The 112,921-nt window shown below is 54.8% G+C and overlaps 2 protein-coding genes across 3 annotated transcripts; both read right to left on the bottom strand.

Annotated features, from left to right (window-relative positions):
• Positions 1–17,065: 17,065 nt before the first annotated feature.
• ADORA2A (adenosine A2a receptor) lies at positions 17,066–25,266 on the bottom strand (the record flags this gene model as incomplete). The annotated part of the gene is made up of 2 exons (XM_080717815.1): positions 17,066–17,909; positions 24,944–25,266. 2 exons carry the CDS (start codon positions 25,264–25,266, stop codon positions 17,066–17,068), a joined length of 1,167 nt encoding a protein of 388 aa, XP_080573941.1.
• A 19,426-nt stretch (positions 25,267–44,692) lies between these two features.
• Positions 44,693–111,036, bottom strand: SPECC1L (sperm antigen with calponin homology and coiled-coil domains 1 like; the record flags this gene model as incomplete). Of its 2 annotated transcripts, XM_080717911.1 has the most annotated exons (15): positions 44,693–44,782; positions 45,891–45,950; positions 47,025–47,141; positions 66,210–66,312; positions 69,955–70,111; positions 71,043–71,126; positions 77,450–77,540; positions 79,213–79,304; positions 81,620–81,783; positions 85,219–85,394; positions 86,308–86,381; positions 94,098–94,305; positions 96,184–97,802; positions 101,645–101,792; positions 110,857–111,036. In XM_080717911.1, 15 exons carry the CDS (start codon positions 111,007–111,009, stop codon positions 44,693–44,695), a joined length of 3,336 nt encoding a protein of 1,111 aa, XP_080574037.1. The 2 variants fall into 2 exon arrangements, with proteins under 2 accessions (XP_080574037.1, XP_080574036.1); XM_080717910.1 differs by lacking the exon at positions 47,025–47,141 and having other exon boundaries at positions 110,857–111,009.
• Between the last annotated feature and the right edge of the window lie 1,885 nt (positions 111,037–112,921).

The following is a 112,921-nucleotide window of genomic DNA, read 5'->3' as shown; positions in this document are numbered from 1 at the left end:
ATTCTCATCAACCTAGTGAGACCCTGTTTCAAAATAAAAGTGAAATAGGGCTGGGAGTATAGCTCGGAGATAAAATGTCCCTGGGTTCAATCCCGAGTGCCACACATACAAATAAATGAATACATATATAAATACATAAATATAAAAAAAGGGCTGAGAGTCCAGTTCAGAGATAGACTGTCCCTGGGTTCATTGATAATGAAGGGAGGGAGGGAGAAGCGGGGGTGGGGGGGCGGCAGGCAGGCTGCTTCTAGCCATGAAGCCCTTTACTGTATTCACAGGAGAAAAGAATTGGGTGAATTTGTCAAGGCGGAAGGGCCAGACACAGGACTGACAATTATCCAATTAAAGGAAGGAAGCTGCCAGCTGCTTAGTCACCTGCAGAGAGCACAGAGAGGGAAGGAGGGATCGCACGCACCGCCCAAGCCGGCGTCCTCAGCGCCCCTAAGCAGGCATCCTCAGTGCCACACAAGCCAGCATCCTCAGCGCCCCTAAGCCAGCATCCTCAGCATCCCTAAGCCAGCATCCTCAGCGCCACACAAGCCAGCATCCTCAGCGCCCCTAAGCCGGCATCCTCAGCATCCCTAAGCCGGCATCCTCAGCATCCCTAAGCCAGCATCCTCAGCATCCCTAAGCCAGCATCCTCAGCGCCACACAAGCAAGCATCCTCAGCATCCCTAAGCCAGCATCCTCAGCGCCCCTAAGCCAGCATCCTCAGCGTCCCTAAGCCAGCATCCTCAGCATCCCTAAGCCGGCATCCTCAGCATCCCTAAGCCGGCATCCTCAGCATCTCTAAGCCAGCATCCTCAGCATCCCTAAGCCAGCATCCTCAGCATCCCTAAGCCAGCATCCTCAGCGCCCCTAAGCCAGCATCCTCAGCGTCCCTAAGCCAGCATCCTCAGCATCCCTAAGCCGGCATCCTCAGCATCCCTAAGCCGGCATCCTCAGCATCCCTAAGCCGGCATCCTCAGCATCTCTAAGCCGGCATCCTCAGCGCCCCTAAGCCGGCGTCCTCAGCGCCCCTAAGCCGGCATCCTCAGCATCCCTAAGCCGGCATCCTCAGCATCTCTAAGCCGGCATCCTCAGCATCCCTAAGCCAGCATCCTCAGCATCCCTAAGCCAGCATCCTCAGCGCCCCTAAGCCAGCATCCTCAGCGTCCCTAAGCCAGCATCCTCAGCATCCCTAAGCCGGCATCCTCAGCATCCCTAAGCCGGCATCCTCAGCATCCCTAAGCCGGCATCCTCAGCATCTCTAAGCCAGCATCCTCAGCGCCCCTAAGCCGGCGTCCTCAGCGCCCCTAAGCCGGCATCCTCAGCATCCCTAAGCCATCATCCTCAGCATCCCTAAGCCAGCATCCTCAGCATCCCTAAGCCGGCGTCCTCAGCGCTGGGCAGGCAGTGGGGCTGCTGCTCCTGTAAATAATTCACACCTGCGCCTTCCGACCCCATTTACGATAGTGGAGGCAGCTGCTGTATATAAATGCGTATAGGGTTTCAGTGGCTACTGAGAAGAAATTCGAAAGAATAATAAATAAAACCTGCCGAGGTCAGTCCGGCGTGGTGGTCACGCTTGTCATCCCAGCATTCAGGAGGCTGAGACAGGAGGATCGTGGTTCATGGCCAGCCTCAGCTCCTAAGGCCCTTTGCAACTCAGTGAGACCCTGTTTAAAAATAAAGAATGAAAAATCGGGCTGGGGGGTGTAGCTAGGAGGTATATGCCCCTGGGTTCCATCCACAGTACTACGAGAGAGAGAGAGAGAGAGAGAGAGAGAAGAGAAGAGAAGAGAAGAGAAGAGGAGAGGAGAGGAGAGGAGAGGAGAGGAGAGGAGAGGAGAGGAGAGGAGAGGAGAGGAGAGGAGAGCAGAGAGAGATTGGGGTTATATCTTGTATCTTGGGGGCAGGATGCCTCCGGGTTCAATCCCAGTATACACACACACACACACACACACACACACACACACCCTGACAAGCGGGGCCCGGAGCTCACGCCTGCAATCCTGGTATGTGCGAGGCTAAGGCAGGAGGATTGCAGGTTTGAGGTCAGCCTCAGTCCTATTTTATTTCTTAGTCTGAAACAAGGTCTCACTAATGACCACATACCAGCCTCACCTCCGCGGGCCTCCTGCCTCAGCCTCCCTGGCCCTGGGATCGCAGGCGCCCGAGTTCATACCCGATTTCCTTCATATCCCCTGTTGCACGTGGCCGAGTTCTGGGCTTTTATTCATTCTTTTCATAAGCATTACTTAATGCATATTTAATTAATGAGCACTAGTCGGCAATGAGATACGGTGATTCATAGATGAGGTTATCTAATTTGGGGGCCTCCACTCCAGCGGAGCGCGCGGCTTTAGATACCGCTGTTCAGAAGTCTGTGTGGTCGGTTTCATGGAAGACCCGACAGCGGGTCGGCGATGGGCTGGGACATATTAACTGGGTAAGCCTGGTCTGCGCAGAGGCCGCTCGAGGGGCTGGAAGTCAGGGCTCCCGGTCTGTGGCGATAGCTGGGGCCCGAACTCAAACACCAGAAACAGAGGGGCGAATGCACGGTCATGGTGGAAACATGGGAGCTGAAACAGAAGGATCGGAGGTTCGAGGACAGCCTCAGCAAGTAGTGAGACTCTCAGAAACCTAGTGAGACCCTGTTTCAAAATAAAAATAAAAAATAGGGCTGGGGGTGTAGCTCAGAGGTAGAATGTCTCCAGGATTCAATCCTCAGTAACACACACACACACACACACACACACACACACACACACACACGAAGCTGGGCGTGGTGGCGCACGCTTGTAATCCCAGCATTTGGGAGGCTGAGACTGGAAGATGGAGGCCCTCTGCAACTCAGTGAGACCCTGTTTCAAAAGAAAGAATAAAAAATAGGGCTGGGGGTGGAGCTCAGAGGTAGAATGCCCTGGGTTCCATCCTCAGTACCACAAAAATAAATAAATAAATAATAAATATAAAAATCAAAAGGGTTAAAAACCACAGAATAAAGCCAAGCGTGGTGGTGCACGCTTGTAATCCCAGCATTTGGGAGGCTGAGACCGGAGGATCGCGGTTCGCGGACAGCCTCAGCTACTTAGTGAGGCCCTCTGCAACTCAGTGAGATCTGGTTTCAAAATAAAGAATAAAAAAAAAATTGGGCAGCGGGTGTAGCTCGGAGGTAAAATATTCCTGGGTTCCGTCCCCAGACCTGCAAAAAAAAAAAAATAAATAATAAATAAAACCACAGAATATAGAGTAGAGGGTCAGGGACCTCCAGGTTGTCTCAGGCTTGTCACTTAAGTTTTGGCTTTAGGGGTGACACCGTCGAGGACATCAAAGCTATCAAAAGCACACAACATAAATGCAGCCATACACCACCATCCCGGGACTCGGGAGGCTGAGACGAGAGGGTAGCAGATTCAAGGCCAGCCTGAGCAGTTCAGCGAGGCCCTCTGCAACTTAGCAGGACCCAGTTTCAGAGGTAGAATGCCTTTTGGTTCAATCCCAGTTAAAAACAAAACAAAACAGATTTAAAAAAAAATAAAAGCAAATTTGGAGATTCAGATGCCCTTAGGAAGCCGGGCGTGGGGGTGCACTCCTACAATCCCAGTGCTCGGGAGGCTGAGACAGGAGGATCGCGGGTTTGAGGGCAGTCTCAGCAATTTAGTGAGACCCTGATTTAAAAAAAAAAAAGAAAAAAAAGAAAAAGAAAGGTCAGGAGGTGTAGCCTAGAAGTAGAATGCCCCTGAGCTCAGTCCCCAGTACTACAATAATAACATAATGTTCACAAGACCTCCAAAGAGATCGCTGTGGACATTCTGGTCTAGGGGCGTAAACGGTGGAAACTGTGCTACAGAGAGAAGGAAGGTTGGGAATTTTAGTAACGCATGGTTGTCAAAAGCAGGAGAATAGAGGCGCCATCCAGACACAGGAGGTAGAAAGGGGGGACAGACCGTGCCCGAGAACGAGCCTGGCAGAGAAGGTAGAGAGACGGGCCAACCAGGTCGGGCGCACCGGGGCTCGATGCTGTAACGAGACCCGTCACGTTCATGTCGAATCCCGCACCAGGGAAAGAACCGAGACGGGCTAAAGTGGCCCAGTGTGGTGGCGCACGCCTGGAATCGCAGTGCTCGGGAGGCTGAGACAGGAGGACCGCAGGTTGGAGCCCAGCCTCGGCTACTTAGTAAGACGCCCTGCAACTCAGTGAGATCCGGTTTCAAAATAAAGAATAAAAAAGGGGCTGGGGGTATAGCTTGGAGGTAGAAATGCCTCTGGGTTCCATCCCAAAAGAAGGAAAGGAAGGAAGGAAGGAGGGAGGGAAGGAAGGAAGGAAGGAAGGAGGGAAGGGAAAGAGAGGGGAAGGAAGGTGATTCATGTTGGTGCAATAAATAGTAATCACAATTAATTGAGTGTGGGCAGAGAAGGAACAACAGAGGGTGAGCTCTCAGTAAGTTTAAGATGACAGGAAGGCAGAGATCAATTTTTCTGTTGTTTGGCACTGGGCATTGGACCCAGGCGCATTCGGCCTCCGAGCTGCACCCCCAGCCCTATTTTTTTTTTTTTTTTTTTTTTGGTGGTACTGGGGTTCCTGGAAACCCTTCTACCTCTGGGCTACACTCCCAGGCTTATTTTAATATTTTTATTTGGAAACAGGGTCTCTTAAGCCAGCAAGGCTGGCTTGGAACCTGCGGGATCCTCCTGTCTCCACCTCCCAAGCGCAGGGATTACAAGCGTGCGCCACCACGTCTGGCCCCCAGCCCTATTTTTTAATTATTTAATTTTGAAACAGGGTCTCACTAAGTTGCAAAGGGCCCAAGTAGCTGAGGCTGGCCGCGAACTGCGGTCCTCCTGTGTCAGCCCCTCAGGTCCTGGGATTGCGGGCGTGCGCCCCCGTGCCGGGCGCAGGGTTCCAACCCTGTCTCCTTTGATGTCCTGCGGCTGGGTCGACGCCGGTGTCACAGGCTCCGTCTCGCAGCGCCTCTGCCCAGAGGAAGCAGTCACAAACACTCAGCAATTTGCTTGGAAAAATCTAGCAAGCCTGCTTTGAGCCCTGGCGGGACTCCAGCCAGGCCGACCCCGAGCCGGTGGCCCGTCCTGATGGGGGCCGCTGCCGTCTGGAGTGGACAGGGACTTTCCATTGCGCTGTGGGAAAGTTTGACGGTGACGTGAGGTTGAATCATGCTCCGGAGGTCCCGAGCGCTCGGATCTCCCAAGATTCTTTTAATTCCTTTCTCCAAAAGGGAACCTGGCCATCGCCAGTTGGTTAATTCCATCAACCTGTTCCCCGCAGCTACCTGCTCATCAGGGGCGGGGAGCGGGTGTCCGCACATGCACCTGCCAGCCGGGAGGCGGAGACAGGAGGATCATAGGTTCGAGGCCAGCCTCAGCAAGTAGTGAGACTCTCATTAACCTAGTGAGACCCTGTTTCCAAATAAGAAATAAAATTGGGCAGGTCTATAGCCTGAAGAGAGAAGGTCCCTGGGTTCCACCCTCGGTACCACACACCACACACAAAAAAAATTAAATTAAATTAAATTAAAGCTGGGTGTGGTGGCACACGCTTGTCATCCCAGCATTTGGGAGGCTGAGACAGGAGGATCACAGTTCATGGCCAGCCTCAGCTACTCAGTGAGGTCCTTTGCAACTCAGTGAGACCCTGTTTTATTTATTTATTTATTTATCTGTTTATTTATTTATTTATTTTGGTGGTACTGGGGTTCCTGGAAGCCCTTCTACCTCCGGGCTACACTCCCAGACCTATTTTTACATTTTTATTTGGAAACAGGGTCTCCTAAGCCAGCGCGCGCGGCTGGCTTCGAACCTGCGCGATCCTCCTGTCTCCGCCTCCCAAGCGCGGGGATGACAAGCAGGTGCCACCACGCCCGGCCTGAGACCCTGTTTTAAAGTGAAGAATAAAAAATAGGGCTGGGGGGTATATAGCTCAGAGGTAGTATGCCTCTGGGTTCCATCCCCAGTACTGCAAAATAAATAATAATAATAGTATTATTATATTATTATTATTACTATTATTGAAAAATGGTGTCTTATGTGCATTCACAACTCTCTGGTCATCAACAAAAGGAGAAAAAAAGAATCTCACAGCGCCCAACAGTCCCAAGCACCCTCCAGCGTTTATTATTTCTACAGCTGCGGCCCAGCGGTGTTATCTGTCCTTCCAGAGATTCCTTGGACGGAGACCAATGGGAGTCGGGGCCCGGGGACAGTCTCAGGGCAGCAGCTGGGCTGGAGCCGGGAGCGCACTGCCCTCGGCTGGGAGCTGAGCCCCGCCTCGGGGCCGCAGCAGGCCTGGGGCTTGGCACCCGCTCCCCGGAGCCTGGAGGCTGTGCCCAGGCCGCGCGCCCGAGGGCGCAGGTGCTGGCCGGCCCGGGGCAGCGCCCACCACTCCTCCTCCCCGGCCCGCGGTTTCCTCAGCTGGAAGGTTATTTATAACAAGGATCGCTGCTGGGTCTGCAATGTCCGCCGCGTCCCAGGCGCTATCTCGTTGGATTTTTGCAGAGGTCCTGGGACATCTGGGCTATTACTGTTCTACTTTACAGGTCAAGGCACCGAGGCCAGCCGGGCGTGGGGGCGCAGGCTTGTGGGTCATCCCAGCCTTCGGGAGGCCGAGGCAGGAGGATGGCGGTTCGCGGCCAGCCTCAGCTGCTTAGCGAGGCCCTCTGCAACTCAGTGAGACCCTGTTTGCAATCAGAGAATAAAAAATAGGGCTGGGGGTGGAGCTCGGAGGTAGAATGCCCCTGGGTTCCATCTCCAGTACCACAAAATAAATAAATAAATATTTAAAAAGGACTGGACAAAGGAATAGAACACCTGCTTGTGTTTTTCTTGTCCCTTCTCTTTTTGGGAGGCGGAGGGAAATACTGGGGATTGAATCTAGGGGCATTCTGCCTCTGAGTTACACCCCAGCCCATTTTATATTTTATTTTATTTTATTTTATTTTATTTTATTTTATACTAGGGATTGAACCTAGGGGCATTCTATCTCTGAGCTACACCCTCCATCCTTACTTACTTACTTTATTTATTTATTTATTTATTATTTGGTGGTACTGGGGTTCCTGGAAGCCCTTCTACCTCTGGGCTACACTCCCAGACCTATTTTTTTTTTTTTTTACATTTTTATTTGGAAACAGGGTCTCCTAAACCAGCGCGCGTGGCTGGCTTCGAACCTGCGCGATCCTCCTGTCTCCGCCTCCCAAGCGCGGGGATGACAAGCGTGCTCCACCACGCACCATGCCCGGCTACCCCCAGCATTTTGAGAGGGAAAGTACTTGGAATTGAATCCAGGGATGTTCTACCTCCGAGCCACACCCTAAGTCCTTCTTTATTTTTTTAATTTAATTTTATTACATTCAGTACTAGGTATTGGACTCAGGGCATTGTGCCTCTGACCTATGCTCCTAGCCCTGTTTGACTTTTTATTTATTTTTCTTCCTTTTTTTTTTTTTTGCAGGTCTGGGGATGGAACCCAGGGGCATTCGACCTTCGAGCCACACCCCCTGCCCTACTTTATTTTATTCTTTATTTTGAAACAGGGTCTCACTGAGTTACAGAGGGCCTCGCTAAGTAGCTGAGGCTGTCCGCGAACCGCCATCCTGTGGTCTCAGCCTCCCGAATGCTGGGCTTACAAGTGTGCGCCACCACGCCTGGCTTATTTTTCTTCCATTTTTAAAAGATTTGTTAGTGCCTCGTAATCATACATCATTATGAGGTACAGAGTGGTCAGGGCATCCGCACACACGTCACACGTTTAGCCCTTCCCTAATTCCTTATTTTGAAAATTAAAATAAAGCTGCCGAGGGCCTCGCTAAGCTGCTGAGTCTTCTTGAAGCTGCAATCCTCCTGTCTCAGCCTCCCAGGAACTGGGATCACAGGTGTGCGCCCCCCGTGCGGCTAACGCCTCGCTTTGCCCTTCCGGAAGCAGCAGCGGCTGCCCCCCTGCCACCGACATCCTTCTGATGTCCCGCTGCACCCTCCGGGTACCAGCTGGAAAGTCTGGGAGTCTGGTCCCTCCCTTCCATTTTGCAAGCAAGAGACTGAGGCTCAGAGAGAAGGCCTGTCTCCCGACATCCCAGAACGAGCCCGGTACCCAGAACTCCAGACTCCTAAGCCAGTGCTCACAGGAAAAACCAAGCTGCGCTGGGCCGGCGGCCAAGCCCCTGCGGGAGGTCACAAAGCCCGCGGCTCTCAGAGTCTATTCTTAGCCTGAACTCTCCGTGACTCTGGTCTTGGCGCCTTTTTCTCTCTTTTCCTCTGTATTTGGTTTGTTGTGTGTATGTGGTTTCAATACAAGGCCCTGAGAGGAAGGGAAAGAGAGACAGACAGACAGACAGACAGAGCCCAGAGAAAACACGGGGACCCCGCCACAGCAAGGAGGAGATCGCCAGAAAGCACCTGCAAGGAGCACCAGAGGGCTGTTGGGAGCCACAGCCAATAATATCATTATTATTTTATTTGTGTGAGTGTGGGGGCGTTCTGGGGACGGAGCCCTGGGGCATTTTGCCTCCGAACCACACCCTCAGCCCTTTGTATTTATTATTTTGAAACAGAGTCTCACTAAGTTGTGAAGCTAGCTTCCAACCTGTGATCCTCTTGTCTCAGCCTCCCAAGTCCCCGGATTAGAGACTTGCTCCACCACGCCCATGTGCTGAAGTCTCTTTTTTATTTTTTATTTTATTTTATTTTATTAGGTACTGGGGATTGAACTCAGGGGCATTCTACCTCTGAGCTACACCCCAGCCCTATTTTTTTTTTTTTTATTCTTTATATTGAAACAGGGTCTCACTGAGTTGCGGAGGGCCTCACTAAGTAGCTGAGGCTGTCCGCGAACCGTGATCCTCCTGTCTCAGCCTCCCGAAAGCCGGGATGATGAGCCCACGCCACTGTGCCCGGCTTGAAGCCCCATTTCGATGCAGACCCCAGATCAGCTTTCCCCAAGCTGAAGCTCCTCTTCTAGAATCCGCTTCGGTTTCCCGCCTGCGAGCCCTGCATCAGTGACCCGCCAAATGTGAATGAAAAGCCAGCAAGGCGCGGGCCTGGCCCCTCGAAGGCTCTCTTTCTCTGCTTGGCCAAATGGGGACACAGGGCCTAGAGATGCTACTGACCTCCAGGCACTTGAAAAGGACAGGAGGCTCAGAGACTAGGAGGTGACCTATGTTGCCCCTGTGCCGTGACCAATGAGGAGCCTCCCAAGTGCTGGGATGACCAATGAGGAGCCTCCCAAGTGCTGGGATGACCAATGAGGAGCCTCCCAAGTGCTGGGATGACCAATGAGGAGCCTCCCAAGTCCTGGGATGACCAATGAGGAGCCTCCCAAGTCCTGGGATGACCAATGAGGAGCCTGCCAAGTCCTGGGATGACCAATGAGGAGCCTGCCAAGTCGTGGGATGACCAATGAGGAGCCTGCCAAGTACTGGGATGACCAATGAGGAGTCTCCCAAGTCCTGGGATAACCAATGAGGAGCCTCCCAAGTCCTGGGATGACCAATGAGGAGCCTCCCAAGTGCTGGGATGACCAATGAGGAGCCTCCCAAGTGCTGGGATGACCGGCTCACCAGGACACTGGCCTATTCATGCTGTTCAGCTTTATCAAGTTACATAGGCACATTTTTAAATTAACTAATTAATTAATTTATTTATTGCAGTACTGGCGATGAAACCCGGGGTATTGACCTCCAAGCTACACCCCCAGCCCTATTTTTTTTATTCTTATTTTGAGACAGGGTCTCACTGAACCGCAAAGGGCCTCACTAAGTAGCTGAGGCTGTCTGCGAACCGCGATCCTCCTGTCTCAGCCTCCCGGATGCTGGGATTCCGTCACGCCCGGCTTACAGAGGCACGTAATTTTTTAAAAAGTGAATTGGCCCTCCAGAGTTTAAGACAAAGAGCAGTCCTCAGCCCCCCTCTCCCCGCCCAAGCCTGTTTCCCTTTGCCTAAGAGGAACCACTTGCAACTTGTTTAACTAATTCAACTGGAATTTATTTATCTCGGAACGCCATGTGGGAAGCGCCACTTCCTGGTCCTTGGACTTCGGGTGCTATCGGCGGGCCTGGCGGGGCTGGGGCTGCTCCTCCTGCACTGGGCCTTCTGCACCCGCGTCCCCGCTCCCCCGGCTCCCGGTGCGCTCAGGGCTCCGTGCTTGGCTGTCATTCTGACAACGTGCAGCCCGGTCATGTCCAGCCATGCAGTTCTTCCCAACAGAGCTGGTTCTTTTGATTATTTTTTCCCATGCACTTAAGTTTCTATTTTATTTACTAATTTATTTTTAATTTTTATTTTGAAACAAGGTCACACTAGGTTGATGAGAGTTTCACTGCTTGCTGAGGCTGGCCTCCAACCTGAGGTCCTACTGTTTCGATCTCCCAAGTATGATACGCCCCCAGCCCTATTTTTATTCTTTCTTTCTTTCTTTTCTTTCTCTTTCTTTCTTTCTTTCTTTTCTTTTCTTTTCTTTTCTTTTCTTTTGCGGTACTGGGGATGGAACCCAGGGGCATTCGACCTCTGAGCTACATCCCCAGCCCTATTTTTTATTATTTATTTATTTATTTTGGTACTGGGGTTCCTGGAAACCCTTCTACCTCCAGGCTACACTCCCAGACCTATTTTATACTTTTTTATAATTTGGAAACAGGGTCTCTTAAGCCAACGCAGCTGGCTTCGAACCTGCTCGATCCTCCTGTTTCTGCCTCCCAAGTGCGGGGATTACAAGCGCGCGCAACCACGCCCAGTTTATTCTTTATTTTTAAACAGGGTCTCACTGAGTTGCAGAGGGCCTCACTACTAGTAGCTGAGGCTGTCCATGAACTGTGATCCTCCTGTCTCAGCCTCCAGAATGCTGGGATTACAAGCATGTGCCACCACGCCCGGTTTCCTATTTAATTAAATTAATTAATTTACTTATTTCTGTGATACTAGGGATTGAACCCAGGAGCATTGTACCTCTGAGCTACACCTCCAGCCCCATCTTTTATTCTTTATTTTGAAACAAGGTCTCACGAGGTTGCAGAGGGCCTCACCAAGTAGCTGAGGCCGGCCGCGAACCCGCGACCCACAGACACGCACCGTGAGTTGAAATCCCCTTTGGTCCCATTCAGAATTTTGGTTTCCTGAAATGTCAGCCCTTTAGGAGCTAAGAAAAGCACTCGCTGGCCTTCCTTCCTTCCTTTCAGTCTATTTGGCAGAGACAACAATCCCGTGGAGATAAAAGGTCACTCAGGAAGGCAGGGCCGCCTGTGTTTAGTGCTTAGGGCCTTGGTCTGGAGTGAGGAGGCCCCGGCTGGACCCGAGGCCCACGGCGGGAGCGCAGGGGCTGGGCTTCTCCTGCCCATTTTTACACCTCTCTCTCCTCCTTCTCCCTTTCTCCCTCTTCCTCCTCCTCTCCCTCCTCCCTACTCCTCCCTCCCTCTCTTTCTTTCTTTCTTTCTTTGGTACTAGGGGTGGAATCCAGGGGCTTTCTACCTCCGGGCTACACTCCCAGACCTATTTTATATTTTATTTGGAAACAGGATCTCACTAAGCTGCTGAGAGCCTCACTAAGTAGCTGAGGCTGGCCACGAACCTGTGCGATCCTCCTGTCTCAGCCTCCCAAGCGTGGGGATTACAAGCGTGCGCCACCACACCCGGCTGCATTTAATCTTCTTAATAGCAGTGGGAACTAGAATATCGGGACATATTTCTGTTTTTAAAATACAATACGGCCGGTAATCTCAGTTCTTGGGAGGCTGAGACAGGAGGATTGCAGGTTCAAAGCCAGCCTTAGCAGCGTGGACCCTGTGTGGAAATAAAAAATACAACAGGGTTGTGGGTGCAGCCCACAGGTAGACACCCCTGGGTTCAATCCTCAGTGGCAAAAAACAAAACCAAAACAAAACCCAGCAAAGCCTGTCTCAAGCTTTGCCCTGTCCTGGGCGCCCAGGCTCCTGCCGGCCCAGGGAACCTGGTGGTTGACACCTTGGGTCTGCACCTGGGAGCGGGGCAGAGCCCAGGCCCACAGGCTCCCTCCCGCTCCTCCTCCCAGCCGGGACCCTGGTGGACTATTGTTCTCACAGGCCTGTGGAACACGCCCTGAGCCTGGACCCGGAGGGCAGGGGCCGTGGTCCCCTGGGTCCGCAGGGAGGGACCCATCAGATGTTTCCCTGTGGTCCGGAGGATTGCTCGGCTCGGCTCGGCTCTGCTCGGCTCGGCTCCGCGTTCGTGGAAAGACAGGCTGAGCGCTGTTCCCACCTCCGGTCCCTGTGGGTCTTGAATAGCAGGAAACCCGACAGAGAGGGCGGAGGTTGCGCTGAACCCCGGAAAGAGGCAGGAAAGGCAAGCCCAGGACAAAGGACCCAGGGAAAAGCGTTCTTTTGCTTACGTGTGTGCGGTGCTGGGGATGGAACCCAGGGACAGGCTACCTCCGAGCTACGCCCTCGGCCCTTTGTGTGTTTTATTTTGGGACAGGGTCTCTGCTAGGTTGCTGAAGGTCTTGCTGAATTTCTGAGGCTGGCCTCGAACCTCTGCGATCCTCCCGCCACAGCCTCCCAAGTACCGGGATTAGAGGCATGCACCACCATGCCCAGCTTGGACAGAGATATTAATAAACTAGGCCAACGTTAGTGATTTTTAAATTTTTATTTACTTATTTATTATTCATTTATTTATTTATTGGTGCTGGGATTGAACTCAGTGACATTCTACCTGTGACCCACAGCCCTACCACTATTTTATTTATTTGCGCTACTGGGGATGGAACCCAGGGGCAATGTCCTTCCGAGCGACACCCCCAGCCCTATTTTTTTATCCTTTATTTTGAAACAGGGTCTTCCTGAGTTGCTAGGGGCCTCACTAAGTCGCTGAGGCTGTCTGTGAACCTGGATCCTCCTGGTCTCAGCCTCCCAAGTACTGAGATTACAGGTGTGCCTGCTACACCTGGCTCGGGTCATGATTTAGATAATTTTTTTCTATATTGCTCGATATACCTTGCTATTTTGTATTTCGTATCTATGGTCATGGATAAAAATGGCTTCTAATTTTTCTTTCTCCTTTCCTTACGGCGTATGCAAATGTGTCTAATTTTTATAAGAATTAGAGTCATAAGAATTAGAAGAGAACTTAAAGCTCACCCAGTCTGACCTGGTCATCTTACCTTGGAAGAAACTGAACTCAGATAATGAAAGAAACCTTCCTAAATCACATAAGGGTTGGACATAGTGTCCGGCTACTTTGCGAAGCAGTTTTGAGTTTCAAATTAATTTCCTCTCCCAATCTCATTTTATTTATTTATTATTTATTTTTGTGGCACTGGAGATTGAACCCAGGGGCACTCTACCTCCAAGCTACACCCCCAGCCCTACTTAATTTTTATTTAGAAACAGGGTCTCAGTAGGTTGACGAGGGTTTCACTACTAGCCGAGGCTGTCCTCACACCTGCAATCCTCCTGTCTCAGCCTCCCAGGTACCAGGATTCCAGGCATGCGCCAGTTCACCTGGCGCAGGACTGCCTGTGGCCTTTATCTTATGGATAGGCTAGCTGAACTCCAGAGACATCAAGAATCGGTGGCCCAGCAGATCTGGGATTAGGAAGCCAGGCTTCCTACGCCTAGACCAGTCCCCCGAAACCTCTTTCCTTCTCTGCCCAATGGATCTTCTTATCAGCCTGAAAGAGAAGGTGTCCCGAGCCATGTATCCCAAAGTATCAATTTTATAGAAGCCCAGCAATATTTTCCTAGGCATATCAGACTCCCACCTGCAGGTAGCCCTCAGTGGGCAGCCATGACGTAGGGTCCCTCAGGGTCCTTGGTGACCAGGACACTCTTGGGGCCAGAAGAAGCCCACGGCCTCTAAAATGTTCCCTGGTGGCAGGTGTGTGTGTGGGGGGGCGCATACATGTCATCCCAGGCCTTGGGAGGCTGAGACGGGAGGATCACGGTTCTCGGGCAGCCTCAGACACTACTTAGTGAGGCCCTTTGCAACTCCGTGAGACCCTGCTTCAAAATAAGGAATGAAAAATAGGGCTGGGGGTGTAGGCCCTGGACTCCAGCCCCATACTACAAAAGAGGGGGCTCCGGGCGTCTTCCCACCCCCTCCGCAGCCCCGCCCCTCCCCCAGGCCCCTCGCAGGCTACTTCCTGCAGCAGGGTCGGTGTTCGGCTGGTGCTATTTGTGTCTGCTTCTAACAGCCGGCCCCAGACTGGCAGCCCCCAGCTCTGAGGATTATCCAATTATCGCATTAGCCTGGCCTGGCCTTCCTTCCTCCGCTGCTATTAGCCCCCCCCCTACCCCCCCAGCGCTTGCTCCTTCCCGGGCTGAGCCAGGAGCCAGTGAGAGGGTCACAGAGACTCCGAGAACAGAGGAACCGTGGGCGGCCGCAGCGCCGGTCACCCACGACATGGGAGGCTGAGACAGGAGGAACCCAGGTTCGAGGCCAGTCCCTGCAACTTAGCAAGACCCGATTTCAAAATACGAAGTGAAACAGGGCCAGGCGTGGTGGTGCACGCTTACAGTCCCAGTACTTGGGAGGCTGAGACAGGAGGATCGCGGTTCAAGGACGGCCTCGGCTACTTAGGCCCTTTGCAATTCAGAGAGACCCTGTTTCAAAATAAAGAATTTAAAAAAAAAAAGTAGGAGTTGGGTGTGGTGGGCACACTTGTAATCCCGGCATTGGGGAGGCCGAGACCGGAGGATCGCTGTTGGAAGACAGCCTCAGTGACTTAGTGAGGCCCTCTGCAACTCAATGAGACCCTGTTTCAAAATAAAAGAATAAAAAATAGGGCTGAGGGTGTAGCTCGGAGGTAGAATGCTCCTGGGTTCCATCCCCAGTAACACACACACACACACACACACACACACACACACACACTTCCCAAAAGTGTCAGCTGCCTTGAACAATTCCCCCAAAACCTCTAAATCTAACCCTGCCCGTCTCCCCCACCCCTCCCTCCAACCCAAGGCAGAAATGTGGGTGGGTTGAGCGGGAACAGGGAAAGAAAGATGGGACCGTGACAGCCCGTGACAACATTTTAACTTGAAAATTGCCTCGGAAAGGGCGGGATAATTCTGCGTAGGCAGGTGGAAGTCGGGCTCAGTTCACTCCAATCCTGTCCGCGCCGATTTCCCAGCCAACCCCCCCGGGCGGCCGGGCCTGGTGCTGGCCACCGCGGCCTCGCCGGCCCCCTTGGCTCTTGGAGAAGCCCCCCAGGACCGACCGAGGCCTGCGCCCCTGAGCTGGCCGCCTGCTCCCCGAGCCTCCTCCTGGGGCGCTCCGGCTGGCCCTCTGCCCCGGCTCGGGGTGCGCCAGCGGGTGCCCGTGCGCGGCTTGGTTGGGGCGCAGGCCCTCCTCAGGGCCCGTCCCGGGGCCGGTTCTGCAGAATCTCTCCTCCTCGCCAACGCTCTTCTGGGCACCAGGCAGAGAGGTTTGGGCGATTCTCCGCAGCCTTCCCAAAGCCCCTGCCCGGATGCCCGCCACTCCCCCCGCCTGCGCACCTCGCCGGGTGTGCCAGGGCTTTGCACTGCGCTCTGTCCTGTGGCGTTCTGTTTGGATTCTGAGGGTCGATCCCAGAAGAGTCCTGCCCCGAGCTACATCGCTCGCACTGTTTTATTTATTTTTGGCACTGAGGATAGAACCCAGAGTCATTCTACCTCCAAGCTATACCCCCATTCTGATTTCCTATTTTATTTTGATTATTTATTTATTTGCAGTACTGGACATGGAACCCAGGGGCATTCTACCTCCGAGCTACAGCCCCCAGCCCTATTTTTTTTTATTCTTTATTTTGAAACAGGGTCTCATTGAGTTGCGGAGGGCCTCACTAAGTAGCCAAGACTGTCCTCAAACCTCACTAAGTAACTGAGGCTGGCCGCAAACCGCGATCCTCCTGTCTCTGCCTCCTGAATGCTGGGATTACAATCGTGCACCATCATCCTCGGCAAGCCTCAGCATTTTATCAGGGCCCTCCACAATTTAGTGAGACCCTGCTTCAAAATGACAAAAATGTGGGGTGGCGCACACCTGTGATCCCAGTACCTAGGAGGCTGAGACAGGAGGATCATGGGTTTGAAGCCAGCTTTAGCAAGACCCAGTTTCCAAATAAAAAATAGGGCTGGGGGTATAACTCAGAGGTAGAAGGCCCCTGGGTTCAACCTCTAGTACAAAATAAAATTTAAAAAAAGAATAAAAAAGTAGGGCTGGGGTGTCGCTTGGAGGTAGAATGCCCCTGGGTTCCATCCCTCATACTGCAAAATATAAATAAAATAAAATAAAAATTACAAAGTCCCTTGGGAGTGAGAGCGGAGTTCTTGAGTTGGTGGGCCTGGCGGGGGTGCACAACCTGCCCCACGGCGCCTGCAGGGGCCAGGGCTCTCCCGGGGCCCGAGCCGCCTCTCCTGCACAGGCATTTAGATTCCAGATCAGGCGGCCGGTCCCCCGGGGAGGACGGGTGTCTGGGGCAGCGGGGACAGCCGAGCATCGCCTGTCTGCACACACGCACACCGTCACACATCATCAACGCAGGCGCGTGCGAGCCGGCCGGCCGCGCACAGGAGGGGCAGCCCAGACACCGTTCTGGTCCGACAACCCTAAAACACAATATGGCTCATTTTTATTTTATCTCAGGAAAAAAAAAAAAAAAAGAACATTCCCTTTAGAAGGAAAGGCAGTCAGAGGACGCCTTTGACGGGCGCCCGCCCGCCCCCTCCCCGGACCGAGCCCACGCCCGCCCTGTCCTCGGGAGATGGCCGGGGCCACGAGTAGCAGGAGAGGGTGGCCGGGACTCTCAAAACCAGCGGCCAGAGAGGGGATTATAAAATAGGATCTTCTCACATTTATATCTTCTTGGGGGATATATATATATCTTTAGTCCAGTGCCATCTCTGGGCCGGCCGCTCCTTGAGCCCTAGGAAGTTTGAGGACGGTGGTGTGTGTGCGTGCGAGTGTACGTCTGTGTGGCAGGAGGGCCTATTGCCGCCATCCCCCTGCCGCAGGACGGGGCGGCCACGGTCTCCTCGCCCGCTCCTGGCTTCTCCCAGTAGCGCCCGGTCCAGCCAAGCAGAAAGATGAAGGAGGCCTCCGCCGGGGAGGGCAGGCTCGGCCGTCAGGACACTCCCTCTCCGGCCCGGGGCTCCTGGGGGCCGGGGGAGCCCGGGCAGGCTCCGGGGCGCTCCTGGCTGAGGAGCTCCACGTGCTGGGGGTCGGCGCCCCCCGCGCGCACCAGCCCCAAGGCGCAGCCGTTGGGCCACGCGGCGGGCGGGAGGCCATTGAGGCGCAGGCTGGGCTGGCCGGCGTCGGGGCTCTGGGCGGCCAGGGCCCGCGCGCTGCTGGGCCCGGCCTTGAAGGGCTCCCGGCGGCCCAGGACGTGGCTGCGGAGGATTTTGCGGAAGGTGTGGCGGAACTCGCGGATGCGGTAGGCGTAGATGAAGGGGTTGACCACCGAGTTGCCGTGGGACAGGACGATGGCCACGTACATGAGCCAGGGCGGCGCGTGGCCGCAGCGGGGGCAGAAGAAGGTGAAGCAGTTGACCACGTGCAGCGGCAGCCAGCACAGCGCGAACAGCCCCACGATGATGGCCAGCGACTTGGCCGCGTGCACCTCCTTCTGCAGCGTGGAGCGGGCGCGCTCGCCGGGCAGCGGCGGGCCCTCCATCTGCTTCAGCTGCCGCCGCGCCGCCAGGAAGATGCGCAGGTAGATGCCCAGCATGAGCAGCAGGGGCACCAGCACAAAGGCGAAGAAGTTGTAGTACACCATGTAGTTCATGGGCACCACGTCCTCGAATAGGCAGGTCACCTGGCCCGCCGCGCAGCCCTGCGAGCGGTTCCCGGCCGCCGGCTGGCCGCAGTGGTTCCAGCCCAGCATGGGCGTCAGGCCGATGACGAAGGACAGCACCCAGCACACGGCGATGATGCCCTTGGCCCTGGTCCCCGTCACCAGGCCGTTGTACCTGCGGGAGCAGAGCGGCGTCAGGGGCCGTCGGCCAGGCCAGCTGCCCCGGCCACCCTCAAAACCCTGGCCAGGCGTGGGGGCGCACGCTTGTGATCCCGGCACTCGGGAGGCTGAGACACGAGGATCGCGGTTCTTGGCCAGCCTCAGCTACTCAGCGAGGCCCTCTGCAACTCAGTGAGACCCGGTTTCAAAATAAAGAATAAAAAATAGGGCTGGGGGTGGAGCTCGGAGGTTGAATGCCCCTGGGTTCCATTTCCAGACCCGCCAAAAAAAAAAACAACAACAAAAAAAAACCAAAAAAAAAAACCCAAAAAACAAAACCCTGGCTGTTCTTTCTTTTTTCTCTCTTTCTTTCTTTCTTCCTCCCTCCCTCCTTTCTTTCTCTTTCCTTCTCTTTCTTTCTTTCTTCTTTCTTTCTTTTTCTTCTTTCCAGTACTGTGGATGGAACTCAGGGGCGTTTCACCTCTGAGCTACACCCCAGCCCTAATTTTTAGTCTTTTTATTTTTGAAACAGGGTCTCACTGAGTTACGAAGGGCCCCGCTAAGGAGCTGAGGCTGTCTGCAAACCGCGATCCTCCGGTCCTAGCCTCCTGAATGCTGGGATTAAAAGCGTGCACCACCACGCCTGGCTAGGATGGTAATCTTTATAATCCAGCGGATATACTTGGATGAGGTGCTAAGGTCCAGAAGAGGTCAGCAGTCTGCCGGACATTAGTTAGTATTACTAGAGCCAGAAAATAATCCCAGTTGGCTGAATCAAAGTCCTAGACTCAAGAAGTGGCTTGATCACTGGCCAGGAAGCCGACAGCAGCTCCCCGGGAAGGCTGCATAGACTTTGTAAAAGAACAGGCACTTAAACCAGGCGTGGTGGGCACGCTTGTAATCCCAGAATTTGGGAGGCTGAGACAGGAGGATCACGGTTCGCGGACAGCCTCAGCTACTTAGTGAGGGCCTTTGCAACCCAGTGAGACCCTGTTTCAAAATAAAGAATAAAAAATAGGGCTGGGGGTGTAGCTCAGAGGTTGAATGCCCCTGGGTTCCATCCCCAATACTGCAATAAATAAATAGGGCCAGGGCTGCAGCTTGAGGGTGAGCAACCCTAGGTTCAGTCTCTTGTACCCCCCCAAAACAGTTCAGGCTAGCTCTCTTCCTGCCCAACCTGGGCCCCAAGACTGGGCTCCTGGGGCGGGCTGCCCTGCACGGGGAGGCAGGGGCTCTTCTGAACTCCAGAGCTGGGGTCGTGCTCAGAGTGGGGCAGCCGCAGGGAGCAACACAGTGCCCGCGACTTCGAACCTGCGCGCTCCTCCTGTCTCCGCCTCCCAAGCGCGGGCATTACAAGCATGCGCCACCATGCCCGGCTATTCTTTTTATTTTTGAAACAGGGTCTCGCTGAGTTGCAAAGGGCCTCGGTAAGTAATAGCTGAGGCTGTCCTTGAACCACTAGCCTCCTGTCTCAGCCTCCCAAATGCTGGGATTACCAGCGTGCATCACCACACCTGGCTTAAGTTTTATTTTTTTAATTTTTTTGGTGGTACTGGGAATGGAACCCTTCTACCTTTGGGCTACACTCCCAGACCTATTTCATATTTTTATTTGGAAACAGGGTCTCTTAAGCCAGTGCAGCTGGCTTCGAACCTGCGCCATCCTCCTGTCTCCGCTTCCCAAGTGCGGGGATTACAAGCGTGCGCCACCACGCCTGGCATTATTTTATTTTTTTATTTTGAAACAGGGTCTAAGTAGCTGAGGCTGTCCTCCAACCTGCGATCTTCCGTCTCAGCCTCCTGAATGCTGGGATCACATGCGTGCACCACCATGCCCGACTATTTATTTATTCATTTATTTATTTACTTTATTTTGAAATGGGGCCTCAGTAAGTTGCTAAGCCTGGCTTTGAACCTGTGATCCTCCTGTCTCAAATTCCCAAGTACTGGGATTACAAGCGTGTGCCTCCGCGCCCTGCCTCGCCTGGCCTCTTCCTCCCAGACCAGGCCCTGACTGCACCCAACAGGAACCCCGCAACTGGGAGGGAGACCACAGGGAGGCCACAGGTTGTTCTGAGGTTGAATTGATTGATTGATTGATTGATTGATTGATTGATTTTTGCGGCACTGGGGATGGAATCCAGGAGCAGTCTACTTTCAAGCTACACCTCCGGCCCTATTTTAGTTTTATTTGGAAACAAGGTCTCAACTAGGTTGATGAGAGTCTCCCTAATTTGCTGAGGCTGTCCTGGAACCTGTGATCCTCCCGTCTCAGCCTCCCAAGTACTGGGATCACAGGTGTGTGTCAGCTCGCCCGGCATAAGGTTAAATAAATTAAAAAAAAAAAGAATGAAAGTTAAAAAAAAGATCACAGTGGTCCACACCTGTAATCACAGTACTTAGGAGGCTGAGACGTGGAAATTGCAGGTTGGAGCCACTCAGCCTCAGCACTTTAGTGAGACTCTATTTCTTTCTTTCTTTTTTTTTTTTTTTTTTTTTTTGGTGGTACTGGGGTTCCTGGAAGCCCTTCTATGTCCGGGCTACACTTATATATATATATAATATATAATATATATATATACATATATATAATGCATATATATATGTATATATATATATATACACTTATATATATTTTTTTTTTTTTTGAAACAGGGTCTCTTAAGCCAGCAAGGATGGCTCCGAACCTGCGTGATCCTCCTGTCTCCGCCTCCCAAGCGCGGGGATTACAAGCGTGCGCCACCACGCCCGGTGAGACTCTATTTCAAAATAAAGAAAGCTGGGCATAGTGACTCATGCCTTTAAGCCTAGCATTTGGAAGACTGAGATAAGAAAATTGTGGGTTCAAGACCAGCCTCAGAATTTAGTAAGACCCCATTTCAAAATAATAAAATAAAATAAAATAAAAGTGGTGGCACACACTTGTAATCTCAGCATTTGGGAGGCTGAGATAGAAGGACTGTAGTTTGTGGACAGCCTCAGTTACTTAGTGAGGCTCTCTTTAACTCAGTGAGACCCTGCAACAAAAATAAATAAATAAATAAAAAATTTTTAAGTATAAAAACAGGATAAAAAGAGCTGGGGGTATATCTCGGAGGTAGAACCCCCCCCCCTGGATTCAGTCCCCAGTGCCAAGAAAAAAAAGACATTGCTAGCTCGGGTGAAGCCGACAGCAATGTATCTATCAAAGACCAGACCTGGCTGGGCTCTGGGAACAGCACAGGGTCGACTAGATTCCCAGCTGGGACGGGACAAAGGCGGAAGGGAGCCCAAGCCCGGCAGCGCCCACAGTGCCAGCCAGGGGCTGCTGCTCACGCTGGCCTCCGCCAGCACCCCGGTGTCAGCTCTCGAAGCCCCATAGTGTGCCCAGCGGCGGGGGCCTCGGAATAGGACAGTGTGGGGACCCAAGGGCAGGAGCACCGTGAAGCGCTCCTGCGTTGGAAGCACACCTCTGCCCTTCCCTGGCTGTGGCCTCCCCAGGAGGAACATGGTGATCACAACATCCGCCCCAGCAGAAATGCTGGGCAGAGAGGATCCCCAGAGATGGGCACCAAAGCCCAGGGGCCACCCCAAAACTCCCGCCTGTGGGTGGGAGAATCAGCATCATCAGCATCATCAGAAACAGCATCAGCATCATCAGAAACAGCATCAGCATCATCAGAAACAGCATCAGCATCATCAGCATCATCAGCATCATCAGAAACAGCATCAGCATCATCAGCATCAGCATCAGCATCAGCATCAGCATCATCCCCACCAGACCCCGCAGAGGGACCAGCCAGCAGGTCAGGAGGACCTGGGAATCACAGGATCAGAGCAGAGTGGGGCGGCCCAGCGTCCTAAACCTCCAGCAGCTCAAGAAAGAGCTGAATCCCCCTGCCCCATGCAGCCAGCCTTGCCACTCCCACCAACTCACTGGGCCCTTCCACACCTTCCCCAGCTCAGAGGGAAAGGAAGACTCGTCCTCCCATTACAGATGAGGCACCCAGCCCAGAGAAGGACAGCTGACTGCCACAGCCACACAGCGTGGCTGAGTCTCTTGACGCTCAGAAAATAAAGATGGGAGCCGGGCGTGGGGACGCATGCTTGCAATACCAGTTCTTGGGAGGCTGAGACAGGAGGATCTCAGGTTCACAGACAGCTTCAGCTACTTAGTGAGGCCCTCTGCAACTTAGTGAGACCCTGTTTCAAATGGGCTGAGGGGTGTAGCTCAAAGGTAGAATGCCCCTGGGTTCCATTCTCAGTACTGCAAAAAAAAAAAAAAATAGGGTTGGGGGTATAGCTTGGAAGTAGAATGCCCTTGGGTTCAATCCCCAGTACTGCCAATAAAAAAAAAGAAAAAAGAAAAAGAAAAGAAAGTAGAGATGGGCCTAGGCTTGGGGGTACACATCTATAACCACAATACTTGGGAGGCCGAGGCAGGAGGATCGCAGATTTGAGGGCAGCTTCGGCTACTTACAAGGTCCCTTAGCCACTTAGAGAGACCCTGTTTCAAAATTAAAAAATAGAAATGGCTGAGGGTGTAGCTCAGAGGTAGAATGCCCAGGGTTCAACCTGGTACCACAACATCGACAAGACAGATGGGGAGGGAGGGACCTAGGGGAGGGAGAAAGCTATAGGGTCTTTTAATTTGGGAACGGCAGGCATGGTGGCACACAGCTGCAATCCAAATATTTGGAAGGCTGGACAGGAGGATCACAGGTTCAAGGCCAGCCTTAGCAACTTAAGGAGACCCTATTTCAAAACAAAAAGAAAGCCGGGCATGGTGGTGTATGCTTGTAATCTCAGTACCTGGGAGGCAGAGGCGGGAGGAACGCAGCTTCAAGACTGACTGCTGCAACTTTGTGAGACCCTGTTTCCAAATAAAAAGTAAAACAAGGCGTGGCTTGAAGGTAAAGTACCCTTGGGTTCCATCCCCAGTACAAAAAAAAAAAATTAAAAATAAATAAAAATAAAAGGTTGAGGGGGTGTAGCTCAGAGGTAGAATGCCCCTGGGTTCAATCCCTAGAATAGAAGGAAAGAAAAGAAAAAAGGGGCAGAGGACAGGAAGAAGGAAAAGAGAGAGAGAAAGAAAGAAAAGAAAGGAAGGCAGGCTGCCCTGATCTCTCTTGATCTCTCTCCAGAATGTCGTGTGTGTGTGTGTGTGTGTGTGTGTGTGTGTGTGTGCGCGCACGCGTGCGCATTAGTGGGGATGGACCCTCCGGTCTCCGAGGAACCAGAGGACAGCAAAGCCGGGCGCCACTTCCCTGGACACGCGCCCTCCGCGTGGGCCCAGCCTGGCTCCCCAGGGTGAACCCGCAGCAGCGCTCTGGTCCCTGGCCCAGTCGATGGCCACAGCCAGGGCCCCCTGGGCTTCCATGTTCTGAGCTGTCCCAGGAGCTAGTGATGGAGGCTGGGGGGCCTGGCTACCCCAGAGACTGTGCAGCAGACCCCCATCTGGAAGTCAGCTGCCCCTGGAGGGGGCCCCTGTGCTTAGACGGTCCTGTGCTTGGGCTCTAGGGTGGAGGAGGCCCGGGGTCCACTGTCTCTTGGAGCCGCACTGCGACCTGGGTGCCGGCTTCCCCTTAGAGTTGGGGTGTCGCCGGCTGCCCACGACCTTGCCCCGCTCTGCCAGTGGCCCTGAGAGGGCCTCGGGGCGGCTTTCTTGGAACCTCATTTTCCACCCAGATAGAGGAGAGGAAGGAAATGACCTCCCAGGGCCGCCGTGGCCACGCCGAGTTTCCGTCTGCCGCCCCCACGGTGGGCGCCCCACCTGCGTGGGAGGATTCGGCCGGGGCAGGGCCCGATTCCTGGTCATGGACGCTCCTTTGGGGCCTGCAGCCACTCTGGCCGTGAACCCCAGAGGGGAAGGAGGTGTGGCACAGGCCTCCACGGGAGAGGCCTGTATAGCCTGTCTCCTTACCTTTTTTTTTTTTTTTTTTTTTTTTTTTTGTACTAGAGATTGAACCCAGGGGCATCTACCTTCAGCCCTTTTTATTTTTTTTATTTTTTGCAGTAGTGGGGTTGAACCCAGAGGTACTCTACCTCTAAACTATACCCCTAACCCTATCTTTTTAGTCTTTATTTTGAAACAGGATCTCACTAAGTTGCAAAGGCTCAGCTCCCCCTCCCCTTTTTTGCGGTACTAGGGATGGAAGCCAGGGGCATTCTACCTCTGAGCTACACCCCCAGCCCTATATTTTATTCTTTATTTTGAAACAGGGTCTCACAGAGTTGCAGAGGGCCTCACTAAGTAGCTGAGGCTGTCCGCGAACCGTGATCCTCCTGTCTCCCAAATGCTGGGCTGACAAGTGTGCACCACCACGCCCAGCTGTTCAGCCCTTTAAAAAAAAAAAATTCTTTTTTAAAAATCAGGTCTCACTAAGTTGTTGAGGGTCTTGCCAAGTTGCCATGGCTACCGTCCTCTAACTGCGATGCTTCTCCTGTGTCAGCCTCCCAAGAACTGAGACTGGGGTCCTGCGCCACCACGCCCCGCTGGGGGACACGCTGCCTCTGCCGCTGCCATCTGTGGCCGGCCGGGGTAGGGTAGGTGGAGGCCTCTGGGTGGGGAAGGAGGGTGACTCCATTTATACAATACCTGGCTGAATACCAAAGACTCACCGTAAAATAAAAAAGGAGAATGCGAACCCTCCCCCGGCCAGCCCTGACTGTCTGCTGGATCTCTGGACACGGGAGAGCACCGTCCTCCGATGTGAGTCCCGGTGACTCAGCCTGGCACGGGGCCAGGTCGCTTTCCCTCTCGGGGTCACTCTCCTAAGGGCAGGCCTCGAGCTGGCCCAGAGGAGCAGGCGGAGGCGGGCTGAGGTCCTGCGGTTTCCCACAACCCCCCGCTCTGACGCTCTGATGTGGAAGGCGGGCTGGGCCTCATGGGTGCCAGCGGCCGGCCTTAACCACGTGGCCCAGGGGGCCCGGGTAGCCGGGCGCTCGGTGCCCGGCGGGGGCACAGCCAGGTGGGTTTGATGGCTGCCCGCCTGCCGGCCCCGGCGCCCCGTCCTGGGCTGCTCCTAGGCTGACCCCGACGCTGCGCGGCTTGCCGGGCGGCCCGACTCACCGGAGCGGGATGCGGATGGCAATGTAGCGGTCAATGGCGATGGCCAGCAGGCTGAAGATGGAGCTCTGCGTGAGGACCAGGACGAAGCAGGCAAAGAAGAGGCAGCCGTGGCAGGCGGCGCAGAAGCCGGTGCTGATGGTGATGGCGAAGGGGATGGCCAGCACGCCCACCGCGATGTCGGCCGCCGCCAGCGACACCACAAAGTAGTTGGTGACGTTCTGCAGGTTGCTGTTGGTCCACACGGCCCAGCACACCAGCACGTTGCCCAGAACGGCCAGCACGGCGATGGCCAGCTCCACCGTGACATAGGCCGAGGAGCCCATGGCTGCGGCCCGGCAGGCTCAGCGAGGACGGGGGCCCGGCCAGCTCACGGTCCATAGCTGCAACTCGGCCGCCGGGTGCCCAGGCAGAGGGGCCCGGGCCGGAGCCCCTTCCTCACGGGAGCCCGGCACGCCCCTGTGGCGTCTTCATCCACGGCTCCCCGTCTCCTGGAACCAGCCCTTCTCCGGGGACCCCGGCGTCGGCATCGTCCTCTTGGTGGCTCAGCGTGGCTCCAGGGGCCCTGCGACACCTGTGGGGGAGGTGCTCTGGTGAGCAGAGGGCCCGGGCCCTCCCTGCAGCTTCAGTGTCAGCCCGAGGTGACCCCCACCTCCGCCCGGTCGGCTGCAGGCCAGGCACAAGAGGCAGGAGAGTTAAAGCCGGGCGTGGAGCGCACGCTTGTCAGCTCAGCATTCGGGAGGCTGAGATCGGAGGATCGCGGTTCACGGCCAGCCTCAGCTACTTACTGAGGCCCTCTGCAACTCAGTGAGACCCTGTTTCAAAATAAAGAATAAAGAATAGGGTTGGAGGTGTAGCTGGGAGGTTGAATGCCCCTGGGTTTCATCCCCAGTACTGTAAAGGGGGGCGGGGGGAGAGAGAGAGAGAGAGAGAGATTGATTCTGCTTCAAAGAGGACACATACACAGAGAGGTCATCAAGCCGCCTGTAATCATCAGTACTGGGGAGGCTGAGATAGGAGGGTCACAGGTTGGAAGCCAGTCTTGGCAATTTAGCGAGATTCCGCTTCAAAATAAAAAAATAAAATTCAAAATTCAAAATAAAAAAAGGGCTGCGGATGTAGTTCACAGGAAGAGCAGCCCTGGGTTGACTCCTCAGTGCCACACACAAGAAAAGAGGTCACTGAGTAAAGTCATTTCTCCCCAATCCCCTGGAATTCCTGCCAAACTCTCACACAAACCCCTGGTGTGTGTATGTGGTACTGGGATTGAACCCAGGGCCATTCTACCTCTGAGCTACACCCCCGGCCTGATTTTATTTTTATTTTGAAACAGGCTCTTACTAGATTGATGAGGGCCTCCCTAAGTAGCTGAGGCTGGCCGCAAACCTGCGATCCTCCTGTCTCAGCCTCCCAAGTCCTGGAATTACAGGCGTGCACCACCACACCTGGTTATACGTGCCCCTCTTCACTGGCTACACAAACCCCTCCTCCGGGCTCTGCAGGACAAACACTGGAGCGGCTGGGCAGTGCCCTGGACCCCTGCCGGGCACTACCCAGGCTCCTGCGTCCCTCGCAGCCCAGGGCAGAGATCAGCGTCTCTGGCTTTTCTCCTGGGGAGCAGGAGCATCTGCCCAAGTTCAGACTCTGGCCGGCTCTCCGTGCTCAGCTTCTGAAGCCTGTGGTGGCAGCCTGGCCAGTGTCCCCGGTCCCTGAGCACCCCGCCAGCCCCACGACCCTCCCCCCCAGAAAAAACCCTCTGTGCTCGGACTCCCCAAGCCCGCCCACCTTCCCTTCCCTGGGTCAGCTTTCCCGACCCCTGCCAGCTCTCCAGGGAATGACCAGTGCCCATCTAAGGGACACCAGCTGCTCCGCCAGGGGCCGTAGAGCCCCGGAGTGCAGATTTCTTCCCCCACTTTCAACCCTCACCCTTGCTCGGACACACAAACCGGAATCCGCTGATTCTGGGTGCACCTGCCGGCAGCCTGCGCATCTGGGCGGCGGGCGCTGAGGCTGCCTCCCTTCTGGGAGGGAGCACCTCCCTCCCTCCTCCCACGCCCGCCCGCTCCTCCCCGGGCTCCCAGCCTGGCTGACAGGGAGAGCCTGACTTGAGTCAGAAACGCAGGTGCTCAGCAGGGCGACTTGAAGCTGGGCCTCAGAGACCCCAGATGACCTCTCGGGGCCATTTCAGCTCTCGCCCTGGAGTTTATAAAATGGAAATGAACAAGAGGTTCTAAAGGCACCCTCGCCCCCAGCGCCAAAGTATCCCAGAAACAGAGGGGCCGTTGATATTTCTATGTTTCTGGCCGGCCGGCAGGCCAGAGCCAGCCCAGACTCCAGCTGGCCCTCCCTGAGCGTGTAGAACCAGCGCCATCCAACAGGGCCTCTGCCCAGGACCTCAGAGGCCCCCCGTCCACCTCTTCTGTCCTGTAGCCTCAAGAAGCCCGAGGAGGTCACTTCAGGACCCAGGCCCTGGTCGAAGGGCAGAGGCCTACTGGACGCAGCAGCTCCCGGTTGTAATCCCAGTACGTAGGAGGCTGAGATGGGAGGGTTGCAGGTTCTAGGCCAGCCTCAGCAATTTACCAAGACCTTGTTTCAAAATAATAAATGAAAGGGCCGGGGGTGTAGCTCAGTGGTAGAATGCCCCTGGGTTCAATCCCCAGTAACCTATACAAAAAAAGAACTGGGGACCCTGTCCTGAATTGGCCAGGGAGTGACAAATGACCGGGAATCCCAAGCATACCTGACAGCAATGCCACCCCCACTAGGCTGGGGCGGGCGCAGGTCGCGGCCACATGGTGGGGTGTTTCCTGTACCCGCAGGTGCTTATGCCCTACCAGGAGGCTCTGAAATAGACCCCCAACACAAAGGGTCAGGGAGCAGGGGGACGGAGAAGAAGCAGAAACCAAGGGGTCCCAGGAGCCTCCGTGGAGAGGCTGAGGCCCACGGGGCCAGTGTGACACAGGGCCCTCGGCCAGCCACCAGCTCACAGTGTCCCCGGCAGGCAGGCCAGGCACGTCTCAGGCACATCCTGCGTCCCTTGGTGAAGCCGGTCTACAGCACCAGGAGTGGCGTTCACCAGGAGGGCGCTGACCTGGACTGGCCCCGGGCCCACGGGTGCCGGCTCTGGGGCTGCCTCCCGTCTGGGCCCTGGCCCACGGCCCCGCGAGGCCTCCCAGGCCCGCGAGCACTAGGGGAGCCAGTGCTGTCGGGGCTGGGGTGGCCCTGACCACCGGATCCGAGGCGGGCTAGACCATGTGTGTGTGTGCGTGCGTGCATTTCAGAGCTAAGCGTTGAACCCAGGTCCCGAAAGCTTCTGAGTATCCACACAGCCCTTTTTATTCTTTTTTTTTTTTTTTGAGGGGGTGGTACTGGGAATTGGACCGAGAAGTGATTGATATTTGAGCTATATCTTCAGCCGCTTTCTTATTTATTTATTTATTTATTTATTTATTTATTTATTTATTATTGGTATTGGAGAATGAATCCAGGGACATTTTACCTCCAACCTATACCCCAGCCCTTTTTATTTTATTTATTTATTTATTTTTTGTGGCACTGGAGATTGAACCCAGGGATATTCTACCTCTGAGCTACATTCCCAGCCCAATTTTATTTCTTACTTGGAAACAGGGTCTCACTAAGCTGCAGAGTCTTGCTAAGTTGCCGACCTGGCTTTGAACATGCCATCCTCCTGTCTCACCTCCCAAGTACTGGGATTACAAGCATGCATCACCACATCCGGCAAGCCCTTTTTATTTTGAAACAGGGTTTCGCTAAGTTGCTGAGGCTGTTTTGGAACTTGGGATCCTCCTGTCTCAGTCTCCTGAGTACTAGGATTACAGGTATGCTCTGTCTCACCTGCCTATTTTTCCCCCTGGTACTGGAGATGGAACCCAGGCGCATTCTACCTCTGAGCTACACCCCCAGCCCTATTTTTTATTCCTTTTTTTGGTGGTACTGGGGGTGGAACCCAGGGGCTTTCTACCTCCAGGCTATACTCCCAGACCTATTTTATATTTTATTTGGAAACGGTCTCACTAAGTTGCTGAGAGCCTCACTAAGTAGCTGAGGCTGGCTTCGAACCTGTGCGATCCTCCTGTCTCAGCCTCCCAAGCGCGGGGATTATAAGCATGCGCCACCACGCCCGGCTTTATTTCTTATTTTAAAACAGGGTCTCACTGAGTTGCAAAGAGCCTCACTAGATAGTAGCTGAGGCTGTCCTTGAATCGCAATCCTGTCTCAGCCTTCGGAATGCTGGGATTGTAAGTGTGTGTCACCATGCCCAGATCTCACCTGGCTATTTTTCATATTTTATTTTATTCTTAAAACAGGGTCTTGTCGAGGTGCAGAAGGTCTCATTAAATACTGAGGCTAACCTCATTAAATGCTGCGATCCTCCTGACTCAGCCTCCCAAGTACTGGGATGACGGGCGTGTCACCGTGCCCGGCTAATGCATCACATTGCTGCTGAGGTGAAACCCCGGGGACCCCCAAGTCTAATGCCCAGAGCCCTGCCGACAGATCATGCACCAGGCCCGCCTGGGGGGCTCCTCTGTTTCCCTGCCGTGGATGCTGAGCTTGGAAGAGGCCTTTGGGGGCCAGCAGCGGGCCCTGATACCCCTTCCACAACGCCAAAGCCACACTGAATCCGCCTGGGCCCCTCCGGGGCCAGCCTTGTGTGGGCCCTGCGGGCGGGCGACACAGGCTCCCTGGCCGCCCCTCCGTCCCCACTCTGCGCTCGCTGCCCACACGTGGGCTGGCAAGTCAGCCCAGGGCCGGGCACCCTGACCTGGAGGCTTTTTCCGTTGTGGAAACGCTCTCGCTGGGGCCAACTTGTAATGCTGCCGCTGACCGTGCGGCCGCTGCCGAGCCGCCGAGCCCTGTGTCTGCAGCCGGCGATGTGCCCGAACGCCAGGGTGCGTGCTGGGCTGCAGAGCCGGTGTGCTGGCACCTGCCTGTCCTCCCGGGGCCTGGCGGCTGAGGCAGGAGGAGCCCAGCTCCAGGTCAGCGTGCAGTAACTGCTTGATTCTTTGTCTGTGGTATTAGGGATTGAATCCAGGGGCATCGTCCCATGGAGCTACACTCCCACACATTTTATAAATAAATAAATCAGTTGATTAATTAATTAATTTTTGTGCTGCTGAGGATTCAACCCAGGGACATTCAACCTCCAAGCTACACTCCCACTCCATTTATTTTATTTAATTTATGGTACTGGGGATTGAACCCAGGGGCATTCTATCTCTGATCTACCCCCAGTCTGATTTATTTATTCATTCTCTCTCTCTCTCTCTCTCTCTCTCTCTCTCTCTCTCTCTCTCTCTTTCTCTCTTTCTTTTTGTTTTTTCTTTTGCAGTACTGGGAATGGAACCCAGGGACATTGTACCTCTGAGCTACACCCCAATTTTTATTCTTTATTTTGAAACAGGGTCTCACTGAGTTGCAAAGGGCCTCACTAAGTAGCTGAAGCTGTCTGTGAACCTGAGATCCTCCTGTCTCAGCCTCTCAAGTGCTGGGATTACAAGCATGAGCTACCACGCCTGGATTCACCTACTTCCCTCCCTTCCTTCCTTCCTTCTTCCTTCCTTCTCTCTGTGGTCCTGAGGATGCCTGGGAGCTTGGACATGGTAGACACCTGTGTTCTCTGGTCCCCCGAATCCCACTTTACAGATGAGGAAGTTAAGGCCCGAGGATCAAGGGCCTCTCAGCTCCCGCCAGGAGCACTGAACAGTAGCCTAGGAGCTGGGTGTGGTGGCGCACACCTGCAATCCCAGCCCTGGTGAGGCTGAGACTGGGGGTTCACAGGTTTGAGGCCAGCCTCAGGGAGTCAGCAAGACCCTCAAAAAACTGAGAGCCTGCTTCAAAATAAAAAAATAAAAAGGGTTGGGGCCGGGAGTGGTGGCGCACGCTTGTCATCCCAGCATTCAGGAGGCTGAGACAGGAGGATCGCGGTTCGCGGGCAGCCTCAGCTACTTAGTGAGGCCCTCTGCAAATAAAGAATAAAATACAGGGCAGGGGGTATAGCTCGGAGGTCGAATGCCCCTGGGCTCCATCCCCAGGGCCGCAAAAATAAATAAATAAATAAATAAATAAATAAATAAATAAAAATTTAAAAGGGTTGGGGTGTAGCTCGGGGGCAGAACACCGCTGGGTTCAACTCCCATGGAGCACCCCGCAGGAAGTCTTCCTGGGCGCCTGGGCCCGTCTCCCCTCCCTCCTCTGGATCCTCCCCGGGCTGCAGGAAGACCAGGGGCCCCGGGAGGGGCCCGGCCAGGCCAGGATCTGGCAATTTCCTATCTCCCTTTGTTGTTCTAATTAATCCTTGTTGCTAGCCAGGAGGAGAAACTAAATATTAATAATGCCATATTTCCTCGTGACCGTCCCCTCATAGGGGACAGGGCAGAGGGCAGTCGGGTCGCATATAAACCACAGACACATGCTTTGGAACGTGCTTGGTAAACCCAGCGCAGCGCAGGCTCCCCAGGGGTCAGACTCCCGCCCTCCAGCCCGCCCATCCCCACCCCCGACGGCGCCTCCACCATTTAACCAAGCCCCCATCTCCCGGCCCACCTCTTCCGGCTCCTAGGACATCAGAGCAGCCAGGCTCTCTGTACATGCCCAGATGGTGGCTGGACCCCCCAGAGCCTGCTGGATGGCTGGTACCCGCCGGCTTCCTCCGGAACCTTCCCAGTCCACCTGCGGGGGGCGTGGCCAGGCGGAGGCAGAGCGCTGTCTAGGCGGCCGCCCCCGGCAGCGCTGGGCTCCAGTCCCAGCGTGGAGTCCGCTCTTCGCTCTAGCAGCAAATGTTCACCAGTCACCTGCAAGGTGGGAAGTCCTGGGCACCCGCGCTGGCCCAGGTCCCGGGCTCAAAGAAAAGACAGCTCAGGAATAAGCGGCACCTGCGGGCGGCGTGGGCACGCAGGCGCCTCTGGCTGCACCCCGTCCCAGGACCTCAGCTCCCACCGCAGATCAGCTGCAAACCCCGCCTTCCAACACCAAAGAAGGTGAGCAGCCGCATCCAGCCCTGTGAGCTCCTAAAAATAAAGGCTGCCCAGATCCTCAAAGAAGTCAAACCATAGCGTCCATTAAAAAAGAACTTAACAAACTTATTGGCAGAAACACAAAGAATGGAATAGGAAGAAGAAGAATATTGAGTCCCAGGCATGAGAAGCAGGACTGAAATAAAGATTAAGGCGCAGTGGCGCACGCCTGACCCCCCAGCGCTAGGGAGCCTGAGAGGAGACTCGCGGGTCAGAGGCCAGCCTCAGCAATTTGGCTGAGACCTTTGTCGACTTAGCGGGACCCAGTTTTCAAGTAAAAAGAGGCGGTTGTCGCTCAGAGGCAGAACGCCCCTGGGTTCAATCCCTAGCACCAAAAATTTTTTAAAAATGAAATCTAAGCACACTGGACGTGAGGGGCTTTGGGCATGCCGGCAGTTGAATAGTTTTGCTCTGAGAAATTCTCGCAGAGGAAACCTACCGGGATGAAGTATAGGAGGAAAATCTAGAGAAGCACCGACCACATCTGTCCCTCGAGAGCTCGGGCAGAGGCGTGGACGGGCACTAAGCAAAGAGCCGCCGCTGGCCCTGCCGTGACCGGGCAGGAGCTGAGCTTCCGGGAACCGTGGGCCCGGGGCCCCTCCCAGAGCATTAGTAAGCACACGGCAGGTGCCTCCTGGGGCCGCCTGCAGCCCAGCGGCCACCAAGCCCGCCCTGCCTGCCCCCACCCCAGGGCTGCACAGATGCCCGTGCAGGCTGGGCCCCGGGCACCCAGGCAGGGGCCCGGGCACCCTCCCCCACCGCCGCACCCTGGGGCGGCTCTGCTCCTGGGTACAGGATGTGGGCAGGAACGGAGCACCAGTTCCCCACAGTTCCTCGCCCCTCACCCCAGGGCCAGCACTCTGCCACCCCGCACAGGGGCCCCGGAGTGGCCCCAGACGGCCCTGCCGTCCACACACGCCCGGGCTACACAGCAGAGAGGCCGCAGATCCTCAGCCCCCTCGCCTGAGGGGTACTCACCCATCGCAGCGCCTCTTCAGAAGAGCCCCCGCCGGGGCGTGCCTGGGGTGCTGCCGGAAGCCCACCCCGTGGCGGGTGCGGCCCACCCCAAGACCCAGGCTTCCCCCTCAGTGCTGCGGCTTCTCACGTGTGCACAGGTCGTGATGAGACAGCGTCACACCAAAGACCCGGCAACATGAGACAGCGTCACACCAAAGACCCGGCAACTGCACCTCCCAGAAATGGCAGATGACAGGTACGCACTGCTCAGAGAGAGCACGTGGGGGCGGTGGGCCCAGCCGAGGCTGGCCTCGTAAGGAGCAGGGCTGAGGGGTCGTGGACCACTTCTGGGGGTCCCTGGACACGGTCTGATGGTGCAGGCTCAGAAGCTGCCGGAGCTGGACCTGCCTGAGCGGGGCCCACCTAGGTCCCTGCTGCTCTGAGCTTTGGGGGTCTCCCCAGGTGTGGCTCCCAGCTCGCAGAGCCCACCACGGGGCCAGAGCTGAAGGCCCGGACAGTGAATGGCAGAAGACTGAAATACAGAACACAGCCAGGGCGTAGCATGAAAGTGTAATCCCAGTACTTGGGAGTCTGAGACAGGAAGGTCACAGGTTCAAGGCCACCCTCAGCAACTTAGCAAGACCCTGTTTTAAAATAATAATAATAATAATAATAATAATAATAGTAATAATAATAATAAAGCCGGGTGCGGTGGCACACGCTTGTAATCCCCGCGCTTGGAGGATCGTGCTGGTTCGAAGCCAGCCTCGCTGGCTTAAGAGACCCTGTTTCAAAAATATAAAATAGGTCTGGGAGTGTAGCCCAGAGGTAGAGGGTTCCATCCCTAGTACCACACACACACATACACACAAACATTATATATATATATATATATATATATATATATATATATATGCTGGGTTAGCCTCAATATTTAATGAGACCTTCATTACCTTGACAAGACCCTGTTTCAAGAATAAAATAAAATATAAAACATAGCCAGGTCAGAGCCGGGCGTGGTAGCACACGCTTGTAATCCCAGCATTTGGGAGGCTGAGACAAGATGATCTCAGTTTGAGCGCAACCTCAGCTACTACTTAGTGATGCCCTTTGCAACATAATGAGACCCGGCTTCAAAATAAAGAATAAAAAATGGGGCTGGGGATGTAGCTCAGAGGTAGAATGCCCCTGGGTTCCATCCCCAGTACCACAAAACAAACAAACAAATAAATAAATAAATAATAAACCAGGTGTGGCAGCACATGTCCGTAATCTCCAGTACTTGGGAGACTGAAACTGGAGGATCACAGGTTCAAGGCCAGCCTTAATAACTTAGCAAGGCCCTTTATAACTTAGCAAGAACTTGTTTCAAAATAAAGCAGGGCTGGCAGTACATCTTGGAGGTAGAATGCCCTGGCTTCCATCCTTAGAGCCCCAATTTTAAAAATAAAATAAGATAAAAAGAGAAGCTTTGGCTGGAATTTTCCCCTGGGGCCTCTGACCTTCAGCCCCCGCCCCAGGGGAGGCAGCTGAGGGGAACTGCCCCCTCCCTTGGCCTCCCTCTTCAGGCAGCCTCTCCCCAACTTGAGAGTTGCTTTAAAAGACCTGGCCTGGCAGAAGGGCCCTTCCCTCCCTGGAGCCCTCCCCAGTCCTGGGAGGGTCTTGTAGCTTCTGGGCTGCAGGGGCTTGAGGGGGCCGGGCAGGGCTTCCTTTGTGCCCCGAAATCCTCCTTCCCACGAGCAGGTCTCCAGACCCAGGAGATGAGGTGGCCCGGGGAGCAGGCTTGTGGGGCGCTCCTCCTGTATCCCAGCTCCATTCCCCCCAATCCGGGTCCAGCCACACTCACACATGGCACCCCCTGCTTCCTCCAGCCTCCAGCCCTCTGCCCCCAAGCCCCGCAGACCCACAACGGCCGCCCTTCTGTGGTCCGCAGTGTGCTGGGCGCCTAGACCCTTCCCCGGGTCGCAGCCTCCTCCCCTTTGCCGAAACCCCACCGACTGCTGCGGCGCCTCTCCTCCCCCCCGCCTCGCGCACCGAGGCCCTGAGCACCCCCTCCCCGCGGTGCCCTGTTTGTCTGGCCCTCCTTCCCTCTACCCTCAGGAGTACAGGGTCCTAAGGGCCTGGTCTGGGCGGGCCTGGACAGGGCCCATGTCAGCGACGCTCGGATGAGCTGCCCGGGGCCAGGCAGGTTAGACGGTGGCACCAGCCGCTTTGGGATGGCAGGTGAGATGCTGTTTTAAAACTCACATGGATGTGCCAAAGGGGAGGGCTGAGCCTACGGGGGCGGGGGCGCCCGGCATGCTTGCTTCTGAGCTGCCTCTAGTTCCCACCTCCCCGCGGCCACAGAGATGGCCTGCGGTGTCCCCACACTCCCTCCGGGCGCCCCGACCGGCCCTGGGTCTGTGCCGACCCCTCCCCATCTCCCGCCAACGCCGGCCCGGTTCTGCACAGCAGGCATGGCTAGGAATCCCGATCCCGCTCTGCAGACGAGAAAATGGATCTCCCGGACGTGACCTGCCACGGCCACCCTGCTAGTGAGTCCAGGGGCTGGCGCCCCGGCTGGGGCTGAAGTCCCCGGGGTGCCCTTCTTCAGCCCGGCTGGACGCCCGCCTCCCCCAGATGTGTGGGCCTGGGTGGCCCCGCCGGGAACACCCAGGGGGGCCGTGGCTGGGACCTTCCCAGGGGACCGAGAGCCCGGGAGACTCCAGAAGGCCAGGGCTCCGCGCGCCGCGGACAGCACGGCCGGGGACGGGCCTGGGTGCGGGGCCTGGGGCCCGAGCACCGGCCGCGCGAGTCCCCGCCGCCCGCCCGGCCCTCGGAGGCGGGGGCTTGGGCGTCCGAGCCCCGCGCCCGCCCGCGTCTCCGCCGCCCTCCAGCCCCCCAGCCCGCCGGACCCCGGCCCGGGAGAGGGACGGAGGGAGCGCGGCGTGCCGCCCGCCCGCCGCCCGCGGTGCCGTCCAGCGCCCGCACCTGCCGCCCCGCGCCCCGACGCCGCCCGGCCCGCGCTGACCTGCCGCCGCCGCCGCCGCCGCCGCCCGGCCCGCCCCGCCCGCGGGCGCCCCCTGCAGGCGCCAGCCCGCCCGCCCGCCCCGCCCCGCCGCGGGAAACCGAGGCCCCCGGCCTTCCCGCCGGCCCGCAGCCTCCCGGGGTGACGTCACGGGCGGCCGGGCCGCGGGGCTCCACCTCTGGCCCCCAGCATCTGGACGTTTGGACGAACCCCCGTGAACCGAGCGGGTGGCCCAGGGCTTTCGGGAACTCACGTGGCCGATTCTCCCGGGACCGGCGGGGCGCGGAGAGGACGGGGCGACCCCTCCCCGGCCGCCCGAGCCGGGCCCCACTGCCCGGACGGCCGCCCAGCTCCTGCTCCCGCGTGGCCAGCGGTGTCCACTAACGTCCAGGCGGAGGTGGGACCTGCAAAACCCAGGGGTGAAGCCGCGCGAGCCGCCGGCCCCGCCGCCCCGCACTTCAGCCTCAGGCCCGGCCCTGTTCACAGCCCCACCCTGCCCGGCCCCTCTGTGCAAGGGCCCCGGTGTCCGCAGTAAAGCGGTCCCGGGTGTGGACGCTGACCCGGGGCCAGCTGCTGGAGCTGCCCACAAGGCTAGCACTTCTCAGGCCTCCGCCACCACCCCTTCCTCCTCCTCCTCCTCCTCCTCCTATTCCTCTTCTTCCTCCTATGAGGGGGGCTCACAAGGCTCCATCCAGTTTATACTCCTCCCGTCCTCCTCCTCCTTCTCTTCATCTTCTTCTCCACTCCTTTCCTCCTCTTCCTCCTCCTTCTCCTTTCTTTTTCCTCCTCCTCTTACCCCTCCTCCTCTTCTTCCCCCTCCTAGACCTCTTCTTCCTCCTCCTCCCTCCTCCTCTTCTTCCCCCTCCTCCTCCTCCACCTCTTCCTCCTCTCCTCCTTTCCCTCCTCTCCTCTTCCTCCTCTCTTCTTCCTCTTCCTCCTCTCTTCTTCCTCCTCCACCTCTTCTTCCTTTTTCCTTCTCTCCTCTTCTTCCTCTACCTCCTCTCTTCTTCCTCCTCCTCTCCTTCTCTTCTTCCTCTCCTTTTCCTCTCCTCTTCCTCCTTTTCCTTCTCTCCTCTTCTTTCTCCTCCTCCCCCTCTCCTTCGCCCTCCTCCTCCTCCTCCTCTCCACTTCCTCCTCTATCTCTTCTTCCACCTCCTTTTCCTCCTCTCTTCTTCCTCCTCCCTCTTCTTCCTTTTTCCTTCTCTCCTCTTCTTCTCCCTCTTCTTCCTCTGCCTCCTCTACTCCTCTTCTTCCTCCTCTTTCTCTTCTTCCTCTCCTTTTCCTCCTCTCCTCTTCTTCCTCCACCTCTTCCTCCTTTTCCTTCTCTCCTTCCTCCTCCTCCACCTCTTCTTCCTCCTCCTCTCCCTTCTCTCCTCCTCTTCCTCCTCCATCTCTTCTTCCTCCTCCTTCTCTCTTCCCTCTTCTTCCTCCACCTCCTCTCCTCCTCCACTTCCTCCTCCTCCTCTCCCTCTTTTCCTCCTCTTCTCCTTTTCCTCTTCTTCCTCCATCTCTTCTTCTTCCTTTTCCTTCTCTCCTCTTCCCCCTCTTCGTCCTCTGCCTCCTCTCCTCTTCTTCCTCCTTTTTCTTCCTCTCCTTTTCCTCCTCTCCTCTTCCTCCTTTTCCTTCTCTCCTTCCTCCTCTTCTTCCTCCTCCTCTCCCTTCTCTCCTTCCTCCTCTTCTTCTTCCTCCTCCTCTCCCTTCTCTCCTCCTCCTCTCTTCTTCCCTCTTCTTCCTCCGCCTCCTCTCCCTCTTTTCCTCCTCTCCTTTTCCTCTTCTTCCTCCATCTCTTCTTCCCCCTCTTCTTCCTCTCTTCTTCCTCTGCCTCCTCTCTTCTCTCTCCTCCACCTCTTCCTCTCCTCTTCTTCCCCCTCTTCTTCCTCCGCCTCCTCTCCTCCTCCTTTTCCTCCTCTTCTTCCTCTGCCTCCTCTCCTTTTCCTCTTCTTCCTCCGCCTCCTCGCCTTCTCTTCTTCCTCTCCTCCTTTTCCTCCTCTTCTTCCTCTCCTCCTTTTCCCCCGCTCCTCCTCCTCCTCCTTGTCCTCTTCTTTTGGTCCTGCCACTCCCGCCTGAGCTAGCATCGTGGTCATGGGGACCGGGCTGGGCGCTGCCGATCCGGGGGACGCCCCTGCAGACTCCCACTCCCCTGCGCAGCGAGGGCGGCGTCCCACCTGCTGCTGCTGCACCCACTTCACTGGTCCTTAAGAAACATGCCAGCATGCCAGGCGTGCAGCGCACGCTTGTAATCCCAGCATTCCGGGGAGACTCGCGGTTGGCGGACAGCCTTAGCTACTTAGTGAGTCCCTGTTTCAAAATAAAGACCAAAAAATAGGGCTGGGGGTGTAGCTCAGAGGTCGAGTGCTCCTGGGCTCCATCCCCAGTACCAAAAAAGAAATATGCTAGGAACCGGGCATGGTGGCGCACGCCTATAGTCCCAGTACTGTGGAGGCTAAGACCAGAGGATCGCAGGCTTGAGGCCAGCCTCAGCAATTTAGCAAGACCCTGTCTCAAAAAATAAAGAGGAGCTGGATGTGGTGGCACACGCTTGTAATTCCAGCATTCAGGAGGCGGAGACAGGAGGATCGCTGTTCACCGACAGCCTCAGCTACTACTTAGTGAGGACCTTTGCAACTCAGTGAGACCCTGTTTCAATATAAAAAATAAAAAATAGGGCTCGGGGTGTAGCTCAGAGGTAAAATGCCCCTGGGTTCCATCCCCAGTACCGCTAAATAAGTAAGTAAATAAATAAACAAACAGGGCTAGGGGTATAGCTCGGTGGTAGAACACTCGTCCACATACGTGAGGCCCTGGGTCCCATCCTTAGTAGCACAATGTAAAAGCAAAGCTGAGACCGTGAGGCCGGCCCCGCGGTCCTGTGTCACCCACCGGGCGCCCCTGCCCGGCCTCCAGTGCAGCTGTTGCCCAGAGACAGGCACATCTGGCTCTTACAGCTCACTGGTGACAGCGATGGCCAGAGGAGGGCCGCTCACCCTCTGCCGCCCCCCACCCCCGTCCCTGCGGCTGCTCCGCCAGCCCCTCCTAGACAAGGCCCCCTCAGTTCAGGCCTGGCTGCCCCCTGCCCGGCCAGGAGAACTTTCCTTGGGTGTCGAGGCCATGCCAGGGCCAGGGCTGCGGCAAACAGGCCAGGTCCCATGTAGCCACTGCCCCTTGCTGGGCACGGGGATGTCCTGGCAGCTGCCAGCTCCCAGCGCTGGGCCTTGGTCCCCCTCAGCCCCAGGCAGCTTTGAAGGCGGCGGGCGTCCGCCCTTCCTTCCGTCCAGGGCAGATGAGGGGCCAGCTGGGGCCTCTGCTCCAGAATTCCGTTCTCAGACTGCCCACCCCCCACGGCCCTTTGTTTCTGCCCAGGATGCACCTGGGCGGCCTCTGGCCCCCATTGTTTTCTCTGGGGCCAGTTGAGCCCACTAGGGTGTAAAGCACGACAGGGCTGGGACCATGCACCCAGTGGGCCCTGGGCCAGGCAGCCCCAGGGTGCCTGCCGGTCCCTCCTGTGAGCGGGGTGGGGGCCGGGGGGCCTCACAAGGCTCCATCCAGTTTATCCGTCAGAAAGCAGTCACAGCATGGGGAGAGACCCGGAGCCCATCAGGCACAGGGCGGGCTCCCTGCCTCTAAGCCCGCAGGAGACGCTCTGCCGGGGTCAGCTTCTGGGAACTGGGGGGCAAAGGAAGCCTCCAGCAAGCTGGTCCTGGGGCTGAGGCTTTGACCTCCCTGCCCTCCCGCTGGGCTCTACAGTGCCCCCCAGGAGCTCTGGGGCCGACCAGGCCTGGCTCCTCTGTGTCAGGGAGGATGTAGAGCTGGGGGGGCCCTTTGGGGGTCACCAATTGGCAGAGGTGGGATGGCCCCAGCATGCCCCAAGCCTTGGTGGCCCATCTGGGAGGACCCTGGTGCTCTGAGCCTGCTCAGGGCCTGGTATGGTAGGTGTCCAGCCAGCTCTCCCCAGGGGACGGCTGTCCTCTTCCCCCACCCTCCTGTCCAAGTCCTGACCTGCTAGGTCAGAAATGCAGCCAGCAGGGAGGTCTAGGGGATCCTTTCTGATTTCTCCCCCTCCCAGAACCTATTTTCCTCTACCACCCATTAGAGCTGCGCCTTGGCCAGGTGCAGGGCTGTGCCTGTAATCCCAGCACTGGGGAGGGCGAGGAATGAGCAGCAGAGGTTCGAGGCCAGCCTCGGCAACTTTGTGGGCCCCTATTTCAAATCTCACGTGTTTTAAGCAAGGTGTGGTGGCCCATGCTTGTAATCCCAGTACTTGGCTGAGACCAAGTCCCCTGCCCCTCCCAAGTTCCCAGCAGCCTCAGCTACTTAGGCCCTCACAATTTAGTGAGACCCTGTTAAAAATAAAGAATAAAGCTGGGTGTGGTGGTGCACACTTGTAATCCCAGTACTTGGGAGGCTTAGACAGAAGGATCCCAGGTTCACAACCAGCCTCAGCTACTTAGTGAGGCTCTCAGCAACTTGGTGAGACCCTGTTTTTAAAATAAAGAATAGGGCTGGAGGTGTTGCTTGGAGGTAGAATGCCCCTGGGTTCAATCCCCAGTACCAGTAAAGAAAAAAAAGAATAAAAGTAGGGCTTGGAGCCGGGCATGGTGGCATATGCCTATAATCCCAGTACTTGGGAGGCTGACCAGGTAGATCGCAGTTTTGTGGCCAGCCTCAACTACTTAGCGAGGCTTCCACAACTTAATAAGACCCTGTTTCAAAATAAAGAATAAAAATTAGAGCTGGGAATGTAGCTCAGAGGTAGAAAGACTATTCCTGGGTTCAATCTCCAGTAACACACACACACACACACACACACACACACACACAAGGCTGGGGATGTAGCTTGGAGGTAGATGCTCCTGGTTTCAATCCCCAGTTCCACAATAAATTAAATAAATAAAATACAAGGTCTTAAAAGGGTTGAGGGTGTAACTCAGAGGTAGAATGCCCTGTTTAATCCCCAGTGCAAAATTAATACTACTACTAAAATCTACAAGACAAAATCGGTTTGGAGGTGTGGCCAAGATCAAGGTAAGCATGCCTAGGTCCAACACACACACACACACACACACACACACACACACACACACACACACACACACACACACCCGCCCTCACAGGTTCTAGACCCTTCCGTGGTCAAGGTGGAGCCAACCTCCCTAGGCTCGGCTGAGGGGTGCAGATGCCTTGGGCTGGCCCGACAGGCTCCAGGCAGGTCACTGGGCCACAGAAGTTGCAAGTCAGGCTGTGCGTGGGGCAGGGCGCAGCGTGAGGGCCTCTCTTGCCCCAGGACAGGCCCAGACGGCCTGTGGATGGGGCCAGCCCTCCTCTCGCAGCACACTGGGCTCTCGCTGGCCACGCCGGCAGGGGTCACGGTCCGGCATTTGGCAGAGGAGCAGCAGGTGCCCAGACCGAGGTGCTCAGGGCCGGCATCCGGGCTCCGGAGCTGGGGCGCATCCCTGGGTGCTGTGGCGCTCTGCACTGCTGGAGGGCAGGGCTCGCGGGCACGGGCAGGAGGCACCCAACTCTGGCCAGTCGAGGCCCGTTCTGGACTCGGTGTTCACCAGAGGTCCCCGTGTGTAGGTGGTGTCCGCAGGGACTCCGCTGCACACATTCACATGAGAAAATGGTGTTGTCTGGGCTGATCTCAGTCGATTAAAAAAAATCATTACCTGTAGCACTCGGGAAACAGAGACAGGAGGATCATGGTTCATGCACAGCCCCAGCTACTCAGCGAGGCCCTTTGCAACTCAGTGAGACCCTGTTTCAAAATAGAATAAAAAATAGGCCTGAGGATATGGCTCGGAGGTAGAGTGCCCATGGGTTCCAACCCCAGTTCTGGGGTGGGGGATCATTACACAGAAAATTCATGGGAGGCCGGGCGCGGTGGCGCACGCTTGTCATCCCCGCGCTTGGGAGGCGGAGACAGGAGGATCATGCAGGGTCCAAGCCAGCCTCGCTGGCTTAAGAGACCCTGATGTATGTATGTATGTATGTATGTATGTATGTATGTATGTATGTATGTATGTATATATGTTGGGACTGGGAGTGTATCCTGGAGGTAGATGGGCTTTCAAGAACCTCAGGTACCACAAAAAAAACACAAAAAACAAAGATCCATGGGGTTGGATGTCGCTCAGCGGTGGAACACATGCCCAGCATGCACCAGGCCCTGGGTCCCAGCACCACAAAACTCACAACACACACACACACACACACACACACACACACACACACACACACACACACGCACGCTTAACTGGTTGCCTCTAGTTTGTTTTTCTTCTTCTCTGTACTTACATATATCCTGAAAATCATCTCTAAGAAGATACATTAAAAAGGAGGGGGTGCAGGTGTGGTGGCCCACACTTGTAATTCCAGGACTTGGGAGGCCGAGACAGGAGTGCGGAGGATAGCCTCAGCAATTTAGCGGGGCCCTCAGTAGCCTTAAAGCATGACTCTGTTTCAAATGAAAACTAAAACGGCTGGAGGCAGAATGAGCCTGGGCTTGACCCCGGGGCTTGGGGCACCTGGGCCGTCCTAGCTGGGCCAGGGGTCCTGGCGCTCCTGGCCAGCAGGAGCTCGCCCTGGCTGGAGTCCAGCAGTCCTGGGCAGGCTGGGCCCACTGTGGCAGGGGGGCGTACGAGCCCCGCTCCAGCTAGCAGCGTACGCGATACCGGCCCCAGGGCCCCAGGGAGGGGCGATCCTGGGGGTGGCCAGAGCTCAGTTGTGCAAGGGCTGGAAAAGTCAAAGTCCAATGTGCTTAAACAATTTAATACATTCAAGAGTATTACCAGAGAGAGAACAAAGTATCTTCAGTCAGCAAAAGCCTGCAACCCAGGGAGAGGAGACAGCTGGTCCTTTGCATACAGTTTGTGCTGGAAGAGGCAGGCGCCCAGGCCAGGGCACCTCTGCACCACGCGCCCACGGGCAGGGAGGTGGCGGAGCCAATGGCCGTGGGGTCCTGTGGGGGAGGCGGGCGCAGCGCTCTGGCCACCTGGGCCCTCGCCAACGCCGGCACCGCCATCCCTGGGCCAGGAGCTCAGGGCACGCGGGGCCCATGGGTACCCTGCAGCACGTCATCCCCACGACCCTGCTGGTAGCAGCCACCTCTCCAGAAGACTGGCAGCGCCGCCGCTGCAGGAGCTGCCAGGGCCGGGCCATGCCAGCAAGGGGCAGCGCGGGACCTGCGGGCCAGGACAGTCTTCTCATTCACAGGACAAAACAGCCCCGCCCATATAATAATAAATTAACAGAACATGACCGAAGATCAGTCGCCCTGGAAGCGGACCGTGGACAGGTCTCCTTGAGCGCAAATGAAGAAAGAGGCAGAAACACAACGATGAAGCCGAGACGTCAGGAAGCACGGTCCTCAGCCAGGAGTGGCGGGCACGCCCGTGACCACGGCGACTTGGGAGGCGGAGGCAGGAGGACCACCAGCTTGAAGCCAGCTTGGGCAACACAGTGAGATTCCATTTCAAAATAATAAGGTCTGGGCGTGTGGCTCAGGGTAGCGCACCCCCGGGTTCAATTCCCAGGACTACACCCCCAGCCCCGAAGAAACGATGACTGATTCTCCCAGGCGCCGGGCACCGCAGAGCACGGGACGGGCGCTCCACGGCCTGCCCTTCGGCTTCGCCTTGGGCTGGAGGAGAGCCCTCCGCGGCTCTGGGCCCAGCCTGAGTGCCCCCGGCACCGCCCACCACGGTGGCCACGCTTCTTCACAGCGCCTTACGAGTGAGGTCTTGACTCAGGACTGTCAAGCCAACAGCTCCCGGGTCAGGCACAGGGGTGGGCTGCAGCAGTGGCGGCTGGGTCCCGGCCTGGAAGCCATCAGCAGACCGGCCCCCGTAAGGCTCTGGTCCCTGCGGCGCCCGCCGGCACGGGGAGCCAGCCGCGGGCCTCGTGCGCACTGTGCTCGTGCCGCCGGCCCTGGCTGTGGAGGGCGGCCGCCCACCAGGGGAGGAAGGCACTTGCTTGAGCTGCTCGGGGGCCACGGGGACGTCCATGCCCGCACGGGCCGCCCTGTCCCCCTCCGGTTCTCCTGCTCTTGCCCTCACAATGTCCACCTCTTAGAAACAGTCCTACGCTTAGTAAGTCAATTTACTTTGGTACTAACAGAGTAGGGGCTCTTTTTCCAATATTGCTCGGAATAGTAAAAATCCTCGACTTGGACGACTTCTCACGACCGTCCTTTCGCTCCTGCCTGGAGCCGAGCTGCCGGCGGCTCTGTGCCAGGCGGGCGCTGGCCTGCTCCCCATGCCCATTCTCGACTCTCACCTCAAGTTGAAAATGCCACACCGTGGTGGCTGGGCAGCCCTGTCACACCTCTGTGGCGACACTCCTGGAACCCGGGCCTGCGTCAAGGGCCTCGGTTGGCTGCACTGGGTACAGGGAGCAAGCACCTGCCAGGCCCTGGGAAGGTGCGCATGTGGGTGACAGCGGAGGAGTGCTGCGGCCACGACGGTCAGCACCCCTGGCAGGCTCCCCGCGTTTAATCCCTTGTCCTGAGTTCTGCTGGGCAGGAGCCTTCTGTATTTCTGCCCGGAGCACTAGGAGTGTGATGCCTTGGCTGCGCTCACACCCCTGGGGCGGCACGGGAGGTGCCAGGTCTGCTGTGGGCGGCGGCGCCTGGATGCAGCAGCTGAGGCTCAGCCGCAGGAGTGCCCGGAGGCGGGAAAGCTTCAGGGTGCGTGGCGCGGGGCCGGCTGCCCGTGGACCGCGGAGGGCCGGCGGGCGCAGATCTCCCACGTGTGCTCAGGTTTCAAAGTACTTGTAGATGGCCGTCACGTACAGCATCACGTTCTGCCAATCCGGCCGTTCGGTGCGCGCCATCTCGTTGATGTCCTGCCAGAGACAAGGGGCCAGTTAGGCCTGCTCGTAACTCCCGTCCCACCCGAGGGCGTCCTCTTAGAGCAACAGCGCATGCGTTCTAGTGTAAGCCCGCCGACAAGACCCAGTGGCCCAGCCTGGAACGCGCCTCCGTCACGGCCAGGTGCCCCGGGCGGCTCCTCCGCGGGGTCCGTATGGCCCCAGCACCACTCAGGCCGGCTTCCTGCCCCACCACAGCTGGCCGGGGCCAGAGGGGCTTCACTGGGCCTGGGGCCTGCCCTGCACCTTCCTCTCGTGAGCGCCCAGCCCCAACACGGTGACCTTCGCCTGGGCAGGGAGAGGTCGTCAAGGACACTGTTTCTTAGAGGCACTCCGCAGCCGGCTGGAGACGGCAGCTGGCTGGACAGGCGAACGCGGAAGCGGCCTGCTAACGCCTGCCCGCTGTACAGTGCTAAGAGTTTGGAGACAGCACAGACGTGTGTGTCCGGAACACTAGTGTAAGTGGGGGTAAGTAATTCTTAGAGACACACGCAGTTCAGCAGGTTGCGGTGGTGGGGAAGGGACGGGGAGGTGGCCCAGAGAGCGCGTTCTTTGGGTCCTGGGACATCTGTGGCTGGGCCTGGCCCCGGCCCCTCCTCGTGGCGCAGTGTGTGGATACCGGCCTCGCGTCTGGACTCGCTGCTTCTTCCCAGACTCAGGCTTGGAGATGACAGGAAGAGTGTGCTGCAAGCCTGGCAGGGCCGGCGGGAGCCCAGGGCCCAGGCCCTGTGGCTGGGCACGCCTGGTCCTAGTGGGCGGGCGGCAGCTTCCCATAGCCCCGCCAGCCGGCGGGGCACTTGCTCGGCCTCTAAGGCTGCCTTCCCCGACTCAGGATGCCCTGCCTGCTCCCTCCGAGGTGGCAAAGCGCCCAGACCCGTGTAGGGAGCTGCTGGCCTTTGTGTTTATCCATTAAGGAGGAGGGAGTACCAGGAACAGCACCCCGCCCGCGGGCACCCCACCCCTCAGGCACTTCACAGAGGCACCAGGCGCCCCAGGCGGTGGGAGGGGATGGCCAGCCCCTGCGCCCACTGCCAGGCAGCCAGCCACACAGCCGCCTCGGACTTGTCAGAGGCCAGGGGCTCACCAGGGTGGACTTGATGCCAACGCTCTCGGCCGCCTGGAAGGCCAGCGTGAAGTTCCTCTTCTGCAAAAGAAATCTGCGGTAGTGTGCAGGCCACACCAGGGAGGCGGCTATGGGAAAACGGCACCTCCACCCGGGACCCAGGTGAGCTTCTCTGGGCCTGAGGCCTGGGGGCGCGCACCCTGGGCCCTCTGATCCCCGCACCCAGCAGCCGGCACCTACGCTGCTTCCTGCCCCCGAGAGGGCACCTCTGACGCACCACCCAAAGCTAGAGGCACGGCCTTGCGTGTGTGTGTGGTACTGAGGATGGAACCCGGGGCACTGCACCTGAGTTGTACCTACAGCCCTATCCTAGGGCACTGCACCTGAGTTGTACCTACAGCCCTGGCCTATTTTTTGTTTGCTTATTTGTTTCGGCACTGGTGATGGAGCCCAGGGCATTCTACCTCTGACCTACACCGCCAGCCCTATTTTATTCTTTTCTGAAACAGGGTCTTGCTAAGTTGCAGATGGCCTCAGTTGCCGAGGCTGGCCACGAACCTGTGATCCTCCTATCTCAGCCTCCCAAGTACTGGGATTACAAGCTGCCAAGCCTGGCTTATTTTTTATTTTGAAACAAACAGGGTCTCAACTCAGTTGTTGAGGCCAGCCTCGAACCTGTGATCCTTCTCTCTCAGCCTTCAAAGTTCTTGGCTTAGAAGTGTGTGCCACCAAGCCCAGCTGAGACAAAGCCCATTCAATAGAGTTCTGGGTGGGGCGTGGTGTTCTGGTCTCCCCTGTGCAGGGCTGGGGTGCCGTGGGCGAGGTGGGGAGCGGGCCAGGGGCTCTGAGCCCGTCCCCTGAGGCCGAGGAGCTCCCTGGATGGGACTCCCCAAGCCCTGGGCTATGATGCTCGGGCTGTTCCTCAGCACTTCCGAGGTCCGTGGTGCAGAGTAGCCCTGGTCCTGAGGGCATCCACAACCCTGCCTGGCCTGCTCCGCAGCCCTTGATCCGACTGCTGGCGCCCAGGGGGCCCGGCTGTGTGCAAGTGACGGACCCAAGTGGGACGGAGGTGGGCAGTGCTGCGGATGAAGACAATGCCGAGTTCCCTTGCTCCCATCGGCCTCCCTCCCCGCGAGGACTGCCCGGCGGCCTCACCTTGTCCTGGCTGCTCAGCTCCTGGTAGGGGATGTGGGCGGGGAGGTAGGTGTGCAGGAGCGCGCAGAAGGCCAGTCCATCATTCCAGCTGCTGCTGAAGTTGGTGATGTCAATGTTCTGTGGGGAAGGAGGTGGCGGGGTGAGAAGTGGCCTCGGTCCCGGAGCTGCTGGAGAGAGGAGCAGCCTCTGCCACCGAGGCAGCCCCGGCCGCACGGCTCTGGAGGATCCCGCCTGCTGGGGGCTGCATCCCGAGACCCACCCGAGGGCCTCGCCCTGAGGTTGCCTCGCCAAGCCTGGCCACGGTGAGTGGGCGACGGCCAAGGAGGCTTAGGACACCAGTTAGCAAGACGCAACTCATTTCCCGCGTGCAGAAGTGCTTTAAAGACCCTCTAGGTCGGCCCATGTCTCAGAGCGTGCGCGCACACGCACAGAGGTGCCGCGACCGCGCTGAGCGGCTGGGCCTTGAAACCACACGGTGCTGGCCATCAGCCCCCCAGCCGCATGCTCACAGCTGGGACGTAACTGAACCCGGCTGTGGCTCCTCGTGCAGCCTCCAAGAGCCACTGCACCCTCAGTCCCTGCCCATGTCTGACTGAGAGGCGCTCCAACTGCACAAAGAACACATTCGGAACGTCTGCTTTTAGCTGGCGTGGCGGCCCACGCTTGTAATCCCAGTGAGCCCGGAGGATCATGGTTCAAGGACAGCCTCAGCTCCCTAGGGAGGCCCTTTGCAACTCAGTGAGACCCTGTTTCAAAATGAAAAGGACTGGCCGGGCGTGGTGGCGCACGCTTGTAATCCCCGCGCTTGGGAGGCGGAGACAGGAGGATCGCGATGCAGGTTCGAAGCCAGCCGCGCTGGCGTAAGAGACCCTGTTTCAAAAATATAAAATAGGTCTGGGAGTGTAGCCCGGAGGAAGAAGGGCTTCCAGGAACCCCAGTACCACCAAAAAAAAAAAGGACTAAAAAATAGGACCAGTGGTGTAGCTGGGAGGTAGAATGTCCCTGGGCTCCTTACTTGTAAGAATCCTTTTGAAGAGGAAGCTACGCGTTTACATTCTGGTAATTCACACTTTATGTAAGTGCCACAAACTGAAAAAGAACAGTTCCCACGCCGCTCGCCGTTCCGGAGTGTAAGGAGCAGCCAGGGACGGCAGACACCACTGGCGACCGGAGAGCAGTTCACGGGCTTACCCCGTGCTTTAGCGTGCTTGGCCCCGCTTCACTGACAGGTCCTAATGACAAGAGGGGCTCAGCTCTGAGCGGGGCAGCTGGGGCCCGGGGACCCAGGCCTACAGCTGGGAGGCGGCCCCTCAGAGCAGGAGGCCCGCTCCTTACTCTCACCGAGTGGATGGCCTTGTCTGAGCACACGTGCGTGTGCACACACTCCTCTGGCATCACGTCCCCAGCTCCCAGAGCAATTATGTCACGGGCACCTCCCCTCACTAACCGACCACCCGCTGCTTCCAGCACCTCCATCTGACCCAGACGCTGACCGCAGACCTTAGCAGCTGTTGAGAGGAAAGAGGCCAGGAAGAGGCGGCACGGGGTGGACGCCGGCCAAGAGCTGGTGGGGCTGGCCCGGCTGACATGGGTACGGAAGGCGCGCCCGTCTTGTGTCTGCTGACCTGAGCATCCCCAACACCTGGGCCCGGCCGGACTCCGGCGGCCAAGTGCCCGCCCGAGGAGTTCTGAGGATCTCAAAATCGATGCTGCCTGGCAGTTACTGCCAGATGCAGCTGCGCTGCTTGCATGGATGCACGCACACAGATGCACGCCCTCCCGCCCACACGCCTCTCTTATCTCATCTGAACCCCAGTAAGTAGCCAGCCACGGTGACCAGCTCCATCCAGAAGAGACCGCGGTCACTCCAGAGCAGTGACCTGCCGCAGCGCACCGCGTCCTGCCGCGGAGCTCTTTACCCCAGGGCAGTTTGGCTTTGCTCTGTTTTGCTGTTAGGCGTGCAAGGAGGGCACTGCCCGGCACCGAGCCACACCCAGCCACCTGGTGCACCAGGAGGCCGTGGCACAGAGGCCAGGCGGCGAGGCCTTGTGCAGAGCCCGGCGCCGGGAAAGTGGCCGGCTTCCCTGGCATTCTGTATGGTCTCCTGGGGCTCTGTGCAAAGTGCCACACTTCTGAAATGAGCGTGGACTCGGGTGCAAGGAGTCAGGAATGGAGACGCAAGACAGGTGAGGAATGGCCTGCGCTGACTGGTCAGGGCAGAGAAGTCCGTTAAAGGCACTAAAACCAAAGCCGGGCGTGGGGGGAGGCTGCGACAGGAGGACTGCAGGTCCGAGGACAGCCTCAGCAAGTGGTGAGACTCGTCAGCCTGTTTCCAAAGAAGCAGTAAGTATCGGGCTGGGGGTGTCACTCAAAGGTAGAATGCCTCTGGGCTCGATCCCAGCCCCCCCCCCCACTAAGATAAATAAATAAATCACACACAGAGGCCCAGGGAGCTCCGAGCCCTGACACTGGGCTCCACCGTCCTCGTGACCAAGCGCTGATGAAGGAGCGGAGGACGTCCGTCCTGCTCTGCACGGAGCAGGCAGGAAGCTCTTCCACAGCACGCGGCTCTGAGCAAGGACAAGGTCGGCATCTGGCCGAGGTCACTCGTTCTGGGGAGACAAACCTCGCCTTCCTGCATGGCTGCCCTGGACCCGGGGCTCGGCGGGCTGCAGACGTGCCTCACCGCACGCCTGCCTCGCTGCAGGGCTCCCGCGCGGCCGCCGGGCCCTGGGAACCCCGGGCTGGGGGGGGCAGCTCAAGGCCCTCCCTACCTGGAACCCCAGGAAGAAAGCCTGGCCCCAGGGGTGCCAGTTAGTGTGTGTCCCCAACAACAATTTCAGATCAAAACGAAGTCCACACCTGGGCGGGCTGGAGGGAGGCCAGGGTGGGCCAGGGGCACCAAGCACAGCCACTCCCGCTCCGTCTCTACCACCCAGAGGCCGGGAGGAAGCCGGCAGCCCGAGAGCAGTCCTGCTTTAATCCCACCCTCACTTGTTTAATGTTTGGGATGGAAAATAATGCTACTGAAGTGACGCCAACGGGCAGAGTCTGCAGGAAGCACTCTGCAGCTGAAACGCACAGTGCTGCGAGGCGGCGGAGACAGGCCTTTCCTTCTCTGACGAGGACCAACGAGATACGAGTCACAGCCACAGACACCAAATCACCGCCACCAGGTGCTCCTTGCCCACCCCGGCCCCACCCCACCGCTGCCACCCGCACCTGGGCAGGAGAGCCCCGTGAGCACAGTGCGCGCTCCCTGCCCTTCCTGAGGAGGGGCGCCACTCTCCTGTGTGAGGGCCAGGGGTCCGCCTGGGTGCTCCTGGTGACCGAGGGCACCACTAGGCACCACCAAGGGCAGAGGGCAGGCGGGCGGGGCCAGGCCTGACCCCGGGCTTTAGCTAAGAGGACGTCTAGGCGCTGTCAAGGGCGATGAGCAGCTGGCCCGGTGGACGTGCTGCACCCCACGCAGGGCTTCAGGGCTCTGTGGCAGCAGAGGGCGCCACCCCAGCCAGGCCCAGCCACAGAGCCGCCCCCTGCAGCCCTGCGTGGCCCCACTTGCCCGCCTGTCAGCTCCACCGCTCTTCAGTGAAGACCTGGTGCAGGAGCAAGCGCTCACCTCGTGCGCCGTGGCTGCTTCCTCCTCTCTTCCTCTGAGGTTGGGATGAGGAACTGCCATAACTACCACCCAAACCCCAACTCCCGAGCCTCACTCGGCGCACAGGGCAGGCAGCGCCGGCCGCTCGAATGGCACGAGGCAGGCCTTGCCGGCCGCGCCGACGGGTCTCCACAGGTCTGCAGGGGCTCACGGAGCAGCATGGACTGTCAAGCAGGTCAGAGGCGCGTTCTACATGTGTCGACATACCTGGAAGACCAGAGGACCCGGTGCTCACGAGGCCGGCGCAGCGGGCAGTGCTGCAAGGGCCATGCCCGGGAGGGAGGGAGGGCAGCCTCCTGGGGAACAAGAGCCAGGGGCACAGGAAGAGCGAGCACGGCGCTGCAAGCCCATAATCCCAGCACTTGGGAAGCTGAGAGAGGAGGATCGCAGGCCAGCGGCCAGCCTCAGCAACTTACTGAAAGCCTGTTTCAAACTAAAAAGTCAAAAAGGCTTAGTGAGGCCCTTTTCAATTTAGCAAGACTCAGCTTCAAAATAAAATGGGCTGAGGGTAGGTGGCTCAGAGGTAGAATGCCCCTGGGTTCACTCTTCAGTCTGTCTGTCTGTCTGTCTGTCTGTCTGTCTGTCTGTCTGTCTCTCTCTCTCTCTCACACACACACACACACACACACACACACACACACACACACACACACACACACACACACACGGGTTGAGGATGTAGCTCAGAGGCAGAATGCCCCTGGGTTCAACATTTAATTCCAAAAACAATTTTTTTAAACTAAATAAAAGGGCTGGAGGTGCAGCTCAGTGGTAGAGCACGTGCCAAGCCCTGAGTGTGGTCCCCAGCCCAGCAAGAAATATCCACAGAAAGGGGAGAGCAGTCCCGCAGCCCCCGACGCTGGCTGCGCCTGGTCACCCTGCCCGCCGAGCAGCGGCATCGAGGGAGAAGCGCCACCGTGCCCGGCAGAGCTGGACTGGCAGTCCCCGGCTCACGGGCGGCCTCCTCACACCTTTGCTTCACAAGGTGGCCCAGAAATGGGGGTTGGTTTAAAAGTGGCCTACTCAGTGCCAAGGGCTTCCCTCCTGGGCGTGCCAGCGGACGTGCTGCGGGTCAGCGGAGCGCCCGGGGCCCTGCGTCCCGCCTCCCCCACAGGCGCCGCCTGGCGGGCCAGGAGGTCCTTCCAGAACAAGCTCTCCTTGGCCCCAACTCCCTTTCCTTGGAGTTTCGGAAGACGCACAGTAACGGGGCCTTCCCATCGTGCACCTCCGCGGCCGCGGGGCCAAGCTCTCTAAGAAGGAAACGATTTTCCTTTGAAAACAGGCACAGGACACACACCAGTGCTCTAATGCAAGTTCCTCCGTGGCGAAGTCACACTTTCCGTTTAGGTCTCAGGTCAATTTAGGCTTTTCTGCTCCTGCTCCATACGCTGGCTCTGTGTGCTGATCGAGGTATGAGGCGCGCCGGTCCCTCCCTCGCCCGGGACACACGGCTGCTGTGTGACAGGGTCAGGGTCTGGTCACAGTGCTGCCGGCGTCTCTGCACACCCTAGAATTGAGGTGGACTTAAAGCCCTCTCGAGCTGCAGCTGCAGGTGGTTTCCCTGCAGGACCCCGCCTGCCACCTTTACAGGGGAGGCAGTCTCCTCCAAAGCTTTCAGGGAGGCCTCAGCCCCTGTTCTGTGGTACAGTGAGAGCTGTTTGGGGTTTTTTTTTCTTTCTTGCGGGACTGGGGATGGAAGCCAGGGATATTCTACCTCTGAGCTATACTCCCAGCCCTATTTTTTATTTTGAAACAGGGTCTCACTGAGTTGCAGAGGGCCTCACTAAACAGCCGAGGCTGGCCTCAAACTCCCCTGCCTCAGCCTCCTGAATGCTGGGATTACAAGTGTGTGCACCATGTCTGGCTTGAGAGCCATTTGGGAGTGGGGCATGAAAGCCAAGCAATTACACAAATCTCCACAAATAATCACAAAAATGTCACAAGATATCTGAAAATGTTTTAATTTGCCTGAAGTTTATTTAAGGGCCATAAAATACACCCCCAAATAGTGCATGTTCTTTAAATAGCTATTAAGGTCCTGCTCTATTTAAGGAAATGCCATTTTTATGGCCCAAGAGGAAGCAAAGGGCGTGACTCATGTCTCCTCACCCATTCCCTCACGCCTCGGCGCGGGCTGCGGAGAGGAGTCCTCACGGGAAGCAGCGAGCCCGAGGGGAGCGCGCCGCGCCACACACCGCGCCGCACCACGGTGCCTGGGAGCCCGAGTTGGGCGCGAGGGGCGCCCTCTGTGTGCACGGTAGATCTGGGGGATGTAACGTACAGGAGAGAACTTATATCTCTTCTGGGAGTGCTGTTGAAACGCAGAAGGTCTGGGGTCTTGGAGGGCCGCAGGGCACCTGCTGGGTGCCTAAGTGCTGCGTTGGCAAGGGGAGGGGTGCATGATGCAGCCAGGCATTGGCACGTCATGGCAGGGACGGCCATGAGGGCCGGCGCCTATGGAGACAGGGCCTGCTTCCTGCACACGGGACTGGGTCGGAAGGGCTCCAGTGAGACCCACCGACTCTCACTGTGCCCTGATGACCTGCCAAGCTTTTCAGATTTTCCTCTGCTCGGCCACAGCCCGGAGAGGCTGGCCCCACTGGCCAGAGTGGGTCTGGCAATGTTTCTTTAAAGATCTCCCTTCAGCCGGGCGTGGTGGCGCACGCTTGTAATCCCTGCACTTGGGAGGCTGAGACAGGAGGACTGAGATTCATGGCCAGCCTCAGCTACTTAGCGAGGCCCTCCATAATTTAGTGAGGCCCTGTTTCAAAATACAGAATAAAAAATAGGGCTGGGAGTGTAGCCTGGAAGTAAAATGCACCTGGTTCAATCCCCAGTACCGCAAAACAACATCAACTCCCTTCAGGTGCCTCGAATGTGCAGCCAGAGGGGGACCACCGGCCTGAACAGGGAAGTGCGAGGGGTGAGGTGTCTAGGTGTGGGATGAGTGACGGGCAGCCCAGCCGGAGCCTCTGTGCTGGGAAGGCAAGGGAGCCATCACGCCCGCGGAACTGTCTTGACCGCACTGTGTGTCCAGGAAAACCAATGGCCGATCGAGCTTCTCTGCAAAAAGGACTTCTACGACGGAGGAGTGATGGCAGTCTGGTAGGGACACCTGATGATTACTGGCAGTGACGTCACGAGGCGGCCCGCCCGCCCCACTGCTCAGATGCACATCAGGAGCCTCTGCTGAAATGCGCCCGAGTCCAACCCACCAGCCAGTTTACACCAGGGACGGCGTTGTGGGAGATCGCTGGCAAAACCTAACATGTGGGTACTCTGCATGACACAGGATCCCACTCCCCCAAAAAGAAACTGCAAGGAAAAAAGAAAGAAAGAAGGGAGTTTACAGTCTGAAGGAGACTGGAAAGGGGCACACGAGCCAGATTAACGCGGGACCCATCTGGATCCCGATACAAGCAAGCATTTGGTAGTAACTAGGTTTTGCTTTGGCTCCTGCTGGGTAGCGGGGAGGGAAGACCCCATGCCGATGACCTGCGGCTGCGGGTGTGCAACAGAGACAAGCGCCCCAACTGTAAGATGAGCAAAGCACGCCAGAGAAGACACACTGGTGAACAGCAGGCACACGAGGAGACGCACACCACCTCTGATCATTAGGGAAATGCAATTAGAAACCGCAAGGAGCCACTTGACGCTCATCAGAAGGCCTACGGTTACGACCTAAAGAAAGATATGCTGGGGATACAGCTCCGTGCTAGAGCATGTGCTTAGTATGCGTAAGGCCTTGAAAAAGAAGCAGCAGCTACTTAGTGAGGCCCTTTGCAACTTAGTGAGACCCTGTTTCAAAATAAAGAATAAAAAAATCAAGCCGGGCATGGTGGCGCACTTTTGTAATCCCCGCGCTTGGGAAGTGGAGACAGAAGGATCCCACAGGTTCAAAGCAGTCATGCTGGCTTAAGAGACCCTGTTTAAAAAAAAAAAAAAAATATATATATATATATATACACACACACACACATATATATATATAATAGGTCTGGGAGTGTAGCCCAGAGGTAGGTTTCTAGGAACACTGTACCACCAAAAAAAAAAAAAAAAAATCGGAAGCCAGGTGTGGTGGTGCACACTTGTAATTCCAACGTTCGAAAGGCAGAGACAGGAGGATGGGGTTTCATAGACAGCCTCAGCTATTTAGTGAGGCCCTCTGCAACTCAGTGAGACCCTGTTTCAAAACAAAGAATAAAAAAATAGGGCTAGGGGTGTAGCTGGGAGGTCACATGCCACTGGGTTCCATTCCCAGATCTGGAAAAAATAAAGGGGGGCTGGGGGTTGGAATGCCCCAGGACCCCACCCCACCCCGCCCCAGACAAAAACCTCTGACACCAAGGACAAGAGCAGCCTCCTGTCCTAGCCCAATAAACGCACAGCCTTTGTTTTCTCTAAAGCTATTTTCTCTCAAGAGCGCTCAGATGAAAAGCACGCTGCATTAGCACAAGATCTAAAACTCCATTCATCTGCAACCCACCAAGATGTCTCCTGCCTAGGTCTGTTGCTGTTTCCCTCTCCCTCCTGGGCCGGCATCATGGACCCTTGGGGTGGACATTGCCTCTCCCCTCCCGCCAGCCCTTCTCTGGCACTGTGGGTCACTTGTATGCAACAGTCCGACCTGCTGTCTGCAAGCTGTTCTCAGACTCTTCTACCACACGCATCCTCAACTCGAGTACAGGCCACAGAGCACAATCCCCACCTCACCCCCTACAGCACAATCCCTACCTCACACCATATAGCACAATCCCTACCTCACCCCCTACAGCACATCCCTACCTCACACCCTAGAGACAGAACCAAAAAACAAGCACAAGTCAATGTAAAAACAAGGAGAAAGTCCCTGTGACCTTGGGTTAGTCACACATTTCTTATCTCTAACATAAAAAGCAGGCATGTAGCCAGGTGTGGCGGTGCACACTTGTAATCCCAGTACTTGGGAGGCTGAGAAAGGAGGATCACAAGTTCACAGCCAGCTTTGGCTACTTAGGCCCTCTGCAACTTAGACCCTTTGTCAAAATAACAAAAAATAGGGCTGGGGATGTAGCTTGGAGGTAGAATGCCCTTGGGTTCAATCCCAATACTACAAAACAAAAACAAAAACAAAAACAAAAACTACAGCCGGGCGTGGTGGCGCACGCTTGTCATCCCTGCGCTTGGGAGGTAGAGACAGAGGATCGCGCAGGGTCCAAACCAGCCGTGCTGGTTTAAGAGAACCTGTTTCCAAATAAAAATGTAAAAATAGGTCTGGGAGTGTAGCCCTGAGGTAGAAGGGCTTCCAGGAACCCCAGTACCACCAAAAAAAAAAAAAAAAACAAAACCCTACAAATAATAAAATTTTATAAATTGAATGTTATTAAAATTAAGAGATTCAGGCCGGGCGTGGTGGCACACGCTTGTAATCCCCACGCTTGGGAGGCAGAGACAGGAGGATCACGCAGGTTCGAAGCCAGCTGCGCTGGCTTAAGAGACCCTGTTTCAAAAAAAAAAAAAAAAATATATATATGGTCTGGGAGTGTAGCCCTGAGGTAGTAGGGCTTCCAGGAACCCCACCCAGTACCACCAAAAAAAAAAAAAAAAAAATATTAGTTACTACACAATTCCATGATGAAGCAGGTGTGGCGGCGCATGCCTATAATACCAGTATACGGAAGGCCAGGAAAGGAGGATCGCAGGTTCCAGGCCAGGAAAGGAGGATCGCAGGTTCCAGGCCAGGAAAGGAGGATCGCAGGTTCCAGGCCAACTTCAGCGACTTAGTGAGATCTTGGTTCAAAGTAAAGAAAAACAAAGCTGAGTGCGGTGCCTGCCTGCAATCCTAGCTCTTGGGAGGCTGAGATAGGAGGATCACAAGTTTGAGGCCAGCCTCAGCAAGTAGTGAGTCTCTTTCCAACCTAGCGAGACGGTTTCAAAATAAAAGTAAAAGGGGGCTGGGGGTGTAGCTTGAGATAGAATGTACCTGGGTTCAGTACCACTGAACGAGTGAATAATGAATAAAAGCTGGGAGTGGAGCTAGGGGTGCACTGCCCCTGGGACTCAATCTCCAGCACCAAAACAGAAAAGAAAAACAGCAAGAAGCCGCAGTGAGCGTCTCCTGCCCGTGCGGAGGCTGGGGAGCACGGCAGGCGGAGTGGCTTCGGCGGGGGCGCCTCCGTGCTGGCGCGGCCTGGGGGGGCCGGGAGCCCGCCGCGCGCCTCGCCGTCACTGCGGCTTGCATCGCGATGCGGGACTAACGCGCGGTCAGCGGTGGCAAAGAACGAGCCCACGGTGAGACCCCACGTTGCTCCTCAGAGTCCACCCGGTCCCGGGGAGGAGACGGAGGGAGGGAGACCCGTGCACCCTCCTGGCGGGTGAGCAGAAGGGCGCAGCCGCTCCAGAAGACCGCGGGGCCTGCAGCTGCGCGGCTGGACGCGCACAGGCCCGCACCCCGGGGCCCTGACCTCCCGGGCGGCCCCGGACCAGTGCCAGCGGCTCACACGCAACACGGCTGCCTCGCACAACACCCGTGTAAAGCCGGGACAGCGCGCGGGCGCCGTGTGGCGCGCAGATCCACCACCTGTGCGACGGGGGAGGGCGGCGCGGCGCGGTCACGTCCACCCTCCGTGGTGACAGCCTCACCGGCGCGTGGACGGCGGCGGCGCCCGGCGTGAACTCCCGGGAGACGCGGCTTGTTCTGTCCATTACGCCCCGCACAGCTCTGTTTTAAACGGCACTCCAGGGTGCGGAGACATCCAGCCGTGACCTCTGTCTCCTCCAGCGGTGCACACCTTCAGAGCTCTGAGCTGGAAGGCGCGCAGGCTTCGACCGGCAGGGCCCGTGCGCCCCTCTGGGCTGGCGGGAGGCGACGCCTGCGGGAGGCTCCTGGGCGGCCCTGAAAGGCGGACTCGCTCCCGGTGGGCGCAGGGATGTGCGGGGCCTGGACTCGGCGATGGAGCCCGGCGGCGCGCAGTCGCCCCCACACTGCTCCGCCTCTGCTGACCCCCTCTTCGCCGCAGTTTCTTTAAGCAGCACGGTACGGTTGTGTCGGGCCAGGATTGGCTCACGAGCTTCTCTAATTACTTATATAAGGGACGGAATTTTCCCAAAATGGCCACGGCAAGCCTTCCTGTCCCGTATGCTCTCTGAACCTGCCACCTCCTCTCAAGAGGGGGCACACCTCGGTGACTCTGCCCCCAGCACAGTGCCCTTGGAATGCAGCCTCGAGAAAAGAGGCTGCTCGCGGGCCTCCCAGTGACGGTCCCAGGGAAAGCTGGGCCACTGCCATCACCCCGCGACTCAGCCTTCCAGCAGCACCCAGCCATCTCGGGCACGAGGAGCTGGCGCAACCCCACCCACCCACCTCTAGACTCCAGGGCTAAAGGGACGATGTCGTTATTTGAAGCCATTAGGTTTCGGGCGGTGCTGAGATATGAGCGGGCCAGCCTCCAAGCCCATCCCGCAAGGAGACTGGCTTGCTTTCCCTCCTCCCGGGCCTGATGGAGAATTACCGCTCCATGTTATTTCTCAGGAGGCAGTAGTCGGGCATCCTACAAACCGAGCGGTCACCCTGAGTGGCCAGGCTGAGCACTCAACGGGAGGCGGCCGCCTCTGCAGACACCAGGCTGTGGTGCCGCAGCCGCCCAGAGCAGGAGCCCAGGCGAAGCGAGGCGGCGGCGCGCCCATGAGGCGGGAGGGAGGGAGGGCTGCGCGCCATGCAATGGACCACAGAGATGATCTGACCCAGACGCCTTGATGATCCTGCTCCTAGCACAGTAATGAAGCACGTCCTGAAAACGTCACGGATGCACTCTACTTCGCAGCATCGCTCATAATTAAAAAGCCTGCCAGTGGAGAGTCCTGACGAGGAGGGGCGCAGCTGGAGAGGTGGGGGCGCTCTCAGGCACGCATGCGCCCCTGCCCAGCCCCTATGATCTGGGCTCCCTTCATGACCTTCTCCAGCGGCTGAGGACAGAGGTCTGGGTGCTGATTCAGTACCCTAAGTTAGTACAGTGAAGTTAAACACAAGTCCTGACAACCAAACCCTTTTCTTTTTTTGAGGTACTTGGGGTGGAACCCAGGCGCATTCTACCTCCAAGCTACACCCCTAGCCATTTTTTTTTAATTTGTTTCAAAACAGGGTCTCACTAAGTTGCAAAGGGCCCCACTAAGTAGCTGGGGCTGTCCTCGAACCACGACCCTGCTGTTTTGGCCTCCCAAATGCTGGGATGACAGGCATTCGCTACCATGCCTGGCCACCTTTTCTATTTTATTCATTCAGCAGGCTTTCTCTATGTCATCGGCGGGAGTTCCATGGAGACGAAATAAAGGGACGAGAAAGAGCCTTGTGCTGAGGAGAAGGGTAAGGATGTGGATTCTACTGGAGCCTTGGAGGAGCTCGAGGGGGCCCGAGGACGCCCCTTCCCTCCGCCGCACCAGCTCGGCCCACCGGTCGGTCGGGCCACAATCCACTTAACTCCTGCTGTGTCCAGAGCAGGCCCTGCCAGGCAGCAAGAAGGGCACCACACTGAAAGCTTTCCAAACTTGCAGGCGTCGTGCAACTCTGAGACCTGCTCCCCCGTGGGCGTGAAAACCGGCACCCAAGTACTGGCCTCCGCAATCCCCCCAGCTCTCGCCTGCGCTGGGAAATCTGGGTCGGGCTGATGGGTAGTCTCATCCTGGACACTAAAACCACTGATCAAACTAAGCTATGTTAATGACACTAAGTAATCAATTGGAGAACGTACAGCTCTGACATTTCTGGAAACAGATGTTAACAGTCGCTGTCAAAATCATACTTAACAGAATGCAGCAAGTGCACTTGTGTTCAGGAAAGCTTTTGTTTCCCAGCTGCCATGTCTGGCATGCAAAGGGCTCCCCTGGAAACAGGAAGCCCTCTCTCCCTGCGCCTCGCCTCTGCTGTGTAGCAGGATCGAGAAGAGCCCAAGCGAGCACTCCCTTCCCTCGTGGCTGCCTGGAGGAGCCAGCGCTCTTGCCTGGCCGCCTCCAGCTTCCCGGATGATGACATCTTGTCAGCAAGAAGCCAACGAGGGACTCTAGCTTTTAGCACTTCACGTGGAGAGCTTTCGAGCTCGCGGGCCCCAGAACCGTGGGTGGGACCACACAGCGGGCCACTCGCTCTCCCCTTTGTCCAGGTATTTTTAACCCCTGGAACACAGTCATCTTTATAAACAATAAAGTCTTTCTGTATACTTGGTTGCTACGCAAAGTGACAATGTAAAATGAAAAAATTAGACGCTCAGCCTGGATCTGACTCAGATCAAAACTTATCTACTGCCTGCAGCACCTTTTCCCGCTCCGGGAAGCTGTTCCTGTGACCTGAGACTCCAGTTGTGAGGAAATTAAGCCAGCTAAGCCTTGCTCTAGACCATGGAGAACCCCTAGTGCACCATTCCCCGCATCTGTCCACTGGCAGGCCTCTTGCTAGCCGCCTTCCTCCCTCCTCTAGCCCAGGCCAACTCCACTGCAGGAGGGGAGAAGGTGGGGAGGGACAGAGCCAAGTCCTGTGAGGAGTGCGTTCAGCACTGTCAGAGACGCTCACGTCATGAGAGGCGGGCCCACACCACTACTCGTGGAGTTGTCTCGTTTTGTGTGTGTGGTATGGGGACTGAGTCCATTCTACCTCTGAGCTACAGCCTACGCCTTTTATGTTTCTGGTGGAAACAGTCTCACTAGGTTGCTGAGAGCCTGGAAGCTGCCTCCCAGTGCTGGATCACAGGAGTGCCACCGCGCCTGGCGAGCTAGCGCCACACAGGTGTCTGTGGTACAGACGCCTGCACAGAGGCCCAGGCCGGTCCCTGGACCCGGGAGCATGCGCATCTGGAATGGCAGATGTGGCTATGGACGTTAAGGGCAGGCCTCCTGGACTGTACAGATGGCGAATCTGACCAAGTCCCTGGTCGCAGGTGATCCGCGCAATGTAAGAAGGCCGGGCAGGCCAGTGCTGGCTCCAAAGAGGGCGGGCGGGCGCAGGCGCCCAGGGCCGGGATAAGCTGATGACGCACGCAAGCTGATGCTCCTGTGAGGCCTCCAGAAAGAGCCCTGCGCCACCGCCTGCCGGGAGTCGGTCTGTGCTCCGCTTCACACCCACAGACCCGGCTGACCATACGCTGGGTTTGTTTAGCCACTCAGTGCGTGGTAACTGGCTGTTTGGAAAACAAATACGGTATGCTGTGAGTTCTCTTATACAGAAAAGGAAATGAAGCCCAGGGAATTACCTGGAATAAATGGAGAAGTTTAGAAGATCAGAATCACGTGACAGAAAGCCTCAAGACCACAGGCAGCCGTGGCAACACTGTGACCACACTCAGCAGAGACCTCTCCCGCCTTTGGCTACAGCATAAACACACACCAAGTTCCCAAATGGTGCCGGTGGCTAGAAGAATTTTCACAAAAGGAACCTGGCACAGAGCGACCCCAGATCAAATGGCTACAACTCGAATCCTGAGAGCACCCTGGGGCTCCAAGGCAGCGGGCTCCCACACCCCGCGGCCCATGTTCTCACCGCGCTGCCATCGGCTGCTCCCCGCCGCCGGCCAGCTTGACACCGAGTCCTGTCACCCGGGCTTCGCCTCCGTGCGCCTCTGCTCAGTGCTGCGCCGCACCCGCGCGCGGCTGTTTCCAGGGAGCCTGCTAATGCTACAACTGGCCGCTCACCTCTTGATGACTTGGGCTCAGACTAAGGCTACTTCAGGCCAGCTTTGGGGTGAATGGGCAGGCCCAGCAGGCTGCTGGCTCAGGGCACGCGTGAGCAGCCACTACAGGGTCCTGCCAAAGCTTTCCAGATCCCCGGCCACCACGCAGCCCGTCAGCAGCGCGCACGCGCTCTGGTGCCTCTGCCTCCCGCAACGCCGGCGGCCGCCGCCAGAGCCGCGCACTCTGTAACCATCAGCGGTAGTGAGCGTCGATGCTTTACTCTAGTTCCCGATGACCAGGGACGTCAAGCACTTTTCCAGATGTTTACTGGCCTGTGGACACTCTTAAGTGAAGAGCTTGTGAGGTCCTCTGTATAGTGTCAATCTTCCAAATTTGTTTTCATGACTGAGCTACACCCCCAGCCTAATTTCATTCTTTATTTAAAAATAGGGTTTAAGCTGCGGAGGGCCTCACTAAGCAGCTGGGACTGGACACGAACCTGCAAGCCCTGTCTCAGCCTCCCAAGTGCTGGGGTCACAGGGGCGTGCCGCCACGCCCAGCGTTTTTGACTGAGCATTTCTACCACGACAGTCCCAGCCTGCCCTCTGGCACTCCAGTCACACGCGCCAGGCCTTCTGCTGTCTCCCGTATGCCTACTCTGCTGCACTGGGGACAGTCTACCTCTGAGCTATACCCCAACCCATTTCTAGTTTGTATTTTTATTTTATTTTACTTTTTTTTTTTTTTTTTTTGGTGGTACTAGAGATGGAACCCAGGGGCCTTCTACCTCTGGGCTATACTCCCAGACCTATTTTATATTTTATTTGAAAACAGGGTCTTGCTAAGCTGCTGAGCGCCTCACTGAGTAGCTGAGGCTGGCTTTGAACTTGCGTGATCCTCCTGTCTCAGCCTCCCAAGCGCGGGGTTTACGAGCGTGCGCCACCACGCCCAGCCATTTTTATTTTATTTTATTATTTTTGAGGTACTGGGGATGAAATTCAGGAGCATTCTACCTCTGCGCTATACCCCCAGCCCTATTCTTTTATTCTTTATTTTGAAACAGGGTCTCACTGAGTTGCGGAGGGCGTAAGTAGCTGAGACTGTCTGCGAACTGTGATCCTCCTGTCTCAGCCCCCTGAATGCTGGGATTACAAGCGTGCGCCACCACTCCTGGCTTCTCAGTAACTTATTATGACCCCGGTTCCAAATAAAAAATAAATATGTTTGGAGATGTAGCCTAGAGGTAGAAGGTTCCTGGGTTCTATTCCCGGTACCACCCAAAAAAAAAAGAGAAAAAGAAAAACTGTTAACCTCACTGTCTGAGGTTGTCTTTTGCCTGGGGGATGCCCGGCTTAGTAGCTCTGAATTCAAATTCTGGTCTCCCCGCTCACGGACTCTGGAACAAGCGCTGACCACTGCTTTCTGTGTGGCCTCTAACCCACGCACCAAGGGAAACACGGCCAACGCGAGGCTCACCCAGAAGCTCTTCTCTACAATTCTGGCTCCTGTCAAATTCATCCTGGCTACCTTGGGTAACCCCCAGAGCCTTCGGTAACATGGATTCTTTGTAGTTTAAACAGTCTTACAGTAGTCTCAGCAGAGGCCTGGTCTGATTTCTACCCTAACCAGAAACCGAAGTCCATACTGAGTTTCAGTTACCGAGGAGTTCTCTACTAAGTGGACCACACGCTTCATGACAATGGAAACCACTCCTGCCCCAGATCTGTCTCAGCACTCAGCACCTGCCTGGTGCACGCCGACAAAAACGACAGCTAGCTTTTGTGCTGGGGATGCTCGGAGGCCAGTAAAGCACAGAAGCAGAGCCTCGGCCGGCCGGCCCGGCAGCACTGCTTCCTCCACCGAGCTCGCAGCGTGCGACCTTCGGCCAGCGAGGGCACCCTCGATAGGGCTGCTCTCCACGCCGGTCTGGGGGTGAATTACCCCAGGCAGCGCTAAGTGCCAAGAGCTTTTGTTCATTTCTTAAAACTATTTTGTCCTAGGTTAAGTGCTTTCATTGTCCTTTGATTTCACTAATCCATTTCTAAGTCTGGCATTTTATCAGAAAACAGACTTTTTTGTTCAAAATAAAGGTATCTCAAGACAACCTTCCGAGGTGTCTTGATTGCACTCAGGCTTTTCCAGAACAAGAAAGCAACAATATAATAGAAGTTATGTGCAACATATATCTATCTATATATATATATTTTTTTTAGTACTGGGGATGGAACCCAGGGGCACTCTACCTCCGAGCTCCACCCCGAGCCCTATTTTTTATTCTTTATTTTGAAACAGGGTCTCGCTGAGTTGCAAAGGGCCTCACTAAGTAGCGGAGGCTGGCCGTGAACCCAGATCCTCCTGTTTCAGCCTCCCAGATGCTGGGATGACAAGTGTGCGCCACGCCTGGCTGTTATGTGCAACATTTCAAAGAAAAGCTTATGAGAAGATGGGTTAGCTGTTCTAGATCACAGATCCCCGTGGAAACAGCTACAAGAATGAAAAGTGTTTGCTTCCAGAAAGCAATTCTGGAGGAAAAGGAATGGAGTGCTTCACTGCCACCTCTCACAAAAGCACTTCAGAATTAACCAAAGCTAATTCTATATTTAAATTAAGTAGAAAAGCACAGTATGTACAGACTGAGGCGCTGATTTAAACGAAGGAAGAGCGCCCTTACGGACGCAGGCCCGGGAGCCCCTCGCAGCAGCGCAGGCCCCACGGCCGTTTGTGCTGCTGGGGCTTCGGTTCCAGGTTGCTACGTCTGACAATAAATCAGAACATCCAGGCCTGTTCAACACTAATATTCTAGGATTCTAAAACTTCAGTGAATAATAAATGGCAGTGCACAATTTAAAAAGGAAAATGTATTTGCTAGATAAAAGGCAGACACACAAACCTTGCTGTGTAATGGATGGTTAATGAAATTACAGGGATCGGCAGCGATTTGCGGACGGCTCTTAAAAGAGTTGGCGAAAGGAGATAGGGGATCAGGGAGTCTATCTCTGCTGATGAGGCGGCGGCGTCGATTTAAAGCGCGCATGGTCCAAACATCACTGCCACGCTTGGGGCCTGCGAGGGCGGCGCGTGCTAAGCGTCACGTACCAGCTCCTGCCCTGCTGGTCCAGCGTGACCACCTGCGCTTTCCGCAGACAGTGCGGAGGCCCGAAGCTTTGATCCCAAGGCGCGCCTAAGCGTGAGCACGCGCACCGCACGCGCGGCGAGACAGGCGGGGCTGGCACTTCCTGTGCGGCTCGGGACAGACGGAGGACTCCAGCTGATGCACCTTTCAGTTTTAAAAGATTATGCATTGCAGACGAATTTTAGCTTACAGACCTTGAAATTTAAAAAAGCTCCATATCAATTTTTAAAGGACAAGAGCAGATAATCTGTTGCACAGGAAACAAAGGTAATCTCCTCTTAAAAAAAGGGCAAATATATATGTATCATTACACAAGGGCCCACAGGAAGTACGTGTGGGGGGAACTGGGTTTAAAAGAAAGATTATCTACTGCCAAGTGCACGGGACGGTTTTAATAGTCTCACCCCCACCCCTCCCATCCTCCTTTTTCTTGTACCAGGGACTGAACCCACAGGCATTCTACTTCTGATCTGCCCTCCCCCAGAAAACTGCTTTTACTACTGAGGGTCATACTAAATTGTTGCGGCTATCCTCCAACCCGTGACGCTCCTGTCGGGCGTCCCAGAGTGTGCACTACCACACCTGGCTCAAGACCGTGGGTTTGACAGGTCGCCATTCTGTTACACGTCCTGTGTCCTCGTGCACGTAAGCACTGAGCAAAGGAAAACTTGAAGTTATTCATTGATATAACTGGTTTGTATGTATTTTTCAATATAACACAGTGTGAGTGTCTTAAGATCATAGAACTGGAAGCAATCAGGGGCATGAGTTAATTCACTAGTGTGTGTGTGTGTGTGTGTGTGTGTGTTTTACTGGGAATTGTACCCAGAAGTATTCACCTTCGAGCTGCACGCCCAGCCCTGTTGTTATTTTAGTTCAAAACAGGGTCTCACTAAGATGGGGATGGCCTCGCTAAGTAGCGGAGGCTGGCTGCGAACCTGCGACCCTCCTGCCTCAGCCTCCCATGTGCTGCACGACACCTGGCTAGCTTGAATCACTGTTCTGATGTGTGGGTTATCTCCATCTAATCAGCCTGATTCATGTAAGATTCCATTAGAACCGAGGGTGGTACTTTAAAAATTATCTGTAATGACTAAATCTAAGTAGTATTCAAGAAAACTTAAAGCTCATGTTAAAAGACAACACCTAGTAATGTGGAAGAGCCAATCATTAAAGTCTATTCAACCCATTTCTGCTTACTGGGAGATCAGTGTTGCGAGTGCATGTGAAATGGGGGACCCCCAGCGCCCCCCCTTCTGGGGCCCACTCACACTACACCCTCTTTCCACATCCCCAACCCACCTCCCTAGAGAGAAACTGGACACAGGATGGGGAGGGGAGCCAGCCAGAGCAGGACCCTCTCCCATGGCATTAGAAGGGGGAGGGGCGGCTGGGGTCTCCCCACCATTCTCCCTCCCTCCAAATGTGTTACCCCCAATCAGAGTTAGAGCCTCCTCGTTCCCCTTTGCACCCGTTGGTGAATCTTTGGCGATGATTTTGGCCCACGGTCACTCAGGCCGCTCGACCCTGCCTGGTTCCAGCCCCATCACTACTTACGTGGGCTTATTACAGCCTGGTCCGTGAAACCTACGTTTTAAATGAGTGAACTGTACTTATGTGACATACCGCAAACAAGGCTTCCAAGAAATCTCTCTAGCCACTGCACAGCGCTGGCCCGAGGGCCGCCCGCCGCTCAGAGGGCGCCTCCATGCCTGCGCCCGCTCACCTGGCGCCCCTCGCCTGGCGGCCCCCTCCTCACCTGGTAGCCTTCCGTCTTCTCCTGACACCACTTCAGCAAGGCGTTCCTCTTCGACCCCCCGTACTCTCTCGCCAACGCCGACAGAGGGTCCTTCCTTTCTTCCCTGGCAGGTGAAAACAAGGACCCCAAGTTGAAATGCTTTCTCTTTGAGCATCAGAATAACAGTACTGCACTAGCTGGCATTTCTGAACAGAGGCGATTCACTGGCAAACAGAGGTTTTCATTCATTGGAATTTTACCATTAATTTTTAGTTCATGAACCATGGCTGTTGAGTTTTGACTCTCTGAAGGTTGGGACTCTAGCCACCACCCACATGAAAAGAGGCAAGAAGCCGGGCGTGGTGATGCACACCTGCCATCCCAGGACTTGGGAGGCTGAGACAGGAGGACTGCAGGTTGGAGGCCAGCCTCAGCAAGTAGTGAGACTCTCATCAGCCTAGTGAGACCTGTTTCCAAATTAAAAAAAAAAAAAAAAAAAAAACAGACTAAGGGGTAGCTTGAACGTAGAATGCCTCTGAGCTCAATCCCCAGCACCCCCCCACATACATGTTGCTGAGGCTGTCCTGCCCCCACCCGCACTGCAGGGATTAGAGGCACGCCACCACACCGGGCTTCCTGCCAGTCTCCATGCTTTTGGTTATTTTATTACCTTTCATTTCTATTGTTTTATGTTTAATCATCTATCACGTCAGTTTCCAAATCCCTTCCTACAAAGGGCAAGGCTGGACAAGGTGAAGGGGCCCGACAGCTCTGCCTTGTGGGCTCCAAGCTGGGGAACAGGCAAGAGAGAGAAAGACGCGGTGACCACCAAGAAGCGTCCCTTCTACGAACATCCGGGTGTTTACGGCTAAGCTGCGATGCGGGCAGCTGACGGGGACGCAGGCCCCACCCGCAGGGAACTTCCTAGTTACTATGCCATCGGCATCCTGCAGAAGCCTGGGGGAAGGATTCAATGGCGAGGCTGGGGCGCAGCTTGGCGGTGGGGTGCCTGTCCGGCATGCATGAGGCTGGGCTGGATCCCCGCACTGCCAAAGGGGAAAAGAAGATTCAGTGGTTATATCCAGTTGGTCTGACAACATCGCAGCCTGCAACCCCAGCTATCTGGGAGACTGAGGCGCGAGACCTGGAAGTTCAAGGCCAGCGCGGGCAACTTCGGGAGACCCTGTCTTTAGAGAAGAAGGCTGGGGATATCGCTTGATGGCAGCGTGCCCCTGGGTTTGAGTCCTAGTACAAACACCACGCGAGGTACTTTATGGCACTGGTAATTGCCTTGTAGGCAGAATAAATATTTTGCTCCAGATAAGACACTGAAATAAAAAAGATCCTGCGATCAGCCCTGGATGGCACAATGGGGGCATCGACCCCGGGCGCCGCCCAAAGCCCGCCAGCAGGTGTGCGCTGGAGAACGGAACATACAACAGCGCCTGAAGAACAGAGTCTTAGGATCTGACGAGTGCCCTGTTCTTAAAAGACTGGTCTGTTTCCATGATTACAAGCAAAGACTCCAGCCATCCGCCCCACGAACTCAGCACCCCAATAAATGCCTTCGACGACGAGCATCTCAGCATCGTCGGCACAGCACTGTGTCGGTACCCACCATGAGGGGGGCTCTGAAGTCAAGACGCATTCAGAACCCAAGCCCTTCTAACTGCAGGTATGCTGAAACACTGCCAAGTTTTGTTTGCTTTTAGAACCAAAAGCAAAATACTGTCAATGCACAGACTGTTGTCTTGAAGAAATACACTTTTGTGTTCCATACCAGCCCACCAGGCTCCTGCTGATTTTAAGAGTTCAAAATTTGGATAAGGTCAGTGGACTGTGGGGCAGAGACTACAGATAACTTGCTAAGAGATGTGAGGACCACAAAAGACAAGCCGAAAAGCGGGCGAGAGAAGAAAAGAAGCCGTCCGCGCAGCGCGGCATCACTCCAGTGGGTGTGAAGGCTGCCCCGGCCCGCGCGGAGGCTGTTTTAGATGCAGGTTCCAAGTGTGAGAGTGACCCCTGTTCACAGGGGAAGACGCAAAAAGAGCTCCCTGGGTGCACAGGGCCACCGCTCGTCACCACGTCATTCCAAGACGAGGGGACTAAGGCCGGGCCCGCCGTGCTGAGCACCGCAGCTCTGGTGTGGGGGGAGCAGGCCCGCCGTGCTGAGCACCGCAGCTCCTGAGCAAGAACAGCGGGCATGCGGCTCCCGAGCCTGCTGGGCAGAGGTGCCCGCAGGGAGCTGGTCACCGGGGCACAAGGGGAGCGCGACAGTCCTCCTGCACGGCCCTTGGGCTGGACCTTGTTCCCAGAGGCGGCCCCTTCGAGGTGGGGCTTTCGAGGTGAAGTCCTGATTGTCTGAGGGGCTACGTACCAGACGTGCAGATGAACACACAGCTACATCCCTGGGGCCTTTCTCCTCCTCCCTGCCTCTCTCAATACCGCTCCACAGTGTTCCCTCTTTCCAGAATTTCTGGCATCGATCTTTTCCTCTTAGTCCAAGTGGCTTCTGACATAAGAGAACTAAGACTGGACGTCAACTCACGTTTTCACACGCTGCCCGCCAATTATTAACGCGGCATCTCATTCCCCAGCCTCCAGCAAGAACCACCGGAGCCACGGGCGTCTTCCGCGCCTGCGGCCCTTCATGAAGCCCGTGGCTTAAGCAGTGGGCCTCCTGCCGCCGCCGCACGCACTGCTCACCCGCTATCGGCTTCTACCACACCAGCGCCTGTGCAGGCTGTGTCTAGGGCACTGGGAACTGAACCCCGGGCGCTCTGCCTCTGACATACACCCCAGCCCGGGTTCATTTTTTATTTTATTTATTTTTATTATTAACTTATTTGTTTGTTTACTTTTTGTAGTACTGACGATGGAGCCCAGGGGCACTCTACCTCCGAGCTACACCCCCAGGCCTATTTATTTTTTATTATTCTTTATTTTGAAACAGGGTCTCACTGAGTGGCAGAGGACCTAAGTAGCTGAGGCTGTCCTTGAACTGCAATCCTGTCTCAGCCTCCCCAATGCTGGGATTATAAGCATGTGCCACCACGCCCGGCTCATTTTTTATTTTGAAATCCTCTCACTAAGGTGCGAAGGGTCTGGCTGAGTTGCTGGGGCTGGTCTTGAACCTGCAATCTTCCTGTCTTGGCCTCCAAGGCCTGGGATTACAGGAGTGAGACACCCTGCAGGAGGCGCCACGCCAGGCAGCCGCAGCCCAGCTTGGAGCTTGTCTTCGATGCCCCCGGGCACCCGCCTCCCTCTGCTCCTCTGCACCATCCAGCCTGCAGCGCCTGCCCGTGTCCACCTCTTACACTCACTCACCCCACTCCCAGGCTCTCGCTGCCCCTCGGCCTCCGCCCGCAGGGCCCTCCGGGAAGCCTTCTGGAACACACCAGAAGGGCTGGAGCTTCACAGCGCTGGCTGAGCAGCCCTCATCTGAAAGGCGTGGGGCCAGGCGAGTTTCAGTGTGGGCTTTGGAGTATCTGCCAGACTCTGCGTGTCGAGCACCTCTCATCCCCAAATCCAAAATCCTGAATTTCTGAGCATCAGGTCGGTGCTCGAAAGGTTTAGCACATCAGACTCTGAGAGTAGAGACCCTCGGCCTGCGCCTACTTTTGTCTGTTAAAACAAACGCGTGACTCCCCAGTTGCTCCCGGAAGGGCCTGTCTCCTGCCTGTCGGCACCTCCCACCGCGCACCTGCTCGGACCCACAGAGGGACAGTCACAACGGGGCACAGGTGCCGCCCACCCTGCACGCTACCTGATCCGGCTGCGGGTGGTGGGGGTCACGGACGCCGTGGGGGACGAGGACAAGGACAGCTGCGGCGACGTGGTCCCCATGGCCATGAGCGAGGCGGGCGACGCACCCTCGGCCGCCGAAAGATCCCGCTTCACTTCTTCACTGCTTCGGCGAGACACTGAGTGTGACAGACAGTTGTTATGCAGGGCACGGCGGAGTGTGTGTGTGTGTGTGTGTGTGCGCGCGCGCACACGCGCGTGCAGTACTGGGGTGGAGCCCAGGGCATTCGACCTCTGAGCTGCACCCCCAGCCTTATTTTTTATTTATTTATTTTTTGGTGGCACTGGGGTTCCTGGAAACCCTTCTACCTCTGGGCTACACTCCCAGACCTATTTTGTATTTTTTACTATGAAACATGGTCTCTTAAGCCAGTGAGGCTGGCTTCGAACCAGTGCGATCCTCCTGTCTCCGCCTCCCAAGCGTGGGGATTACAAGCGTGCGCCACCACGCCCAGCTTTATTCTTTATTTTGAAACAGGGTCTCACTGAGTTGCAGAGGGCCTCACTAAGTAGCTGAGGCTGTCCGCGAACCCCGATCCTCCTGTCTCACCCTCCTGAATGCTGGGATTACAAGCGTGCGCCACCACGCCCAGCTGAAAGCAAAGATTTTAGACGGAGTTCTTGAGACGTTTCCTTCTGAAGACCTTAAGAAAGTAAAAACTAAAAATCTGTTCTCCCATAACTGAAAAGGGTTTTTTTTTTTTTTTTTTTTTGAAACAGGGCTTCACTAAGTAGCTGAGGCTGGCTGCGAACCAGTGATCCTCCCAGCTCAGCCTCCCAAGTACTGAGATACAAACGTGTGTACCACCCCACCGTACTGGAATAGTCTTTAAAAAAATTTCAGCTAGGTGTAGTGGCGCACACTTGTAATCCCAGCACTCAGGAGGCTGAGCCTGGAGGATCACGGTTCGCAGACAGCCTCAACTACTTATGCCCTCTGCAAGTTACTGAGACCTTGTTTCAAATAAAGAATAAAAATTAGAGCAGGGGGTGTAGCTCTTAGTTCTAACCCCAGACCTGGGGAAAAAAAATCCAGACAGAAGTCGTTACCTGAGATGGCCTTGGCACTTTCCATGGCGGGCACTCTGGGCAGAGAGGCGGGCCTACTGGCTGACGACGTTCTTAAGAGATGCTCTGCAGAGGGGAGGGAACAACAGAGGAACAGGAGGCTGAACACCCACGGGATGAGGTGCACGCGCGGGGCAGCCTGGAGGCGCTTCCTTCCTAGCCCAGGCCCCCAGTCGGCTAATCTGGAGCTAATCTGAGCAACGCTCCTACACCACTGACTGCGCTCACCTGCTCCACGCCTCCAACAGCACCCAGAGACCCCGGTGCATCTAGGCTCGAGGCACACGCCCAGGAAAGCCCTGCCCTGCGAGTGTGCGGTTCATGAGGACACACACACGCACACCACCAGACAGACCCGGATGAGACAAGCAGAGTATCGGAAGGGTCACTTGCTATCAAGCCACAAAGGGAGAAAGCGTCATTTTTATTTCAGGCAGCGGGAGACTTCACAAATATACAGGCTGGGGACACAGCTCACGCAGAGCACTTGTGTAGCAGGTGCAAGACCCTGGCCTTAAGCCCAGCACCAAGAAACAAAACCAAAGCCGGGCACAGGGCAAACTCCCAGGACCTCAGCTCCTCTGGAAGCTGAGGCAGAAGACTGCATATTTGGTCAGCCCGGACAGTTTGGTGAAGGCTTGCCTCCAAATAAAGCAAAATAAAATAAAAAGGACTTTGGATGCGGCTCAGTGGTAGAGTGCCCTGGGCGCCATCCCTACACCTTCCCCAGAAGGCACTAGGCTGGGCTTTTTTTTTTTTTTTTTTTTTTTTGAGGGTATGGGGATGGAACCCAGGGGCATTTGACCTCTGAGCTACAACCTCTGCCCTAGTTTTTATTCTTTATTTTGTAACAGGGTCTCACTGAGTCGCACAGGGCCTCACTAAGTAGCTGAGGCTGTCCGCGAACTGTGATCCTTCTGTCTCAGCCTCCCGAATGCTGGGATTACAAGTGTGCACCACCATGCTAGGCTGGGCCTTTCTAGTACAAGCCAGACAATGAAAAAGTGAAGTTAGTATGGCTTAAGCATGGCGGGTAGGTGGACAGGCCGGCGAGGGGCCCTGGGAGGGCGGGGCCGGGAGCCGGGTCTGGTCTAAGGACAGGAGGCGCGTCCGCGCCTGGGGACACGCTGGCCTCCGCCTCTGTGCTTGCAGCTCGCTTGCTCCTTGAACACGGGCACAGGCGCCGTGGACTGCCTCCTCCCGCCGTGTCTCATGCAGGGCAGCAGGAGGCCGTCTCCTGTTCACGCATGCGGGGCAGCCAGCAGAGGCTGCACTGTCTGGAGGCTCAACACGGGGTGCTGTCCACTGCGCTACACCCTATTCTTTTTCCTTTATCTTATTTTTATTTATCCCTAGCCTAGTTTTCCCAGGTTGGCCCTGAACTTATGTTCTTCCTGCCTGAGCCTCCCAAGTACCTGGAACTACAGGCGTGCTCCACAGTGCTCAGACAACCCTGCCTTTAATATTAGCCTTGCTAGCCAGTAAAGCTCACCGTTCCTGTGTGTTTGTATACGTGCGTGCGGGGGTAACTGAGAACTGAACACAGGGGCATTTCTACCTCCAAGCTACACTGCTAGCCGTTTTTATTTTTTGTTTTGAAACACGGTCTCACTAGGTTTGAAAGTCTAAGTTGCTGAGGCTGGCCTCAAACTTGAAATCCTCCTGTCTCAACTTCCTAAGTACTGGGATTACAGGCATGCATTACCGTGCCTTTATTTATTTATTTACTTTTTGCAGTACTGGGGATGGAACCCAGGGGCATTCTATCTCTGAGCTACACTCCCAGCCCCATTTTTTATTCTTTTTTGAAACAGGGTCTCACTGAGTTGCAAAGGGCCTAAGTAGTAGCTGAGGCTGTCCTCGAACTGCCATCCTCCTGTCTCAGCCTCCCAAATGTTGGGATTACAAGTGTGTACCACCATGCCCAGCTCTTTATTTTTTCTTATTTATTTATTTATTTATATATCTTTGTAGTACTCAGGACTGAACCTATGGGCATTTTACCTTCAAGCTACACCCTCAGCCCTATTTTTTTTTATTATTTTTGAAACAGAGTCTCGCTAAATCATTGAGATTGGCAGTGAAGCCGCGATCCTTCCATCTCAGCCTCACTAAGTAGCTGAGATCACAAGCGCGCGCCACCATGCCCAGCTCACCATTCCTTTAAAAGGACGGATCACTGAGGGCTGCGGCAGCTTGCACAGACTCAGCACACACAGGCATTCACTTAGTACCAAAGACAGAAAAGAGAGCATGACGCCTCTCTCAAAGCAGCGCGCTATCAAAAGTGACGGCCTACAACAGCCTCTCGGATGGCACGTCTCTCACTGCAAATCCCACTTCTAAGAGGACGAGGACCACTTGGCGATCGCCCTTTTGGAGTTCTAGGAATGGGAAGGATGAGCTTGCTTTCTGAACAGAGATGGGCCACTACAGCTTTGAGTCACTACAGCTTCTTATCCTGCACACCACCTTCGTGCAAAGAGCTGACAAGCACGCACCAGTCCGAATCCTGAGCCCTGTCGGAGCTGGCTTCATCCTCACAGGAAGAACATGCCACGCAAGAGCCTGCAGACAAAACAAAGCTGGCCGAACGCGGAAATGCCCGGAAACAGAAGCCAGCTTTCAAATGGAACAGAAATTTAATTCTACATTATGAAACTCAAGGATTATTTCCCTAAAATCGTTAGTTTTCAAAGAATACCTCGACCAATTAAGCAAGTAGAAAAAAAAGTAAAAAAGATAAAAGTTAAAGGGATTGTCAGCTACAATCAGCAGAAACCCTGGCCATGACCCATGTGTAAACAAGATTAGCCAGTCCCAGAAAGTGCAGGGCCATGTGCTTTCACTCCTGTGTGGAAGCTAGAGAGGAACTGGAAACAAAGAGACCAGCAAGGGGAGGGAGCCAGGGGCGGGAGGGCGGAGCCGGAGCCGCAGGTCCAAAGCCAGCAGGCGCAGCTCAGCCAGACGCCGGAAACAAAACTGGGCTGGGTGGAGATCTGAGGTAGTGTGCCTCTGGGTTCTACCCCCAGTACAAAAGAAAGAAAGAGAGGAAGATAGGAAGGAAAGACAAAAGTTTATGAAGAAAACAGTTCAAAATGTTATGTTCATATATTAATAGCTTAATATATGAACATATATTAATATTTTTGTTATATCAATATATGAGCATATATTAATATATGAACATAATATATTTAGCTTCATTTAGAAAATGAACAAGTATTTTATATATTAAATGTTATATATTTGGTTTATAATCAATTTTAGCATATTTATAAATACACATATATGTGCATACATATATACATCTGTATAGTGTGTGAGTGTGTGTGAGTGTGTTTTGCTACAGATTGAACCAGGGGCATTCTATCACTGAACTACACCCCAGCCCTATTTTATTTTTTATTTTAAAAAGGGTCTCAGCCAGGCGTGGTGGCACATGCTTGTAATCCCAGTACTTGGGAGGCTGAAACAGGAGGATCACAGGTTTGCAGCCAGACTCAGCAACCTTAGGAGGCCCTCCGCAACTCAGTGAGACTTTGTTTCAAAATAAAACATAAAAATAGGGCTGGGGTGTAGCTCAGAGGTAGAATGTTCCTGGGTTGATCCCTAGTACCTCAAAAAAAAAAAAAAAAAGATGATGATTGATGAAAATAAATAAATAAATAAAGGGCAGGGATTATAGTTCAGAGGGACGTAGTGATCCTCCTGTCTCAGCCTCCTGCTTACTGGTGTTACAGGCATCACAGCCACCGAGCTTGTTAATTCCAGTCTGCACCGCCCGTGGGGGCACCCAGTGCTGTGTGCACCTGCGCCTCAGGAACTCTCAGGCTCATCGTGACGTATCAGCTCAGTGTGCCGACGACACCACAGCATCCCCAGATGTCCTGCGCCACCACTCTCTGTCCCTGTGCTCTGTGGCATGCAGCTGCCACTCCATGTGCCCGACACCTGTCCTGGTCAAGCCTTCTCGGTGGTGTCTAAGGGTCGGTCCACGTCTGCTTCAACCTGGCAGGCAGCCCTTGCCTCAGCCTCGGCCAGGCTTTCTAAACATGTAGGTTATTCTCTTTAAAATTATGTGGTAGGACCGGGGTGCAGCTCAGCAGGAGAGCAAACTTTAGCAGGGGTAAGGCCCTGGTTCCATCTCCAATGCCAAAAGAAAATACTTATTTGGAACTTTCAGCTCCCCGCACGGTAAGCCACCACGTCACGGCGTGTTTTCTCCGCAAGAAGCAGCGCTGCCCAGAGGCATGGTCCAGGAGAACCCGGCCGTACCCTGCAGGGAGTGGGCCATCTCCGTCCTCACGACAAGCTGCTTACTTAGCCCTCACCAGGAAATGAGATCAGCGCTATTCTCACAGCAATACATGCGATTTGGGTGCCGCCTGGGGCTGTTTCTACTAACATTTCCTAGCCCCAACACACTTGGGTGCTGCTACTTGCCAGGCCTGGGCTGGTGCAAGTCAGAGAAAGCAAGCAGGCGAGCTACCGGCTTCTGCGGAGCGCCCAGCCCGCCTGCTGAGCCTAGGGTGCGAGGGAGGCCCAGCGGCAATGAGACAGGCCCGAGAGGTCGGGACGGCCCCCAGGAGTGATGGCCAGCTAAATGGAAGGACCGAGGCAAAGCAGGCCTTGCAGGGAAAGTGCCTGGCTCAGCGCCCAGCAGGGCCAGGGGAAGCGTAGGAAGCCATGCAGGCAGGCTTCTGCTCTGCTGGCCGGGAGCCCCTGGAGGCTGAGGGTCAGCACTGCTGGGTGGAGGGGTTCACGCTGGGCAACGTGCTGGACGGTACAGACAGGGCGACGATGACCCCGACTGGGCGGCAGCAGCAAGACCCCACACGCCAGCTGGCTGACTGGATGGGAAGGTGATGGGTCGGGTACTAGGTGAGCACACTGATCTGAGGACCTGAGGCACCCAAGGGAGACGTGGGGCCAGCAATCAGCCAGAGCGTAGGGGAACGTGTGGCGTGAAGAGTTTTGGCAACGATCGGCTAGCTGAAGGAGAGGCAGTGACCTGGTGACATGGAGGTCACCCAGGTCAGAGCGGCTCAATGCAGAGGTGGGGACAGGAGGCGTGGGGTCGGGTAGGCCGCGATGAATGTGCCCCCAAGCAAAGGTGCAGCCGCTGGAGGGTGAGAAGGGAGGACTGTTCTCCTCACAGAGGAAAGATGTGGGCATTTTAAATGACAGTGCAAGGGAGCCAGCCGAGTGAAGATCCAGGAGGATGGGGTCATCGATAATAACAGCACCAGGCTAATAGCATCTGAGAGCCTGAGGGGACAAGTCGCAGGGCTCAGACAAAAAGATAAACCTAACCGGAGGTAGACCCTGTTAACTTCTGGCAGACAGCTGCAGATAACGTTAAGCATACTGGGTCTCTACTTAAATCTCTCTTAGCTTAGAGATCGTAGAAATAAATGGGTATACGCAGATGTCCCTTTACTGTGTACCAAATCAAATTTATAAGCAAAATAGTGGGTTTCAGGAATAGAGACTCTGCACGCCTATAATCCCAGCTACTTGAGAGGCTGAGCAGGAGGAGCACAAGTTCAACCCGCCTGTCAACATAGCGAGACCCTGCCTCAAAATTCAACCTTACAGAAGAGCTGGGGACGTAGCTCAGAGGCAGAACACCCGAGTTCAATCCCCAGTACCGCAAAGTAACAATAACAGTATTAATAAGTCTGTCAATTCTTTAGAATTAAAATCAGTGAACACAAGAATAGGAGCCTGAATGTCCAGCTGCCGTAACAGAGGAGGAGCCCACATGGACAGTGTGCCTAAACACGACAACCAGCCTCTAAAGCACTGGAGAAAGCCCAAAGCCAAAAGACGACAGAGCGTGCTGGATGGGCCACCCAGCTTTATGCTTTTTGCTTTTGCTGCTTTGGTACTAAGGACTGAACTCGGGGCATTCTACCTCCGAGTTACACCTCCAGCCCCTTTTAAAATATTTTTTTATTTTGAAACAGTGTCTCGTGAAGTTGCTGAGGCTGGCCTCAAACCTGCAATCCCACTGATAATTGATATGTTACTCGGCCAGGAATGGTGGTACACACTTGTCATCTTAGAACTTAGGAGGCAGACACAGGAGGTTCGTGGCTAGTCTCAGCATCTTAGCAAGGCCCTCTGCAATTTACTGAGACCCTGTTTCAAAAATAAAAAATAAAATAGGGCTGAGGGTGTAGCTCAGAGGCAGAATGCCACTGTACTACAATCCCAAGCACCACACACACACACAAAGACATCAGTACACTTCTGATAAAGCTATCGACCAGACAGACTGGCTGAAGCACATCAAGAGCAGAGGGGAAATCTGCTCGGCTAGCCAAGGCAGCCGGAGAGCCCAGCAACCCTGCACCCAGTGCGCCGCGCCGCCCACGGCCTACCTTGGACAGGGAGCTCTCCGTAGTTTGGTCTCTTATCTGACAAAGCCGCCAGGGGCTTGGGCGTTGAGATGGGTCCACTTATGGAATGTCTCTGAAATGAGAAGATGAAGAGCACGGGTAAGCCCAGGACAGACACGCAGACAGTGCGCACCGCAGGGTAAAGGCGTGGCTCTCAATGGCACGATCTTTCCACACTGCTACAGCGAGGCAGAACACGCACACTCGCTCCTTCTCTAGAGACAGAATGTGAGCAAGACACGTCTCAAAAATGAGGTTCATTATGACTGTAGATTCACAGGCAAGCGTAGAGTGGAGGGCGCTGTACCTACTTCATGCAGCTTCCCCGCTGGTAAAACCTGTAAACCTGCAGCAGGACACCACAACCAGGACACGACAGGCGAGGGACAGAATGCTCCGTCACCACACAGGCCTCCCGCCGCCGCACCACAGGCCCGGCCACCACGCATTCCAACCGTGAGTGCACTCTTCTGGGTAGAGGGCTCTCAACTATCACCCACGTTCTGACACGCAGAAACATGCAGGTGTGCTACCACCCTGCTCTCCCTGGTCACTCGCCTGGTCCTGAGCACAACACCGAGTACTCGTGCCGAGTGGCCATGCCTACAGTTGACCGCGAAGCGGCCGGTCCTCTGGCTATGCCTGGCACACTGGCCCCAGCTCCCCAGCCCCTCACACTTCACACCCCGCCAGAGGCCGGCCTCTCCACCATGTCACCCCCGCCAGAGGCCGGCCTCGCCGCCTAGTCACCCCCGCCAGAGGCTGGGCTCTCTGCCTTGTCACCATACTTGTCACCGCTGGCCTTTTTAACTTTGGCCATTCCCCAAAGTACAGATCGGTCTCTCGCTAGGAATTAATTGCTTTATTTTGGTTCTAGGGACTGACTCCAAGGGGATTCTACCTCTGAGCCTTACTCCTGGCCCCTTTCCTTTTTTAAAAGTTTGAAAATGGGGTCTCACTAAGTTGCTGAGGGCGGCCTCGAACCTGCCGTCCTGCTATCTCAGCTTCGGAGAGCACTGGGATCACAGTGTGCCCTCCAGGCCTGGCTGCGCACCTCGTCCCTACTGAATGACTGGCGATGCTGGACGTCTCTTCCTGTGCGTACTCAAGTCACCCCTCCGTCTTCTCCCAGGCAGGATCTTCAGGCCCTTGCCCGTTCCTTACAGGGCTGTCTGTCTTCAGCTTCCTGTATCGCGTCTTCTACCAGTAAAAGGGTTCTGCGTACCCCCGCTTACAGCTGCCTTGGCATTTCTTCATGTCTTTCAGACAAGTTTTAAATGTTGGCGCCAATGGCCATTTTGCTTTTATGGTTCATGCTGGCCAGTGTGAAGAGAGGAGTAGGCCAGGGCGCTGCCGCCCCCGCCCCGCTCATTTCCACCCTTACTTTCCTGGAGCTGGAAAACCACAGTGAGGGCCCAACAGCACGCGGAGGGTGAGCGGCCCAGTCCTAGCCCAGGCCATGGCCTGCCCGGTGCTGAGTCCGGCTGCAGGCACCGACTCAGTACAATCCCCCCAAAACGCCTTGCCGACCCAGAAAAGCCGCTGTCGTGAGCCACTGAGGGTCACAGCCACTTGCCATTCAGGAGAGGCTGAGATTCAGAGGTACCTTGGCTTCCCAGAGGACAACTCAATTTATGGCTCAATAACCATCTCAATTGCAGATACTAGCAACGAAGAAATGAACCCAAGGGCACTGTCTGAGCAGTCACCTGCCACCTCGCACCCCGGGGCCCTGCAAGACGCACCTGCATGGGGGACACGGCCGCCGCCGGAGGGGTTTTCATAGGACTCGGACTCAAAGGCGTTCGAGGGATCGCAGCTGCAGCAGGGCTCGGTACTACAAAACAAACGCGCATAAACACGACAGCATGGCGGCTCAGTGCCTCCCAGCCAGCACCCACTGAGGGCCTGCAGGCCACCCACTGCTTCCCAGGCCCCCGAGACCGCCTCCCACTGCCTCAGCTATGCCGAACACGGCCGAGCCCGAGACAGGCGCTTCTTCTCCACCAGGGGAGCGTGGCTTTCCCAGGCTGGCAACTTCACTACTGCTGCGACCGACACACACACACACACACACAACCTTGTTAAATAGGGTTGTGGATATATACATACATATATATTATTTATATATACACATAAATATTTTTGTTTGGCAGTACTGGGGATAGAACCCAGGGGCATTCTACCTCTAAGCTACACCCCCAGCCCTATTTTTTATTTTGAAACAGGGTCTCACTGAGATGCAGAGGGCCTCACTTAGTAGCTCAGGCTGCCCGTGAACTGCGATCCTCCTGGCTCAGCCTCCCAAGTGCTGGGATGACAAGCGTGTGCCACGCCCGGTGGGTTGTGGATTTATTTTAACATCAGTGTTCAAAATCTACTTCATCCTTACTACGAGAGCCCACTCGTTTCCCAAGCTGAGTGTGGCACAGCTGGCTACAGAGGGGAAGGGCGGCCCAGCGCAGGCAGGAGGAAGGCAGAGCTTAAACCTGGCGAGTGTCTAGAGATCTGAACTTCATTCCAATTATAATAAAGCAACTAAAGCCGGGCGCGGTGGCACACGCTTGTCATCCCAGCATTAGAGAGGCTGAGACTGGAGGGTCGTGGTTCCTGGACAGCCTCAGCTACTTAGTGAGGGGCTCTGCAACTTAGTGAGACCCTGTTTCAAAATAAACAATAAAAAATAGGGCAGGGGCTGTAGCTTGGAGGTCAAATGCCCCTGGGTTCCATCCCCAGACCCCAAGCCAGAATTTAAAAAAAAAAAGGCAATTAAAAGATTTTACGTTAAGAGCTGGGTGTGGTGGTGCACGCTTGTAATCCCAGTACTTGGGAGGCTGAGACAGGAGGATCGTGGTTCATGGATAGCCTCAGCTATTTAGTGAGGCCATTTACAACTCAATGCGACCCTGTTTCAAAATAAAGAATAAAAACAGGGCTGGGGGTGGAGCTTGCAAAAAAAAAAAAAAAGAAGAAGAAGAAGAAAGGAGTCTATTTGGCTGAGCTAAAGATTATGCCCCCTGGAAATGGAGAGGAGTCAAGGGGTGAAGATGTCCGTGTTGGGGCTGGATCGGGGGTCTTCCTAGAACTCAGGAGGCTGTGGTAGGAGGGTCTCAAGGGTGAGGCCAGCATGGGCAACAGAATGAAGGAGACCCTGTTGCAAAATCATTCTCTTTTTAAGTGATCTGGGGAGCAGCTCAGTGGCATGTGTGGGCCTTGGTCCAAGCCTCAGCACTGAAAAAGAAAACCAGGAGGACCGCTTAGAGTGGGCCGGCTGTGGGGCTAGGGAAGACGCCGCCTTCAATGGCGGCCTGGCCTGGCACCGTGGGCAAGAATGGCCCTGGGAAGCTGCATTTCATTTCTGTGTTTGCTTGTGTGTTTTATGGTGCTGGGGACTGAACCCAGAGGCATTCCACCTCCAAGCTGCACCCCTAGCCCTTTTTATCTTTTGTTTTATTTTATTTTATTTTATTTTGGTGGTACTGGGGTTCCTGGAAGCCCTTCTACCTCCGGGCTACACTCCCAGACCTATTTTTACATTTTTATTTGGAAACAGGGTCTCCTAAGCCAGCGCGCGCGGCTGGCTTCGAACCTGCGCGATCCTCCTGTCTCTGCCTCCCAAGCGCGGGGATTACAAGCGTGCACCACCACGCCCGGCTATCTTTTGTTTTAAACAGGGTCTGGCGAGGCTACCAAGAGTCACACCAAGTTTCCGAGGCTGGTCTCCAACCCGCGACCCTGCACTCTCAGCCTCCCCCGTGCTGGAATGCAGCAGGCATGCGTCGCCACACCCGGCTTCAAATGTTTAGTTTGGGACACAGGACATCTAGGAGGCAACTTGCCAGTTCCGTGGCATCTGGACATACAGGGCTGAAAGAGTTCAGAGGAAGGAAAAGAGCTAAAGTTATATACCCAGAAATTAGAGGCAAAGAACATGGCTCACGTCACAGGAATGCACATGATTCACCTGGGCAGAAAAGACCCACCTCTGCATGGGCACGGGAGGAGCCCAGAGCAGAGCCGGGGAACAGAATCAACTGCGAGCCCTATGGAAGCTCACCTTCTATGTATCAGACCAGCCCACTGACACTACATGAAAGCGGAGGGCCAGAGAGCACAGGGCAGGTGCCCGTGGCCCGGGAAGAAGTCGGTCACCTTGGGATGCGCTGTCGAAGGACTTGATGAGGGTCTTCACCGTAGGCGTGGGCTCTGAGGACGTGGAGGACCGCCGGCTCAGCCCCATGCCCTGCCGCAGGGCTGCCAGGTCTCTCTCGACAGCGTTCATGTAGTTGTACACCCGGCCTCGCTCCTCCTCTTGCCTAAAGACACGGAAGCAGGGCATCTGTACACGTATTAGAAGATACACATCCCCCTCCCAACTGAAAAGCATCAAAAGGTATTTGTTTAATTGTATCAGTTAAGCAGAGTACATTACCTGGTCTAATATTCTCATTTGCTTGGTAAATACCAGGAAATGATATTAAAATGTTCATATCATGTTATCCTAAGCAAGTTAAATAACCATCAAATTCCATTTTCATCTAAGTAAGTACCAGGTGAGGACATCAGTAACCAATTAGAAGTAAAATCGGAGACAGAGCGGCCACAGAGCCTGACTCGGAACCAGGAAGCCCTGGCTCTGTGCTGCCAGGAAGGCCGGGCCTCCACCAGCACACGCAGACAGGCCGTGTGGGCTCGAGCCAAAGTGTGTGCTCAGACAGGAGACACGAGGGAATGAAACCAGAGCCCACGCTCTGGCAGAACAGAACTGCTACCGCTGCCCAGTAGAATTTCTACAAAGAAAACAAAGCCTAGGCCCCACTTAGTAACACGAGTCCCCCAGTACTCAGTGATGCGCCCTGAGTCAGCAGAGAAGCCACCGGCCACTGAGCTGGCCCACAAGCTCTCCTCTGGAAGGAGGTTCCAGGTGCAGACTTTGCACGTGTGATGGGATATCAGCATGCTTTCAGGAGCAAACAAAGCCAGTCTCTGGAGAGTCTGTCTTAGCCACTGGCGCCTCTGGTAGCTCTCTGCCTCACGATGTTAGCTAGTCATGATTAGAAGTTTTCATAAAGAATCTAGAATACCAATTACCAAACTTTTTGGTCTGAGAATCCCTTTCCACTCATAAAAATGATTGAGGACTCCAAAAAGCTTGTCTTTATATGATTGTTTCCATTAAATATAATAATAATTATTATTTGTGTGTGTGTGTGTGTGTGTGTGTGTGTGTGTGAGTGTGTGTGTGGTACTACGGATGGAACCCAGGGGCATTCTACCTCCAAGCTACATCCCCAGCCCCATTTTTTCTTTATTTTAAAACAGGGTCTCACTAAGTTGTGGAGGGCCTCATTAAGAAGCAGAGGCTGATTGTGAACCTGTGATCCTTCTGTCTCAGCCTCCCAAGTACTGAGATTATAGGTGTGCGCCATCAGGCCTGGCTTTGTTTCCATTAAATTAACTTAAACTAAAAGTACACAGACTATCTAATTAACGTAGACTGCACACGGTGCAGGTGCCTATAAATCCCAAAGACAGGAGGGTCATGGATTTGATGCTGGCCGTGCAGCTCGGCAAGTCCTTGTCTCAGAATGAAAGCTAAGAAGGGCTGGGAGCTGGGCATGGTGGCACTAGCCTGCGATCCCAGCACTTGGGAGGCCGAGACAGGAAGATTGCAGGTTTGTGGCCAGTCTTAGCTACTTAGGCTTCCGAAACTCAGTGAGACCCTGTTTCAAAAAAAAGAATAGAAATTAGGGCTGGGAGGGTAGCTTGGAGGTAGAATGCCCCGGGGCTCCACCCCCCCCCCCACGTTAGTTATGGGCTGGGGGTGCAGCTCAGTGGAAGAGCAATTGCCAAGAAAGTTACTGCAATATGGATTCTGAAGCCATAGACATAAACTTTCCAATTCTGTCTGTCCATTAAAATCTACTAATCGGCCAGGCGTGGTGGCGCACACTTGTAATCCCAGCATTCAGGAGGTTGAGACCGGAGGATCGCAGATTGCGGTTCTCAACACAGTGAGGCCCTTCGCAACTCAGTGAGAGCCTGTTTCAAAATAAAGAACAAAAAAACAGGGCTGGGGTGTAGCTTGGAGGTAGAATGCCCCTGGGTTCCATCCCCAGTAACACACACACACACACACACACACACACACACACACACACACACACAATCTACAGATCTAGCCCAGCATGGTGGTGCAAGCCTGTCATCTCAGTATTGAGGAGGCGGAGATGGAGGATTGCAAATTTGAGGCCAGCCCAGCAACTCAGCGAGGTGGCAACTTAGCAAGACTGTTTCAAATTAAAAAATAAAACAAAAGGGCTGAGGCCACAGCTCTGAGGCAGAATGACCCAGGTTCAACTGCAAATACCAAAAGAAAACAACAATTTACTGAGCTGAGCCAGGCATGGTAGCACACACCTGCAATCCCAGTCCTTTGGAGACTGAGACAGAACAATGGCAGGTTTGAGGCCAGCCTCAGCCATCTAGCAAAACCCTCAGCAACTCAATGAGACACTGTACAAAATGAAGAATAGCCCGGGGGCAGCTCAGAAGTACAAGGCCCCGGGTTCAAGCCCAGTGACACCCACGCGCACGTGCGTGCGGATGGGCAGGGATATCTGCTTAAAAGGATCTTTGCTCCTCTGCTATCCTGTAATAACAGACACTAGTCATGAGGAAAAGCTGGCTCGCTGCTCACGGACTTCCCAAACGCCAGTCACCACACGATACACACCACCGGTGACCTCACCGGAGCTCTACACACGGCAGGCTGCCAAGCTCGCAACGCAGGCTCTCAGTCTCCCGCACTCCGAACGCTCACCTCAAAGCCCACATCTGTCACCGCAGCCAGCACAGGCAGCTCTCTTGAAGAGAGGCTCTCGATCATTCTCAAGAAATAGGTCTGGGAGTATAGCCCGGAGGGAGAAAAGCCCCTGGGTTCCACCCCCAGGTACCACCAAAAAAAGTTTCTCCTTATGCCTACTTAAAAATTATTCAGCTGGGCATGGCGGTGCACGCTTGTAATTTCTTGGGAGGCTGAGATAGGAGGATCTCAGGTCCACAGCCATCCTTGTCAACTCAGTGAGGGCCTGTTTAAAATTAAAACTGGGCTGGGGTGTAGCTCAAAGTCACAGCACCCGTGTCCAATCCCAAGTACCACTACCAAAAACAAAAACAAAAACCTAATAACCAAATTTTTAATAACTTCAAAAACAATGCCACCGCAATCTCTGTGGAGCTGAGCACAGCACAGGCGTCTCCTACTCTACAAAGTGCCATGGGTTTCCACTGGTCTCTGTTCGATGGGATCACACTCCTGTGGAGGTCACTGGCCACAGGCTGACAAGAGGAGCCCTGGAGCGATGGGGAACACTCGCCTTCCCCTCTCCACTGGAGATTCAATAAGCGCCGGCGGCGGCTGCCGGTCCCCGGTGCCCTGCCACTCTTACATGGTGCGGTAAGGCAGCTAGCACCAGTCACGTCAGACGAGAACACAGGCTCGGGATCTAAGCAGGTCACAGCCAGCGGGAGGCAGGGCTGGACACACCGAGTCGGCCAGACCACGAGGCCACGCCAGAGATCAGCAGCGGGCTGCCTGCGGGCTCGGGAGGAGGCCCCTCCAGATGGCAGCCCTCAGAGAGGGCTTCTTCACATGACTTAGAGCGGCCCCACAAGGCTGCCCTCCGCCAGGCCCCAGCGCCCGAGTGCAGGCTCTCCGCCAGGCCCAGCACACCCTGGTCTGCACGTACTTGCGTGACTTGATCTCCTCCAGTTCCTTCGAGAGCTTCTCGTTCTTCTCCTGGGCCTCGTGCAGCCGGCGTTTCAGGTCACCGATCTCTTCTTGGGCTTCAGATTTGATGTCGTTCGCGATGACCACCGCGGTCTGCAGGTCAGCTTGAAACTGCCGCCACTCCGCAGACTCTTCCTGCGTGAGAAAACAGGCCAATGGAAGTTTGTTTAACAGCAGTAAATTTTGTTAATGGTTACATTTCTATCATGCACGGCACTCCCAAGGGAGTAACTTTTTAACCATGGAGAACTGTTTTACCAGGCAACCAACTATTACTACTGAACCTGCTCTCAGCAGGGAAACTTCTGCTGCGGGCACCGGCCCGGAGCGCTCAGGAGCCCGGACGGCAACGATGCTCGGCCTTCCTTCCTCATGTGAGCTTCAAAGCAAGTCTTAGGGAAACAAACTCTCAAGACTTAGAGCAGGCTCAAGAAGGTATGCAAATGGTATACGAACCATCCAGTGAAAAAATTATAAATATCCTGACATCAAAACCTAACAGGAAAAAAAAAATCAAAAGTAAAGGAAGAGGAAGAGGAAGCCAGAAGAAAAACAGTGAACTCAATATAGGCCGAGGAACTGCAGAGAGGCGGTAAGGAAGCGCGGCCCGCTCTCCCCGCAGCCAGGGTGCGGGCAGAGGCTGCAGGGCGCCTCACAGGCCGCCAGAGCCCCCTCGCCCCCACCACGTCCCGACCCCAGCCCTGAGCCAGCGCCCTCCCGCCTCAGCATCACACAGGAGCAGATCCACAGGGGAGGAGACGCTTGCACAAACAGCCTGGTTGGGACACTTCATAATCAGAGGCAGCCAACTCCCTCCAGAATGCAACAAGCGCCCCAGTCCGACTTCCCAAACCCCCGCATGAATGGCCACTGCCCCTCTGCCCTCAAGGCAGCACCAGTCCCGACCGAAGAACGGTCTCCACGCGGCTCGAAGCCGGCGGGCCATGTTCCCACTGTATCGAGCACTCAGGGTGGATGATCAAACGCTCCCGTCAACCGCACGCTCCAGAGCCATGCTCCCTAACAAGCTGAGGGGTGCGTCCCCTACCCGAAGTCTCCTGTGCAGCGTCTTGATTTCTCTTTCCATGTCGTGCTTTTGATCCTGGAGTTTTTTAACGGTATCTGAAAAGACCACAAAAGCTCTTAAATATTCTTAGAGCTATGTTCAAAAGGAATACAAAGAGGCACACTTAAATACAATGTTCAAAAAATTTTCTAGCTGGGCGTGGTGGCACTAGGTTATAATCCCAGCATGCGGGTTGCTGAGACAGGAGGATCATGCTTTGCAGCCAGCCTCAGCTACATAGTGAGGCCCTCTGCAACTCAGCGAGACCCTGTTTCGAAATAAAGAATAAAAAATAGGGCTGGGAGCCGGGTGTGGTGGCGCACGCTTGTAATCCCAGAATTTAGGAGGCTGAGACAGGAGGATTGTGGTTCGCAGACAGCCTCAGCTACTTAGTGAGGCCCTCTGCAACTCAGTGAGACCCTGCTTCAAAACAAAGAATAAAAAATAGGGTGGGTTCCATCCCCAGTATTGCAAAAGAAGAAGTTTTCCTACCCAAAGACTACCCTTTCTTTCTTTTCTTTTCAACAGAGTATCACTAAATCGCCGAGGCTAGCCACAGACTTACTATCCTCGTCTCAGAAGTACTGGGATTACAGGTGTGTGCCACTGTGCCTGGCTAGACTTTAATTTTTTACACAAACTTTAAAAGCAAAAAATACTGTCTAATACAAGCATTAAACAATATGACTTTCCCAAGGAAAACACCAAGTTTAAAATTACAGTTTCTGGAACACTTCCTTTCTGAGTTTCTTAATTCTGAAACTTTTGTTAACTAATATCGACCGTTAGAAACACACACATTGTTGGCATACAGCCAATCAAAACAACACTGGCAGCTATTAAAATATGAGCTTTTAATCATAAGGGGTTATTAACCTGTAAAGTATGCAAACATAACTTCCTTTATACACTGGACTAAATTCCAGAAAGTGAACTGCTTGCACAGTTACTCATGCGGTACCCAGCAAGCTGCGACTCAACTGTCCAGGAGGAGAGCAGCCGCTATAAAGGAAGTCACATCCTATCTGGGGGGAGGTGCTGCTCTGGTCAGGAGGCACCACGACCCCTGGTGACGGCCACCCTGGCATCTGTGCCATGACGGTGCCGGCAACTCCTCGGCCGACTGCTTCTTGGTGAAGCAGGAGCAGAGGCACAGGCACGCGCCGGGCCCTGACACGTGACCCGGGGCTGTGGCTTGCGGTCCATCCTGCGTCCAGGCTGCCTCACACCGCGGCCTCCTGACACTGCGCTCGGCAGGCCACACGTCTGCACCTGCCGCCCGACTGGGCGCCGCGAGGCAAGAGGCGTGGGGTGCCCCAGCCCACAAGAGGCTCCCGAACTGGAAGAAACGGACAGGCCTGCAGTGGAGGCAGGAGCTCGGCCCGAGCTCACACAGGCCAAGCCAGGGTGCGGGCATCGTCAGACGCACACCAGGAGGGAGGACGTTGGCCACAGCCTGAGACAGCAAATCTCAACTACAGACCACTTTCTTGTTGTTACTGGCGATTAAACTCAGGGGTGTTCTACCTCTGAGTTATACTCCTAGCCCTTTACAATTTTTTTTTTGAAACAAGGTCTTGCTAAGTTGCCAAGGCTGGCTTTGAACCTGTGCTCCTCCTGTCTCAGCCTCCCAAGTACTGGGATTACATGCTGTTTACAGCTCACTTTTTTTTTTTTTAAACACCTGGCATCTTGGTTCTCCAGTTACATTTTAAGCAACATGTTACACTGATCATAAAATTCACCAGCCATGGTGACCCAGGCCTCGAATTCCAGTGCTTAGGAGGCCGAGGCAGGAGGATCGCGGGTTCACAGGAGGCCAAGGCAACTTGTGAGGCTCTCGGCAACTTAGTGAGACTGTTTCAAATAAAAAATAATAGGACAAGGGTATAGCTCAGAGGTAGAATGCCCCCAGGCTCAGTCCCCAGTACCCCTAAAAAATAAACATTTTTATTTATTATATTTATTTTATGGTACTAGGGGCTGAACTCAGGGGTATTCTACCTCCAAGCTACACCCCCAGCCCTATTTTCTATTTCTTTTTCTTCTTCTCCTTCTTCTTTTTTTGTTTGGTGGTACTGGGGTTCCTGGAAGCCCTTCTACCTCCGGGCTACACTCCCAGACCTATTTTATATATTTTTTTATTTGGAAACAGGGTCTCCTAAGCCAGTGCGTGTGGCTGGCTTTGAACCTGCGCGATCCTCCTGTCTCTGCCTCCCAAGCGCGGGGATTACAAACGTGCGCCACCACGCACAGCCTTTTTTTTTTTTTTGCGGGTCTGGGGATAGAACCCAGAGGCATTTGACCTTCAAGCTACACCCCCTGCCCTATTTTTTCTTCTTTATTTTGAAACAGGGTCTCACTGAGTTGCGGAGGGCCTCACTAAGTAGCTGAGGCTGGCCGCAAACCACGATCCTCTGGTCTCAGCCTCCCGAATGCTGGGATTACAAGCGTGCGCCACCACGCCCGGCCCTATTTTCTATTTTTTAATTTTTATTTTGCAACGGGGTGTCACCAGGTTGATGAGAATCTCACTACTTGCTGAGGCTGCCCTCCAATCTACGATCTTCCTCTCAGCCTCCCAAGGCCCAGGGTCACGGGTGTGCGCCACCACGCCTGGCTTGTTATTCCTTTCCTGTGCCAATCCCTACATTTGTGGCCCCAGAATCCACTCATTACTGTTCTGCTGAGGACGTTTTCCCAGTGCTGGCACTACACACTGTCATCGCCACACCGTACTGCTTAGCTCCTTTTAAACAGGAGGAGAAATGGCAACCAGTGGGTGTGTTTAGACAGAATCAAGTCCACTCAGAGCGTCTCTAGGGAATTCAAGTTAGACTTTCCAGTGATGTCTGTATTTTCCCTCTGAAATATAATGTATTAAGAATGATCACACTTCCCCTCCCTGGGAACAAAGGAGATCTGTGTTTAGGCTCTGGACACGTAGCATGCTCAGGCCGTGCGGGCAGCCGCCTCCTCTTCAAGCTGCCCAGTGCCAGGATACCACCGCCTGCCGCCCTCAGACCTGAAGCTGCACTCCACAGCTACCAGGTTTTTAGTTACAAACTATGCCTGTACCTTTTTAATACCATTTGATTCTCAAAATCAGGCAGACTGCTAGTCTATTATTAGACCCGCTCTGAACGATTCTGGCACTGCCCTTCCTGGTTGATAATGGGTTCCCAACCTTTTCACCACCAAGGTCCACCCTCGCTGATAAATCAAAAGTAAGCCATGCTGGCTCTGACTACGCGCCATCAAGTATGCGTGCAAATCAGGTGTTGTGTTTTGTTTTTTTGTGGTACTGGGCCTGCACCCGGGCAGTCTCCCTGCAAGCCATACTCCCAGCACTACGTTTTTGTTTTTTGAAACAGGGCCTCACTATGCCATGTGTGGCGGCGCACGCTTGTCATCTCTGCATTTGGGAGGTTGAGAATGGAAGATCGCAGGTTCACAGCCAGCCTCAACTACTTAGGCCCTCCGCAACTCAGTGAGACCCTGTTTCAAAATAAAGAATAGAAAATAGGGGCTGGAAGTGTAGCTCAAGAGAAAGAAAGAAAGAAAGAAAGGAGGCTCTCGCTAGCTCACTGGGAGTCTCACTACTTGCTGAGGCTGCCCTCAGACCTGCAATCTGCCTGTCTCAGCCTCACGGTACTAGGCCTGCACCGCCACGCCTGCTTTGAAGTTGGTTGTTTTTGTCAACATACTGTGCTGGTGCGTCGTGGCCTCAGGCGAAAGAAACACCCGTGGCCAGCACTAGCTGAGCCCCCAGCTCCCGCCACGCTCTCTCCTTGTGCCTGAAATCAGTTTTTTTTTTTTTTAATTTTTTTTTTTTGGTGCTGGAGATGAACCCAGGGGCATTCTACCTGTGATTCCTGTGAGCTACATCCCAGCCCTATTTTATTTATTTACTTATTTAATTTGTGGTACTGGGGATTGAACCTAGGGTCATTCTACCTTTGAGCTACCCACCCAGGCCTATCTTATTTTTATTTTGAAACAGGGTCACACCAAGTTGTAGAGGGTGGCGTGAGCCAGCAATCCTCCTGTTTCAGCCTCCCAAATAGTGGGATTACAAGCATGGCACCATGCCCCGCTTTTTTTTAAATTTTGAAACAGGCTCTCACTAGTTTGCTGAGAGCCTCGCTACACTGCTGAGGCTAGCCTGGAGTCTGTGATCCTTCAGTGTCAGCCTTCCGAGTACTGGGATTACAGGGGTGTGCCATGTCTGGTTTGGTTCCTATATTTAAAAGAAAGTTACAAAAAGGCCAATGGAGGTCAGCTGGGCTATTAAATGACACGAAGAACTTAGCATTCACTTCCTTGGATGTAATGGCAGCACTGTGGTTATGAGATCTTTTTCTCCCAGTGCTGGGGCCTGAACCCAGGGCCGTGCCTGCGAGGTAAGTGCCCTGCTGCGGGGCTCCACCCCCAGCCCCATCATTCCATTTCATTTTATCTTTTTTAGGAGTGACAAGTTGAAATAGTTAGGAGTTAGGTGCCATAAGGTCTATTATTTACCTAGCTGACACACACACGCGTGCAAGCGTTAACGACTGTTAAATATAGACAGCAGAGTAGCTATGCTTTTCTTTCAGTATTTTAGCACATTTAAACTTTCTACCTCAAAAAATTGGGAAGAGAAGCAATATAGTTAAAAAATTTATTCGGGGTTTTCAGTCGTTTTCAGTTAAAATCCACACACTGGTAACATAATGAACTGTCAAGTTCTGTCCCGGGAATCCTCATCTGACGCTTTTCCAGCAACTGCCCCCGTCGCCACCAGGTGTCCCTCTTTCCACACTCAAAGCAAAGCCCGCAAAGGGAAAGGGGCTGCTGGTGTCCTGAAGGACAGCCAGCGCCTCAACCTGCACGCTCACCTGGAACCCTTTAGAGCCTCTTCCACGCAGGGAGTAGACTTGGAGGAGTCCTCTCAATTTAAAATACAAACTGCAGCCAGGCATGATGGCACATGCTGTAATCCCAGCATGTGGGAGGCTGAGACAGGAGCATCCGGGGTCCCGGCCAGCTTCAGCTACTTAGTTAACAGTACTTACTTAACAGTATGTAGATTTTAATTGGAAAATGACTGAAAATCCTGAACAAATTTTTTAGCTATATTGCGTCTCTTCCCAAAGTGCCCTTTGCGACTTAGTGAGACCATGTTTCAAAATAAAGAATAAAAAACAGGCTCAGAGGTAAAATGCCTCTGCGTTCCATTTCTAGTGCCCCCAAAATAAAATAAAATAAAATAAAGTACAAACTATAAGCTGGGCATGGTGACCTATACCCCAGAGTACTTGGGAGGTTGAGACAGGTGGATCGCAGGCTCATGGCCAGCTCCAACAACTTACTGAGGGCCTCTGCAACTTTGAGACCTTGTGTCCAATAAAAAGTAAAACAGGGCTGGGGTGGAACTCGGAGGTTGAATGTCCATGGGTTCCATCCCCAGTACCGCACGCATGCAAACATACGTACATTCATGCTACATATAAACACTAGTCTGAACTCCAGATGAGAAAGTCCACCTTGATGGCTTCGTTATCTCTGCAAAGAGACAGAACCCCCTGGCTGGCTATTTCAGTGTACAGAGACCTGAGAATGTGCCAGAAAACTCTGGAGGCTTCGCTACAGACGCTAGGCCAGCCAGCCAGCCAGAGCTCAGAACTGCCAAAGCACACTTTAGGGTTTCTAACAATGACCCACTCTGCCTCAGCAGGAGCTCAAATTTTCCCACCACGCACCCACAGTGCCCGGGATCTGACTCAATTTGTATTTGCCAGTTGATACTGTCAAGAAATACTAAACTGGCAGAACCCAAAGGGGCAAACAAAAGTTTCAAAGTTGTGACTATTGCATCAAAAACGGTTACCCCTGGGTTCCATTGCCAGTACCACAAAACATTAAAAAATAAAAAATAAAAGTGTATTATAGCTGGTGTGGTAGTCAGTCCATGCCTGTATCCCAGTACTTGGGAGGCTGAGACACTCCAAACCTAGAGACCCTGACTCAAGATAAAAATAAAATGGAGCTTAAAGTGTAACTTGAAAGTAGAACGCTCCTGGGTTCAAACCACGCACAAAATGAGTGTACTGCAACTTCTCATCGGTTAGCGCTAAGCAAATCCGCATGAGCACATATGAGAACTTTTTTTTTTTGGTGGTATGGGGGTTCCTGGAAACCTTCTACCTCTGGGCTACACTCCCAGACATATTTTTTTATATATATTTTTATTTGGAATCAGGGTCTCTTAAGCCAGCGAGGCTGGCTTCGAACCTGCACGATCCTGTCTCCGCCTCCCAAGTGCAGGAATTAAAAGCGTGCGCCAAGAACTTTTTCAAATGGATGGTTTAAATAATTTCAAACTTACGAAAAGTTGCAAACATAGTATGAGAATGATACCTACCCATGTATTCAACTGGCCTACTGTTAGCAGTGTGTCTGTTTTATCAACTGCCATCTCTTTATCTTTTTTATCTACCCATTTCTAATGTTTTTTCTGGAACTACTTCAGGGTATATTATGGCCTTTTACTCCTAAATATTTAGTGTATAGTTCCCAAGAGCAAGGATATTTTCTTATACAAATACAGTTCTCAGCTTCACAAATGTATACTGATATGACACTTTCCCTGGTCTGCTATCAACAGCCCGATTTTGTGACAATATCCTTTATAAGACTCCGCCTGCGGGGCGAGAGCTCTCTAGACCAGGGATTACACTGAGTTGTCACGGCCCCTTAGTCTTCAGTCTGGACCACTTCCGTAGCTTTGTCTTGACGACACTGGCATCTTTAAGGGCCGCAGCACCCTCCACACCTCTGCTTTTAGACAGATAAAACATGAGGCATGCTCTAGGTTTCTCTGCGAGGAAGCTTTGCCGTGGACAACGGCCTCACCTGGGCCATGGTGCCGTCTTACTCACCTGAGCACCCGAGTGCTGCCCAGGCTTTCCACTGCATAAGTATACTTGTTTTTTCCTTTTATCAAGTGCAAATAATTAAGCAGTCCATGAGAAAATGTTTTAAGATCCTATAAATACCTGGGTCCTCATTAGAATCTCTATACAGAAATGGCTCTATACTATTTTTGCAACTTTGTTACAAACTAAAATAATTAGAAAATAAAAAGTTTAAAAAACTATCAATGTAAAAACCAAAGAAACTTAAAACCTGAGTTTCAATTCCATCATATTATAAAATCTTCAAGGTTACAATGAAAATCAGGTAATAAGTAAAACCTGTGCATAATGGATTATGATTATAGGCTCAATGTTTACTGGTCCTGGACTGAAATACCAGCTGTCCATCTACCTTATGCCAAAGTGTATTAGAAACCAGGATGTCAGCTGGGGGAGGTGGCACACACTTGTAATCTCTGCTTGGGAGGCCGAGACAGGAGGACCACACAGGTTCAAAGCCAGCCTCAGCTACTGAGTGAGGCTCTCAGCAACTGAGTGTTTCCAAATAAAGTATAAAATAGGTCTGGGAGTGTAGCCTGGAGATAGAATGCCCCTGGGTTCCACCTCCAGTTCCACAAAAAAAAAAAAAAAAAAACAAGAAAAGAAACAGATGTAAAATTCCACGACACACCCTATACTCATACCCATTAAATATTTTCTCCTAATATTTAGAAAATCATAACCTCATGACTTTTTCACTTCAGTGACTCTCCTTCAGTCCAATTTCAGAGTCAGCTACAAAGCAGAGCAGCCCCAAGCCCCCACCTCAGGGCAACTCCCGCCCTCCCGGCGCCTCGCGCAGGCGCCACTCACTCTCCAGGTCGGAGATGACGAGGTTGTCGTGCAGCTTCACCGCGCGGTGCTGCTCCACTTCATCCTCCAGCTCAAAGATGGTCTCTTTCATATCACTCCGCTCTGTCTCCTTCACCTCGAGCTCAGACCTTAATTTTTCTAATGTCACATTCAAGTCTTCAATCTGTTTCTTGGCCTCTTCCTGGAAAGCTCTGTATTCATCTTCTACCTAGACAATCAAGGCAGGTGGGGAGGGAGCGTCACTGTAAGCAAGGCTCCAGAACGGAGGGCCCCACTGTCGGCAGCGGAGGCAAAGCCATCTGCCGCGCATCTACTAAACCTGTGGAAGGGCCTGGAGAAGGCGGACTGAGCCGGCATGGCGGCTCACCAAAATCCCGGGAGTCACGGCTTCGCGGACAGCCTCAGCACTGCAGCGAGACTCTCAACAACCCAGCGAGGCCCTGCTTCAAGAACAAAAATTAAAAAGGCTGGTGTGTAGTTCAGCAGCAGTAGAATACCCTTGGGTTAAACCTCTAGTACCATTAAAAAAGTGTGAGATGGCACTCTGCAATCATACAAGATTTTACATAATATTCACTTCCGCATAAATTGTTGCACTATCACCAGCCAAAATTATACCGATGTATCACTCAACTTAGATTATTTAAGAAGAAATTTTGAAACTTTTCCTTCTCTGAGGTTTGGACTAAAAGCATGCGTCTGATTAATGATTAAAAGGCTCTCTTCCGCGGGGCGTGGTGGCGCACGCTTGTAATCCCCGCGCTTGGGAGGCGGAGGCAGGGGACTGTGCAGGTTCGAAGCCAGCCGCGCTGGCTTAAAAGACCCTGTTTCCAAATAAAAATATAAATAGGTCTGGAAGTGTAGCCTGGAGGTAGAAGGGCTTCCAGAAACCCCAGTACCACCACCACCAACAACAAAAGCTCTCTTCCAAAAATGATACCTTATTTATTAGTTTCAATATCAAATTAAACACGAAAATAATTTTTTTTTTTTTCAAATAAGCCAGGCACGAGCCGGGTGTGGTGGCGCACACTTGTAATCCAGCATTTGGAAGGCTGAAGCAGGAGGACCGTGGTTTTCAGACAGCCTCAGCTACATAGCGAGGCCTCTGCAACTCGGTGACTGTTTTCAAATAAAGAACAAAAAATAGGGCTGGGGGTGGAGCTCAAGAGGTAGAATGCCCCAGGTTCCATTCCCAGGTCTAAAAAAAAAAAAAAAAAAAAAAAGAATAAACAAATAAGCCATGCATGCCGGCACACACCTGCCGTGACAGTGACCCGAGGAGTTAAGGAAGGAGGGGTGTGAGTTTGAGACCAACCCTAGCAGCTTAACCAGACCCTTTTTCAAAATAAAAAATAAGAAGGGAAGGCTCTGGGGATATGGGCACAGTGGCAGAGTACTCCTGGGCTCAATCCCAGCACTGCAAACTAAACATATAAATAATGAGCGTCCTTGCTAAGTGTTAGTCCACGGTGCCCGTGACGCTCAAGCAACAAGCGCCTCCTAAGCCTAATCTTTAAAGGTGATCATTAGAAACACACTGAGGCCAGCAGGCGTGGCGGCCACGCTTGTAACTCCCGTGTTTGGGAGGCTGAGACAGGAGGATCGCACAGACTCAAAGCCAGCCTCACCTACTGAGCGAGGCTCTCAGCAACTTAATGAGACCCTGTTTCCAAATAAAGTATAAAATAGGGCTGGGAGTGTAGCCCGGAGGTAGAAAGCCCCTGGGTTCCACCCCCAGTACCACAAAAAAAAAAAAAAAAAAAAAAAGAAAGAAAGAAAGAAAGAAAGAAAGAAAGAATTAAAAAAAAGAAAATTGAGGCCAAGCCAGGTGGATGCTTATAATCCCAGGACTTGAGATAGAAGGCTCTCAGGTTCGTGGCCAGCCTCAGCTCCTTAGTGAGGCCCTCCGCAACTTATTGAGACCCTGTTTCAAAATGAAGAATAAAAAATAGGGCTGGGGTGCAGTTTGGAGGTTGAATGCCCCTGGGTTCCATCCCCAGTACTGCATACAAAAAAAAAATAAATCTCATGTTTTAAAAATATTCATGTGGAGAAAGCCTAAGGGCGTGCTAACAGGCGCTACCTTCGCAATGGCGCCCTGCAGCCGGCTGGCGTCGCTGCGGGTGTGAGCCAGATCTTCCTGCAGGCCGCTGGCCAGGGCCTCTGCTTTCTCCTTGTCCAGCCGCACGCTCTCCAGGAGGTCCTGGATGTCCGACTTGTCTCCGCAGCTGTGCAGGGAGTAGAGCTCGGCCACCCTCTGCTTCTCGTTCTCCAGCTGGGCCTTGAGGCGGCTCACCTCCACCTGGCCGCCGGCCACCGTGGCCCGGCACTCCTCCACCGTGGCCGCCAGGGCTGCCTTGCCCTTCTGCTCCGACTCGATGATCCGCTCCAGGTGGTGGCTGCGCTCCTTGAGCGCGCCGATCATCTCCTGGGCTTCCTTGTTGTCCTGCTCCGCCATTTTCAAAGTATTGCTCAGGTGCTGCTGGACCCCAAGCAGCTGCTCCCGCTCGAAGCGCGCGTTCTCGGCGAGGTCGATGTAGCGCTGCTCCAGCTCCAGGTAGCGGCCGCTCTTCACGTCCTCGTCGGTCACATAGGCGACATGGTGCTCGTCCAGGAGGGAGCGGAAGTACTCGATCTGGCGGCCGAAGTGCTCCAGCTTGTCGCTCTGCTGGCACAGCGACTCCATGAGGATGGCCTTCTCCTCCCCCAGCCTCTCGTTCTCGCTGTTCAGCTCCTGGGTGATCTGCTGCAGGTCGGCCAGCTCCTGCAACGTGGCCTGCAGCTCCTCGCTCGTGCTGTGCTGGTTCTCCTCCATCTGGTGGATACGCTCCGTGAGGCAGGCCACGGACACCTCGCTGGCGTTCCCGCTGCTGCCCTTGCGGGAGCGCGCCACACTGGGGACGCCCTCCGACTCGGAGGAGGACGGCGCGTCCAGGGCGTCGTCGCTCGAGGTGAGGGGCTGGTACACCTCGCTGCACTCGCTGTCCAGGTTGTCCATGGAGTTACTGTGCTGGTGGTCCATGAGCGTGTTCTCGTCCTGGCTCAGGAGGTCCTCCACGGACCCCGGCGCGGAGCCTTCCACCGACGAGGCCAGGGTGCCCCCGCCGTCGCTCTGGCTGCCGGGGGCCCCTTCGGGGCTGAGGGACTGGTAGCCGAACAGCTTTTCCGAGCCGTCCAGCCTCTGCTCCAGGGAAAAGCCCAGCGCATTCAGCCTGTCCTTCAACATCCTGTTCTCGTTCTTCAGCTGGCTGAGTTCCTCACGGACGGCGGCGTTCTGCTCCTGCAGCCGCAGCAGCGTGGACTCCACGGCCGTGGGCGGGCAGGCGCTCGCGGCCTCCGCGGCGCCCTGGGGGGCGTCCTCGCCGAGGCCCAGCCGGGCGCGCGTGTCCCGGAGCTCGCCCCTCAGCAGGAGGATCTCCTCGTCCTTGGTCTTGGCCAGCGCGAGGAGCTCTCTCACCCGGGCTTCCAGCGCGGCTCTGTCGCTGATCTGATTGTCCGACTTAGACTTGCTCATGCGCACGTCGCCTTCCGCGGCCGTGCGGCTGCGGGGGCGCTTGGCCAGGGCCACGTCGCAGGCGCCCTGGCCCGTGGAGGGCGGCTTTTTGCTCTGGTTTAGGCGGGCGCGCTCACGCAATCGCTCTCTGGTAGAACTGGACTCTTTACTCCCCGCAGAAGTGCTCCGCTTGCTTGAAGAACTTGTGCCTGCATGTTGGAGACAAAAGTATTAACAAGAAAGCTTGTGCCTCCCGCCCAGGTCCATGAGGTCCAAGAGTGGGAGCCGCACTGAGCTGGGCTCCATACACCCTGCTTAGAGCCTGCTCACGTCACGAGCCAGCGTGTGCTGGTGCAGGCCTGTTACCCCAGTACGTAGGAGGAGGAGGATCGCAGCTTTGAGGATGGCCTCAGCAACCTAGTAAGGCCTGTTTCAAAACAAAAAATAAATTAGGGCTAGGGGTGTAGCTCAGAGGTGTAGAACACTCCCAGCTTCCATCCTCAGTAACACACACACACACACACACACACACACACACACCCTGTTTCTTTAAAGCCAGACCATTTACCTTTTCACAAGCAGTGAAAAAGAAGTTATGGAGCCGGGCGTGGTGCCGCACACCTGTCAGCCCAGGACTTGGAGGCCGAGGCAGGAGGGTCACAGGCTCACGACAGCCTCAGCTGCGGAGTGAGGCCCTCTGCAACTCAGTGAGATCCTGTTTCAAAACAAACGATAAAATAGCTGGGAGGTAGAATGCCCCTGGGTTCAATCCCAGTATCCTAAAAAAGTAAAATAAAGAATAAAAATAGGGCTGGGAGTATAGCTCAAAGGTAAAATGCCCCTGCGTTCAGTCCCCAGTGCCCACCTCCCAAAGGATCAATGTTACAGAATGTGAATTGTATCCCAATAAGGCTGTGTGTGTGTTACTGGGGATGTAACCTCCCAGGGGTTCTTTACCTCTGGGCTACACTCCCAGACCTATTTTTTTTTATATTTTATTTAGAAACAGGGTCTCACTAAATTGCTGAGAGCCTAAGTGGTCGAGGCTGGCTTTGAACCTGTGATCCTCCTGTCTCAGACTCCCAAGTACTGGGATTATAAGCATGCGCCACCATGCCCGGCCAGCTGTGTGTGTGTTTTTTAAATATACATATTAACTCAAGTCTGAAAGCAGAGCTTTAAACAGTTGTCATGGGGTAATTCTGAGTTTGAAGAAGCTGTCTGTTACTGCCCAGGCAGGTAACAAGCTAACTGCAGAAGGGCCTGGGCAGGGAGAACACAGGGAAAGGAGGAGGAGCCTCAGGGCAAATAAAACCGGGCTTCCTGCAGGGCGGGCGCAAGGATGATGACCAGCGTAACTGCTTCCATCCTTGAATGACACAGCAACCAACCCTAACAGCAGCCACACAGGGCAGGATGTGCAAGTGACCCAAAGAAAACCGTGAAGGCGCCCGTCAAGGAGAGACTGACAGGCCCTCCATGAAGGAGAGGAGACAGGGCAGGAAGAGGGGAGAGGCCCCTCGGGCTCCTGCGCTGGGCGGGCAGTCATCCCACACCACCTTGCATCCCTGTACTAGGGAAGCTGAGACGGGAGGAGGGCAGGCCGGAGAACAGCCTCTGCACGTAGCAAGACTCATCTAAGAAATACAATCAGGCTGGGGTATAGCTTGAAGGTAGACTGCCTCTGGGTTCAACCCCCAGTACCACACACACACACACACACAAAAGAATCATCCAGCGCTGAGGCCGGTGATGGCTCGCTGAGACCAAAGGCCCTGCGGTGGACATGGCGAGCGGAGGGGGAGCCGACGAGGAGAACCGTGTCCCCCAGAGCCTGGGAAGCCCTCACCCCGAGCCTCAGAAAGCCACTGTACTATGCAGCCTAATCCAGCTGAAACTAACCAAGTCAGGATGACACTGCTGGGCCGGGCCCTAGCCTGGACACCAGGCCACGGGCAGAGGACGGCCACCCTGCCGCCATGCTGGCGGTGGACTTGAGCCCCACAGCCGTGTGGGCACGTTTCTGTTGCGTGGGCACACCAGTCTCTGGAGTTTGTTCTGGTGGTCCTAGCAGACATACAGACCATCCTGGAGCAACGCATCTGAGCAGGAGGTGGTGACAGCGCAACTGAGACGCGGTGGGCCACACGCAGACACGTGGAGTCTCCCAGCACAATCCCACAGGCTGGAAACAGGAAGAGACGGACGACACCGGAGCACCTAACTTGCTCCGGGTCCTCTCGCCATAGGAGCACGGGTGCTGTGTGCGGGATGACCCCAGGTAGGGGGCAAAGCACTGAAGGCTCAATCACCGCCACGAGGGTGCAGCCCGGCGGGGCAATGACGCCTCGGGAGCCCTTCACTGAGCCAAGGCATGCGTGCCTTTGGCACGATACGTACGCTCAGCCTCAGTGTAGCTTTCTCCACTTTCTCATGTCTAAAATGAGAATAATTACCATCTCTCCTTCCCAGAGCTGCAATAAAGACCAATGAAATAACGCCCATAAAAAGCCAGGACAGAAATATTCCCTCTTGTTAATCAAGTCACACCACCACTAAAATGAATTGTGGGCGGGCCTGGGGGTTCCGGGAGGGCAGAGCAGGCGAGGGTAGAGGAGCCCGGGCTGTGCGAGTCTCACGCTAACACCTCGGTAAGGGAGACAGGAGATCTGCTATAAGTGTGTGTGTGTGTGTGTGTGTGTGTGTGTGTGTGTGTATGAGAGATATACTGGGGGTGGAACCCAGGGGTTTTTCTATATTGGACTATACTCCCAGACCTATTTTATATTTTATTTGGAAACAGGGTCTCACTAAGTTGCCGAGAGCCTCACTCTGTAGCTGAGGCTGGCTTCGAACCTGTGTGATCCTCCTATCTCAGCCTCCCAAGCGTGGGGATTACAAGAGTGCGCCACCACGCCCGGCTTGCAATACACTCCCTGGACTGCAGGATGAGTTAATTTATGAGTCCCAGCAAATCTAAAACAAGCAGTGGCTACTGAATCTGAATGAAGGACTCTGGACACCCGTCAGCACAGGCCGAGATGGACAGTGAGACATGCCGAGCCTCCTGGGCTTCACTCACTCGCCGCACACAAGGGAGCCGGCGCTAAAACAGGAACGGAGCTGGGCGTGGCAGGAGAGCCTGGACCCCCAGCACCGGGGAGGCTGAGACGGGAAGGAAGATTGGGGGTTCGAGGACAGCTTCAGCAAGTAGTGAGACTCTCTCCAAACTAGTGAAACCCCATTTCAAAATATAAATAAAATCAGGCTGAGGGTGTAGTTCAGAGGTAGAATGCCCCTGGCCTCAATTCCTGGCACAACACATACACACAAAAAATACAGATATGAAGAGATGCTACTGGTCAAAGGCCAGCTACTATAAAAATCAGAGTGCAAGAAAAGGGACCAGCCCACAGACTTAAAATGGCTTCCATATGCATCACCCAAAACTATGTGGAACCTTAATAAATTCAGATCCAAACAAAAATAGCTTAAAAAAACTGATGAGAAAAGTGGGAATTTAAGTGCTTACTGAATAATGTATGCTTTAAAGAATAATTACTACTTAATTATTCTTTTTGTGTGTGTGGTACTGGGGATGGAACCCAGGGGCTTTTCTACCTCCGGGCTATACTCCCAGCCCTATTTTATACTTTATTTGGAAACAGGGTCTCACTTGCTGAGAGCCTCACTAAGTAGCTGAGGCTGGCTTTGAACCTGTGCGATCCTCCTGCCTCGGCCTCCCAAGCGCTGGGATTATAAGTGTGCACCACCACGCTCGGCTAATTACTGCTTTAAAGAATGCTACTTGTATTTTGATTGTTTTAAAACATCTTTGTCTTTCAAAGGCAGTAAAGTATCCATGATGAAATGACAGATGTACAGACCTGATTCAAAGTCAACAAGAGCCAGGGAGGGCGGCCAGCCATCGGGAGCTCAGAGCGCCACGGGCACACCCTGGTGACTTCCGCCCGGGTGGGACGTTTTCTGATCTGGTTTTAAATGACCGGAAAGACTGCCCTTGGTACCATGCCGCCCCTCCAGCCCTTACCTGTGCTGGTCCTGGGCCTGCCCTCGGCGGCCGTCGTGGCGGGGCCTGGCGCGGCCGGTGCTGCCGGCGGGCAGGCGCTCTTCTTCGCTCTAGCACCATTGGTCACCCCTCCTGCCATCCCAGCTAGAAGGTCGTCATTGCTCTTGGTCTAGAAGCACAGAGAACAGAACGACGTTGCTAATGAAGCAAGAGTGCGCAGTGCACGACCACAGAGCTCTCGGCGTCTGTGCTGCATCTGAGTACTCATGTGACACACAAAAAGCTCCTTGCGGTCTGTAAGTCCTCCGACATTTCCTTCTGAGACATGAGGACCGTGCACGTAGCCAAGGATGTCGCGGATGGCTGCTGCACGCCGTGTGCCGGCCGCATGGAAGGGCACAGTGGGTTGGCGGCCCGCCGCCCTCCCAGCCACAGCTTGGGAAGGCGCTCTCAGAACCACGCCACACCGCCACAGGGCGAGGGGCCCCTCGCAGGAGCCCCCACGAGAGGCACCCAATCCTCACTGCGCTGACTCAGTGACATCCCCCAAAATGTTTCTGAAATGTATCCTCCTCCTGTAATTCTCTAGTCAAATTTTTATCAAAATTGAAAGATTTTTTTCTTTTTTGCGGTACTGGGGATGGAACCCAGGGGCATTCTACCTCCGAGCTACACTCCCAGTCCTATTTTTTTTTCTTTATTTTGAAACAGGGTCTCACTGAGTTGCAGAGGCCTCACTAAGTAGTAGCTGAGGCTGTCCGTGAACCGCAATTCTCCTGTCTCAGCCTCCCAAATGCTGGGATTACAAGTGTGCGCCACCACATCCAGCAAAGATATTTTTAAAAAATAAAGTCCTGGATAATGTAATAAAGAACTATGCCAGGCATAGTGGCACATGCCTGTAATCCCAGGACTTGAGAGGCTGAGAGAAGGATCACAAGTTCAAGGCCAGCCTCAGCAACGTAGTGAGACTCTCATTAAACTAGCAAGACCCTGTTTCAAAATAAAAATAAAAGGCCAGGCATGGTAGCGCACGCTTGTAATCCCCGCGCTTGGGAGGCGGAGACAGGAGGATGGCGCAGGTTCGAAGCCAGCTGTGCTGGCTTAAGAGACCCTGTTTCCAAATAAAATATAAAATAGGTCTGGGAGTGTAGCCCAGAGGTAGAAGGGTTCCATCCTCAGTACCACCACCACCAAAAAAAAATAAAAAAAATATATATATATAATAAATAAAAATAAAAAAGCGCTGGGGGCATAGCTCAGAAGTAAACTGTCCCAGAGTTCAAACCTTGGTATACCAAGATTTAAAAAAACAGCAAAATAGAGTGGGGTGTGGTGGCATATACCTGTAATCCTAGTAATTTTGAGGCTGCAACAGGAGGATCACAGGTCCGGGGCCAGCCTAAGCAACTTACTGAGACCCTGTTTCAAAATAAAGAATAAAACACGCACTACCATCTTATATACCATGAAGATGTGTGGACAATGCACCAATACATAATATTTAAAAAAATAAAATAGGGCCCAGATACATGTATAGCTTGGAGGTAGATCGCTCCTGGGTTCCATCCCAGACACACACACACACACACACACACACACACACACACACACACACACACACAGCAACTAGCAACTTCATGATTAGGGCCAGAGTCAGTCTGTCCAAATGATCACACCACTTGAGAAAGACCATTTGTAACATTTGCTCATATTTTATAAAGATGACTAAAATATTATAAGCTTTTTAAAAAGAAAACAAATACTATGGGAAAATGGGAGTGGCTTTAAAATAGTCATGTAGAAAACAGTGAAGGAGACAGGAGGATCGTGCAGGTTCGAAGCCAGCCGCGCGCACTGGTTTAGGAGACCCTGTCTCCAAATAAAAATGTAAAAATAGGTCTGGGAGTGTAGCCCGGAGGTTGAAGGGCTTCCAGGAACCCCAGTACCACCAGAAAAAAAAAAAAAAAAAAGCAAACAGTGAAGAAATGAGGTTTTACTTCCAGAGATGAGAGCACCGAGGAGCGAGCGGGGAGTCAGGCGCACGCGCAGGCTGCGGCAGGCGCTCAGCTTCAGCACACACTCCGCGGCTCAGCAAGACCCCGCTTCAAAACGAAAGGGTCGGGTGCAGCTCAGACTTGAGCTGGGAATTTAGGCCGTCACACCGAGAATCTAGAATGTCTAGAATAAAGACGAAGAGGGGTCTCCTTCAGTCATGAAAGGTTTCTTAATTAAGATTTGCTTCTGCTAATGGAATTAACCAGCAACTATGCTGCAAAATCTTGTGTTTTTTAGCACTGGGGATGGAACCCTGGGGCACTGACCGCTGAGCTACATCCTCAGCCCTTTTATTTCCTATTTGAAACGTGGCCTCACCACCCTGCAGAAGGCCTAAGTGGCTAGGGCTAGTCGCAACCCTGCAATCCCCCTGTGCCAGCCTGCCAGGTACTGAGATTACAAGCATGCGCCACCAAGTCAACCCCGCAAAAACGTTCAAATCCAAAGTCCCCTTTCCTGGCAATGTGTGTGTCCCTCATCCATTAGCCAGGATACAAACTCAACACACTCTTCTATTTTCAAATGACCTTCCATGGTGTTAATAAAGGCTAAATTCACCTTTGCACTAATTTTCTTCTGCTGTAAGCAACAACTGTGTCTGAAAACCACCCGACATCGTCCCGTGGAAACGTGGCTTGTCTTCCACCTCTCTGGTTACACTTGGCGTGGGGTTGGGCAAAGCTGCACGTACACCGTGGCACACATCTCAAAGTCTGCACGGAGACGAACTCAGGTCTCCCAGTACTCAACAAGGCAAAACGGTGGCAGTGAGCGCTGAGACGAGGGTGGCGCAGTGCTGGCACCAAGAAAAGAGAGGGTAGAGGGAGAAAGGGAAAGAAGAAAAAGAAGAGTGAAGAGGCGAAGTACAGAGGAGATAGGATGCACAGCACAGAAGCAGGGCGGCCGGCGTCCTCAGCAGACACTGCCGTGCCTGGCACATGTGGTCCCCAAAGCAACGGACACCTCTAACGTCTGCACCGTGGCTTAAAGTCCTCTCCTTCACTAAAAGGACAAGGCTGCTTTGAAGAAATGGCTGATTCTAAGCTGGGGCAGGAAAAGTACAAAATGTACTGAGCCGAGAATGACAGGGACGTGTCAGAAGGGCGGGGAGCCAGCGGGGGACCCCCGGGGTGCCAGCCCCAGGGCAGTGAGCCGGAATACAGGCCGCTCACAATGTAGACTGCAGCTGCCTGCAGGACGAAGGCTTGGGTTAAAACCACCAGGGAAAAATCATGGCAGGAGGACCCAACTCCAATGCCAAAACTAGGTGAAGGCTCTGAGAAAGGAGTATTTACAAAGTCGCAAGTTACCTCGGATAAGACACTTAATACTTATACAACAACACAGTGAAGCTTCTTCACTTATAAAAGAAAACACTACCACTACCACTACCATGACTGCCCGGGAACCTAGCCCGCCCTCCTAATGGAGGCACAGCAAGGCCACCGCTTTCAGGAATGCTGCTCCTGTGGGGCCGCTGTCAGAACATAACCCAGTCACCACGAGGCAACGCTGACAAGCCCCAACTGAGCGCGGGCACGCTCTAGAAACTCCTCGACTGAGCCGGCCTGGCGACACACACTCGCAATGCCAGTACTTGGCAGGCTGAGACAGGAGGGTCGCACGTTTGAGGCCAGCCTCAGCCACTTACTGAGGCCCTCCGCAACTTAGTGAGACCCCATTTCAAAATAAAGATTAAAAAATAGGGCAGGGGGTACAGCTTGGAGGTAGAAGAAAGAGGAGGAGGGGGGAGGAGTTCCTGAACTGAGGAACAACCGCAGATTTAAGGCGAGTGAAGAGCACGACTAAGAGCCACGCATGGCCCTGTGTGCAGCCTGGGGAGGTGGACCTCTCTTCTCTAGTCATGAACATTAGAGCTACTGGTAAAACTTAATTAAAATCTATAGTCAATAAAATACGCATTACTGTCAATTTCCTGATTTTGTAATTGTACTATGGCTATAAAAGAGAATGACGTTTACAGCCAGGCACGGGGCTGCAAGCCTGTGATTCCAGCACTTGGGAGGCTGAGATGAGAGACCACAGGTTCGTGGCCAGCCTCAGCAACGTAGACCCCATTTTAAAATAAAAGGCTGGGAGTAGAGCTCAGAGGTAGAAAGCCCCTGGGTTCCATCCCCAGTACTGCAAAAGAAATAAGTAAATAAATGGGCTAGGGGTGTAGAATGAGCCTGGGTTCAAGACTCAATACCAGGGGGGGATGATTTTTACAAAATACTAAAATATTAGCAGTAAAAAATTATGTCTACATTTTATACCATTACGTCTACAATTTATAAATAAGAAACAAAACCCCCAAGCCTATGGAGTGGTTAAAACAAAAGGAGTAGGCGTGTAGGTGAGCGCGGACCAACCAGGACCGTGAACTGGCAGCCACTGCGGCAGGCCGCCGGGCTCTAGGTAGGAGGCTGAGGACATGCGCAGCCCGGGGCCCAGGAACACATGCATACCCTATGACCGAGGAACGTCACTCCTGGTTAGAGGGCCACCAGAAACGGGTGCGCCTACGTACAAAAAAACACGTTTAAAAATGTTCTTAACAATATTGGTCTATGAGCCCCCGAGTAAAAACTCTCAAAGTCCTTCCAGAGTAGGAAAAATGAGCCAGGTGCAGTGGAGCACATCTTCAGGAGGCTGAGACAGGAGGTCGCAGGTTTGCAGCCAGCCTCAGCTACTTTGTGAGGCCCTGTTTCAAAATAAGAACAGAACAGGCCTGGGGTGTGGCTCAGAGGTAGAATGCCCCGGGTTTGCTCCCCAGCACTACAGAGAAAAAGTAGAATAGACACAAATTGTAGGGTTCAGCCCACGAGTTCCAACCTGCAACGAAGGGGAAGATGTGCCGGACAACAGGGTAAGGAAGCAGACACGTAGAGAACAGCCATCACACCACGGTCAGAAGCTGGCAGGATTCATCTCTGGTGTGGGGGTGGGCAGAAGCCAGCTGGCACCAGCTGAGCTTCCGTGGCAGGCAGGGCAGCAGGGCTTCCTGAGCGCTGTGCTGTGCAGCGCTGTCTGGACACAGCTCTGTGCCAGGGGAAATGGAAAAACCAAGGGACCAGCTCCGCGCTTCCCGCTCACCTCCTGCCCAGGCTGCTCGAGGCCTCGCTATGTTGCCCCTCGTTCTTGTCATTATTTTTACACTCCCATCGGTGCCCGGTCCATCCGTCAGAGGGGGAGTCAACGTGAGCGGGACATCCACGCACATGGCGCCGGTCCCCAGTCCCGCCCTCCCGAGGCCAGGTGGTGGCACCATGCCGGCTCCCCTTCCCCTCCCGGCAGGCCTCCCCAGCCCCGCTGGGAGAGAACACACGAGCCTTGACTTTCTGGGTTGCGATGATTCTGTAAACACGTGTGCATTCCCATGTGGAAAAATTCCCCATCAACGACAGTCCCAAGACATAAAGTCGATGAAGGGACAGAAATCGCCACTTTTTAAAAACAGATGCAAAGTGTAAATCAGTTGATAAATATTCCAGATACAAATGCTACTACAACCAATTCCCTAGTTTACCTTTCAAGCTTCAGCGCTGGACGGCTCACACCGTTACCCTTCTTCTCTCCCCTGCAATGAGGTAGAACCCGGGCCTCGAATGGCAGGCGAGCACTGCCGCCTAGCTACACCAGCAGCCCTGTCAGCCTCTGCTCTGCAAACTTAGGCCACATAGAATGTACGGCACAGATAACAGGTCAGAGGTACCAACTGCTCAGATTCTGGCTGAAGCTTACATTCTCATCTATCAGTTTTTAGGGGAAGAAAGGCGTCCTCCAGCGTAATGACAGAGCATGTCATTTCTACGAGCGCTTGTCAGGAGGTCTGTGCCTGCGCCAACCCTGGCGTGTCACTAGGGGAAAGAATCCTCCCCGGTGGCTGTGACAAGAACGGAGCACAGAGGCCCGAGCCACGCCAGCAGCGGGGCTGCAGGACCTCACTCTGCTCACGGGCGCAGTCAGCAGCGAGGCTGAGCCAAAGGGTCCTGCTCCCGACTCCACGAGGCCGCGCTTCCAGGGAATCCGAGGAGTGAGAAATACAGACCCCGGCGCCCGCCACGACAGACGGCAACCCTGAGCACCACGCCGGGGCCTGCGGGCGCGGGCCTAGAGGCGGGAGCCAAACGCTTCCTTCACCTGCCAATCACAACACTCCCACAGTTTCAGGACCCAAGCGCAGGTGTCATGTGCCAGAGAAACGGAAAGACAAGACTCAGAAAAACAAAGCCGCATTCAGCAGTGCCACCCCTGCGGACCTTTCCAGAGGGAGAGTCAGAACCACAGCCGTCCACGCGCAGCCACCCTCACAGCAGCACGATTCTCAATCGCCAATTCTGGGCCCACCTCGGTGTCCATCAGCAGATGAATGGGTTACAAAGCTGTGGGAGAGACCAATAGAATTCTCCAACAGGATTCTACTCGGCAGTGAAGAACAACAGGAAAATGACGGGGCACGGAAGGGCCTGGAGAACGCGGAGCTCAGCGAGACCAGCCAGCCGCAGAACGGGAAGCCAGAGAGTACCCAGGACGCACAGGGCTCCGGAGAACAGAGGGGGAGGAAGCGCAGAGCCCGGGGCGGTCTGGGGAAGGGAGGGCAGCGGGAGGCGAGGCCCAGGCAGGAAGCACGTCCATGCCACCGCGCACACGGCTGAGGTCCACCTCATCACCCGTGGGGCGGGGGCTGCGCGTGTTTCACCAGCGCTGTGAACTGCATCGTGACGCGAGGCTGTGAGGCGACGTGGAAGAGTATACATACAATATATACGAATGACATATGTGTATAATAAAGTAAGTCTGGGGCCTGGAAGCAGCCCCTTTCCGGAGGTGCCCGAGCTTCACGCATGCCTAACATGTGCTCTACCATGGAGCTGCACCCAGCCCCGGGAAGCCCTTTAATGTTTCAATTTTTCTGTCTGTTTTCACTGCTTCCTTCTGTCTCTTACTTCGATTTCCGGCCAGTGATGTTTTCTTCTCCTCAGTGACAGCAACTACTCCAAGGCCTCCCCTCCTCTCCGCCCAGGGCCTCTCCACACAGCGCGACTTACACAAACCTGCCAACGCAGTGCCCAGCCACGAGGGCGGGAGGGTGTCGGCTCCGCCCCACACGCAAGGGTGCTCACTTTCACCGGCGGACGACTCCCCGCTGCAGAGGCCGCCTGGGGCGGACGCACCCGCTCAGCCCACACTGCATCGTGAACCTGCAGAGGCTGCCCACCACGCAAAGCCACGGGAGGAGAGGGCAAGCAGCCTGTTCTTCCCGTCACATACATAACAGGCCTCCCAGTCACACGGGCTCCAGCTGAGACAGCCCAGAGACCGAGTGAGCAGGCAGGTCAGAAGATGCCACCTATCCACCGAGCAAGCGCTGCAGGGCGTGGGTGCAGCGAACGCACGCGGGAGAAGGTCTGCTCCTGGTACTACCCCCCAGGCCAAAACGACGCCTGACACCTGCAGCCTACCAGGGCGGACCCAGGAATCAGGGCCCCCCAAAGCACTGGGTGAGCCAGGGGCCCCACGCCCTGGGATGGGCCGCACTGCCTGCTAGGTCTTTTGGCACTTAAGGAAGCCCCATGCCCGAACCTCTGAGGCGCTTAAGAGGCCACAATCTACCCTGGCTCCTCTGGACAAGAGGCGCCTGAAGGGATTGTGCTTCTTGTCCTGTGCTTGGTCCCTCTCTATCACACTAGCAGAAATCCCTTCTGATTTCCTGCACAGAGTCCATGTTTCTACCCCAAACACTACGCACCCCAACACAAAAAACAAAGACCCAAACAAGAGAACATTTAGCTGAAGAGGCCTGGAGAGCGCGCGGTGTGTGTGCTGTCGGAGGCCAGGCCGCGGGGAGTGCCAGGAACAGTCTTGTCCGAGCCACACTCACCACACCCGTTCAGGAATCCATCCGGGGTGTGAGCAGTTCCTAGATCTAACCCACAGAAAGGCCGCACCTGGGCGGGAGGCAGCTCGGCACTTGCCCTGCACGCACAAGGGCCGGGGTTCGATCCCAACCAGAGGAAGCTAGCCACCCACTAAGCACTGCTCCGTGCCCGGCCCTGTGCTGGGCACGCACGGACCTCCTCGGCTAGCCAGGAGCACGGCCTCTGAGGCTGGGACTGCCCGAGTCTACCTGTGCCCACAGCCCACGACCTAAGTAATGGCTACTTCATCTAGTCTGCGCAGGGTAAAGAACACTAATTATGCTCCCACTAAAGTAAAACCCTCAATTTAAAAATGTTAACTAGAATTAATACTGGATCAGCTGGAGACTCCGGTGAAAAAGAAGAGCAGCTTATGGCATGGAGACCGTGGAGTGGGATAAGAACTGTGGGGTCGAGCTGGGCGTGGGGGCGCTTGTCATCCCAGCACTTGGGAGGCTGAGAAGGGGGATCGCGGTTCGCGGCAAGCCTCAGCTATGTAGTGAGGCCCTGTTTCAAAATAAAGAATAAAAAATAGGGCTGGGTGTACCTCGGAGGTCGAATGCCCCGGGATTCCATCCCCAGTACCCCCCCCCAAAAAAAACCCCACAAAACCGCGAGTCTAGGAAACACCTCACCTCGCTGTCCCTGTCCCTGAAGACCTGGAGGCCGGTGCTCGGCATGGCCTGTGGACTCAGTACCTGGGAGGTCGAGACAGGAGGACCGCAGGTTCAAGCCCGTGCATGGTAACTTAGTGAAACCCTATTTCAAATAAAAAGGGCTGAGGCTGTAGCTCAGTACTAGAGAGCCCTGGGTTCAATCCCACAAAAAAATTTTAAAAAGCCTTGTTACATGGTCTTTTCACAAAATTGTCCCAGGCTAGAAACAATCACCTTGCTTCAAACTGTCCGCACTGCCCGCTGCTCCCCGGGCACCTGACACTGTCCGTGTTTCGGTTACTTGAACCTGCACCTTACTCCACCCTCTGCCACAGGCTCCCACAGGCCGCCTGCTCCAGCTGGCTGGGGCACAAAGCCTTGTGCAAGGCGGGCCCTGCATATCGGCCCTGCGTATCTGCCTCCCACGTAGGCCCACCGTTTAGACCCACTCACAGCCGAGCAGACCAGCCAGGCCAGCCCACCGAAAGCTCTCTTCAAAGACTGTGTGCTCCCAGAACCAGCAGGAGGTGAGCTCACACAGTGCTTGCTGGGAAGGCCTCCTCCGGACACCCAGCGCAGACCGAGCAGCCGCACGTACCTTGGCCAGCGGCGCTGCTGCCCCCGGCTTCCCGGGCTTGCTGGCGGAGGCGACGGAAGAGCTGCTCTCGGGCTTGGTTCTCTCTGCCGCCTGCGTCTTGCTGGGCGCAGACCCCTTAGGCACCGAGCCGACACTCCTGCTTGCCCTCTTCATTCTGGGCCGGCGCTCCGCGATGCATTTACAGTCCGTCTGCAGGAAGAACGGACAGCAAGGCAGAGCTTCAAAACCTGCTCGAGGAATTCGACACGCGATGAGCAGAAGCGTGTGAAAGGCGTGCATCCAGACACAGACAGGAGTGTGGAGACTTCTAGAACACGCCCTATCAGGGCTTCCTCCTGAGGATGACTAACCTGACTGTTTAGTACATACAATTCAATAAAAAGAATAACCCTGTGTCTTTAAAAAGACTAAACACGCCTGCACTACCTTCAGCATTTAATACAGCAGCAACTGCCCTGACATCTGGACTTGGCCACTCTGCGGGGCCCCCCAGATCACGCAGCAAAGCCCTCCCTTCCAATGCCTGCTGCATATCCCCACACGAGCCTGCAGAGCGGCTCAGAAACCCCAGCATCCAGGACTAAATATGCATGCCTCTGTGGCAAAAGGCACAAGACATTCTCTGAAGCCATTCTGCGAGGAAAGTGACAGCAATTCCTCCGCCCAGGAGGCCTTGGAGCACCGCTGGGAGCACGGAGCCGAGCTGGGGAAGCGGCCTGGCGGGCGTGGGGTGACTCGGGTCACTGTGGACAAAGCAGCACAGCAGCAAGCTGAGAGCCCCTGTATGAAGTGGACGGCGCGCTGAGCACGAGGCCAGCGTCTCCATGGAGGCCGCGCCCGCTGACCAAGAGCGGTGTTTTGGAAAGGAAAGGCCGCTGCAGCCGCCTCCCGAGTGTTCACCTCCGCTCTCGTGAGCACGCAGGTTCCTGTCGCGCCGCGTGACACCAGCCGGGCGGGTGGCTGGGCCACAGAGGCAGGGCGAGGGGCGCTGCCCCGCCGTGGTCAGACCTCGCAGCGAGAGGACGCCCAAGCTCTCTTGGCCGCCTCCTCGCCGTGCGGGAACTAAGCGCTGTGTGTGCAGTGCTCAGTCACCTAGCCGCTCTGCTGGGGAGTGCTGGGATTGAACCCAGGGCAGCCTACTTCCGAGAACTCCCCAGGCCCGCTCCACTCTTAGTTTGAAACAGGGACTCACTAGGTTGTGAGCATCACTACTTGCCGAGGCTGTCCTCAAAGACCAGGTCCTCCTGTCTCAGCCTCCCAAGTTCCCCGATGCCCAGCTACGTCCACTTAACCCTCTCGCTCCCAGCCTTCCTCTTGCTTTGACGTCTGCCCATAGCTCCCTCTCCGCCTGCTCGTCACCCACTGCCTGTGCCTCCCACACAGCATGGCGAAGCCCGCGTGGCCAGGAGTGTCTATGCCGCCCGCCACAGCGGTGTCTCTCCTCTCTCTCTACGAGATGCAGGAAGGACACGATGGGATGTGCTCAGCCCCTCGAGGCGCTGCGAAGCTCCCGAGGCACGCGGCCTCAGCCCGAGGCCTCTCCCCAGGCCCCTGCCCACGCTCGCGGGCTCCCTGCTTCTCTCCTGCCCGCCCGGCCACTCACTTCCCGCCAGCACGCCGCTTCACCCTCAAGTGAACGCTGTCAGCACTCAGAATCTACTGCACTGACCAAGGCGCTCTGAGTAACTATACTAAGAGCTACTGTGTATCCTGTTCAAGAGCAGCTAGTGTTCCAGGCCCACGTCTGGAATCGCAGTACTAGGGAGGCTGAGACAGGAGGATCACAGGCCCGAGGACAGCCTCAGCGCGTAGTGAGACTCATCAACCTAGCAAAGCGGGGCGCACGCCTATGATCCCAGTGATGGGGTTCCAGCCCTCCTGGGACAGGAGGGTCGCAGGTTCAGGGACAGACTCGGCAACTCAGTGAGGCCCTCTGCAACTTGGTAAGACCTTGCTTCAAAATAAATGAAACAGGGCTGGGGTGTAACTCATACACAGAATGCCCCTGGATTCAATCCCTATATACACAGACACACACACACACCAACCTATTGAGACCCTGTTT

This window comes from Muscardinus avellanarius, assembly GCF_963383645.1.
Source record: "Muscardinus avellanarius genome assembly, chromosome: 21".
Classification (NCBI taxonomy): domain Eukaryota; kingdom Metazoa; phylum Chordata; class Mammalia; order Rodentia; family Gliridae; genus Muscardinus; species Muscardinus avellanarius.
The sequence above is the reverse complement of the archived record's forward strand: the minus strand, read 5'-3'. Positions and strand labels throughout refer to the sequence as shown.